The 121,896-nt window shown below is 50.1% G+C and overlaps 31 protein-coding genes across 31 annotated transcripts; 16 read left to right on the plus strand and 15 right to left on the minus strand.

The window, feature by feature from the left end:
• Positions 1–42,888: 42,888 nt before the first annotated feature.
• On the minus strand, positions 42,889–43,453 carry MYCGRDRAFT_82029 (uncharacterized protein; the record flags this gene model as incomplete). Its single annotated transcript, XM_003849803.1, has 2 exons — positions 42,889–43,188; positions 43,266–43,453. 2 exons carry the CDS (start codon positions 43,398–43,400, stop codon positions 43,123–43,125), a joined length of 201 nt encoding a protein of 66 aa, XP_003849851.1.
• A 5,791-nt stretch (positions 43,454–49,244) lies between these two features.
• On the minus strand, positions 49,245–51,305 carry MYCGRDRAFT_101121 (uncharacterized protein; the record flags this gene model as incomplete). Its single annotated transcript, XM_003849802.1, has 9 exons — positions 49,245–49,286; positions 49,368–49,479; positions 49,535–49,666; positions 49,725–50,067; positions 50,125–50,375; positions 50,429–50,686; positions 50,757–50,987; positions 51,045–51,121; positions 51,177–51,305. The coding sequence occupies 9 exons, from the start codon at positions 51,267–51,269 to the stop codon at positions 49,245–49,247; spliced, it is 1,539 nt and encodes a 512-aa protein (XP_003849850.1).
• A 1,021-nt stretch (positions 51,306–52,326) lies between these two features.
• MYCGRDRAFT_47262 (uncharacterized protein) lies at positions 52,327–54,576 on the minus strand (the record flags this gene model as incomplete). The annotated part of the gene is made up of 2 exons (XM_003849801.1): positions 52,327–53,507; positions 53,562–54,576. Coding segments are annotated over 2 exons (2,196 nt in total), but the record flags the coding sequence as incomplete, so codon positions are not given.
• A 917-nt stretch (positions 54,577–55,493) lies between these two features.
• MYCGRDRAFT_110650 (uncharacterized protein) lies at positions 55,494–57,965 on the plus strand (the record flags this gene model as incomplete). The annotated part of the gene is made up of 7 exons (XM_003849213.1): positions 55,494–55,527; positions 55,581–55,618; positions 55,674–55,761; positions 55,822–55,968; positions 56,032–56,234; positions 56,284–56,910; positions 56,961–57,965. The coding sequence occupies 7 exons, from the start codon at positions 55,494–55,496 to the stop codon at positions 57,963–57,965; spliced, it is 2,142 nt and encodes a 713-aa protein (XP_003849261.1).
• Positions 57,966–58,841: 876 nt separating this feature from the next.
• On the plus strand, positions 58,842–59,272 carry MYCGRDRAFT_95491 (hydrophobin-like protein; the record flags this gene model as incomplete). The annotated part of the gene is made up of 3 exons (XM_003849214.1): positions 58,842–59,016; positions 59,086–59,171; positions 59,231–59,272. 3 exons carry the CDS (start codon positions 58,842–58,844, stop codon positions 59,270–59,272), a joined length of 303 nt encoding a protein of 100 aa, XP_003849262.1.
• A 371-nt stretch (positions 59,273–59,643) lies between these two features.
• On the minus strand, positions 59,644–60,235 carry MYCGRDRAFT_95492 (uncharacterized protein; the record flags this gene model as incomplete). Its single annotated transcript, XM_003849800.1, has 3 exons — positions 59,644–59,762; positions 59,877–60,130; positions 60,189–60,235. The coding sequence occupies 3 exons, from the start codon at positions 60,233–60,235 to the stop codon at positions 59,644–59,646; spliced, it is 420 nt and encodes a 139-aa protein (XP_003849848.1).
• A 1,266-nt stretch (positions 60,236–61,501) lies between these two features.
• Positions 61,502–61,962, minus strand: MYCGRDRAFT_105632 (uncharacterized protein; the record flags this gene model as incomplete). The annotated part of the gene is made up of 1 exon (XM_003849799.1): positions 61,502–61,962. The coding sequence occupies one exon, from the start codon at positions 61,782–61,784 to the stop codon at positions 61,542–61,544; it is 243 nt and encodes an 80-aa protein (XP_003849847.1).
• A 2,656-nt stretch (positions 61,963–64,618) lies between these two features.
• On the minus strand, positions 64,619–65,050 carry MYCGRDRAFT_47771 (uncharacterized protein; the record flags this gene model as incomplete). The annotated part of the gene is made up of 1 exon (XM_003849798.1): positions 64,619–65,050. One exon carries the CDS (start codon positions 65,048–65,050, stop codon positions 64,619–64,621), a length of 432 nt encoding a protein of 143 aa, XP_003849846.1.
• A 277-nt stretch (positions 65,051–65,327) lies between these two features.
• MYCGRDRAFT_48162 (uncharacterized protein) lies at positions 65,328–66,289 on the plus strand (the record flags this gene model as incomplete). Its single annotated transcript, XM_003849215.1, has 4 exons — positions 65,328–65,406; positions 65,499–65,539; positions 65,598–65,858; positions 65,927–66,289. 4 exons carry the CDS (start codon positions 65,328–65,330, stop codon positions 66,287–66,289), a joined length of 744 nt encoding a protein of 247 aa, XP_003849263.1.
• Positions 66,290–66,639: 350 nt separating this feature from the next.
• On the minus strand, positions 66,640–67,175 carry MYCGRDRAFT_82033 (uncharacterized protein; the record flags this gene model as incomplete). Its single annotated transcript, XM_003849797.1, has 1 exon — positions 66,640–67,175. One exon carries the CDS (start codon positions 67,155–67,157, stop codon positions 66,855–66,857), a length of 303 nt encoding a protein of 100 aa, XP_003849845.1.
• Positions 67,176–69,239: 2,064 nt separating this feature from the next.
• On the minus strand, positions 69,240–70,744 carry MYCGRDRAFT_101124 (uncharacterized protein; the record flags this gene model as incomplete). Its single annotated transcript, XM_003849796.1, has 2 exons — positions 69,240–70,241; positions 70,300–70,744. 2 exons carry the CDS (start codon positions 70,702–70,704, stop codon positions 69,240–69,242), a joined length of 1,407 nt encoding a protein of 468 aa, XP_003849844.1.
• A 212-nt stretch (positions 70,745–70,956) lies between these two features.
• On the plus strand, positions 70,957–73,359 carry MYCGRDRAFT_110654 (uncharacterized protein; the record flags this gene model as incomplete). The annotated part of the gene is made up of 3 exons (XM_003849216.1): positions 70,957–71,186; positions 71,295–73,124; positions 73,265–73,359. 3 exons carry the CDS (start codon positions 71,096–71,098, stop codon positions 73,357–73,359), a joined length of 2,016 nt encoding a protein of 671 aa, XP_003849264.1.
• MYCGRDRAFT_47131 (uncharacterized protein) lies at positions 73,292–75,173 on the minus strand (the record flags this gene model as incomplete). Its single annotated transcript, XM_003849795.1, has 7 exons — positions 73,292–73,404; positions 73,458–73,854; positions 73,966–74,077; positions 74,139–74,478; positions 74,538–74,760; positions 74,813–74,861; positions 74,926–75,173. The coding sequence occupies 7 exons, from the start codon at positions 75,171–75,173 to the stop codon at positions 73,292–73,294; spliced, it is 1,482 nt and encodes a 493-aa protein (XP_003849843.1).
• Positions 75,174–76,015: 842 nt separating this feature from the next.
• Positions 76,016–77,608, plus strand: MYCGRDRAFT_47858 (uncharacterized protein; the record flags this gene model as incomplete). Its single annotated transcript, XM_003849217.1, has 3 exons — positions 76,016–76,302; positions 76,361–77,178; positions 77,229–77,608. The coding sequence occupies 3 exons, from the start codon at positions 76,016–76,018 to the stop codon at positions 77,606–77,608; spliced, it is 1,485 nt and encodes a 494-aa protein (XP_003849265.1).
• A 690-nt stretch (positions 77,609–78,298) lies between these two features.
• Positions 78,299–78,771, plus strand: MYCGRDRAFT_47480 (uncharacterized protein; the record flags this gene model as incomplete). Its single annotated transcript, XM_003849218.1, has 3 exons — positions 78,299–78,371; positions 78,430–78,561; positions 78,620–78,771. 3 exons carry the CDS (start codon positions 78,299–78,301, stop codon positions 78,769–78,771), a joined length of 357 nt encoding a protein of 118 aa, XP_003849266.1.
• Positions 78,772–80,304: 1,533 nt separating this feature from the next.
• On the minus strand, positions 80,305–80,844 carry MYCGRDRAFT_28261 (uncharacterized protein; the record flags this gene model as incomplete). Its single annotated transcript, XM_003849794.1, has 1 exon — positions 80,305–80,844. A coding segment is annotated over one exon (540 nt), but the record flags the coding sequence as incomplete, so codon positions are not given.
• A 1,454-nt stretch (positions 80,845–82,298) lies between these two features.
• Positions 82,299–83,865, plus strand: MYCGRDRAFT_47757 (uncharacterized protein; the record flags this gene model as incomplete). Its single annotated transcript, XM_003849219.1, has 3 exons — positions 82,299–82,524; positions 82,584–83,214; positions 83,286–83,865. 3 exons carry the CDS (start codon positions 82,299–82,301, stop codon positions 83,863–83,865), a joined length of 1,437 nt encoding a protein of 478 aa, XP_003849267.1.
• A 598-nt stretch (positions 83,866–84,463) lies between these two features.
• On the plus strand, positions 84,464–86,445 carry MYCGRDRAFT_47406 (uncharacterized protein; the record flags this gene model as incomplete). Its single annotated transcript, XM_003849220.1, has 4 exons — positions 84,464–84,541; positions 84,596–84,718; positions 84,777–86,109; positions 86,165–86,445. The coding sequence occupies 4 exons, from the start codon at positions 84,464–84,466 to the stop codon at positions 86,443–86,445; spliced, it is 1,815 nt and encodes a 604-aa protein (XP_003849268.1).
• Positions 86,446–87,594: 1,149 nt separating this feature from the next.
• On the plus strand, positions 87,595–89,530 carry MYCGRDRAFT_95504 (uncharacterized protein; the record flags this gene model as incomplete). The annotated part of the gene is made up of 3 exons (XM_003849221.1): positions 87,595–87,656; positions 87,786–88,854; positions 88,910–89,530. 3 exons carry the CDS (start codon positions 87,595–87,597, stop codon positions 89,528–89,530), a joined length of 1,752 nt encoding a protein of 583 aa, XP_003849269.1.
• Positions 89,531–90,430: 900 nt separating this feature from the next.
• ALD3 (aldehyde dehydrogenase) lies at positions 90,431–92,047 on the plus strand (the record flags this gene model as incomplete). Its single annotated transcript, XM_003849222.1, has 3 exons — positions 90,431–90,951; positions 91,006–91,702; positions 91,772–92,047. The coding sequence occupies 3 exons, from the start codon at positions 90,431–90,433 to the stop codon at positions 92,045–92,047; spliced, it is 1,494 nt and encodes a 497-aa protein (XP_003849270.1).
• Positions 92,048–93,288: 1,241 nt separating this feature from the next.
• MYCGRDRAFT_82038 (uncharacterized protein) lies at positions 93,289–93,947 on the minus strand (the record flags this gene model as incomplete). The annotated part of the gene is made up of 1 exon (XM_003849793.1): positions 93,289–93,947. The coding sequence occupies one exon, from the start codon at positions 93,643–93,645 to the stop codon at positions 93,409–93,411; it is 237 nt and encodes a 78-aa protein (XP_003849841.1).
• Positions 93,948–96,713: 2,766 nt separating this feature from the next.
• On the plus strand, positions 96,714–98,423 carry CYP-59 (putative P450 monooxygenase; the record flags this gene model as incomplete). The annotated part of the gene is made up of 4 exons (XM_003849223.1): positions 96,714–96,906; positions 96,962–97,035; positions 97,088–97,331; positions 97,390–98,423. The coding sequence occupies 4 exons, from the start codon at positions 96,714–96,716 to the stop codon at positions 98,421–98,423; spliced, it is 1,545 nt and encodes a 514-aa protein (XP_003849271.1).
• Positions 98,424–98,714: 291 nt separating this feature from the next.
• Positions 98,715–99,130, minus strand: MYCGRDRAFT_48129 (hydrophobin-like protein; the record flags this gene model as incomplete). Its single annotated transcript, XM_003849792.1, has 3 exons — positions 98,715–98,759; positions 98,821–98,906; positions 98,971–99,130. 3 exons carry the CDS (start codon positions 99,128–99,130, stop codon positions 98,715–98,717), a joined length of 291 nt encoding a protein of 96 aa, XP_003849840.1.
• Positions 99,131–102,262: 3,132 nt separating this feature from the next.
• On the minus strand, positions 102,263–104,072 carry MYCGRDRAFT_75274 (uncharacterized protein; the record flags this gene model as incomplete). Its single annotated transcript, XM_003849791.1, has 4 exons — positions 102,263–103,026; positions 103,223–103,336; positions 103,388–103,575; positions 103,630–104,072. The coding sequence occupies 4 exons, from the start codon at positions 103,983–103,985 to the stop codon at positions 102,263–102,265; spliced, it is 1,422 nt and encodes a 473-aa protein (XP_003849839.1).
• Positions 104,073–104,554: 482 nt separating this feature from the next.
• MYCGRDRAFT_48216 (uncharacterized protein) lies at positions 104,555–105,656 on the plus strand (the record flags this gene model as incomplete). Its single annotated transcript, XM_003849224.1, has 3 exons — positions 104,555–104,610; positions 104,806–105,001; positions 105,195–105,656. 3 exons carry the CDS (start codon positions 104,555–104,557, stop codon positions 105,654–105,656), a joined length of 714 nt encoding a protein of 237 aa, XP_003849272.1.
• Positions 105,657–106,207: 551 nt separating this feature from the next.
• Positions 106,208–106,924, minus strand: MYCGRDRAFT_17511 (uncharacterized protein; the record flags this gene model as incomplete). The annotated part of the gene is made up of 1 exon (XM_003849790.1): positions 106,208–106,924. A coding segment is annotated over one exon (717 nt), but the record flags the coding sequence as incomplete, so codon positions are not given.
• Positions 106,925–108,400: 1,476 nt separating this feature from the next.
• On the minus strand, positions 108,401–109,802 carry MYCGRDRAFT_95511 (uncharacterized protein; the record flags this gene model as incomplete). Its single annotated transcript, XM_003849789.1, has 3 exons — positions 108,401–108,591; positions 108,757–109,525; positions 109,638–109,802. 3 exons carry the CDS (start codon positions 109,800–109,802, stop codon positions 108,401–108,403), a joined length of 1,125 nt encoding a protein of 374 aa, XP_003849837.1.
• Positions 109,803–111,936: 2,134 nt separating this feature from the next.
• MYCGRDRAFT_95512 (uncharacterized protein) lies at positions 111,937–112,737 on the plus strand (the record flags this gene model as incomplete). Its single annotated transcript, XM_003849225.1, has 1 exon — positions 111,937–112,737. One exon carries the CDS (start codon positions 111,937–111,939, stop codon positions 112,735–112,737), a length of 801 nt encoding a protein of 266 aa, XP_003849273.1.
• Positions 112,738–115,689: 2,952 nt separating this feature from the next.
• MYCGRDRAFT_95513 (uncharacterized protein) lies at positions 115,690–116,741 on the plus strand (the record flags this gene model as incomplete). The annotated part of the gene is made up of 4 exons (XM_003849226.1): positions 115,690–116,112; positions 116,328–116,402; positions 116,481–116,517; positions 116,608–116,741. The coding sequence occupies 4 exons, from the start codon at positions 115,690–115,692 to the stop codon at positions 116,739–116,741; spliced, it is 669 nt and encodes a 222-aa protein (XP_003849274.1).
• Positions 116,742–117,201: 460 nt separating this feature from the next.
• MYCGRDRAFT_95514 (uncharacterized protein) lies at positions 117,202–117,519 on the plus strand (the record flags this gene model as incomplete). Its single annotated transcript, XM_003849227.1, has 1 exon — positions 117,202–117,519. One exon carries the CDS (start codon positions 117,202–117,204, stop codon positions 117,517–117,519), a length of 318 nt encoding a protein of 105 aa, XP_003849275.1.
• Positions 117,520–118,636: 1,117 nt separating this feature from the next.
• On the plus strand, positions 118,637–119,358 carry MYCGRDRAFT_95515 (uncharacterized protein; the record flags this gene model as incomplete). The annotated part of the gene is made up of 3 exons (XM_003849228.1): positions 118,637–118,806; positions 118,939–119,011; positions 119,299–119,358. The coding sequence occupies 3 exons, from the start codon at positions 118,637–118,639 to the stop codon at positions 119,356–119,358; spliced, it is 303 nt and encodes a 100-aa protein (XP_003849276.1).
• Positions 119,359–121,896: the final 2,538 nt, after the last annotated feature.

The raw sequence follows: 121,896 nt of genomic DNA on the forward strand, positions 1-121,896 counted from the left end.
GAGTTATGTACGGATTAAATAATCTTAGTGCGGAGTTTATCGTTTTGTAGAATCTTAGTATCCGCCGACTTATATTCGGCCTCCGACGTAACCGCCGCTCTAGGAACCTACAACCTACCGCGATGCCTTAAGCGGCCCTTCTCGTTAATGCTACAATCCCTAATCTAGATTTTAACCTTTAGATCCGGTAGAATAGCCCGGGATCCGTCCTTAACGGCGCGGATTACCGTCTAATACTAGGTGTCCTTTTTTAAAATCGGACCTTATAGTTTATTTAACTCGCTATCCTAAAAGGGTCCCGCTGCAGCCGCGTCCTCGCTGTCGGAATTCGGCTCTAAAGCTACTAGCTATATTAGTATAGCTTATAGGTAGCAGAGTTAGATAGACGTAGCCGACAGGTTGTTAGCTACTACCTCCCTTTCCCCTCCGGCCGCTAGCTAATCCGGGGCTAGATTAGGTTCTAGGAACCTCCTAAACTATAACATCTTGTTATCCTCGCCTAGAGTGTCCTACTCCCTACGAGAAAGTGCATTCGGCATAATCGCTTTAGTCCCCGGTCGGTACACGAGTCTAAACTAGAACAACGCAACAGTCTTAAACTATCGAATCTGCCTCTTACTTAGCTACCTCTTTGTTATAAAGTACTCTAGGTTCTTATAGTCCGTCTAAATAGTAAAGGAACTATACGTCTTTAGCTCGGGTGCCTAGAATTTTAGGTAGGACACTACTGCTAACATCTCCTTGTCGTAAATGTCGTAGTTAATCTCGGCCTTATTAAGCTTCTATAAAAAGAAGCCTACTAGCTTTAGGACCCCGTTCGCTTCCTGTAGGAGCGCGCCTCTAATCGCGAACCTGCTATAATCCGTCTCTAGGAACGTAGGAAGCCCCGGGTCCTAGTATACAAGTACTAGAGCCCTATAATACTTCCCTTTTAACTCCTCGAATGCGTTCTCCTTAAGCTTTTCCTAGGAGAACGGCGTTCCCTTCCCGGTAAGCGCGGTTAAGGGAGCGGCGATCTTAGAGTAGTTAGGGATAAATATCCTATAGTAGTTAGCAAAACCTAGGAACCTTCGAACCTCCTTCTGCGTTCGTAGTGCCTTCTAGTCTTCTACTACTTAAGTCTTCTTAGGGTCGGGTCCTACGCCTTTTCCGTTAGCATAAACGATAAACCCTAGGTACTTAACGGTCTTCTGTACGAAAGCGCACTTTCCTAGGTCTAGGTATAGGCCCCTATCCTAAAGGGCCCGGAGGACTATGCGAACTTTCTAGTAGTAATCCTCGAGCGTGCTATCGGAGTAGATAATTATATTATTACTATATACTAAAGCAAAGTCGTCTAGATATTCCCGTAACAAATTGTTAATAAACCGCTAGAAAGTAGCTAGTGCCCTAGATAGACTGAACGGGTACACTAACTACTCGAATAGACTAAACCTAGTACGGAAGGCTGTCTTATACTCTTCGCCGGCCGCTATACGAATATAATAGAAGGCGGCTATAACGTCGACCTTCGTAAGCTATCGTAAGCCTGTAAGGTTCCTTAAGGTCTCCGGAACTAACAGGAGTAGGTACCTATTATGCTTCGTTAGGGCGTTTAGCGCTCGATAGTTATAGTAGAAACGTTGTTTGTTTGTTTGTTCCATTTACGTCCTGTAGGAGTCTATGACTATGTAGGACGGCTGTCTCGCGACAGCAGTCTATCTATGTACAATCGTTGTTCTCTCGTATCTCTTGACCTTAGGGAAAGACCCGTGCCTAGGATAGTAGCTAGCTAGTATCGAAGGACTTTAAAGAAAGACAAATAAGGAAAAGTAAAAGGAGTGTAGGCTAGACGGTCTCGTCTTCGCCTCTTGCTAGGTGCCAGGACCTAGAAGCAATCTTTGTATCCGAGAGAAAGGTAGTAAGGTATTTCCGGAGTTCCTTATCTTCTACTATTTCTAGTAGAGATTGTGCTTGTCGTAGCGGTAGTAGCCTAAATACATCGTAGATAGGGCAGCTACATACGAGGTGTTCTGCTGTTTCTCGTCGTCCGTAAGGGCAGTCTAGCATCGTTACGTGTCTAAAGCGATAGAGATAGGACTTTAGGTATCCGTGTCCTAATAGGATAGTATAGAAGGCACTAGTTAAAGCGCGTCTTCCTCCTATTCTATGTTTTCCTAGCGAGCTCTATAGAAATCGACTAAGGTAGCTATTTGTATTCCTAGGTACCTTATTAATCTCCTGTTGTCTTGCTATTTCGTATCGGGTTTTCTAGACGCTAAAGAGATCGTCTTTTGCGTAGTTAGCCCTCTCGTGTTCTACGAAATGCTTGTATTGTCGGAGTCGATAACAGAGTAGTTGTATCTGTGTTCTCTGTCGTTTTTGCGGAAGTATCTCTCTCGAGTCCTCGTGTCGGACTTCTCGCGTATCCGAAGGCGCGCTTTAGATAGCGAGTCTTACAGGGTAGTTTTCGGGTAGCTTTGCTGCGCGTAGAGAGTATAAAATTAACTGTCTCTCTAGGCGTAGATCCGGGGGGAAGAGATTTGACTCTACTTCGGACGGGATATTTGGGGCGGTACGGAAAACGCCTAGGATCTTTCTACAAGCTTTACTTTGTAGAGATACTAGAGGTTTTATACTCTTTTTCGACCGCTACTAAACCGGGGCCCCGTAGTCTGCTATTGTAGTAACGCAGGCTAGGTAGATCTTTCTTAACGATATAGAAGACAGACCGCGTTCGGTATTTGCTAGTCTTTCTAATCGATAGAATGCTGCTTGTACTTGTGCCGATCTTATTGCAATGTGCTCCTTAAAGGTAAGACCGGCGTCTAGCTAAATCCCAAGCCACCTTATCGCTTTCTTTGCCGGGCGAACAATATCGCCGTTTGGAAGAATTACCGGGCAATCGGACCCTTTCCCTTTCGAGAAGTGTACTAGGTCTGTCTTTGCTAGGTCGAAAGTAATCGAGTTCTTCTTTCCTAGGTCTATTAGCCTTCTTGCCTTACGTTCTAGTACCTTAGAGTTCTTCTTAAGGGACGTAGACGAGGTAGATAGTCTAATGTCGTCGACGTAGGAACTAGGAGTAACTCCTTGTAGCGAGAAGAATATGTCGCGCGTATAGATAAGAAAGAGGATAGGAGACATTAGGCTGCCTTGCGGAACGCCGATCTCTACATCCTGGAATTCCTGTATCTGTCCGTCGAATGCTATTCGTAGGCGTCTATTGCTTATAAACGACTGAACCTAACGTATAAGGCTGTGCGGAAGCCTTAACTGGATTATTATTCTTAATAGTCAGTTCTTTGTAACGTAGTCGTATGCTCCTCTTACGTCGAGGAAGATAACCGAAGTCTTCTTTTTCTTTCTTTGATTCTCCTCGATTTCGTTCGTTAAGAGAAGTACTATATCGATAGCCGATTTCTTCTTTCGCCCTCCTAACTGCGAGTCGTGTAGAAGGGGCTTCGTCTCTGCGATAATCCCTAGGCGTTTTGCGAGTATTCTCTCGCTAATCTTGCCGAGGTAGTTTAGGAGAGAGATAACTCGGTAGGCCTTAGGGACCGAATAGTCTGGTTTTCCCGGCTTTGCTAGAACTGCGCCTGTCGCAACTTTCTAGCATCGGGGGTAGTGTCCTTCGTCGAGTAGCCTACTATATATACGTAGAAAGGTAATAGGAATAGCGCCGTACGCTTTACTAATAATAGCTTACGTAATACCGTCTAGGCCCGGCGTTTTTCCTTTTACTATCTTCGTGCTATAGGCGGCAGCGAGTTCCTCTTCGGTTAGCGTAGTCTAGCCCTAATCCCCGGCTGTATACGCTTCCTAACGGCTAGGTAGAGGTTCCTCGGCAGGAGGGCGCGGAAATAAGGCTTCGGAGAAGGCCTTACATTTCCCCTTAAAAGAATCTTCGTTGTTTATCGTAGGTATCTGTCTTCGGCTGCTATTCCTAGTATAGGACATAGCTTTAAAGATAGATTTCGAGTCTTCTTTTTCGAGGAAAGCGTTCTAGTAATTCTTCTTAGCTGTTTTAATAGCTTGGAAGTACTCGTTTCTCGCTTTCGTATACGCCTCTTTCTCGTCTAGCGTCGGCGTACGTCCGCAGGTAAAGGTCTGTCTATATGTTCTAGACATTGTACGGCGTAGCGTGCGTAGCTCTCTATTCTACCAAGGTTTTGCGTAGGCGTATACTACTTTCTCTAGGATTGCTCCCCGCATTAATTCGGTAATATACGAGGTAAAGGAGTCTGCGATGTCGTTAAGGGAGTTCGTATAGTTAATAGACGTCGCCTTACTTATTAGGAGATCTGTAAACAGTTCCTAATCCGCGGAAGCTATATCTAGAACTACTTTCTTCTGTTAGGCTCGATCTTGCGCGCTAATAAGGTCTATAGATATAGCCTTATAGTCTAAGCCTGTCGGAATCGTTCTCTAGTCGATTTCTTTCGTAGATAAGGATCCTCTTGTGAACGTAAGGTCTAGGACCGACTCTGCGTCTAGGTGCGGCCTATAGAAGGTCCCGACACCTATCGTATTACGTAGAGTAAAGCCCTAGTCTTCTATCTACTCTATAAATTCGCGGGCGCTAGTAGTATCCTTTCCCCTCGGATCCTAGGACGGGTGTCTAAGGTTAAAGTCTCCTACTAGTAGAGTGTTTAGAAGGAACGTATTACGTAGAGAGTAGAGGATTCTCTCTATTGTTCGTCGGTTTTGCGGGTTCTCGGTATCCCGAAGGTCCTTCTCGTTATAGAGATTAACTATCTAGATCTTGTTGCCCTTCTTGTCTAAAATAACAAAGGAAAGTATGTCGCTGTCGTCTAATAAAATAGGAGAGATATTAACATTAAGTCTTGTGCTAATATATAGTATTGTTCTTGGCCGGATCGTCGAATCCGTAGTCGTTAGGAATAGCTGGTTATATTCCCGGTGTGCGATAGATCTTGTCTCTTTGTAGCCTATTATCGGGTCTTCTATAGTCTACAGTTCCTAGACTAGTAGAAGGTCGGCTTTCTGCTTAACCGCGACGTCTAAGGTAGACTCTGTAGCCTCGATAGATCGGTTAAGATTAACGTAGAAAATCCGTAGAGAGTGTTCTAATATGTAGAACGTTCTAGGGGCCTCCCTTTCTGTTATATACGATCCTTCGCCTTCTCGACTCTTAGGCTGTCCGCGCCTACGTATAGACGGTTTTAAATAGCCCTTTTTGCCTCCTCCTCGGTAGCAAAACCTACTAGAACTGTCGCCCTAGTAAGAGTCCTTCTTCTCTCTTCGTTTGTTAGCCAAATCGGGGTGCCTGCGAGTTTAAGACCTCTATTAAAGGTCTTAATTTCTCGTTAAATGTCCTGTAGGCCCGTTAGCGTATTAAAGTTCGCGGTCGAGACGCCGTAGACTACGACCTTGTGCTAGAGAGAGTCCTCTATTACCCGTGCCTCGCCTACGATATCGGTAACCTTAGTAAGGCTATCGATCGTTCGTTAGCGGGCTTTCTCTGTTGCAAAGTTTAGGATAATGTTACCCCGAAATGATTTCTTTATCGCAAGGACAGCTAGCTCTTAGTCTTCGCCTTTAAGAGCGTCGTTAATTTTGTCTCGGGTTGCGATCTAGTCGAGTTCCTTCTCTTTATCCTTTAGTACAAGGATAAGAGGTATCGGTTCTGCTTGTTCTTTCGGCTTGCTAGCCCTCCGGGAGACGGTCGTCTACTATTGTTGTTGTTGTTGTTGTTGTTGTTGTTGTGTTGTCTTTGTTGTCGAGGAGGTAAAGGTAGAGGTAGCGGATCCGCTGTCTCCCTTAACAACGTCTGCGAAAGTTAGCTTCTTCGCCTATGCTGCTAGTTTCTTTGTTATTATTTCTAGGTTCGAGACTTGCTTTGCGAGGATTTGGGACGTTATCCTAAAGTCTGTACGCTCGGTAAAGTGCCAAAAGACTTCGAGAAGGTCGAGAACCCGGGTTTGTTCTCCTAGAAACCCGACTAGATCCCCCGCCGCTTCGACTAGTAGCTGTCGGGCTTGTAGGATCTTCTCGTTCGCGGGTGTGTAAGAGAGTGTTTGTTTCTTTCCGAGAGAAGGGCTGCGAGTCGGGGAGATACTAAATTCGAAGGGGTTTTGCCTTTTCCTAGGTAGGAAAGGAATGCCGGTTCTTTTTAGTAGTTCCTCCGGCAACGGCAGGGTTTTAAGAGACTTAAACGTAACTTCCTCGTCCCCTCTAGCCGTAGCTTTTAGAGTCTAAGGGGCTGAGCTTGCGTCTGTTATTTCCGTCTCGGTAGACATTGTCTTGTTGTTGTTGTTTGTTGTTTAAAAAGAGGCTTAGCAGTCTTACGCCGAGAGGGCTGCTTGTTCGTCTCTATTTCTAATCGCGTTCGGGTCCTAGCCTACTTGCGACACTAGGGCACTCTTCTCCCTACTATACAAGAGTATAGGAGAAGGTATACTTTAAAGAGGAGAGAAGAGATATATAAATATACCTCTGCTTCTAGGAAGTACTCTAGCCTATAGCAACGTGCGTCTTTGTAGCAGGCTTTAGAGGCGTTCTGCGGGTAGCTGTAGCAGGTTCGGGACAACCTTTGTCTCTAGGGAAAGGTAGGCCTATACTCTATACAGAGTATCTAGCTATATAGCTAGTACTACTACTCTAATCCCTAGAGGTGCAAATTCGTCCTTACTAAACTACACTGCTCCTTTAGCTTCCTCTCTCGGCGGCGTAGGACAACAGGTAGCTCTAGTGTAGAGAGAACTAAGTGTATGTGTATGTTTGTGTATCCTGGGAACACTGCTCTTGTTTGGCCTTTAGCTCTTTCAAAATTCGACCAAATCAGGCGTTTGATAGCTAGAATAAAAGCTCTCGTCGAGGGCTTTTAAACGGGCTACACGGCGTCCGAATCGGCGGCGTATTAGTTGTGTTGTAGTGTGTTAAAGTGTTGTAGTATAGGTTGTGAACCTTCCTTGTGCAATGCCCTAAACAGGGAATATTCCGAGTGTAGGGGAGGTAAGGTCGAAATAAGGTTTCGGAGGTAGGGGCCAAATCCCGGAGTTTAGCAAAATTTGCACCCCAAAGGGGGCAACAAGGTGAATCTTTGAACTCCAGTAGCGGCGTGGGTTTTAAGGGCAGCGGGGTGAATGCGGGTTCGTTAGAACGGCCTTGATAAGGGCTTTCGAATAGTGCGTGTTTGGTGATGAACGGGTCAATATTGGGTGTGCAATGGAAGTGCGGATGTCGATGTGTACGTAGTAGAAACGTAGTCCCCCTCCCGGCTTGCGAGCGAAAAGCACCGGTACTATAGCCTCCGAGGAACTTAGCCGGATATAACCCTTTTTTAGTAGGGCATCGATAACTTTTCTTAGGACTAGGAGTTCGTCCTTAGACATGCCGTATAAGGGGCCCTAAGGCAATCGGGGTAGTAAACTATCGGCATTCGGCCGGAGAGCGATCTTATAGTCTAGATCCCCTTTATAAGGAGCGAGCTTATTAGCCTCCCGCGTCCTAAATAGCGGCAGTATGTCGTAAAGCTCCGGGGGGAGCCTACTCTCGAGCTGCTTATCTATTAGGGGCTCCTTTACTTCTAAGGATTTCTAGATATCCTAAACCGTCGCTATAGCGAGGGTTATAAGCCTCTTAGCATCCTAAAGGGTCTTCTTAACGTCCTCGACTAAAGCTATAGCAGCCGCTATAAAGCTGCCGGAGTCCTTAATCTCCTTATAGTTCCTCCCTTCTTCTACCTATTTGTTAGCGATACTATAGTAGAACCGGTGTTCCTCTAGTATAGTCCGGATCTTATTATACGCCTTCTAGGGGTTCCCGAGGATTAGAGGGAAGGCTAAGTTAGGCACGACGTAAGTATACACTAACTAGGTATATCCGCTTACTCCTATCCGGAACGCGACGACTCCCTTAATCTACGAGTTACGCATAGACGTAGTAGCGCCCTTAACGCCTCTCTTCTTATCGCTAACTAAGCTAAGCCCGAGGCCTTTAGCTAGGTCTCCGTTAATAGTAGCGTAGCATTAACATCCTTCGTCGATTAGAGCGAAGGTCCTAAAGGTTTCTTCTAGGACTACGTCGCTATAGATTAGGGTACCGTTTATCTTGCTTTTAAACGCCTCCTAGCCTACTATTATTGCTACGGCTATACCGTCTCCTACCCTAGCACTTCGGGAAGGAGTTAGTCTTTTCCCGTCTCTACGGAATCCGACTCCTCTTTATCGTCCTCTAGAACCGGTCCCGCGCGGACCGCATTTATTCTAGCGGGTAGCGTTGCTACGGCGTAGGGACATTCGCTTCTACGGTGTCCGTCCGCTTTATAGCGGAAGTAGAGTCTCTTCTGTCGGCGTCGCTCTCTTTCTACGTCGTCGACCTACTTTGCTCTCTACTTCCCTCTAGCGTTACTATTCCGACTTCCTTAGCTTCTTAAGCGATTCCCGCTCGTCTAGGCCGGGGTTATAATAGTATCTCTATCGGCGTCTACCCGTGCTCTTAAGGTGCTCCTACCCTAAGGGTGCGCGGTTACCAGTATAGAAGAAACGGTGTCCTTGTTCTTCTCTTTCTACTTTTTGTTAGTAGCCTTAAACTAGTCGGTAGCCTCTAGATTAGTTATTACCCGCTCGACCTCCTCCGCATAATCGTTATAGTCCTTAATGTTTGCGATAGAGGTAGTATATGTCCTTATAGGGTTCGAAAAGGTGTATTTTAGGTATCTAATCTAGACCTCGTCTTTCTAGCTCGCTCCGCCGGCACTAAGTAGGAGATCGTTAAATCTTAGCTAGTAGTCGTACTATAGCTAACTAAGTTTATGCCGGAGGTTTATAAGCTCTTCTAGTGCGTTTAAGGCCTCTCTACTATCGCCGAAGACCTCTTCGAGTCGCGTAAAGAAAGCCTCGGGGTCCCGTACTTCGTTCGCTCCTCCCGACTCCTAGAAATAACGTATGCGAGATCTCTCCTTATAAGGGAGGGTGTCGTAGATAGCGTCCTAGTAGTACGGGTCGGGGAGCGTTAGTTTAAGGCCGGCACGCACTCGAAAGGAGCTTCTTAGCCGCAGTAGATAGTCTCGGAAAGTACTCGACTTCCCGTCCTAGGCTGCTAGCTTCTAACCCTTAGGGCCTAAGGGTTTTAAGTCGTCGCCTACGGCCGGTCGACCGGAAATTGCCTAAGTTAGTGCTCGAATTAGGTCGTTTATAGACAGGGCCGCTAGATCTACTAGGGCTCCTCTAGTCTCGGCTGCCGGCTACGGTGCATTCCGCTCGGCTTCCGCCTGATTAATAGCGTTCCGCTAATGTTCTAGCTCTACCTATATTACATTTTAACGTATATGCAGTTGCTAGAGGAACGTTTGTAGATCGGGTGCACTCGGCTCCTCCGGATTAACGTTACCGGATCCCGAAGGATTTACGCCGTTGTCCGTTATATCGTTTATAGTAGGAGTTATATCGAGTAGATCGAACTTAATGTTACGGGTGAACAATGTATATACGAGAGTTTAGAGTCTATGTTAGATATAGCAAGTTCGATAAGGAAGTAGCCTAAAACCTCGCGGTAAGCGTAGAAAAGGATGTAGGCTACTAAGACAAAGTACGGGGTTGCGCTACGTGTTATAGAAAGGGCGCCAGTCCCTTATAGATAGGACCGGTTCTAGAAATCGAGATAGAAGACGGCGATACTACTAAGTCGACTCGTAAACCCCCTAGAGAATAAGATAAACGAGGAAACGCTCCCGCAATACAACTAATTAAAGACGACCCTATCGTTCCTAAGAACTACGATAGAGCGATGTACTCGAAGTATAAGATCTAGTAGGAGGAAGCGATTAAGGAAGAATGCGATTCTCTCGTAGAAAATAATACTTAGGAGATCGTTAACGAAGGCACCGCCGAAACTCCCGTTCTATCTAGACGATAGGTATTTACTATTAAACGCGGACAATTTAGAGAAATTACTCGATTTAAGGTACGCTAGGTTATACGAGGTTTTAAACAACGCGAAGGAATTAACTACTTAGAGACTTTCGCCGTAGTAGTTAAACTAATAAGTTACCGTATTATGTTCGCCCTTACCGCTAAATACGACTAGTACGTACATTAAATAGACGTAAAAACTACCTTTCTCTATAGAAACATCGACGAGGTAATCTACGTCGAACTACTACTAGGATACAAAATTAATAGAAAGGTTTATAAGCTAAAGAAAGCACTCTATAGATTAAAGTAAGCACCGCGCATCTAGTACAAAACCCTTATCGATGCGCTAGCCTCCTTCGGTTTTAAGTAGTATATCTACGATACCGTAGTCTTTAAAAGGGACACTACTTTTATCCTAGTTTACGTCGACGACCTACTTATTACTAGACCGGACATTAAATAGATCGAGGACGTTAAGAAATCCCTATTAGAACGCTTTAAAATAAAGGATATAGGAGAATATAAGTTCTTTCTCGGTATCGGTATTAAGCGAGACCGTTTAAAGGGATTAATTAAATTAACGTAGAAAGTATATATATAAGCTATAATTAAGCGATTTAACCTAGAAAACGCTAACCCTATCGCATTACCTTTTGCGACAGGACAACGATAGGAGTTGCTAAAGCCCGATAAAATCGCTACCGACGAAGAGAGACTTAAGTATTAATTAATAATTGGATTATTAATATATATAATATTAGGGATACGCCCTAACCTCTCCTTCGCTATATTAATAGCTAGCCGCTTCTACTCGAACCCTACGAAGGAACATATCGCGTACGCTAAACGAATCCTACGATACGTACTCGGGACACTAGACGCTAGACTCGAATATACTAGAAAGAACGACGACCTTATCGGCTATAGCGACGCTAAATACGTAGGTAACCGATCTAATAGTAAGTTAATCGGAGGATACGTCTTTACTATCGGTAGTATAGTAGTTAGTTAGAGATGTAAGAAACAGACTACTATCGCTCTCTCTACTATAGAAGTAGAGTATACCGTAGTTTACTACGCGGTAAAGGAATCTCTCTAGCTAAAGAATATAACTACCTACTTCGGATTACTAAAGGAAAAGACGATAATCCGAGTCGATAATATACTAGCGATTCGTATCGCTAACAACCCCGAGATATACGAAAAAACTAAGTATATTAGGGTATAGTTCTACTTTACGAGAAGCGAAGTCGATAAAGGAACCGTCGAATTAATATATATACCTAGACTAGAGAACACCGCGGATATCTTTACTAAAGTACTACTATAGAAGACCTTCGAGAAGCATACGATTAGTATAGGCATTGTTAGAATAAGAGAAGGACGAACGAGGAAGGAATTAATTCGTATAACTAGCGTAGACGATACGACTATACGGGCATTTCTCGGATACCTTATAAGGATAGACGAGATCTACCGTACTAACATAGACCTTAAAGAAGTCTTAAAAAGCGTAGAAACTTTATAACCTAGCGACGTCTTAAAACTTACCTATATATATATTAAATATATATATATATATATATATATATATACATTAATACTAACATCGTAGACATAAACCGGCCGTAGCGACGCTTTAAAGAGCGTAACCTATAATAATAAGTAGTAGGGATGTATAAACAAGCGTACTACTCGGGTGTGCAACAGTATAAGGATACCGTACTATCTAGTATAAGAGTAATTCTTACCCTTTCGATCCGCCTACGGCGGCTACCTATTTAACCCTCGAGAGATAGACACGAGTCGGTGCGGAATAGGTACGGTACGCCTACGACTCGCTACGCGACATCTAACTCGCACCCGTATATATATACCGTAACGATATCGTAGGGACTTCGTAACGACCTTTAGGTCCCTACGGTCCGCCTACGCTTAGCCTTAGCGCCTTTTACATACGCCTCCCCCTTGTACTAATGTCCTTAGTAGTAGAGGTTATAGCTATCCGCATACGTATCCTTACGCTCTATAGTTCTAACTCTTGTAGTATTTATTTTTTATTCCTCTCGGATCCCTTACGATCCGCTACCGTTTACGTACCTTTAGTTACCTCGGTTTAGTCGTTACGGAGCGTCTACGTAGCGACGGTCGCTAGGCGCAGCCCCGCGTTGTTATTCCGAATTTTTATTAACACTCTAGTTAATCCTCGGCAGAACGCCCGCGAATTTATACCTTAAATATTTTCCTTACGAACGACTTTTTCTCGATAGGATATCTTCTTTCTATACCGCATTCGTAACTAAACCGTAACCGATCTATAACTAATATTACTAACTAATATTATTACCCGTACGTAAGCGTACCGTACGCCTCTATAGCTATAGGCTACTAGAAGGGCGCTATAGCGGACTTCGTATATCTAACGGATCTACTAGAAGAAGCCGTCTATAAGTAGAGCGTAGGCGACATAGCTCCGGACGCTCCTACTACCTAGATTAATTGTTATAGGTACGCAAAGTCTATTGCGGTTAGTAGGGAATGTAATAAGCCGCTAAATAAGGCTTATAAGTTTTGTAACTCTAACAACCGTAAAGGTTGCTATTAGGTACGTATACGCTTCGCTATAACTTGTTAACTTTAGCTAACTACATCGTAGGTACTCGGCGGTATATAGGGTAGAGTTAATAAGATCTATTCCCTCTTTAATATCTACCGCGAGGAAATTAACCGTATCCGTCGCGAGATAGAGGAGGAGAACATCCCTCTAGATAACTTAGAGGAGTGTATCCGCGAGGATAACGTAGCTTTTACGGCCGGCCTTAACCTGTCTCTAGCTATAAAGACGTATAACTCCGAGATCTAGTAGATAGAGGCGAATACGTCTCGCTAGGGACACCGGTTGTTTAGCCTAACTTTAAAGCCTCGCTCTAATATAGAGGCTACTCTCCTCGCTAACGAGGCCGCTACGCGCCTTAATAGTATATACGCCTCGTAGGTAGCTAGTATATTTTCTTCTAGCGCGTCGTACGTATATTATCCCGTAACTATACCGTAACGACCTTTTACTAACTTTTCGCTTTCTTTAGACTCCCCGCTCTAACGGAGTAATCGAACTATATCTCGCCGTACGCCCCTTCGCCTCTAACGAGTAGGGTGCTATTACCTTTAGCTCCGGCCCTACCGATATACGCCTCCTATCTAACCGCGAAGCCCCTAGTATCCCTTCGACCCGCGTTAACGACCGTAGCGCGTCTAGCGTAACCGCGGCTACTAGTAGCGACTCGGAGGATAAGGGCGATAGAGACTATAATAAGGACGCTAGCTTAAGTAAGGTTTCCGACACTAAGGAGTCGTCTAAGGACGAAGAAGAGGAAGATGTTATATACTCCCCTACGGTCCGCCGTAGTCGCCGTCGCGGCTCTTCTAATAACGGTAGGGCTTCTAGTAGCCGCGTACTAAAGAGTAAGTCGCCTCGTAAGGGCGCTAATACTCTCCGCCTTATAAAGGAAAAGCGTACGAAAGTAGCGCGCTAGGCCGCTCGTTAGGAGCAGCGTGCCCGTTATAATAAGGAGCGCCGCGCTATCCGCTCGGCTAATAAGCGTAACCGCTCTCGTAGCGGAGGTATTTCTATTCCTACTACGTAAGGTAGCCGTACCGGTGCCGCCGGCGACGACTTTATCCGTAACCGCTCTATTAACCGCATTACCTTTGATAAGAACACCCTTCTAGGTAGCCCGGAGGGTACTCCTACGCGCGACAACCGCGGTCGCTAGCCTCTCGCTAAGATCGATCCCGTAATAATAAGTAGCGCTCTTCCTAACTCGGTAACTAAGTAGGACCGTCTTCGCTACTAGATCGCCGACAACTAAGCTAAAGCTCTACGCCTCGATAAATAGCTTACGGAGCGTACCTAAGAGGACCTCGATCGTAAGGCTAGAATATTTAATAGTACTGCCGGTAGCCGTCCCGCTACTCTATTTAACGCTAGCTCGGCTAATCTACCTCTAAACCTTACTACGCCTACGGCTCGTACTAACTCTATATTAACTCCCTAATCTGCTCGTCTTACCCTCCTTCGCGAGCGCTAGCGTATCCGCGAGGAGTAAGTCTAAGAGGCTCGCTAGCGTAAGATTAAGCGTACCGCTATAATCTAGCGCGAGCGCGACTAGGGCTAAGTATAAGAGGAGTAGGCCCGTATAGCGGAGGAGGAGTCCTACGAGATTACCTATACTACTATCGCTAATATAGTTCTTCGTATTAAGGCTAACCGCAACGTACCCGCAGGCACTCCGCTAAGTAGTAACTATATCCTCGGAGGTCTTTAGACTCCTAGGACTCGTAGCGACCCGACGGCGGCAAACCCTAACCTACTACCTCGCTCCGTTCGAGAGGAGGTATACCTTTAGTTCCCTACTAATCCTAACTACCGTAATTAAATTATATAGGCTTGTCTAGCGGATTACCTAGAGGATCTAGCGCGTAAGAACGACGCTCTATAAAGAGTAGATCTCCGCACCGACTCTGTACCTATCTCGCAACGACTTATTATCGTAACTATAACTCGTAGTTACTACTATAATAGACGGCCGAACAGACTGCACCTTCACGCGGTGGCCGTCGTAAGTACCTTCTTAGGAAGGGAAACTAAGACAGTCTGGAAGAAACCTCCTCGAAAAACCTCTCGAATCCGCCCGAAATCCTTCTCGAAATCCGCCTCGAAATACAAGCTACAACAGAACAACAGCACGATTCGAACGAACAGCTCTCTACGCTACGAACGAGAAGAAGAAGAAGAAGAAGAAGAGGCAGTCCACTCTGTCCTATACGCGCATCTCCTCGAAATCCGAACCGAACTACACCTCTTTCTTCCTCGTAGAGATTCGGGTCCTCTACACGGCGGATAAGTGCACTTCAAAGAGCTAGAGTACGGTAGAACTACAACTCTGCGATCAACCTGCGTTGTCGTAGATAGAACTGCTACTACGATACCACAAAGGCATATTAAGGACAAGAGAAGACAGCGAGTTGGATAGCTGCTTGCGCATCTGCGTCGCTCCTGCACTGCTTTTTGCACTGCAATGCATTTCCTCTTTCTCTCTTTCGAATTCGTAGTGTGTGTACGAAGCGGAAGGATCCGCTGAAAATTCTGCAAAGCTTGGCGCGAAAATTCTGCAGCCTTAGGCTGCAACACTCGTTTGATTTCCTTTGTCTCGCATTTGTTTAAAGTCCTTTAGCATTGCCTTAGGCACGGGGTCTCCCCTAAGGTTAAAGAATACCGAAAAATCTAATTGTAACTAGATCTACTGCTTTGCCTTTATGGCAAAGCCGTCCTACATAGTCTTGGACTCCGAAAGGACGTAAATGGAACAAACAAACAAACAAACAAACAAACTACTATAATAACTTCTCTTCTTTAATATAGCGCATTTTCCGGGCGCGGGCAATTAGTTAGATTAGAGTCTCGAATGCGATACGTATAGGACGACACCGACTTAGTAGTTCGACAATACTCATATATTTAATCGTAATCTATGTTCTCCTAGTCTTTTGCCGTAACTTCGTAGTAACCTCCTATTCTTATAATAGCTCGTCTATATCTTTAAAATTATTAGCGGTTTGCTATATATTATAAGTCTCGTTATAGTCTTTCTATCTTAATCGATACTATATCTCGCCGTCGCGAGTCCGCTAGTCTACAATTCTTTCGACCTCGTATACCTCGTTACTATCCGTAGTAATATCCGGTAGCTTAACATTCTTTAGCTCGAAGCCGGGTCTAATATAGTACAGTTATAGTAGAGAGATATAGAAGACGTTATAGATTTACTATAACGAAGGTAGTACTAGGCGGTACGCCTACGCCTTCTCTCTAATTACATCGTCTACTCGGAAAGGTCCTACGAACCTAGGTAATTACCCGAGGTACGAAGGGCTAGTTCTATTAAAGACCACAGCCGTCTTCTTCCACCGGCAGGGATCTTTTAAAGGTCTCTTTTTATTAGTTTTCCTAACAAAAAGAAGGGTCTATTAAAGCTTACTTTCTATTAGTCTACTAGGACGCGCTCTTTTGTTTATAGTATTCTTACGAACCCTAGCATAGCGTAAACTCGCGTCTTCTTTTTCCGCTATACTCGCGTTCGTCTATTTATTCTCGATATCCCTATATACGGCGCAATAGAGAATATACGGATATGTGCCCGTTGCCTCGTAGCAAAGCTATACTATTAGTTCCTTCCGCCTACTCCGGGTCTATCCTATTTCGCTTCTTCGTTACTTATAACCTACTATACATATAGGAATCTTAACCTTAAGCGTAAGCGTTACGACGACTACGATTTCGATATTGCGCAAGATCCACTCGACGTAGAAGATACGTTTGCCTAGAGTAGTTAAGAGAGTAAACAAACTAGGCGTTAACGCCGAAAGGTTAAGGCTACTTCGCGAGATCTCCGAGCTACGAATATTGCACAAAAACGCTTAACAGCCTTGCCTACACCTTCGAATACTCTGCCGACTACGCTATCTAGTAGTAGGCTATCTGTCTAATTACGTGCCGACGTTCTCCGGACCCGATCTATCCTCGGCCTACTACTAACTCCCGCTAATACCGGATGTAGTAGGCTCCCTACTACATAGCGTTTAAGTATAGTAAATATCCCCCTAAAACATCTCTTCTTATCTAATATAAATTAAGGCTTCCTCTCCGCCGCTGTCGTCCTAAGATTCGTCGACCGCCTATTCTCCCTCTTAAGCGTTAGCGTCCGTAAGCGAACCGAGTTCTTAAACGTTTATACCTCCGCTATGTTAGCTAACGACCTCCTAGGCCGAAATACGACGTCCTTAAAGAGGTAGAATACGGCGAACTACTACTACTTAGCGTCCTTCCTTTTAGCCTCCTTCCTCTTAGCCTTCTTCCTCTTAGCCTTCTTCGTTACCGCCTTCTTCCTCTTAGCTAACGAGTTCGTAAACTAAACTTTAGCCTCGTAGGAGAGGCGGATTACGTAGAGCCGCATAACAACCCGCACACCTTTAATATAATAGAGGTAACCGGGCTGCCCTCGCGCCTAGCGAACTCGAGATTCTATAAGTAGTATTACGGGAGGATCCTCCTATCCTCGTAAAAGGTGCTACGCTTATAGACAAAGCTATATCTAACCGCGACTAGACCCTTATCTAGCGCTAGTTACAAAAGCTTAACGACATTTAGATGCGGTTCTGCTATAGGTATAAGGAGCGGTAGTTCGATATAATACCGAATTAGGAGGGTGTATATTAATTCTGTCTCGCTGCGGACCGGAAATTAAAGGACGACAAGTGTACTCGGTCGCGGGCTAACAATATAAACCTAGGACCGATGCCCGAAGGCCTACCCGCACTTACCGACATCGAGCAGATAATAATTTCTCCCGTGTATATAAGTATATATATTTACTACATCCGTAGTGCCTAGTATCGTTATAAGGGTTATATTATAACCTTCCTCCGCGATGTGCTAGACGTTACTATAAGGCTTCCGCGCCTTCCTTAGGACTATAGTATTATCCTTATTCGCCTAAAGTCGTCCTCGGCGCGTATTACGCGGTAGTTTAAAAGGGCGTTTACTATAAGTAGACAACGGCTATCCGCGTAGCTCGAGTATCTTACTACTAACAATCTAGCCTTTGCGCACATTTAGTACAATCCGGAGCTACTTCTAGAGGATAGTTGCGTGCTCGATTAAGTGCTATGCCGAGAATTTAATAACGACGCCGACGCGTCTAAGAGCGAGAACGATTCTAAAGATAAGGTAGCCGCTATTTAGACCTCCGCCCTTCCGAGCACTCGGCCTACTAATTCCGAGGAAGACGATCTACGTAAAGGTAGGGTTTCCGATATTGTAGAAGGCTACGCGTACTATTACAAATACTCTAACACTTTATAAAGGTCTTAGCATCCCTAAGCCTAGCAATCTCCGTAGCGAGCTCGAGTAGCCTAAGCTTAACCCGCTACGCTTTTCTTAGTAACTCTAAGGACAACGGCTTTAGACTATAGCCTTTCCTTTCCTCTTTCCTAACGGCGAGGCTAACTAGGCACTTCCGCGCACCTATTACGTAACGTTCCTAGACTAGGCGCGGCACCTACTTCGCTTCTACGACGGCAGATTTGCGCGCTACGAGCGCTTCCGTTATACTGTCTTTAATATATAGATAAGAGAGTCGACGGCGAGCCGGTCTTGCTAGCTCCTTAACCGACGAGACGACGGTACTATCGCAACGCCGGACGAACTTCGTAAGGCGTTTTACGACAATACTCCCAAGAGCTAATCTTTACTAAATTCTATCGTACGCTACGCTACGTAGATTAAGGGCATTCGGCTATTCTAGACGAGACTTAGTCGAGAGCTTTACGCTATAGTGTACGACCTTAGTAAACCTAGCATCTTCTTTACTCTAAGCTCCGCGGATACTCGTTAGGATAGCCTTTAGCGCTTCCTTCCCTTTTACCTTGCCTAGCTCTATAGGTTAGATTATAAGCGGTATAGGATTAATCGCGACAATTTGCGCTCTAATCCCTATATTGCTACTTAGCACTTTAAGGAACGCTTCCGGTTGTTCTTCTATAAGTTTCTTGTTCCTAAGTTCGCGATTAAAGATTATTAGTACCGCTTCGAGTTTTAGGGCCGCGGCAGCTTATACGTCTATAGATTTGCCTAGTTAGATCGCGATATCTACGAGGAAGCGTATAGAAACCTCGACAACGATGTAGAGAGAGAAGCTTTTACCTATTTCTAGAGTAAGCACGTTGTTGCTCTTAATCCTAATATCGCGCGTAGGCCGCTGTATAAGCTTTCCTAAGGAGTTTTTAACTATACTTCTATAGATCTAACTAATACTATCGGGAGTGTTTTAGACGTCGCTAACCGCGTCTAGCTCTATAGGTGCAGCGACGCTTACTACTTACGTCGGAAGAGGGGAACTCGACCTAATACTCCTAGAACCTATAGATTCTATTTTCTACGAGATTATAGACTAGCCGACACTAATAAGGACACTAATCCGAACTACTAGGGCTTTCGCGCTCGATGCAACGATAGCTTAATAAATCCCTACTGTCCTCCGGCCCTCCTAGTATAGCGCGCGAATTAGGACCTGTCGCCTTATACGGACCTTGCCGTAGTTATTAACTATATTGCTAAGTATTACGTTAAGAACGAAAAGGAGACCTAGACGTATAAGGAGATTGCTCGTAAGTCTTTCTCTTCCGCTACGATTTAGTCGCTATTTGCTTACTCGCGGACAGAAAATCTAGCCCCTTACGTTTCGACTACCTAGCCCTTACTTTCGTTCGCCGCGAAATATATAAATCGTTTTATCGGAGAGCGTAATTAGTCTATATAGGAAGTTTCGTACATCCTATTCGGCATTTAGCTCTATAAGAGCTCCCGCGGCTTTATTAACCTCGACTATCGGCCTAACCGTTAGGTAAGTAAGGTTATCGACCTTATAGTAGAAGGGGACGAGCGGCCGGCTAGGAAGAATATCCTTACGAAATACTAAAACCGTAAGTCTACGTTTAACAACGTTAGTTTCTATACGTTTATTACGACTTTCTCCTACGACAACGGCAAGATTAAGCCTCGACCGCGTATAGCTCCTCGGGTAGTAGTATATAATCTACGCTATAGCCCCGAGGGGGTCGAGCTCGGCGACTTCTATCGTTTAAAGATCCTTTTATACTACCCCTTTATAGACTATCCGACTCTACTATACAACGGCTACGAGAGCTAGGTATTAGCTTACGAGTACTATAAGCGACATTATACTCCGCATAAAGATTCTATAGAGGACGAGACACCCCTACCGGACGACGACGACGATTTCGAGCCGGAGGAGACGGAGGAGTCGTAGGATCTAGAGCGCGGCTACGAATAGCTAGCCGCTTAAACCGCTACCTACAACCCTACGGCGCGCGATAAAGATCGTAATAATCTTAGAGAACGAACGGAAGATCGCCTATACTACTAGGACTCTTATATTAGTACGTACGCGGACACCGACGTCTATAATACTAGCTAGTAGAAGACGTACTAGGCGCTGTCCCCTACTACCGGCCGCGTTGCCTAGTAGTCTATAGATATACTCGAGATACTTTTAGCCGCGCAAAGGGCGATTTATAATAAGGTGCTTAAGTACGCTAGGGCGCAAATTGTTACTAGACAAGTTGTCGCGCCCTTACTACTTAATATTAATAGCAAAGCTAGTACTAGCAAATCGTTTATTATCGAGGTAATTTCGGCGCATCTCTAGGCTCTTATCTCGAATTACGAGAATGTTATCTTCCGCGCTACGCCTACCGGCGCCGCCTCGTATAGTATTGCCGGCTTAACGCTATATACCTTACTACGGCTACCTACGAAAGGAGAATTCTACCTACTAGGAGCAAGACAGCTCGTATACCTATAGAGAAAGCTTCGTAGGGTGCTCTATATTATTATCGATAAGAAGTCGATAGTAGGCCTCGAGACGCTAGACCGTGTTTAGAAACGCTTGTCGGAGGCATTTCCTTTACGTAATACTCTGTTCGGAGGTGTTAGCGTCTTACTCTTCGGTAACTTCTAGTAGCTCCCGCCTATAAAGTCTAAGGCGCTATATATAGATTTGTCGTCCGCGGGTCCGATACGAAGCTACTACGCGACCGAGAAAGACTAGCTTTAGGCTAAGAAACGACTCGGCGGAGCCTTATCCGAGGAGCGAAGCGGATACGACGTATACCGCCTATTCGATTAAATAGTCGAACTTACGGTCTAACAGCGACAGCAGCAAGGGTAAGAAGCTTTTATCTCCGCGCTCGATAGTCTCCGAAATTACGATATTTAGCGCTCGTATTAGTAGGTAAGCAACATCCTTATATAGTGCACATACGGTGCAATACCCTATCCCCGTAATATCGAAATTTTCCGCTTTATACCGCAATATCTCTACGCCCTATACTTGTGTTTACTTGCCTATACTAAATCTCGCCGACTCTAGACCTTAATATCGCGCTGTCCGACTAACCTTACTATAGCCGAGATTACTAAATTTAATTAAGCTATCTACCTCTATCTAACAAACGCCTAGGCCGACGAGTATAACTACCGCTACTAGAGAGACGGGCGCTAGCCGGTAATTAAGCTGTTCGCATTATACCTGAATTAAGATAGGATTGCCGCGCGAGCTACCGTAAGAGAGGCGGGCATATTAGAAAGAGAGCTAGCGCTAAGTATCGGATATAAGCTTATAATAACCGAGAACCTCTAGACTAAGCGAGGGATCGTTAACGGGACGTAGTGCCGTCTATACGACATCGTGTAGAGCGAAGGTAGCGATCCTTAGAAGGACAATCCGCTCTGTCTTCTCGTAGCTCTTCTAAGAAGCTAGTACTATAGCCCGGAGATTACTAACTATACCTAGCGCGGTCGAGAATTTGCCGTCGTTCCTATCTTCCGTTCTATTCGAGATTTTTATAGAGAAGGCGCACTTCGACGTCGGACGTAGTTCCCGGTCCGACTCGCTTTTGCTCTTACTATCTATAAGGCCTAGGGTATAACTATAGATAAAGTTGTACTCGATTTCTCTATCGGTAGGAAGGATCTAGCGCTTTTCTACGTCGCCGCATCGCGTATAAAGAGGTTAGAGGATATATTGTTTAAGAGAGCCTTCGACTTTAATTAGCTAACCGGTACCGGCGGCGAAGAAGCCGTTATACGCGCGGCGGATTACTCTCTTCGCTAGGCCTAAGTCCTCGCGCGATTGCGTTAGCCTATACTATCGCCTAAGGAACTACCGCCGTCTAAGCATTTCGATCCTATAGACGAATAGGACTTTATAGAAGAGGACAAGGAGAATAACGAGGATTATATAGCAGCGTTAATAGCGGATAAAGACTTCTAATACTTTGACTTCGTAGTACGTCTGTTACCTTCTTCTATATGCTTTATATCTAGGCGCGGGCATATGCGCCTTCGAGCTATCTATCCGATTATATTACGCGTTCGCTGTTCCTTCTACTAAATTATTATCTAAGTCTAGCTTATTCTTATAACAACTATTATTATTATAAGCGAGCGCGTCGTTAGATTACCGGTAAGTTACGTTATAACAAACACAAACAAACTAACCTTCCTTTCTTTACTTTCCTCCGTCTTTAGCTTATCCGCTGTCTTCTTCTAACAACTACTTCTAATAGCTCTACGCTAACATCTATCTTACGTAACCGACATTGTTGCTCTCTTCGTAACCTATAGTTCTAAGGTTCGCTTATCCGTACTAGCTACGCTACGCTAACTTCTACGTACCTTTTAGCTAACAATCCTACAGAATTATAGTAATTGCTATACCGCCGTAAGGAGCATTAGTAGACTTGACGAGAAGATATCGAGAGGAGACCGTAGTATAGGACTTATACGTTAACGAAGGACAGGAAGAGAAGACGTACGTAGTTCGATTAGCTAAAGCCGACTACATTCCTTACAACAAATAGCTTCTAGATGCTTCTCTTAGTTAGCGTTCTTACGCGCTAACGTAGGTAGAGCTAGATTATTCCTACATCCTAGACCCGCTTAAAGATTAGTTCGAGGAGGAATAGGAGCTTAATAACAACGGCTTTAACGGTTAATAAGAAATAGACGCGGTTAGCTCGTACGCGCCCTTATACCTACTATCTAGTATAACGTCTGCTAACCTTTTAGCAGTGCCTAGGTCGGTACACTTTATAATCTAGACGTTGCTACAATGTTCTCGGCATCTACGATCGGTAGTAGCGACACCTACAATATTAGACTCTTCCCGTACCCTACTAAATAGGAAGGCACTGTCGTAGCTTCTCCCGAGGAGTAGGATCGTTCCTCCGGCATAAATCTTAATAGCCGGTATAAGCGACATCTATTATAGAGCGTAGACAAGCGTAATCGCCGCGTAGACAACTAGCCCTTCGAACCGAATAAGGAGGTAAAGGCCTACATTCCCGCTATTGCATATAGAGACCTAGATTAGGAGCAGATTGTAGACTATAACAATAGGGCTATAATAGTATAGTAGGGCGTTTAAGTCTTCCTTCGCGATCGGATTAAGGAACATACGAAGGACATTCGCGATCTATAGGAAGGCGAGGACTACCGCATCGAGTACTAGGACAGTAACGGCATTAAGTAGTAGACGACCGCGTCCCCTAGAGGGAAGGGTCTCTACTACGATAAGGTTAATGCTCGCTTAACGTTCGTAGAGTTTACGTAGGAGTAGCTCGCGCCTAATAACATATAAGAAGCACTACCGGCTATAGGGCTTTGCTTTAGAGGTACGAGAGTCGAGAGCGATACTTGCGAGAATTTAAAGATACCTTACTACCTCCTTTAAAATACTTATTGCCGCAAATACCCTCTTTAACCTAACCTCTCTTTTACGTACGTCGGCTAATAGATGTTTCCGTATTAACGTTTAAAGTAGTCGAAGTAGGGTAGTGAACAATCGATCCGTAGATTAATTACATTACTATCGGATTAATCTAATTAATTAATCCGGCGAAAATTTTAGTATTGCGCTAATGCAATTAATTAATCCGCGTGTTTTTAAAAGGATAAATTAATTAATTAACCTTCGACGAGCGGATAGATTAGTCGGATTAACGGATTAACATAAACATAATTAATCCGGGCCCGGGATTAGACCTCTTAATTAATTAATCCGCGGATGTTTAACGTTTAAAGTAGTCGAAGATAGGCGGCTAGAGAGTAGTTCCGTATTAACGTTTAAAGTAGTCGAAGATAGAGATCTCCTCGGTAGTCTAGCGGCTAGAGAGCGGTTCCGTGTTAACGTTTAAAGTAGTCGAAGATAGGTACGGACGAGACATTTACTACGATACTGTTATACTTAAGATAGAGAAGAAGTTAGTAGAACCCTCTTTTAATTCCGTTAGGTCTAGTATTATCGCTAAAATCGACTTCTAATCTACTCGCAACGTAGTCTAGTTTAGTTAAAGTAAGAACGTAGCACTTTTAAGTCGTAGGAAGTAAAGGAAAAAAACCGCTATCGTAGTATTAAAAATTAGTAAAGAAATTCGGAACTCGCTTTTAAGTTGTAGAAACTTATAAAATTACTCTTATAATATTAAATCCTACGAAGAGGTCTAATTCCGATTGCAAAATAGTTTCGTTCCGAAGTCTAAGAGCTAGAAAACCGTTGTGTTATATCGCTCCTTATTAGAGAACGATAATAGCGTCTCGCTTTATCTGCTCTATCTACCGGGTTATCTTCTCCTTAGCACCGTCCTTATCGAAGTAGAGGCTACGGTAGTTGTTCCTAGGAAACTACGTCGCTTAAGTTTGCTTGTCCTATAGGAACCGGGAGATAGCCTCCTACAACTACTAAATCGATAAGTTGTTATTAAGCCGCGAGCTATCTGCCCGTATATCCGCCTAAGTCTTCTCTCCCGATCGGATAGCAGGGATATACCGCTAGACCTCGGCGGAAGGCGTAACGCCGTAGAGGTTATGTTACATATCTACGCCGGACTAGTAAAAATCCCTCCGGTCCTACGCTAGGAGGTAGGGCCTATCCCTATTAAGTAGATCCGTTCCGACTCGTACTAAATCGCGACCGTTAGGCTTAAGAGGGTAGATAAAGAAACCGAGGTTATAACGTCTAGATTAGCGATCGAGGTAAATAGACTAAGCGCCGACGATAGCCTAACTAGCCCTCTCTCCGACGATATAGCTAATTACGCATATGTTAGCTCTATTTCTATTAGGTGTTAGTTAGGGGTGCGTACTAGTTAGCTATTTCTATTTCCTACTTCGCGCTAAACATCCTATAGCGCAAGACCTTCTAATCTGTTTTATGCTAGACTTAGACGCATCTATCCGGTTAAGGAATCTTCTAGGCGGGAGCTCCTAGCTTAGGATTATCGGGATCGAAACGGTCGGTAGGTACCGAACGCGGGATATAGTACTACTTCGGAGCTAGAAATTTATCGCGGTAGTCTCTGTTTACACCGAACGAAGTAAGAGGCGGTCCGAGAGGAAGCGGAACGTTAGCTATTACGATAGCGGAGGGGTAGAGGAATTTCTAGGACGTAAATGTTAGCGAATAAACTATCTGTATAGCAACATTATACCTGCCTAGTAGATGTTCGAAGTGTTAAGGTGTGTTATAGTATATACTAATAATTGTTGCGTAGTGTTATAAGTAGTAAAGGGTTGTTTAAAGTAAAGAAGGTAGAAGGTAGAGAGGGAAGGAGAGAGGGTTAAGAACGGTTAAAGGAAGTAGTTTTAATGTCGTATAGGGCGATACTGCGGTCCGTGCACTAGGCAACTACGTCCGGTCGCGTAATGTCGTAACGTACGCCTAGTACGTGTTGCTCGTAATGCTCGTATCGTAAATACCGGCTAACTAGCTAAGGTAAGATCTTAGCCTAGTAAAATAAAGTCGGATAGTAAAGTTTTACTATAGTAAACTAAAGTCGGATAGTAAGATCTTACTATAGTAAAGTAAAGTCTACGCGTTAAGACCTTAGCGCAGGTAAAGTGAAGTCTACGTAATACCCTATTATATAATCTTAGACGAGAGTACGAGCATTAGGAGCCGTATATACTAGGCGTGTTATGCGTACTACCGGATCGCGACGCTCGGTGCACGGACCGCAGTGTCGCCCTCTACGACATTAAAACTACTTCCTTTAACCGTTCTTAACCCTCTCCCCTTCCCTTATATCGCCCTCCTTCGACAACCTTCTTCGATACCCTTCTTCGACGAACTTCTTCGACGAACTTCTTCGACGACCCTCTTTAACAACATCTCTTTACAACCGACTTCAACTCCCTTACCCTTTCGCCTATTACTAGGCATTACTATATGTTTTCCGCAATGTAGACCTTCTTATGCCTTAGCTAACATCCGATTTAGCGAAATGTCTTCTACTACTATATACGTTACCTACGGCACTAAGACTACTACTAAGTACACCGCGTACTTCCGGGTCTAGTACTATAGTAAGGCCTACTAGCAATCTTACTAGACGACCTATAAGCTATTCTACCTTAATAATCGAGCTGTTCCGAAGTTAGAGAATTTTAAGGGACGTAGAAGGCCTGCCCTAATCGGCCGTTATCTATATAGCACATTCCTCTTCGATAGTAGTAAACAGGATGTAATCTTCCCTAACGGCCCGAACGGTTAAGCTATTATTTAGTTGTAGTTCCTCGAGGTCTAGGGAGGAATGCGCATGTATAAGGGTGTTAATCGCCTAGTGTTTAGGGTTAAGAAGAAGTACGTTAACTAGGACGGCCTAGCCGACAACGTGTTCGTATAGAGATTATATACCTAGTATATAGAGGAGGAATACCGCTAGCTCTATCCTACTATATAGCGACCTTAGGATATAACTCTAAATAGGATATATAACATCGGTGTAGGCATTCGCACCGTAGGGGGGGAATTTCTCGGCGGTAGGAACGAGTTGTGCGAGAACGACGGACTCGGTACTCTAAAGATAGCTAGAATTAGAGCTGCCTACACTGTCGCTGTCTAATTAGGTTAGTAGTTACGACTCGACCTTCCTTATAGGCGGCATTGTCTCTTAGTCTTTTAGGCTTTGTTAATGTTCCGGTTTAGTTCGGCACCTATGCCTTCTCGTTCTGATTTTCGCATTCTCTTACTTCTTACGTTATTGCGTTCTCTTTCTTAATTCCGGATTCGCTTGCTAATTCTGTTAGTGCTTTCTCCTTCTAATATCCGGATTCGCTTACTTCTTACGTTAATGTTTTATTAATTACTTAACTTTGCGATAGCAAAAGCGATGCATAGCCTAGGCATAGGTACGTAGTATAGATACTCCTCTTCAGTGCACTAAGCATAATATATTACTCTTCTAAATAAATTAATCTAGCGAAGACTCTATCTCTTAGTAATTAAATGTAAAAAGTAATAGTACTACTACTCTAAGGCCTATAGGACTAAGTAGGTAACGTCGTAAGCTCGAATTTCGCCTTTCCGGACATAGTTAGCCCTTTACGTTATATTACTAAGGCCTTACGTATTGCCGCGTTTATACTATATAGACATCTCTAAGAAAACCTTTAGGGCTCGCGACTTATCTAGCTACAACACTATAGTCCGGTTGTAAAGGCGTTATACCTATAGGTCCTATCTTCCTCCCTACTTACCCGAGAAGTTTCGCGCGCGCGTTACGTCGCAGCTCGGACTAATAATAAGCTATCCGCCTCTCCGCCCTTCCTAGAAACAGCGAGCATCCGCTATTCGTAGCATTCGTAAAGGTTGCCGCATATACTATAGAGATAGCTATCGGCATAGTTACTACTCTCGCAATGTTCTCTTACCTCCTCCTCGCCCTACTAGTCTAGCTCCGGTTCGACAAACTTATTCGCGCTAGCTCCGTTATTACTATTCCCTCTTCCGCTCGGCCTTCTTATCCGGCTTTAACTCGAGTAAGGACTCTGCCTATAGATTTACTACCCGCGTATTGCTCGCGCAATCGCTAATAGGCTAGGTTCGTCTCTTATCTTCGACGTTCGGGGTTCTCGCTTATACTCTATAGTTTTCTCTACGACGACGACTAGACGTTCTCTTTTAACGGTAACGATGCATCTCTATTATTAGCCTGTTTTATACGTAGTACGCTTTCGAAAACTTCTCCGCCTCTAGATAGGACTTCTCCCTCCTTACCTTCCTTAAGTTTGTCGAGCTTAAATCGCTCTTCTCTATCTACTCGCCCTCCTCTTCTTACTCGCTCTATTAGACGGCCCGCGACACTAATACTAAATCGTCTTGTTCGGCCGATCTCGACGACTCCGGATAGCTAGTAGCACATTACGGAGCAATAATAGCTTAGTAGGTTCTTTCTTTCCTTATTCTCCTACCTAGCTAACCTGCCCTTTTAGATGCGAATAACGCTAATCGTCGACGATAGGTTAGGGTTAGCGTAGTTATAAACGATCCTTCGATTGCGGTAGAGTTACCTCCTTACGGAGGCTATATAGGGACTAAGTACGAGTCGACCTATAAGAGAGGCGCTAAGGAGAAAAAGTGTACTCGCTATATTTAGGATAGTTGTAAATGTTCTCTTCGATAGTAAGGAAAGACATCGCATTCGGACAGGAGGATATAGAATACCTATATCCCTACGGGCTTTAACGGCGTGTTCGTCTTACGTACATTCTTATATTTTAGTAGTAACTTTTGTGTACAGATTAGACTTCCGTCTATTACCTATCCGTCGTCTTACGTTAAGTTAAGAAACCTCTTAAGCTCGTATTATTACGAATTACGATCCGGCCCCCTAGATAGTAATCTTACGATCGCTAGGAACTGCGCGTTGCCTCGTGTTCGGTGTTCGCTAACGGATATTACGGTATGTCGTACTACATACTAAAATTTTTATATATAATATCCTCGAGCAAACCGACATATAGAATAATTGTCGTATATCCTTCTCCCGACGACTTTCTACTTATCTTGCGCCGTAGGCATAAAGTACTACGTAGTAGCCGCCGGAGGCAAAAGGCCCGCTACCGAAGCGATAACATATCGCAATCTCTCTTCTACGCAATATTATCGGCTCTACGCTATTCCGGACTAGGATACTATACCTCGTAATCTTATAAGAATCCGCTATACTTCCGCTAGCTCCGATACCTAGTATTGCGGCCGGCTCTAAATATCGAGAATTAATAGGCTTCTCTATACTTTTAAACGCTATAGGCCTCTAGTCTTATCGGCTCTATAATATCTTATATTACGAACCTACTACTTCTACCCTTTATATATCTCTATCCTTCTTCGCTTTTCTACAATGCCTAATACTCGTCGTAAGCGTATAGGTACTACACCTTCTACTTAGGTTATTAAGAAAGTCCGGTCTTTTAATAACTAATCTCCTCTCCCCGCGACCGTTAACATACTACCGGCTAGCTCTCTAGATAGCGCGCTTCTGGAGGTCCCTTTACCTACCGCTAAGTAGGAACTCGTAGCGTCGAATGTCGCTATACCGCCTCTAAGCTCGCAGACCGCTACTCTACCTACTACGCCGCCTCCTCGAAAGCTAGACGATAGTTAGTAATTTGTAACGCTAATCCGCTAGAAGACATATTATTACACTAGAGAATAGATCCGCGACTACTCCCCTCTTAGAGCTCTATGTCCCTCGAGCTCGCCGTTCTAACTAGAGTAGTCTCCTCTACCCCTATCGCCTCCGCCGCTAGATAGTCCTACGAGTAAGAAGTGTAGCACGACTAGCCTAGCGCGACAGGCAATAAAGGGACTTAGAATCTTCTAGTCGAAGGAGCTACTCCTATTATCTTCTATAGGCGTAGAGTCGTCGCCCGCTCGTGTCCTTATACCGTCGTCCCCTAAGGTTCCGGAGGCACTCGAAGAAGCTAATAGCGATAGGGATAAATTCTTTAGTTTTATTAGCGTCCGCATTTTACGTACTCTAACGCCGACTAAGCGTCCCTTCTAGTAGGAGGACGTAGCTACGATAGTAGGCGAGCTAGTCGTTATAAGTATCGTTATAAGTGCTCCTTACTTATATTTAGGACCTTACGCTAATTAAGACATCTAGTTTAGCGACGAAGACACTACGCCCTCCTAAGTACGCCTCGCCGGCATAGAGGATCCGTACCCTTACCCTCCGTTATCGATCCCTTAGATTACGACTAATGTTAAGAAGGAGATAGCGGACGAGAAGCGAGCCGTAAGCGAGGCGAAGAAAGATAACAAGGCCGGTAACGAGGTTAAAGGCGAGAAGAAGTCGAACTTCTAGCCTAAGCGTAGAGGTAGGGGAAGGGGCAAATAACCTACGAGTCCTACCTCGTCGCCGTTAGTAAAGGAAGCTATAACTTAATTAAGGATTATAGCTCGACATTAAGAGCATTAGTATAGCTAGTTAGTACGACTCGCTCGTCTTAGGTTCGATTCCCTTTCTTAGTTTAATATACATAATATTAACGATGTTAACACTCCGGTGTCTTTAATATAGTTAATGTTATACATCTCTTTTTAAAGGGCTTTAGTAGCAAATAATTTTCCTTCTTTATTAAGAGCATTAGTGCAGCTAGCTAATATACCTCGTTCGTCTTAGGTTCGACTCCCTTTCTTAGTTTAATATACATTACATCGACGATGTTAACACTCCGGTGTCTTTAATGTAGTTAATATAATGCATCTCTTTTTGTCTTCTTATAACTAGGTACGTAATAAACATTATAATTTTTAGAGTAAGTAGCTTAGTATATAACGTACCTCGGGCATATCCTTAGACGTAGTCCGCTAGAAACCTTGTAGCTTCCGGCTTAGCTTCTTTAACTTTAGATTTTTCGCACTTAGTAATACTAAGTCGCCCCTACGGAACGCATAGTTACGATGCTTCTTATCGTACGCCCTTTGCTAGTACTTCTAAGAGGTCTTAAGCTTCTTCGTAGCCGATTCGCGTACGCTTTATATCTCCTCGAACCGCTCGATTGCTACCGGCGCCTCCCCTTTATAAAGAACGGCCTCGTTTATATCGTTCTATCGCGGATTCTCTCTATATACTAGGAAAAAAGGTGTTTTCCTAGTACTTAAATAGTCCGAGTTGTTATAAGCGAATTTAGCATATAGTAACAACTTAGCCTAATTATTCTATCTTTCGTTATAGAATGCTCTTAGGAATCCTTCTAGCGTCTAGTTCTAACGCTTAGTTTAACTATCCGTTTGCGGATAGTACGCGGTACTTAGTCTTCTTCTTATCTAGTATTAGAAATATAGCTCTATCTAGAATGTAGATATAAAGAGTATACTATAGTCGGACATAATGCCTTTAGGGAAACTAAACTTAGACGCTACTCGATCTATAAATACTTTAGCGAAGTCTAAAGCTTTCTAAGTTTCTTTTCCTAGAATATATAATACTATCTTTAATCGTCTATCTACGATTATAAGTATAGAATCGAATATATTATCGTTACGCTTCGACGGCGGCAACTTTACGATAAAATCTAGGGTAATTTCTTCCTAATTCTTTCCTAGAATTAGTAGGCTAGACAATTTGCCTAAGGGCAATAGTCTCGGAGCCTTTATTCGTTAGTAGACATTATATATCTTTACGAAGTACTTAACATCCGCGTCTAGTTCGGGCTAGTATAAGGACCTCGCAATAAGCTTAATAGTCTTATCGGGGCCGAAATGTCCTATAAGCTTAGAGTCGTAGTAAACCGCTATAACTTCGTTTCTTACGGCCGGTTTATTTAGTATATATAACTTGCCGTACCTACGGAGCAAGTTGTCGTCTCCTAAGCTCTATACTTAACTCCCGCGCTTCTTTCGACTCTCTATCTATACCTCTTCGCTAGATCTCTATCGCTTAATAAAGTCGTCGCGATCCTATAGCGAAGATACTAGCTCGAGGAAAGGTTTTAAATCTTCCGAAGATGCGGTTACGCTAGTAAGTAGGACTTTTGCTACATAGCGTAGTACGATCTATATACATTTAGAAGTACTAGCGACGGGGGATTTTGTAAAGACTACGTCGCTTTAGTCCGGGAGGTCGTTGCGATCTCCCTACGGTATATTACTGTAATCGGGTCCCTAATCCTTTTTAGCTACGATTCTAGCGAACGTAACCCTTACGCTCTAACTTACTAACTTTAGCTTGTTCTATAGAGTTAGAAGTAGTTCGTTTATAGCCGAATTTTTAGTCTAGTAATCCGGTCTACGAGATAGTCTATCTACTAGGTTCGATCTCCCTACTTAATAGAAAATCTCGAAGTCGAATAAGCCTAGGTATAGTACGTACCGCGCTTGCCTCGCATTTAACTTCTAGATAGTCTAAATGCCTTTTAGATTATTATAGTCCGTATAAACCTAGACCGGGTTTTCCGAACTACTAAAATAGTACCTCTATACCTTAAAGTAGTACACTATTACTAACAACTCCTAATCGTACGTCTAGTAGTTGTGCTCCGTAGGCTACATCTTTCGAGACGTAAACGCTACGGGGTGCTATTTACTATCTAGATGTAGCTACGACATAATACCTAAGATACTAAAGTTAGAGGCATCCGTTTCTAGCTTAATCTTTAGTTTCGGATCGAAGTGCCTAAGAACGATATCGCTAGTAAACACCTCCTTTAGCTTTCTAAAAGCCGCGTTAGCTTCCCTGCCCTATACGAACTCCTTATCTTTCTAGAGCAGGTCGGTAATTAGGCTACTAATCTTTATAAATCCTAATACGAAGCGTCGGTAGAAGTTTGCAAAACCTAGGAAGACCTAAACGTCGTAGACGCTATTCGGTTACGGCTATTCCTAGATCGTTACGATCTTTTTAGGGTTAGTAGTTATACCTTTAGTCGTAATACGGAACCCTAAATACGAAACCTCCTATGCCGCGAAGGTATACTTCTTAAGGTTAACGTACAATTCTACGATACGTAAGCGGTCTAGGACCTTACGGACCGTAGCCTAATAGTCTTCGATGTCCTTACTATAGGTATAAATTAATATGTCGTCGAGGTATACTATATAAAGGTTATCGAGAAGGCCCGCTAGGGCATAGTTAATATAGGCCTAGAATGTAGCCGGAGCATTAGTTAAGCCAAAGGGCATAACCTTATACTTATAATAGCTATACCGCGTACAGAACGTAGTCTTCTATTTATCGCCCTTACGAATGCGGATGCGATAATATACTTCCTTAAGATCGAGGGTAGTAAAGAACTTCGTACCTATTAGGCGATCTAAGGTTTTATTAATTAAAGGTAGAGGGCATCTGTCTTTAACGGTAATAGAGTTAAGTGCTCGGTAGTCGACGTATAAACGTAGCTCGCCGCCCTTCTTTAGAACAAAGATAACTAGTATACCCGTAGGGCTAATGCTATATTATATACGACCCGAGGCTAACTCCTTCTCTAGGTAATCCCGAAGGATACCTAACTCTTTCTCCGAGAGATTATATAGGGAGCTATATAGTAGTTCCCGGCCCTCGACTAGGTTAATAGCATAGTCGGTAGCTCGATGCGTTAGTAACGTAGAAGCGGAGTTAGAGTTAAATACGTCGGTGTAGTCTAAGAGAGCCGTAGGAATTTTAACTACCTTTACTTCAGCTAAGCCGACGGTATATACGAGGCGTATAGATCCCGTAGGCGTTACTATAATCTACCCGACGATAATAAGCGGAGTCTTATCGTTCCCTAACTCCTTCTTTAACCTTTTATAAGAGATCCTGCCGATAGTTTCGGTCCCTAGACCCTATCGCTAGGTTCCCGTACCGACCTAGATATTAATTCCTTTCGTCGTTATAGTATGTTGTCTAAAGAGGATCTCTAGTCTATCCTTATCTACCCTATATATAAGTATAGTATGTTCTTTAACGATACTATTGTCGTCTATTATCCGAATAGGAACATTATACGCGCTATAATAGGTTATGCTTTAATCTTAAAGCTAAACTAGAGATAGGAGTTCGGCCTCGACCGTTGCGAGGTCGTAGCGAACTACAAACTTCTAGTCGATTAGGGTAATTTGCGACCCTATATTAAACGTAGCGGAGACTATACGATGTCCCTACGACAATATAATATCGACCTGTCGAGTAATAACCTGTCTAGCTTCGATAGGCCGTACCGATTTCGGCTTCGTTATACTTTATACAGTTACGACGAAGCCTATCCTTTTCCCGAACTAATTAGAGCTTAGTTTAGATTTCTACCTCCCTATCCTTTCTAGGGATAGCTAGTTAAGACATAACTAGCCTTTCCGCATATCTAGTAGCTAATAGTAGAGGATAAATCGGCGGGGCGCGAAGGGAGGTTAGAGCCTCCTCTAAAGCCTCTACGATTTCCTCTACTACGATTATTACCGTTGCCTCTCTAGCCTCCTCTACGGTTATTCCTATTAGAGTTTCGGCCCTAGCTATTACTTCTTAGCTCGCGGTTGCGAGACGCTAGCGTCTTAGAAGGTTCTAGAGGTCTCTAACTAGTGCTCGTAGAGGGAGCTTTTGTATCCTTAATGTTCTTCTCTATGCGAGACGTAAGGTCTATAAGCTCTATACGAGTAGTTAGTATTATATTATAATCTATAATCTTAATGCGAACATCCTTACGAAGTCGCACATAAAACATATATAACGACTATTCCTCTAAAGGTAATAGTAGAAGCTAAGCTTCGATACTTTCTAAGTATATAAGGAACGAGCGTACGGACTAATCCTTACCTTATACCGCGACGCGATACTTCTTAAAGGACTCGAGCTTACGAGCGTCCGGATCGTCTAGTAAGTTGTTAAGGAATTCTATAAATCCTACCTAAGTTACTACGGTACGTAGGTTAGGGTTATTAGCCTACTAGCTATACTAGCGTTCTCTCGGATCGTAAGAGTATACTAGGTATTATATAGACTATATAACCTTCTAAGAATTACTACGGAACGACTACGGTGCATTAGTGAATATAAGCTCGCATTCGAAGCGCTAGTTACGTAGCTCCTTTACGCTCTTACCCTTAAGGTCGAAAGGCTTCTTAATATCGATCTTAGCTCTTCTAACTCCGGTAAACTCTTTATCGGACCGCACCCTTTTATGTCCGGTTACGCGACCGTAGGCGATATCGTCCGCTAAGTTCTTATTAAGTTCCTTTATCTTTCTAAGCTTTTTCCGAAGGAAGGCTTTAGTAAGAGCCTCTTCCGCGGCGACGGTAGCCTAGAGGTCGACTATTTCGTCGATTTCGGCATTATCGTCTTCGTTTCCCTCGGCGGGATCCGCTAGCGGAGTAGTTACGTACTCTTCCTTAGAAAGTGTCGAGGTAATATCGTTACCTTCCTCTTAGTCGGTAATAAGGTTATCTTAGTCGTTATTAACGACTTCCTTAATACGACCCGCATCGGTAGTATGTTTGTTTGTTTGTTTGTTTGTTTGTTCCATTTACGTCCTATAGGAGTCTATAACTATGTAGGACGGCTGTCTCGCGACAGCAGTCTATCTATGTACAATCGTTGTTCTCTCGTATCTCTTAACCTTAGGGAAAGACCCGTGCCTAGGATAGTAGCAAGCTAGTATCGAAGGACTTTAAAGAAAGACAAATAAGGAAAAGTAAAAGGAGTGTAGGCTAGACGGTCTCGTCTTCGCCTCTTGCTAGGTGCCAGGACCTAGAAGCAATCTTTGTATCCGAGAGAAAGGTAGTAAGGTATTTCCGGAGTTCCTTATCTTCTACTATTTCTAGTAGAGATTGTGCTTGTTGTAGCGGTAGTAGCCTAAATACATCGTAGATAGGGCAGCTACATACGAGGTGTTCTGCTGTTTCTCGTCGTCCGTAAGGGCAGTCTAGCGTCGTTACGTGTCTAAAGCGATAGAGATAGGACTTTAGGTATCCGTGTCCTAATAGGATAGTATAGAAGGCACTAGTTAAAGCGCGTCTTCCTCCTATTCTATGTTTTCCTAGCGAGCTCTATAGAAATCGACTAAGGTAGCTATTTGTATTCCTAGGTACCTTATTAATCTCCCGATGTCTTGCTATTTCGTATCGGGTTTTCCAGACGCTAAAGAGATCGTCTTTTACGTAGTTAGCCCTCTCGTGTTCTACGAAATGCTTGTATTGTCGGAGTCGATAATAGAGTAGTTGTATCTGTATTCTCTGTCGTTTTTGCGGAAGTATCTCTCTCGAGTCCTCGTGTCGGACTTCTCGCGTATCCGAAGGCGCGCTTTAGATAGCGAGTCTTATAGGGTAGTTTTCGGGTAGCTTTGCTACGCGTAGAGAGTATAAAATTAACTGTCTCTCTAGGCGTAGATCCGGGGGGAAGAGATTTGACTCTACTTCGGACGGGACGTTTAGGGCGGTACGGAAAACGCCTAGGATCTTTCTACAAGCTTTACTTTGTAAAGATACTAGAGGTTTTATGCTCTTTTTCGACCGCTACTAAACTGGGGCCCCGTAGTCTGCTATTATAGTAACGTAGGCTAGGTAGATCTTTCTTAACGATATAGAAGATAGACCGCGTTCGGTATTTGCTAGTCTTTCTAATCGATAGAATGCCGCTTATGCTTATACCGATCTTATTGCAATGTGCTCCTTAAAGGTAAGACTAGCGTCTAGCTAAATCCTAAGCTACCTTATTGCTTTCTTTGCCGGGCGAATAATATCGCTATTTAGAAGAATTACCGGGCAATCGGACCCTTTTCCTTTCGAGAAGTGTACTAGGTCTGTCTTTGCTAGGTCGAAAGTAATTAAGTTCTTCTTTCCTAGGTCTATTAGCCTTCTTGCCTTACGTTCTAGTACCTTAGAGTTCTTCTTAAGGAACGTAGACGAGGTAGATAGTCTAATGTCGTCGACGTAGGAACTAGGAGTAACTCCTTGTAGCGAGAAGAATATGTCGCGCGTATAGATAAGAAAGAGGATAGGAGACATTAGGCTACCTTGCGGAACGCCGATCTCTACATCCTAGAATTCCTGTATCTGTCCGTCGAATGCTATTCGTAGGTGTCTATTACTTATAAACGACTAAACCTAATGTATAAGGCTATGCGGAAGCCTTAACTAGATTATTATTCTTAATAGTCGGTTCTTTGCAACGTAGTCGTATGCTCCTCTTACGTCGAGGAAGATAACCGAAGTCTTCTTTTTCTTTCTTCGATTCTCCTCGATTTCGTTCGTTAAGAGAAGTACCGTATCGATAGCCGATTTCTTCTTTCGCCCTCCTAACTACGAGTCGTATAGAAGGGGCTTCGTCTCTGCGATAATCCCTAGGCGTTTTATAAGTATTCTCTCGCTAATCTTCCCGAGATAGTTTAGGAGAGAGATAACTTAGTAGGCCTTAGGGACCGAATAGTCTAGTTTTCCCGGCTTTGCTAGAACTACGCTTGTCGCAACTTTCCAGCATCGGGGGTAGTGTCCTTCGTCGAGTAGCCTACTGTATATACGTAGAAAGGTAATAGGAATAGCACCGTACGCTTTACTAATAATAGCTTACGTAATGCCGTCTAGGCCCGGCGTTTTTCCTTTTACTATCTTCGTACTACAGGCGGCAGCGAGTTCCTCTTTAGTTAGCGTAGTCCAGCCCTAATCCCCGGCTGTATACGCTTCCTAACGGCTAGGTAGAGGTTCCTCGGCAGGAGGGCGCGGAAATAAGGCTTCGGAGAAGGCCTTACATTTCCCCTCGAAAGAATCTTCGTTGTTTATCGTAGGTATCTGTCTTCGGCTGCTATTCCTAGTATAGGACATAGCTTTAAAGATAGATTTCGAGTCTTCTTTTTCGAGGAAAGCGTTCTAGTAGTTCTTCTTAGCTGTTTTAATAGCTTAGAAGTACTCGTTTCTCGCTTTCGTATACGCCTCTTTCTCGTCTAGCGTCGGCGTACGTCCGTAGGTAAAGGTCTGTCTATATGTTCTAGACATTATACGGCGTAGCGTGCGTAGCTCTCTATTCTACTAAGGTTTTGCGCAGGCGTGTACTACTTTCTCTAGGATTGCTCCCCGCATCGATTCGGTAATACACGAGGTAAAGGAGTCTGCGATGTCGTCGAGGGAGTTCGTATAGTTAATAGACGTCGCCTTGCTTATTAGGAGATCTGTAAACAGTTCCTAATCCGCGGAAGCTATATCTAGAACTACTTTCTTCTGTTAGGCTCGATCTTGCGCGCTAATAAGGTCTATAGATATAGCCTTATAGTCTAAGCCTGTCGGAATCGTTCTCTAGTCGATTTCTTTCGTAAATAAGGATCCTCTTGTAAACGTAAGGTCTAGGACCGACTCTGCGTCTAGGTGCGGCCTATAGAAGGTCCCGACACCTATCGTATTACGTAGAGTAAAGCCCTAGTCTTCTATCTACTCTATAAATTCGCGGGCACTAGTAGTATCCTTTCCCCTCGGATCCTAGGACGGGTGTCTAAGGTTAAAGTCTCCTACTAGTAGAGTGTTTGGAAGGAACGTGTTGCGTAGAGAGTAGAGGCTTCTCTCTATTGTTCGTCGGTTTTGCGGGTTCTCGGTATCCCGAAGGTCCTTCTCGTTGTAGAGATTAACTATCTAGATCTTATTACCCTTCTTGTCTAAAATAACAAAGGAAAGTATGTCGCTGTCGTCTAATAAAATAGGAGAGATATTAACGTTAAGTCTTATGCTAATATATAGCATTGTTCTTAGCCGGATCGTCGAATCCGTAGTCGTTAGGAATAGCTAGTTATAATCCCGGTATGCGATAGATCTTGTCTCTTTATAGCCTGTTATCGGGTCTTCTATAGTCTACGGTTCCTAGACTAGTAGAAGGTCGGCTTTCTGCTTAACCGCGACGTCTAAGGTTAACTCTGTAGCCTCGATAGATTAGTTAAGATTAACGTAGAAAATCCGTAGAGAGTGTTCTAACATATAGAACGTTCTAGGGGCCTCCCTTTCTGTTATATACGATCCTTCGCCTTCTCGACTCTTAGGCTGTCCGCGCCTACGTATAGACGGTTTTAAATAGCCCTTTTTGCCTCCTCCTCGGTAGCAAAACCTACTAGAACTGTCGCCCTAGTAAGAGTCCTTCTTCTCTCTTCGTTTGTTAGCCAAATCGGGGTGCCTACGAGTTTAAGACCTCTATTAAAGGTCTTAATTTCTCGTTAAATGTCCTATAGGCCTGTTAGCGTATTAAAGTTCGCGGTCGAGACGCCGTAGACTACGACCTTGTGCTAGAGAGAGTCCTCTATTACCTATGCCTCGCCTACGATATCGGTAACCTTAGTAAGGCTATCGATCGTTCGTTAGCGGGCTTTCTCTGTTGCAAAGTTTAGGACAATGTTACCCCGAACTGATTTCTTTATCGCAAGGACAGCTAGCTCTTGGTCTTCGCTTTTAAGAGCGTCGTTAATTTTGTCTCGGGTTGCGATCTAGTCGAGTTCCTTCTCTTTATCCTTTAGTACAAGAATAAGAGGCATCGGTTCTGCTTGTTCTTTCGGCTTGCTAGCCCTCCGGGAGACGGTCGTCTACTGTTATTGTTGTTGTTATTGTTGTTATGTTGTCTTTGTTGTCGAGGAGGTAGAGGTAGAGGTAGCGGATCCGCTATCTCCCTTAACAACGTCTGCGAAAGTAGGCTTCTTCGCCTGTGCTACTAGTTTCTTTGTTGTCGTTTCTAGGTTCGAGACTTGCTTTGCGAGGATTTAGGACGTTGTCCTAAAGTCTGTACGCTCGGTAAAGTGCCAAAAGACTTCGAGAAGGTCGAGAACCCAGGTTTGTTCTTCTAGAATCCCGCCTAGATCCCCCGCCGCTTCGACTAGTAGCTGTCGGGCTTGTAGGATCTTCTCGTTCGCAGGCGTGCGAGAGAGTGTTTGTTTCTTTCCGAGAGAAGGGCTACAAGTCGGGGAGCTACTAAATTCGAAGGGGTTTTGCCTTTTCCTAGGTAGGAAAGGAATGCCGGTTCTTTTTAGTAGTTCCTTCGGCAACGGCAGGGTTTTAAGAGACTTAAACGTAACTTCCTCGTCCCCTCTAGCCGTAGCTTTTAGAGTCTAAGGGGCTGAGCTTGCGTCTGTCGTTTCCGTCTCGGTAGACATTATCTTGTTATTGTTGTTGTTGTTTGTTGTTTAAAAAGAGGCTTAGTAGTCTTACGCCGAGAGGGCTGCTTGTTCGTCTCTATTTCCAATCGCGTTCGGGTCCTAGCCTACTTGCGACACTAGGGCACTCTTCTCCCTACTATACAAAGTAGTATAGGAGAAGGTATACTTTAAAGAGGAGAGAAGAGATATATAAATATACCTCTGCTTCTAGGAAGTACTCTGGCCTGCAGTAACGTACGTCTTTATAGCAGGCTTTAGAGGCGTTCTGCGGGTAGCCGTAGCAGGTTCGGGACAACCTTTGTCTCTAGGGAAAGGTAGGCCTATACTCTATATAGAGTATCTAGCTATACAGCTAGTACTACTACTCTAATCCCTAGAGGTGCAAATTCGTCCTTACTAAACTATACTGCTCCTTTAGCTTCCTCTCTCGGCGGCGTAGGATAACAGGTAACTCTAGTGTAGAGAGAACTAAGTGTATATGTATGTTTGTGTATCCTGGGAACACTGCTCTTGTTTGGCCTTTAGCTCTTTTAAAATTCGACCAAATTAGGCGTTTAATAGCTAGAATAAAAGCTCTCGTCGAGGGCTTTTAAACGGGCTACACGGCGTCCGAATCGGCGGCGTATTAGTTGTGTTGTGGTATGTTAAAGTGTTGTAGTACAGGTTGTGAACCTTCCTTGTGCAATGCCCTAAACAGGGAATATTTCGAGTGTAGGGGAGGTAAGGTCGGAATAAGGTTTCGGAGGTGGGGGCCAAATCCCGGAGTTTAGGGTCCAGCGTCCTTGAAAATTTGCACCCTAAAGGGGGCAACAAGGTGAATCTTTGAACTCTAGTAGCGGCGTAGGTTTTGAGGGCAGCGGGGTGAATGCGGGTTCGTTAGAACGGCCTTGATAAGGGCTTTCGAATAGTGCGTGTTTGGTAATGATCGGGTCAATATTGGGTGTGCAATGGAAGTGCGGATGAGCACTCGTGCCGCATCGGTAGTAGCTTCGGTAGTAATACCCTATTTATTCGGGCATAGCGCTACTTATAAGTAGCTCGTCTCTTCCTATAGCGACCCTAGTAGTTCGCTTAGGTAGCATCCTCGGACTATTACCCTTATAGTAAAGGTTAAGGAAGAATTACTATATAATAATAAGTAGTAGGGATATATAAATAAGCGTACTACTCGGGTATATAATAGTATAAGGATACCGTACTATCTAGTATAAGAGTAATTCTTACCCTTTCGATCCGCCTACGGCGGCTACCTATTTAACCCTCGAGAGATAGATACGAGTCGGTACGGAATAGGTACGGTACGCCTACGACTCGCTACGCGACATCTAACTCGCACCCGTATATATATACTATAACGATATCGTAGGGACTTCGTAACGACCTTTAGGTCCCTACGGTCCGCCTACGCTTAGCCTTAGCGCCTTTTATAGTAACCCTACCCTCGTACTAACTATACGACTAATTATTAGAGATATTTACGATGTCTTACCCGATTTACTCCCCTCGACATTAAAGAGCGACTTATCGAATTTAGAGGAATAGAAATTAGATATGTGCTATCTAGTATAAAACATCTCCGAGGAACTCTTCGACCTACTAAGACCTAGAGGAGACCGACTACCTTAGGTCGCGTAACTATTACGAATAATAAACGACGACAACCGCTAGAATCGACTCTATTTTAAATAGGAATGCTAGAATTAGCGAAACCGACTGTTTATTACTATCCTACGAGGTCGGCGACGAGGAACACCTGTACGTGGTGCCGGCTACGAACCTGCGACGATACCGTCGTTGCAGAGCTAAGTTTCCTCCGGAGGATTGGAGAGGCCGTTAATCCCTCTTCCCTTACAACAACAATAACAATACGACCTAGAGGTACGCCTCCTATCGAAATACAAGCTATAACAGAACAACAGCACGATTCGAACGAATAGCCCTCTACGCTACGAACGAGAAGAAGAAGAAGAAGAAGCAGTCTACTCTGCCCTATACGCGTACCTCCTCGAAATCCGAACCGAAATCGTATGTCCCTTCTCTAGAGACTTCGTCGCCCTCGAAGGAAGTATATATGCACTTTAAAGAGCTAGAACTTAGTGGAATCTACAACTCTACGATTAACCTGCGTAGCTATATGCGTTTAGAAGCGGTATATAGTTCTACAAAGGCATATTAAGGATAAGAGGGGGCAGCGAGTTAGACAGCTGCTTTTGTACTACTTTTGCACTGCATTCTGCACTGCTTTTGTACTACATTCTACGCTCCTTTTTTTCGAATTTGTAGCGTATATGCGAAGCGGAAGGATCCGCTAAAAATTCTGTAAAAAGCTTAGCGCGAAAATTCTGCAGCCCCGGCTATAGACAACGATAGCGCGAAAATTCTACAGCCCCGGCTGTAGACAACGACACTCGTTTAATTTCCTTTGTCTTGCGCTGTTTTAAAGTCCTTCGGCAGATTCTGCTTGCAGGTCCTGCCTTAGGCACGGGGTTTCCCCTAAGGTTAAAGAATACTAAAAGAATTTGATTGTAAATAGATCTACTACCTTATTCGCAAGGCCGTCCTACATAGTCTTGGACTCCAAAAGGACGTAAATGGAACAAACAAACAAACAAACAATACTATCCTACGACGTACTACGGACCCCTCGATATATAATAACTTTAATACCTTAAATGCGTACTACCTAATAAAGGCTATTACGAACCGGACCTTTATATACCCGACATTTAAGAGGAATACGATTAAAGTCCTTTGGCATTTTGCCTTAGGCACGGGGTTTCCCCTAAGGTCAAAGAATACCGAAAGAATTTGATTGTAAATAGATCTACTGCCTTGCTTACAAGGCCGTCCTACATAGTCTTGGACTCCGAAAGGACGTAAATGGAACAAACAAACAAACAAACAAACAAGAGGAATACGAGGAGGATACTAAGGGATCTTAGGGCTCGACTAAAAAGAAGGGAATAGGCGGAACACTAGATATAAGAGATCGAGGAGCTCGAGATAAGTCGATAAGATGCTATACTCTTTTTCCCTTAAAGTTAACCGAGGTTTTTAACGAGACAGCCGGAACACTAGTTAAGTAGGAGTTATTAGCGTTTATTTAGGCCGATATCGTTTGAGTAGGAGTGTTACAATGTAGCCATTAAGTCATGCATCCGATATCGGTTATCGGTCTATATATATGGCACTGCAGGTAGTAGTTAGGAATTCAATCACTTTTTGGCTCTAATCTTCAACATCACCGCGTAGACGATGATGACGTTCGCTGCGTAAGGTATCACCGACAGTTCGGAGGATGAGGTGTACAGGACAAGAAGTCTTGACTAGAACTATCGTGGAAGATGAGCTGAACAGCCAAGGTATGTTCCGACACGAGCTGGCATTTCTCCGCCCCGAAGAGAACCATTGAGGTACTCGGCGACGTTGTATAACGATGGTGTGCCTCACGTTCACGCGGTTGATATGCGGGTTGAGAGCAGAGGACGGTCCGTGGCACAGTACATCAACGATGTACGCTTTGATACTGATCGATACATTGATATCTCTCTCTCTCTCTCCAGGCGAAGTTTGCAAGAGAAGGTGACAAAAAGAGACAGAGCTCGTTCGATCAGATTCCTTCCTCATCCTCCCAGACTGCGCGGCCATGTTTCCCAAAATCTCCCGCAGGCGGCTATGGCTCGTGTGCCGATCTCGCCATGATGCTGCTGCCTCGATATCCATCCATCCATCCATCCATCCATCCCATTATTAATAGCAGAAGGCATATTGTTGATCAGGTCGGTCTTCGCATGCGCCGGCTACGCACGGATTCGCCTATAGGATCTGTTAATAAGAGAAGTGGATCCGGTCGTCGAGTCGAAGGAAAAAAGAAAAGAAAAAAAAAGGCTTACCGAATCGCAGTATTGCGGTGGGTTGCAGAAGCATTTGCCGTGTGCACCGTAGCCCAACCCGCTGTCGCAATTGAACCTCTGTGCCAGCGCAGTCGAAGCCGTGATGAGCACAAAGGCGAGCTGGAAGAGCTGCATGGTTTGGTCTTGTCGTTTGGTGAGGATTGTTTGTTGTGTCGGCGGATGTTGAAGGGTAGGCAACTCTGGACGTTTCTGGTGTCTGCTTGGAGAGAAGGCGATGGTGATGCGGGAGAGTTGAACCCTCCTTTATAGAATCATGGCGCAGTGATCTGGGCGGCGCTTCCTTTGCAAAGCGAAAAGTCTGACGGGACTTCATGAATGCGCTTCCTTGCAAACAGACGTTCGAACCCCTAGCAGATGTGCACAGCCCCGAATCTTTGTATGGATCAGCTCCAGATCCCTGAAGTCCACACCGCAACCTTCCGCCCTTGTCTATTCTATACGAGCGAGCCGATGTTGCAATTCGTGTAGGCAGACGATGAGCGGGAAGTGTACGGCAGACGCAACATGTACACGGGAGACAGAAGACTCTGTCGCCACGCTATAATGTTTCCAAGGGCCAAGGGGCAGACCTGCAAGACAGCACGAGCACCGGAGACCGGTATGATGTCCATTCCATCGGCACCGTCATGGACGTAGATATCCCTGCGGGGACCGGAGAATACTCCAAGGATCGAGAACTCGACAGGGAGTGATCGCGGGCAGCTTGGGCGATGTCTATAATAAGGCAGGTTCGGCTTTTGAATCCCTCGCACAGCCACTCACCGGAAATACGCGCACCGACGCGCACGGACGATTTAAGGTGCACAATCACCTCGTTTCGTCGGCGCGCGTATTCTCCGAGTGCTCGTATAAGAGATGTTCATTATGTCGATAGTATACATAGTTTTAGTAGTGTTAGTAGTATTAGTGTTGTTGCCGTAGTTACCTAACTATACAATTGTTTATGCTATTTAATAAGCTAATAAGAAGGTCGTTTTTATAGCGGTAATCGCCCTTATTGCCCTTATGTTAGTGTTGTTAGTGTCGTTAGTGTTGTTAGTATTTATCTATATAATATCTACTACTCTTACCTTAATTACCTTACCTTACTATCTATTACTACTACCGCCGCCGCCGCTATATTGTCTAATTTAATCCTCTTACTAGTGTTGTTGTTTACTAGTGTAGGAGCTAGTACTTACTATAGTGCCTAAGAGCGCGGTACTATAATCTTCTACTTAGCGTAATAACTACTAAGAGGGGTGCTCGGCGCGAGCGTAGCTATAGTAGTAATATAAGGGCGTATTAGAGGTAGTAGAATCTTCTACGAAGGACGAGACACTACGATCTTAGTAATAAGCTAATTTACTATCTTACGGTTAAATAGCGCGGTAGCCTTCTATAACTACGTAAGCTAATACTCGACGACAATGTCCTTTAAGCTAGGCATAGAGTTAAGGTATTCGTCGTCGTTAAGAGCATAGTATCGCTCGCGGACTACTTATGTTGCCTCCTTTATTATCGCCGTATGTCGACTAATGCTAGTTGTTTCCTTATCCTCCTTATCTTTATTAACGAGTACGCGGCTACTCGTATAATATACCTCCTAGCTATTCTCTTCCTACTCGTGCGTCTAGTAGTCGAAGTCCTTCGTCGTAAGGTTGTTATAGAGTAGGTAGTAGCTCTAAACGTAGCGGTAGATAAGGAGGTATCTAAGGTAAAAGGAGTAGCCGTATCGATTCGGAGGTAGGTTACTATCTTTATTAGTTGCTCCGGTAAGAGCGTCTATCTTACTATAAGCTAGTTTATTAGCAACGAGGACTTAAACGGTGTAAGGGAACTTCCTAAGCTATAGGTGTCGTAAGGTAGTCGGATAAATCTTCGTACGCGCCTTAGACTCCTTTACTACCGCGCGCCGCTCTATAGTATTAACTACGTTATAAAGATAGCTAGCGATACTACAGAGCGAGAAGTAATTTATGTTCTACTTCGTACCGCTACCGCCCTTAAGTAGCGAGTAGAAGTTCTTAAGGTTGCTCGTCGTACAAATCTAAAGTAGAGTCTATAAGTAATAGCGAAAGTAGAAGGCCCAGAGGTAACGGTTATTCTACATAGTCTACTATATGTAATTAACCTTCTGTTAAGGAGTATTAGAAGGTAGGTAAGTAGTAGTAGACTCTAGTAAGTCCCTTATGCTAGCCTCCGTTTTGCGTATACTTATCGCCTTTAAAAGGTAACTAAGAGTTCTCGAATACTTACGCCCTTTAAACTACTTCTAGAGCGTCTAACTATAGTGCTAATAGTAGATAAGATAAGTAACTTCTTACTTACTATTAACGAGGCTACGGAACGCTATTTATATAGCCCTTTGCTTAGCTCCGGAATTATCGGTTATTATATATCTAGGCTCCTATAGCCTCTTGTTCCCTATTGTTATATACTAGCTCTTAATCTGTCTTATCGCCGCCGTAATTATCTTACTATCCTCTCGCGCTAAGAGCTAGTATACGTAAACTCGGTAGGTATTTGTACTGTCGCGGATTATTAAGCTAAAGAGCTTTTGTTCGAGGTAATTCGTCTTATAGGTCGAGTCGTAGATCGTAAAGTAGCCGTATTTCCGTAGCAATTAAAGGCCGCTAGGACGGACGAAAATAGTGCAATTAGAGGTACTACTATCCTCGTAGATAATGCTAGCAATGTGTTTAGATAGATAATTACCTATATATACGATATTAGTGTTAGTAAGAAGGTTTAAATTCTCGGAAGATTTTTCGCGCGCGTAACTAATTATACGCGTAGAAATAGCTTTCCGGTATAAGAATTAGTTCTACCTTTTGCTCGAATACTACCGTCGATATAAAATTCGTACGCGTTACTTAAAAACCGGTGCGTAAATTTTAGTCCGGAGCTTTTAAAATTCCGACCTTCTTATATATACTAACATTAAGAAATTAAAAAACAATAACTTATAATCGTACTACTACTCTACTATGTCCGACACCTATTTTAATACGCTTAGTTTGTTGCCCTAATACCGAGGATCTAGATTCTTCTTTTAAAAGCCTCGTACGGCGTTATAGACGCTCTTATTGTTTAATCGTACGCTACTAGCGTTTACGAGTATTTAGTAACTATCCGAAATCCCTAAACCTCTACCGACGAGATTCGCCTTTACCTCCGCCGGCCGGTATCTACGCGCTACCTCCTCGCCGGCAACCTACGTTATAAAGCTATTTAGCTTCTTCCGGTCGACATACGCGAGGTCGTAGTTATAGAAGGGCTCGCTATCGCCGACGTAGTCCTTAGGGTAGAGGCGTTCGAGAGTCTAGCGTAATAGACGAAGGAGCTAGGCGTCCTTCTTATTAGTCCGCTACTACGCCGCGCCGTTAATACGTATACCTTCCTTATTAAGAGTAGCGGCACCTTTAGGAGTATCTTCGATAGGCTTATAAAAGTAGGTAAACTTTATAGTAGTAGGATACTTCTTACTACTATACGTTAAGCGGTCGCGCTACTTCTCGAGTAGAACGCCTATCTTCTTCGACACCGGATTATAGCGCTTATAGCAACGATAGATAAACCGGAACGTACGATATAATCCGGATCTCGTCCTTAATGCCCTCGTACTATTACCCTTCTAGATGTTGTCGACGAGAGGCTAATATAAGTATATCTCTTTATACGTTATCTACTCTACGCGTCCGTTAAAGAGCCTATCGCGCTATTAAATAGTATCCGGTAGTAGTCGTAGTAGCGCTCTACCCTTACTATTAACACTACTCTATCGTAAGGAGATAGCGCTAACGCTAATAGATATCCGCGTCTTCTTCTTCTATACCTTCTTATCCTCCTTATTATTATCGATATTACTAAATAGCTCCTTCTTAAGGGCTAAGGTAGCCGCGCCTTCTATAACCTCGTTCTCTTACGATTTAAGCTAAGAGCAACGCTCTTAAATCTACTACTATAGCGTACTAATATCGCGTCTAACGAGCTCTACTAATATACCTTTAATAGGAATAACTCCGGCTCATTCGACTCTAGCTCCTTTATCGTCCGATCTACCGACCTCGAATCTACTATCGAATCTAGCTACATCGAGCAACGCGTCGTCGACAACCTCTAGAAGCTTATATAATAGATCATTTACTATCTTAGTATAAAACGCGCCGACTTTAGTATTATTAAGAGCACCGATTTAAACACTAGTAAGAGACTCTATAGCTCCTCTACAACGGCGACGAATTAAGTAACTAGCGCACTAAGAAGGGCAATAGTAAGGAGGGAATAAAGAGATTAGTATAAGAGTAGTAGTTAAGGCGATAACAACACCTTAAAACGAGGTCGGCGACGAGGAACACCTGTACGTGGTGCCGGCTACGAACCTGCGACGATACCGTCGTTGTAGAGCTAAGTTTCCTCCGGAGGATTGGAGAGGCCGTTAATCCCTCTTCCCTTACAACAACAACAATACGACCTAGAGGTACGCCTCCTATCGAAATACAAGCTATAACAGAACAACGGTACGATTCGAACGAATAGCCCTTTACGCTACGAACGAGAAGAAGAAGAAGAAGAAGCAGTCTATTCTGCCCTATACGCGCACCTCCTCGAAATCCGAACCGAAATCGCATGTCCCTTCTTTAGAGACTTCGTCGCCCTCGAAGGAAGCATATATGCACTTTAAAGAGCTAGAACTCGGTAGAATCTATAACTCTGTAATTAACCTACGTAGCTATATGCGTTTAGAAGCGGTATATAGTTCTACAAAGGCATATTAAGGATAAGAGGGGGCAGCGAGTTAGACAGCTACTTTTGCACTACTTTTGCACTGCATTCTGTACTGCTTTTGCACTACATTCTACGCTCCTTTTTTTCGAATTTGTAGCGTGCGTGCGAAGCGGAAGGATCCGCTAAAAATTCTACAAAAAGCTTAGCGCGAAAATTCTGCAGCCCCGGCTATAGACAATGATAGCGCGAAAATTCTGTAGCCCCGGCTGCAGATAACGACACTCGTTTGATTTCCTTTGTCTTGCGCTGTTTTAAAGTCCTTTAGCAGATTCTACTTGCAGGTCCTGCCTTAGGCACGGGGTTTCCCCTAAGGTTAAAGAATACTAAAAGAATTTAATTGTAAATAGATCTACTGCCTTGTTCGCAAGGCCGTCCTATATAGTCTTGGACTCTAAAAGGACGTAAATGGAACAAACAAACAAACAAACAAACAAACACCTTAAAACGAGCGAATTCGACAACATGTACAACATAGATACGGAGGATACGAGTCGCGACGGAATTCGACGTTTGTGCACCTTAAATCGTCCGTGCGCGTCGGTGCGCGTATTTCCGGTGGCTGTGCGAGGGATTCAAAAGCCGGTGTACCAAAAGCCGAACCTGCCTCATTGTAGACACCACCGCAGCTTGGATAGCATGGTTCTTTCGTGTGAAGCATGCCTGTTTTCAGCAATGCCTGCACGTAGATCGATGACGACCACGACCAACTTCTGAGCCATCTCGTGTCTTGTACGTACTGCGCCCTGCTCCGCCTCGAATCTTGCCCGGGGCGAAAGTTCTTTTGATCCTTGCCCGGCAAGACCTCCCTTCATACTTCGACCGCTGGTGAAGCCATGGGTAAGGACGCGATCCGCAGTTGCCAGCAGCATCCGGATCCAGACCAAGTGATATGCTTTGTTCCCTATCTTGAGCTCCAACATGGTCAGCAGCTTCGGTAGACTTGGACGTCCAGATTAGAATCAGCGTTCCTGAATGCGCCACCCATCCGCACAATTGTATTCATGGTGTCAAGCACTGAGAGAAGTCTCACTACGCCTGGCGATCTGCTTGCTGTTGCCTACGATACGATATCAGCCATCAGAGTGTATGCTCTCGTTGAGATGGTCCGATTTTGAGATGGTCCGATGTTGAGAGTCCCTCATCGACTGATACTTCGACGGAGCCTTGCAAACATCAGTCAGAAAGCTCTTACCTACTGCTCTCAACAGCAGTGATCTCCACCTCGCCCTTCTTCGGCTCTCCATCCGCCGCAGTCTGGGCAGTCTCCGATTGACTCCTCTCCAGATCCGCCTCTTTCGTGTCATGCGGAACAGCGCCAAACAACTCATCCATCTTCTCCAAAGATACCCCCTTCGTCTCTGGAATGAGAAACCAGGTGAAGATGAACATGAGGAAGCAGAATGTGCCGTAGATGTAGTATGCCCTGGAAGATACTGTCAGTGGGCGACATGGTAGCGAAGGGAAGGATGCCAGCTCACCCATATCCGCCTTCTCCAACCGTAGCGATCATATTGGGCGTGGCTCGAGCTACAACGAAGTTGAAGAGCCATTGCGTCGCGGCTCCGAGAGCGACGTTCATGGCACGGAGTCGAGCGGTGGGGATTTCAGATCTTGGAATCTCGTCAGCATGCCGTGCATACGCCACAATCGGGATGCTCAAGCACATACACATAAATCCAGCAAACCGGACCCCATCCGAATTGGAAGAGTGTAGCGAAAAGATAGATCGCCACAATGGCAACATATCCCGCAGGGGGAACCGCAGATCCCGCTTTAGGCGGAGAGATGCGGATGTACGTCCCGATGTAGTACATGCACAAGCCCTGCGCGATGGAAGTCCAGAGCAAGGACTTCCTCCGCCCAAGAGAGTCGGCGACGAAGAGCAGGAAGAACGCGCAGCCGACCATTTTGACGACGCCGTAGACGCCCGTGGCAAAGAGGGAGTTGACGGTCCCGGTGAGCCCGAGGTTGGAGAAAATGGTGGGCGAGTAGTAGTTGATTGCGTTCGTTCCTAAGATTGTGAGTCAGGAATGGTGGGCATGATGTGGGAAGACTGGGAGTGGCACACCAGTCATCTGCTGGCATATCATCAAGCCGATGGTGATAAATGCTCGCTTGCGGTTGCCGGGGATGGTGAACATCTCACGCAGCAGATCGATGGGTCGAGCTCCGCGGATGATTCGGCGCTCCCACTCGAGTTGCTCGAACATTTCTTTGATCTCGGTTTGGACGTACGGATGGGTTTGGGGAAGATGGCGAATGCGGGAGAGAACGGCGCCAGCTTCTTCCCAGCGGTCTTGTCGGGCGAGCCATCGCGGTCTGGTCGAGGTGTCAGCGGATATTGACGGATGACGGGAGAGGCTCGCACATACGTCTCACTGCTGGTGAGCATTCCAAAGAATAGCAGAATGGCTGGCAGACCCTGCAACGCCAGTGGAACCACGTACTGCCTCGTGCCGGAGCTGTGGAGGAGAGAGCCGTAGTTGATCCAGAATGCAATACACACTCCAGTCACGATGAAAAATTGATACATGCCAGTCAGAGCTCCACGAATGGCTCGAGGGGCGTTCTCGGATGTATAGAGAGGAGTGATCATCGATGCGGCTCCGACACCGACACCTGCGACGAATCTGCGAGAGTTCAGCTTCTGCCGGAAAGCAAAGGCCACCTACGGGTCAAGAAATGTTGAGCATGTCGTACCTCCCAATATACAGCACAGGAAAGTGCCCAGCCGCAGACGCCTGAAAAACAGCGCCGATAGTCGCAAGCACCGCAGCAATCATCAAACCCAAGCGTCGCCCGAGCTTGTCTGCGACATAGAACGCCGCCAACGCACCAACGAAGCATCCGGCCTGTAGAGTCGACACGATGTTCGCTTCGAGGTTAGCGGACAGGGTCTTGTTCTCGCCGGCTTTGGGAAGACCATATCTCCTGAGTCGCTGTCAGTTTGGAATCCCGCGCTATCCTGAGGTTGGAGAATAGACGCACGCTCTGAAAGGATCGAGCTTGAGGACGCCTCCGATGATGCCAGTGTCCATTCCGAACAGCATACCACCGAAGCAAGCCTGAAGGCCATCAGCATATTGCTCATGGGATTGCTCTCTTCATTCCTCAACTCACACTGGCGCAGAGCAGATACACCCTCCAGTTGTAGATCTCCTTTGGATCATTCTTCGCCGCTTCATTCTGGATGAACCTCGTGATGAGAGTCATCTTGGCGAATGGACGAAAAAGATAAAAGTCAGGCGAGCAGGCAGCGTCTGAAGTGAACAATCACGCAAGCTTCCAGCACGACAGACCGAACCACGTCGTGAAGGCTGGGGTAAGCAAGAGTTCTTGTAGGCTCTCACGCAATCCTGAACCACAGGTGGATGTTATCCGGCTTGTCCAGCGCTTGGCAGTCTCGGAGTGAGCGGGGCGGGTTAGTGAAGCCCGAAGAGATCGCTTCTATGCAGTCCCCTGTCCGTGCCATGAGGGTGGGATCCGCCTCGCTTGACCGAGTTGACGATTCTTGAACGCGGACGAACGTGAACAACCATACTTGTGATCGGCTCACGGAGTCCTTCGACCGAGGGTCAGGAGGTGTTGCGGCGGTTTCGATTGAGGCGTCATAGCACAAAGCAGCTTCACTATACTGTCACCATAGGAAGTTCTTTGCGGCTGCCGTGCATGTTACCCCATACTCCATACCCCGCTGATCGACAGCCGTCAAATGGAACATCTCGGCTCCACCAAGACGTTCGTAGTGGTGGAAAACAGCCGAAGAACGGGTGGGAAGCGTGGGAGCATTATCATCCTGCTGCGTGCATCCTTCCCGTGCCTCAATTGCTGTCCAGACTTGACGTCTCAGGGCTGGTCGGCTAAATGCAAAGATCTTGGCTTCGCAGGGATATGTCTCGATATGGGTCGTGCCGCGATGATGTGATCCGGAAACGACAGGGAAGCTCCACGGTAGTGCCTCGGCCTTTTGGAGCGATGTGCGAGGGTTTGTCTGAGAAAGTCTAGGTTAGGAGCAAAGCGAAGGGAACAAGAGCCGCCTTCTTGTCTGTCTATGGGTTAACTCGAGCCGTCAATTCTGAAATGAACCCCACCTAGAGTCAACATGATGTCTTCCATGATCGTCCACGAGGACCGTCGCAATGCAGTATAATACAATATTGTACAAGAAGTAGTGTTGGTTTGATGCTCACTCCCATGTAAATGCAGACCTCCGTGACCCTGGAAGTCCTCCTGATGATTTCAATGCTCCTGATGCTATCACTCCAGGGCTCTACCGCGCACCCGTGGCAGCCTGCGGTGCTGGCTCCGCGTTGTCGTGAACTTCGGGACTTTGCTCGGTTGCAGGCTTCTCCTCTGACTGTCGCGTATCTGTTGACTCTTCAACAGTCGCGGACTCTTCGACAGTTGTAGATTCTTCAGCAGGTACAGAGTCTTCCTCGGCGAGTGGAGCGTCAGGCTCCTCGAACACGACGTCTTCCTCTCCGGAGAATTGGTCAGGTGAGGCCGCAACTTCGCGAGTGTCCAGAGCATCGGTGATCAACTCATCAATGTCGATGGAAGTCGGACCGTCCGAGGGCGCGTCGGAGATGACGGCCATCTCTTCTTCAGCATCCTGTGCTTCGAGGCCATCCTTCTCTTCCATGTCCGGCGAAACTCCACCTTCACCTTCGCCTTCGCCTCCCGTAGCAGCAGCGGCGGCAGCAGCGTCCCGCATCGCCTGCTCTCTGATTGCCTTATCCTTCTGCTGCAGCATCGCCCGTCTCTTCTTAGCGTCCAAATTGAGATTCGCAAGCACATACTCAATCTTCTCCTCCACCAATCCCTTCACATGCGTAGCCAACGGTCTAGTGCGAAACACACCCGCGAAACGATAACTGAGCCACAGATACGCCACCAGGCCCTTGTGCAATTGTTCCAGTTTCTTGAGTTGTTCTCTGGTGATGGTGTCGGCTTCATCGAGTATGTCGAGAGGTAGTTCCTCAATGTCGAGGACGTCGCCGCCACTTCCCGTAGCGATGCAGCGCGCGAATGCGGGCATGAGTTTTCGCCAGAGCTCGATGTCGCCCTTGGCAGCGGGACAGGCACAGATCATGTTGCGGTCGTTGATGGTCAGCCCTTGGACGGGCTCGATGAGGTCGGCGACCCAGACTTGATCCCGCAGACCGCAGAGATGGAAGCGACGGTGCATTTGGGAGAGTTCGTGGAGGCGGGTGAGGATGTAGCTGAAAGGCGTGCCGGGTGGGAAGTAAGAGGCGAAGCGCTCCAGGACGGGCGTGGGAGGGAAGATGCCGGCTGTGGCGAGAGGTTCGGGTTCGGAACGCATGGCGGATAAGACGACGGAATAGTCGAAGTCCTCGAGGGTGGTTACAAGGCCGATGTTGTCGGGAACGTCACCGGCGCGGTTCATTATGTAGACACCATGAGGATCGATGGTGGGCTGCGCGGCTCGGGCTTTTTCGAGAGCTTCGGGTGTGGCGGCTGCGTCGGTTGCTTGAGCGGCGGTACGGAAACGTCCAGCACGTCCGCCAATCTGCTTGATGGCGGCGATGCTGAGGGGACCGCGAGCGACACCGTCGAATTTGCTTGACGACTCAAAAATCATGCGCTTGATGGCGAGATTGAGGCCCATACCAACGGCGTCGCTGGCTACCAAGAAATCATAATCGTTGTTCGGATCGTTGAATAGTCTGGCCTGCTGAGCACGAGTCTCCGGTGGTAGCGAGCCGTAAACAATCGCGACCTTCCGTCCAGTCCGCTTCTCAATCTCTCGTCGAAGAGCGTGAATACCCACCACAGAGAAGCTGACGATGCAGTCGCCTTTGCGGAGTAGAGACAAATCGCCGTTCAGTGATGTGCTGGCGACCTGCAACGGACTGAGACGTTGGTAGTGGTGGACATGCAGCTTGTCGCCGATGCTGGCACAGATCTCGGTGATCAATGGCACTGTCCGCTCTTCGCCACAGAGATGGACCTCCTTCGCTTGCACTCCCAGGAGCGCGTTGGTCCACGCCCATCCTCGGTCCGGGTCGCCAATCATCTGGATCTCGTCGATGACCGCAACGTCGACTTTTGTATTCAGAGGCACCATTTCGACGGTACACGAGGTCAGATAGCGGTGAAGGTTGGAATCGACTTCGCCTGCCTTTCCTGGCTGCTCCTGTGTCGCCGCCGGCCTTTCCTCAGCAGATCTCCGTTCTTCTCCCGTGACCAGTCTGCATGGCACTCCTTTGGCATTCATCCGAGTGTACACCTCGTGAGCGAGCAATCGTAGAGGTCCTGCATAGCAACCAGACTCGGCCTGCTCCAGCCTTTGCAGGGCGTGATACGTCTTTCCAGAATTGGTTGGGCCGACGTGCAGATGGATCTCTCGTGGTCTCCTCCTGGTTGCAGGAAACCACTCGCTGGGGTATCTCAAGTCCGCCAGATCTTTCTGATTCCTGATGTCCGAAGGAGTGAACCTCGATCCCGTAACGTACCCGTAGAAGGCGTACTTGATCCGCTCCTCCAAGCCGTTCTTTCCGCGTATGCGGTTCGCCAGGAACAGATCATCACACACGGCCGCAAACTCGCTCGCCTTGCCTTTCCCATGACGTCCATGCTTTGCGACACTGCCCGCTGCTCCCAATACCCCGTCCTTGAATGATCGCCACAGCTTCTTGAAGACCTTCGCCTTGCTGCCAGCTTCCCCCTTGGAAGCGTCCACCAGCTTGTCCAGGACCGGCACATTCCTGAGGTCATCTTCCAACGCATCGAGCGCCGCCAGCAATGCAAATCGAAACTTCTCCTCATTCCTCCGATTCTGTGAGCCATCGTCTAGTCCCCATTTTTGCAGATCCGGCGCTGGAGTAAACGAAGGACGTCGCACGACACCAGTTTTGACTGGGCCAACTCTTCGTGTTCGATCTCCTGACGTATTGTCGTAGTCCGTGGCTTTGACATGGTATCGAATCGGGATGCCGTTGGCGGTAGTATCATTGCGGCGAGCGGGAAAGGTGGAGCGGAGTCGTTGCTGTTGGAGGGAGAGAAGGCGAGATCGGTAGGCGCATCGTATGCATATGCTACTGCCGCTACCTTTTACAGCGGAGGCAAGCATTGGCAAGAGCTGAGATGGGATGGATGTTCGATCAATGTCGTCGGTCAATAGCATTTACCTTCAAAAAGTTGATGATATTTAAGACCATTGCTCTCGTATAGTTCGCAGTACCGCGGCCGCCGATCTCCTACCACGCCGACGCCGACAAAACAGACGTCAGTTGAACCAAAGGGCAAGGAGCAAAGAGCTGTGCCTGGCCTGGCGACTTTCACATGCTCAAAGAGATCCTCTCTCTTTCATTCACTTCAATCTCACCGACCGCTAGCTTCAGACCCTGGTCGCACTCCTTCCCTCTTGGTCTACATGCGCCGTCTACACCACCTGCCTCTCGGTAGCATTTCATTATGGTCGTGTCCATTCTCGATGCTCAGCGCGACAGTGAGTTCTGCCGCCTAGTCAATGGCATGGAAGACTATACTGACAATTACCAGTCCTCCTCAATACGATCCGGCACATAACACGAGGAGACGTATGCCGTACATCTCAGGCACCAACGGACGCACATACCTAACAGCCATTCGCAGTGGAAAGTACTCGTCGTGGATCCCGATAGTCGACGCCTGATCGACAATGTGCTCGAGCAAGACACCATTCTGAACGAGAATATCACGAGTACGTCTGCTTCCTCAATAGCCTCCTTGAGACCGGACAGCTTAGCCTGACTTCCTCCAGACATCGAACAGATTACCGATCGAAGACCTACGAACCGCGATGTCGATGCTATATATCTCCTCACACCGCAGCCGCATATTGTGGACTGCGTCATGGCCGACTTTGACAAGAGAAAGTACAAAAGAGCACATCTAGTATGGACGAGCTGTGAGTGGGATGCCTGGCCAAGACGCTGTGGACTGAAGGACAGCAGCTGATATGCGCGGACAGTACTACATCCGTCATTACGCGATCGCATAGACAAGTCCAGCGTCGCTCGAGAGCAAATCGCCTTGTTCAAGGTGCTGAATGTCGAGTTCTTCCCGAGAGAATCCCACCTGGTCACCTTCCGAGATCCTTACAGCTTCCCGATTCTGTTCCACCCCGGACTCAACCATCTGGTCAGGCAGCATATGGAGGATGTCGCTCAAAAGGTTGGTACAACCAGTGGCATGATGTATCCTCCCACTGACGGATCATCAGATCGTCGGCGTATGCGTGGCTCTCGGAGAGTATCCTACAATACGCTACTATCGAGCAAGGGCACCCACACACGAAGCCGCTGTCCTATGCTCACACCTCGCACGCTTCGTTCAAGACGAGCTAGACTTGTACGCCAAATTCCACGAAGACTTTCCTCCAGTAACGAGTCGACCGCGAGGTGCATTGTACATCCTAGACCGGTCCATGGACCTCTTCGCTCCTCTTCTCCACGAATTCACCTACCAAGCCATGGCGCACGATCTCTTACCCATCAAAGAAGGTGACAAAGTCACATACAGGACACTCGTCAACGAAGGACAACCAGACCAGCAAGAAAAAGATGTCGAGATAACAGAAAAGGACAAGATTTGGGTGGAGAACAGACACCGACATATGAAGGATACGATTGAGATTTTGATGGCAGATTTTCAGAAGTTCATCAAGGAGAACCCCAACTTCACCAAATCAGGGGATGCCACGAGTCTGAATGCGATCAAAGACATGCTGGCAGGGCTTCCGCAATTTCAAGAGCTGAAAGAGGCGTACGCTCTGCATCTCAGCATGGCGCAAGAAAGCATGAATCGATTTCAGAAATTCAAACTCCCCGATCTGGCATCAGTGGAGCAGGTGAGCGTTCTCCTCTTGACATCTTTTAGCACTCCTACTAATGTCGCCAGATACTCGCCACCGGCTTGGACGAGGACTATAAGAAGCCCAAAGGCCTTGCCGACCAAGTCATCCGAATGCTAGACGAAGAAGGCATAACACCAACCGACCGTCTCCGCCTCTTGATCCTCTTCCTCCTCTACAAAGACGGCCTCGTCCCCGCCGATCTTCAAAAGCTCCTCGCCCACGCCCAACTCCCACCCCAAAATGCAGAGGTCATTCAAAATCTGGACATCCTCGGCGCCCGCACCGCCAGAAATCTGAAAGACTCGCGTCCCGTGCCATCTCCTCTCTTCGCCAGCAAACCCCCTTCCACTCTCGCACAAGAAGAGTACGCTCTCTCCCGGTACGAACCCGCCGTCCAAAACCTTCTCGAAGCCCACGCCGCCTCCTCCCTCGACACCGTCGTTTTCCCCTACACCAAACCCCCACTCGAAACCTCCGACGACCTCCAACCCGCTGCCACCTCCCTCCGCGCCGCAAAACCAACCTGGGCCCGCGCACGCTCAAACGTATCCGCAGACACCCGCCAGCGAGTCGTCGTCTTCATGGCCGGTGGCGCAACTTACTCCGAATCGCGAGCTTGCTACGAGACCGGCGCGAAAACGAATCGTGAAGTTTTCCTCGTGACAAGCCATATGATGACTCCCGCGCTGTTCATCCGACAAGTTGGAGATCTCAGTCGGGATAAGCGGGAACTCAGAATACCAGCCGACATGCCCAAGCCGCAAGCTCCAAGACATCTTTTCGAGCGAGATGAGGAGCCAAGGAGAGAGGAACGGCATCATGCTCCGCCGCAGGTACCGGCGCATCATGCACCGCCGAGCAAGACGATGGCGGGTATGAGTTTGAATGGCAGTGCAAGTCAGGATGGTGTACCGGCGGGGAGGAGTCATGGAGCAGCACCGATTGCCGCAAGTCCGAGTGGAGGGAATAAGTTGACGAAAGATGCGCCTGCGGAGAAGGAGAAGAAGAAGAAGCATCATTTTGGGTTCGGGAAGAGTAAAGATAAGTAGATGTCTTCGGTCGATCCGAGCTGTAACGAAGGCCGAATAATTACGACGTTGGCTCACAGAGTTCCCGTACGACGCCCTGGTTGCTTGAATCCTCATTTTCTGCCTGAATCGCATTCAAGGGCTGGCAGTGTCGACCGCAGCTCAAATCTTGAGCGGTCTTCTGACCAAAGACCTATGTGCAGGTCATACGAACCGACCTCGGAATATTCCAACATCGCCGAACGCCGCATGGCGTGTCGCCACTCAAACCCCCATCCATGGCCATCTATGCATCATTGCCGCATCTTTGCAAAAGAGTCTACCGGGTCCTCGACCCGCCATCACCCACCGATCTCCACCTCTCTCAAGAAAGTCCAGCCCGAACGCGCAAATCGGCTCCAGTGTCTCCGAAGTGCAACAAGTGACGTGGCGGTGAGGTGCGCTGCTTTCCGCTAGAGTCATTGCGGAACCCACACGAACACACGAGTTATAACATCAGCGAACGAGAGCTGGAGAAGAACTCCTCTACGACAGTAACGGGTCAAGATCTACAATGTCGAAAATTTCGGGATCTTCGAGATCTTCGATCGCTTTCAGATCAGGGTTCCACGATCAACTTCGTGCAATGCTTGGACGCCATTTTCTCCACAATGTTCGAAGATCTCGGAAGAAGAGTCACACTTGCTCGGCGCCTATTGGCACAAGTTCGGGGATCTCTGAATGGTATGGCAAAACGAACTGGCGTTGTCGTTCGTTCGTTGCACAGATGATGTCGCGAAGCATCAATGGCGCCGGGGGATGGGCCATATAATGCTCGCGAGTCTCCTCAGGAATAATGTACCGGCCATCAACCAACACTGAAGAGCACCTAAGACACCAAACAACTGTTCTCCAACTATGCAGATCCACATCTTCGCTACCTTCTTCTTCGCCTCCATGGCCGTCGCCATGCCCGCAGACTCCCTCTCCCGCCGCGCAGACTTCTATTTGCCATGCGGCACCGGCCTCTCCGCAACCGCCGAATGCTGCTCGGCCAACCTCGACGGGTTGCTAGAGCTGAACTGTGCTGCCGGTTAGTCGCAGGGTGCCGTCGCTGACCCGCGTCGGGCCGAACAACGTCTGACTTCCAACGACCTTCCAGTTCCAAAGACCCCTACCAGTGGCGAGCACTTCGTCGCCATCTGCGCGGCCCAAGGGCAGGAGGCTAGATGCTGCTTGACGGTGGTCGTAAGTCGCTTGCTCGGGCCCTTCCATTGCGTGGTCAGCTGACATGCCGTTCATCTCAGCTCGGACAGGGAGTCAAGTGCCAAACGCCCCCAGGAGCCTGAGCGAAGGGCGAGTCATTTGGGGGAGTCGATCAAATGTATGCGGAAATTGAAGACCTTGAGTTCGCGACTTGGGCCAGCACATTCGTTAAAGCTTTTGTTTCGGTTTCGGTTGGATACATGCAAGCATCGAAGAGATTAGGGACGAGAAGTAGACCAGAGCACATTCCTTTGGAAGGCTTTTCTCCCGCTTCGGGTGTAAAGTAACAATCTCGCACTCGCTACAATTCTGAGTGTTCGCTTTCATCATGATCAAAGACCCCAAATGCCTTTGGAGACCAATGCCACCGCAAACAACACTGCGTACCTTTAGTTCAATCGCAGCCTGACCTCAGTCTGAAGTCGATCGAAGGTCCCTTTATGACCGACAGGTTTCAAGGATGGCGCCAATGCTTGCAATCTCTCTCGTGCATGTGGTTTCCGATGCGGAGGATGTCCCGCTGCTCTGCGAAGCACAACCAGCAGTACTGGTACTTGCATCTGGTGCCTGTAGCTGTTAGCACCAATCTTAATGTGCTCGACGCGGACGGATATTTACAAGACATGTGGTCGCACCCTTTACCCTTCTGGATGGGTACCTTGCATTTTGGGCACGGCTTTGTCGTACGGCTCACTTCCTCCAACGACTCTGCAATTTCCAGTGTCTTTCTCTCGTCCTCTTGGATGCGATCTTGAAACTCCTGGCAACCTTCATCCTCGTGGAACGGGACGTTGCAGGCGAAGCAGTACCGATACTGGCAGGTGCGGCAAGTGAAGATGTTTCCGTCGGCCATAGAGGCGCCGTCTTTGCACGTCGAAGAGGGGCATGAGACAAAGTCCGGCTGGGAGCGGAGGAAAGCCATGGTTGCCTTCTCTTGCAATCTAGAAGTGTCAGTCAGTGCGAGATCGGGCCATGAAAGGGGAGTGGAAGGTGACCTACTTCGGCTCGACCCTATCCTTGCGTTTGAAGCGGGCCTGAATGTCCATGATTTCCTGCGTAGAGAGAATCCTCTCGCAGCCCAAACAGCTGAGCTTGTCGTGGTCCACGCTTTCCAACTGTGAATGAAGATGCTGGCACCAGCATGAGAGGCAAGCGCGGCACGAGGTCGTCGATTCGTCGTGAGGTCTCTTTGGAAATTGATTGGCTGGAACATCGACACAGCAGGACACGCACTCCTCTCTCTTTATGCGGCGCTTCGGAGGGGGTGCTTCGTTCTGATCTGGTGGTTCAGATTCGGTTTTGATCAGCGGCGCCGCAGGAGGTGGTGGTGTGTCGACTGAAGAGGTAGCACGCCTACGCTTTTGCCCGGAGCTTTTCGATATGGGATGGGCGTTATCCGAGTCGGAGTCAAAGATACTCCTCATACCCCTCGCAGTCCTGATGAAAGCCGCCATACTGGAATCTCTGCGGTGGTATGTGGTGTTGTAGTGAAGATGGGGAAGTTTATGTTGGAGAGAGTTTGAGTAGGTTGCTCTGCGATAGATACCACGTGGCGGTGAGGACTGCGTCGTGTTCCTGTCTCAAGCATGTGATCGGGACTCATTCACCCTTGTCTCTGATTCCTGCTCTGTCAAAAGCCAGCATATGCGCTGGGAGCATGTTGGGACCGCGCAGGAGTCGCATGAGATTGTACGGCCGTAACGAATGGCAGGCCTTCTCATGCCTCTTCGCGAGTGCGTTTGATGTAGCATGCATCTATGAGTTGATCCGCGTGGTCGTTGAATGGCTTGAGGGATGCTCTGCCAGTTCGGAGAAACACTGTTCAGCACTCCGTTCGCGATACTATTCCCAGCGTACCACAGCTGACTTCTGAGCGACCTGGGGAGATCCTGATTTATTTTAGCGAAGACTTGTTCATCTTGAGCACCCAGTGAATTTTTGTTGTCCCGCAGCACCTCGAGCTCTGGGTAGCTTAGCGCCGATGGCAAGTGAATGAAAGTCGTCCCGGCGCTTCGGCTAAAAGTAGCCAAACCTAAAGTCGCACATGGGAGGCACAGCAAACGCCCTTCTAGGCGCAGGCATCAATATCAAACCTGAATTCGACAGACTGTACCAAGTTCTTGTCAACACTTACCAATCTCAACAAGAGCAGCGCGGGCCTCATCCCAAGTCCAACATGGTCAACCTCCTCAGATGGGCACTCGCTGCCCAACATCCGATGCTTCAGCCGCAGCTAGACATTACCGCTCAGATCTCGCCGCCCGCCCTGCGAACTGAGCCTGCGTTCTCCGTGGGCTTCGACTTTACACCCTCGCATGGGTAAGTACATGACTTCTCGAGCATCGTTGCGCATCATCTGACAGCACTTCTCGCCCTCAGTGTCGCTGCCGCGTCCTTCACGAACGGCTCGAACATCCCGCTTGCACGCATCGAAGGCGACCAGACCTGGCGAGCTCTCATGATCAAAGTCTCAACCGAGCCCGACTTCCCGCACTGCGCATCTTGCGTATCCACCCTTGCGGCCATGCTGCGCTCACTTACCTCCGCCTCAGCTAACCGTCTCGGACAGCCCATCGCGTCCGCGTCGGCAAGCATGCCAGCGCACGACGCCGGGGTCCATCAACCCGTTCCGCCGCTTTCCAACCTGATTCGAGAAGCCTTTTCGGTCGTCGGACTCGAGTACGTGCGCATCATGGATTTCACATACTCAGGAGAGCCGGTACTGTTTCCTGAGAATTCCGTGCTTGCAGGCCACGGGCTGGGACTGTGCCAACCCTACACCAGCAACGGAAGCTGCCTCGGAACACCAGACCACCGAACGCTCCCCTTGGAGGTCTACTACTATGTGGGCTACTACGCCAATGCGCTCGAGGTGTCTTTGTCATCCGCGGTCGAGACAGCCGACGGCGTCGTCCCTCATCCATACGTCGACTACAGCCTTGGCACCGAGATGTTGGAGCACCAGACGCCGGAAGTGTACTGGTCAAGTGTGCGGAGACTCCTGACCATACCTTTCCTCGAGCACATCTGGGAGCCCACGAAGGTGATCATGTACGGAGACTTCGGCGCCGACGAGGAAATGAAGAAGGCGGTTCGCGAGGTCTTGGGAGAGCGTTTGACGAAGATGCCGGAGTGGGTGGAGGATGGTGTGAATCCGAAGTATGTGGCAGCACTCGGCGCCGCGGAGTTTGCGAAGCGCAAGCCGTATTGGGGATACCACGGGAGGACACTTTGAGTCTGATGAGAGATACAGGGCAGCCGAGAAGGGCAATGGAGTTTTGGAAACACCGAGGACACTGCAACAAAGAGCCAGAGTCGGCACGAACAGTAGCAAATGTATAAGGCGGCCGAAGCATGACTTTGGGGCCACAAGACATGTTTCGTCGATTTCGATACTGCGATAGAGAGCGCAGAGTCAGCAGAAATGAACAACATAGGTCATGAATTGGACATTGACTGCACCGCCGATGACGTGAACGCGGTTTAATGCGTTTCAGCAGGCGGAACCACCAGTCTCCATGTCGTGCCAGAGAACTCACCACATGTCTTCCACTCGGCATTGTCGATCATGACCTAGCGAAGGCGGCGGAATCAGACCGTTGACGTCGCTGGTATCTTCCGCTGGCTCACAAGACCCCCTTGGCTTGAAGCAATGCCATGCCTCGAAGCAATGTCAAGTGACATTTCTCTTTCCCTCTTCACCAGCCCAGAGGCTGCCGTATCAGTAAACCACGAAGCAGCAAACAGCTCAAAGGGCAGCCGCCGCTTTCAATCGCGCACTGCCAGCCACAGACATCTGGTCTATTCACATGCGGAATCGAGAGATCGATACGCCAACTTGTAGCGAATGGAATTTCTGTTGATTTATGCCGGATAACGAGGAGGATTCCAAGATTGCGAGTAAGGATCGGGCGTCGTCCACTGGCTCAAATAAGCGGCACATGGGGTGTTTGCATGAGCCAATGGATCATCGCAAAATCGGTGACGACGTAGAGCTGACCAGACGAAAGGTTTCGCAAAGCAGGCACAAAGCAGGCAAATACACCATGCAGAGCACATCAAGTACTCAGTAGCCAAACTGCAGAAACAACCCCGAAATTGTCAGCGAATGCACAGAGCACAAGTCATTCACCTCCTCATGAAGATGACGTTACCGTGTCATTCACATGCCACCAGAGAAATCTCGAAGTGCCAATTCACCAGGCAGCAAACCTCTCGAAGCCTTCCCGCCGACTATATCCGCATGCGCTGTCCAAACATGCCTTCTGTCCTTAAACCACAGGTCAAGAGCACAACCCAACCCACCAAGGGTTCCAAAGCGCAACGCCTCAACTCCATCCCAATGCCCGACAAAACATCCTGCCTCTGCGGCCAATCAGACCCACCCGAACGAGCAGGTCGACCTCTCCTCCCCGGCTCCACCACCTCCGCCAAATGCGAAGCCTGCGAAAACTGGCAACACGTCGTCTGCATGGGCGTGCGCGACATGTTCGAAGGAAGAGCGCAAGAGCCGGACCACTATTTCTGTCATGAGTGCGCCAAACTAGCCTGGGAAGCGGATTACACCAAGCCTCGATCCGGGTCGCCGACGAGTCAAGCGCATGCGGAGACGTGGGATGCGCTTGAGAGGGGTGAGAAGGAAGGGGAGATTGCAAGGAGGAGAGTGGAGGCGTGGAAGAAGGAGCCGGATGGGGTGGGGGCGCTGAAGCCGTTCAAGATTCCCGCTGCCAGGCCTGTTGAGGGGAAGACGGGTGGGTTTAAGCTGAAGCTTAAGAATACCAGGGGAGGCAGCGCGTCGAAGAAAGTGGATAGGAGGGATGGGGGTGTTCGGTATGCGCCCGGCGATGAGAGCGGTGCGGGCATGCCGGTTCGCGAGTCAGGCGCCCTTGCTGGTCGGGCGGTTCGAGTGCCGGTCAAGGTGCAGGGGACTGGTGAGGATGATTCGCCTGAGAGGTCCCCTGAGAGAGACTAAGAGGCATGCGGATAGCATGGACCGCTGTTGCCAGTGCAGTGCTCCAGGAAGGACCGTGACGACGATGAAGCGAACGAGACCCTTGACAGACAGATGAGATCATGGCAATACTCACAGACGACAAGAAGAGTTCTTGAAAGATCATAATGCATTAGCCATCAGATACTAGAACGATTTGCAGTTTGCGGAAGACAAACCGTGTCGCACCAGATCACCAAAACGCCATTCTTCATCAAGCAAGACCCGGGCACCAGCCAGCCACGTACACCCATGATCACTTCCGTTCCTTAAAGTCCGAACGATACTCGTGGTGCGCGGCGTCCAAATCCTGATCTGCAAGTTTGCAGAATTGCTGGTCAACTCAAATGACCTTGAGCTGAAGTGCAGAGCTTCTGCTGGAAAGCTTTGTGCCCGTGTCATCCTCTCGTGCCATACCCATTTCCCACAATACCACCACCTAGTACCGGTACCTCGTCGAGTAGTCCTTGGGGGACACCACCAAACCTCTCCCCTTCTTCGCACCCTTGTATATCGTCTCCAGAATATCAATCAGCTCCTGCTTATCCTCCAACACCCAATTCAGCTTATTGTTGTTTCCCGTGCCGAAATCACACATCATGTGCTTGTTGCGGAAGAAGAACATGAGCGTGACGGTGTCGTACAGCTCGTACATCTGCTTGAAGTCGGGCACTTGATCGAGGTCGCAGACGTAGATGACGGCAAAGTTCTTGACGCGGTCGGCGATTTTGTAGAGCACTTCGTCCTGGCGCATGCAGTCGGGATCCCAATCTCGTCCGAAGCGGATCACGACGAGGCGGTCTTCTTCGGACATGATAGCTTGGTCGACATGCCAACCGGTGACGAGATGAGGGATGACGACGGAGCCCATATTGGAGGATGCGGTGTGTCGAAAGTGGACGTTGTTGGAGGGTGGAGGTTTGGAAGTGAAGTCGAAGTGAGATGGAAGGTAGAACTAAGAGGAAGTCGTTGCTGACTCATCCAACAATGCAGAAGCGACCACAATTCTCTCTTCTCACGTGCTACTGAACATCTTCACGACCAACCACTTTGCGCCGACTCTTCCACCACGCCGTACAGACTCGACAAGACCATACAGATATTCTCATACTGCCCTTCGACTACTCCTCCACGACGACACCACCAAGATGAGGCTCACGGCGGAGCTGATCAAGGCGTCTCTCTCCTACAACAATCCACTCGGCGAGCGCGAACTCGACCTACGAGGTACGAATACACCCCAGACGATGCCCTGAAAAGGACAGATACTCTACACGCGATATGAAGAGCTAGTTGATACAAAATGTGCTTTCTTCAAGGCCACAAAATCCCCAGTATTGAAAACTTGGGTGTCGCAAAGGTTAGTATCAATGCTTGCCTCGATGGGAAGCCCATGTGCTCACACCATTTTCGTACAGGACTCGGAATGTATCGACTTCACCGACAACGCCATTGCGACTCTCGCCAACTTTCCGCTGTCACCGCGACTGCAATCCCTCCTATGCGCGCAGAACCGCATTTCATCCATCTCCGAATCCATGTCCAAGAGCGTACCGAATTTGCACACACTGGTCTTGACGCAGAATGCTCTTAGCGAACTCGTCGATCTTGATCCGCTGCAAGGTTTTGCAAAGTTGACATACATCAGCCTGATCGGCAATCCGGTCGCATCAAAAGAGGTAGGCAGTAACAGAAGTACGAAGATCGGTCCGGACAGCAGACGCTGACGACTCTCACCCTACAACAGAACTACCGCTACTGGCTCCTCTGGCGCTGTCCGCAAATCCGATTCCTCGACTTCCAAAAAGTCAAAGACGCCGAACGCCGCGCCGCGAAAGAACTCTTCGGCACTCACGACGCTCCCACCGAACTCGCACAATCCATCCTCGCACTGAAATCGAACAGACTCGGACGACCTGGCGTCTCTGCTACGGCGAATGGTGCTTCTGGAGGATCGAAGTTCAAGGTCACGGATGAGGAGAAGAAGCGGTTTCAGATTTTGGTGCAGAAGGCAAAGTCGTTGTCAGAGGTGCAGAAGTTGGAGAAGATGTTCAATGAGGGTCGGTTACCTCCGGGTCTGGGTGATGGGGAGGCGATGGATGAGACGTGAAGATCGTGGGCGTGAAGTGGAATGATAGCACGAGGGATGAACATTGCACAGCCTCCGTGGCGTGGGCAGCAAGACTGGCGGCTAAGGGCATTCCGAGGAGAGCGCACACTTCCGCACAGGAATGCCTGGACAGGGTTGCAACATGCAATCGAGGCCCGCTCAAGCCGCCGACACGCAGAGACCGCCAGCATGCAGGCCAGTGTGTCGATTGCGAGCATTTAAAAAGGTAGCCGCGCTGGTATAGCACCGCGAATGCAAGCAAAGACTGATTCAATTCTCTGCGCAGTATCGAAACTGTTCGTTCTAGCCATGCTCCGGCAACATCATGGGGATATGGTAAGCGAGAAGGGCTCCCGATTAGAGGTATTTTATCGTCTATGATTACACTGATGAGCTCGCTCCTTCCGGCCGCATCTGCTGTCGCTATTGCCGATCCCTTTCTCTTCACCTCGCCTGCTGTCATCCTCGATCCCACGCTAATCCATCCCTGACGGCAACACGAGCGAGGACGCCGCGGTCTTTCAAACACGTTCGTAATCACACCACAGCTGTACCATCAGAACCCTTACATCCTCCCCTCCCTCCCCTGCAACAGAACCTCTTCTTCATCAACACGCTCCACCGCCGGCGGTGGCGTCCTCGGCAACGCGAAATTCGTCACCTCACCCGCACCCCTCCCCACGCCCGTCAACCCCAGCCCTTCACTCCCACCCGACACAGCCCTGCCCTGCACATTCCCACTCCCGCCGCCCGACACCGTCCTCCCCGCACCATCCCCCGTCGCGAAAATCCTCGCCCCCGAAAAATTCCCACTCGTCCTCTTCCCCGGCACGAAATTCCCACTCACTCGTCGGCTTTGAGTTCGCATTCTCTCGCGTAGTCGTGCGGTTCCTTCTTTCGGTGGTCCGCCGACCGTGGGGGAAGGGGTGGAAGGTGCGGAGCGGGGTTGTGTGAATTCTTCGTATGTTGGTGGTGGGAGAGTCATTACCCCGTTGTCGTCGGTGCTGTTGGGGGTGGTGAGTTTCGTAGGCGAGGAGATTTTCGGCTTAACGGGACGCTCGGCGAAGGACTCGGGGGGGAGGGAGCGCAGTGGGGAGAGGGACGTCCATTGGCGTTGGGCGTCGGAGGAGGCTTTTTGGCGGATTAGGTGTTCTCTGTCCGATCTCCTGTTAGTAAATGAGTAGGGACGTGAGGGGAGAGGGAGGTTTACTGTTCGGGCGTGAGACCCGCGATGTGGATTTCTTCGCGGCGGAAATTGGTTGGTGCGGACTATCATTTTGGAGATCCTGTCAGTGGTCTGGCTTCACAGAGGTTTGGCTAAAGTCCTCAAGCACACAACTCACAATAGTCATAGTCTTCGCACTCCCCTTCCTCCTCGCTCCTGCTCCTGCTCCACCACCACTACTCGAGTCCGACGAAGCCCCCTCATCGCCATCACAGCCCGTACAACACAGAAACATCCCTCTCCAGCAAGCGCTCAGTTTCGCTCCGAAGGATGAGGACTCGACTTTCGTCGACGATGAGAACGACCGCCTTTCTTTGATGGGGGAGAAGTCGGCGTCAGCGGAGGAGGAGGTGGGGACGTGTCGGGCTGGTAGTTGAGGTGGTGCGGAGAGGGTGTAAGCGTTCGACTTGTGGTTGGGAGTTGTGGTTCGCCGGCGGGGAGGGGACATGTCGGCGAAGGAGGCGGTTTGCTTCTCCATGGTTAGGGATCGCTGCTCGACGCTCATTGTGGATTGAGAGGAGGGGTTTGGATGGGGTTCTCTTTGTGTGGTCGCCGGGAGGGGAGGCTTTGTTCTGGGGGATGGGTGGCCTGTTTCGGGACGATTGGGATGGGAGAGAGTCGTTGGAGGTGTTGTGGACAGGCTTGTCGAAGGAATGGTATGTTGGAAGCTTGAGAATGTGGATGGTGCGGCCACGGAGAAGGCGGGAGGTAATGCAGGCAATAGCAGGCGGCGACAATAGAAGCTAGAGTCTGATCCAGTCCAAGCTGTAGAAATTGAGTCGGGAGTCCAACCAACGACAAGAGAACAAAAACGATGTCTTAGGAGTGCAGTGACAGGAACGAAAGATGACGACAAAACAAGAGAAAGCAGACGAAAGCAAAATCAAAAAAGCTCAAGGAGTGTATCGTCGAGCTGACAGTCAAAGAAACAAATGTGAAGACTCAAACTGAAGAAATATGAAGTCAGGTATATCAAACTCCAAAAATCCTGTCTCACCTGTCTTGGGTCCGCCCTCACCTGTTCCAGTCAACGGGCAGATTGGTTAGGTAACCCAAGATTTCTCACACTTTGCGTCCCTCACATTGTGCGCACTGTAGAATCCAAAATGCTCTGTGGTCGGTGCTGGAAGCGGTTACCCGTGGCGCGCATTCTTGCGGCGGAAGGAATGTGCTTGCGTTCCCCGTGAGAAGGGATGGACTCAGGTGAGGGAGAGGGAGCTGGTGCTGGTCAGATGTCTAAGATCTGTTCCCGTGGAAAGTGTTGGCCTAGCGGTTCAGCTGAGGTGGATGTCTGACGCTGAACCTGGGATGTAGTGCGTGCAAGTTGACTTTATGTGATTCTTCTCCATCGACAACAAGATGAATTGGATCCGGCCGGCACTGAAGCCGAAGGCATGATGCACGAACGCGGACCCGGATTTCCCGTTGGCGTTCGTGTTACATGCCACGCCTTGCATGGTGACGCAAAAAAAAAAACGCGTTCGAGCCGATCTCTCGGGTCCGAGTTTCATGCTGCACACGGCTTGAAACAGGGACGAAGCGGTTCGGATTGGCTGTGATGCAGAAGTAGATGCTTGAGCATAAAGGGTATGATGCATACACCGTACCGGCGGACCGCCTTGCTGCAGTCGTCGACATTGACTCCTCCAGATCGTTATCCTCATGACGAATATGCCCTCCACGATCATCCTCTTCATACTTATTTGCTGGCCGTCAACACTATCATCAATTCGGATAATCCTTCAAATGAAAGCTCTTCAGCTTCACAAACTGATCGAACCCAAACTTCGACAGCGTCTGTCCCTTGCCACTATTCTTCCACCCAATCCACGCCAAGTCCGGCGCCGGATAGTCACATCGATTGACGAACACCGTTCCCGCCTCCACATCTTGCGCCAGCTCGTGCGCGCGCTCCACATCCTTTGACCAGATTGAAGCGGTGAGGCCGAATTCGTTGTCCGACATGAGCTTGACTGCTTCTTCGTCGGAGGAGACCTTGACGATGGGGATGACTGGGCCGAAAGTCTCCTCCCGCATCACGAGCATGGATTGTGTAACGTTGGTGAGGAGGGTTGGGGCGATGTAGTTCCCTCCTGATGGTGGGTTGGAGAAGGAAGCATTTTCGGGAGTGGCGTTCGTGGCGCCGGAGGAGACGGCGGAGTCGATGTGCTTCTTGATGCGTTGGGCTGCGGCTTTGCTGATCACGGGTCCGATTTGAGTGGATGGATCGAATGGATCGCCGAGCTTGTATTTCGCGAGGACTTTCTGCACTTCGGCGACGAACGCATCATGGACGTCGGCGTGCACGTAGACTCGCTCCAGACTACAGCAGGATTGGCCTGAGTTGAAGATGGATCCATCGACGATTTCGTCCGCGGCCCAGGCGAGGTCGACGTCGGGGCGAACGTAGGCTGGGTCTTTTCCTCCGAGCTCGAGCCCGACACGGCAGTCGACGCGGTTCGCGGCGGCTTGTTGGACGGCAAGACCGCCTTCGACGGAACCGGTGAAGCAGACGAGTTGAATCTCTGGGGCTTGGATGAGGGCAGGGATCTTGGAGAAGTCGCCGCAGTGGAAGTATTGGATGACGTCCTTGTCTAGACCGGCTTCGATGAAGATGTCGCGGACCTGCTCGACGATCGTGGGTGTTTGAGGAGATGGTTTGAGGATGACGCTGTTGCCGGCAAGGAGGGCTGGGATGAGAGAGTTGGCGAGGATGAGGTATGGGTACTGCGATGACATATCAGTATAAGGACATATGTCATGTCACGTAGTTCACAACACTCACATTCCACGCAAAGAGCACCAGCGTAGGACCAACAGGCGTCTTCCTGATATACCGCTTGAAGCCCTTCTCTGCCTCACCTGGCGTATCTGCCAGAGCCTCCTCGCTGATCTTCAGCAAGTACTCGCCTCTCGCCACTGCTGTTGTGACTTCCTTTGCCGTGTATGCGATTGGTCGTCCCATCTGCTCGGTGAGCTCCTTGGCCAGCACATCTTGCTTGTCGTTGAGGAGCTGCAGTGCTTTCTTGACAATCTTCTGTCGCTCCGCCAGAGGAGTCTTGCGGTACTTGAGATATGCCTGCTGAGCCGTCTTCGGGAGTTGGGCAAATTCTTCATCGGTGGGACCTGTCCGCTCCACCACCGACTTGTTGGTGGCGGGCGAGATGGTCGTGATCTTCTCGGCAGGCATTGTCTTGTGTGTCTGTATCTGGGCGGTATTCAAAGGAGATTCACTTCAAATCGAGATCGGTGACTTGGAGGAAGTTTCTTTTCCGTTATCAATGGCATGTGATAGTGGATCAACTTCGGGGGAGACGTTGAAGCGGCGCAACGTCATCGTCGTCAATGGATGGCAAGGATCGCGTGGGACACTTCAACATTTCTCGTGACTTTGCCTTCCGCGATTCCCGGACGACGACCATTTTCTTTGCATTGATCAGACCGCCCCTCTCTCCTCATAAACCTCACCGTCGCCACTCCCGCTCCGCCCTCTCAGCTCTGCCAATCCTCCCCGCCCACCTCAGCGCGTCGACCTGGACTCTCCACCCCCGATGAGCTAGAAACAAGCTATACCTCTAACAATGCTTGCCATGCACCGGGCTCTGGGCAGCCCTATGCGTGCTCAAATACCTTCCCTACGACACATCACACGACATACACAAACACCTCTTCGTACGGCAACACGACAATGGAGTACACAGTCTCGGCGTCCTATTCGATTCGCCATCCCCCGATCCTTTCCTCAATCGCAATTACAACTACGACTTGCATCCTCGGAAGTCAAGCCCGCACCCGCAAAGTCGCCCAGTCGCCTGGTCAGGTACACTTATAAGCTCTCCGCCTCCCTTGGGCTCTTCGTCGTTATCAGCGGCGGCCTGGTCCTTGCATTCTTCGCCTACGATGCAACAACCTACGGTGCGGAGCCGGAGACGAATGAGCTGATGGTGTCGGAGTTGGCGCTGAATCCAAGAAGAGGCGGACCAAAGAACCTACCGATCGTGGAATACTTTGTCGACGATGAGGAGGACGAGAACATGCGAGGACAGAAGCACAAGCCGAAGCTGGTCATTCTGGGGACTGGCTGGGGAAGCGTTGCGCTGTTGAAGCAGTTGATACCTGGAGAGTACCACGTCACTGTCGTATCGCCCTCGAATCACTTCCTCTTCACGCCCATGCTGCCCTCCGCGACAGTTGGCACGCTGGAGCTCCGCAGTCTGGTCGAGCCAATTCGCAAGATCGTCAAGCGCGTCAAGGGACACTTCTTGAAGTCCAGCGCCATTGATGTTGAGTTCAGCGAGAAGCTTATTGAGCTTGAGTCGGTGGACCCGGATGGCAACAAGCAACGATACTACCTTCCATACGACAAATTGGTCATCGGAGTCGGGTCCATCACAAACCCACACGGCGTCAAAGGACTCGAGCATTGCCACTTCCTCAAAGACATCAGCGACGCTCGCAGGATACGAAACCAGGTCATCCACAACCTCGAAACCGCCAGCTTGCCCACCACTCCGGACGAAGAGCGAAAGCGACTTCTTTCATTCGTGGTATCTGGTGGCGGTCCCACCGGTGTTGAGTTCGCCGCCGAGCTTTATGACATGCTGAACGAGGACTTGTGCAGATTTTACCCACGACTTCTCCGGAATGAGATCTCCGTGCATGTCATCCAGTCTCGCGGTCACATTCTCAACACATACGACGAAGCCCTGAGCAAGTATGCGGAAGAGCGTCTTGCTCACGACAATGTCGATGTCCAGACCAACTCTCGTGTGAAAGAAGTTCAAGCAGACCGCATCATCTTTACACAAAAGACGCCCGAGGGAAAGACTGTCACCAAAGAGCTTCCCATGGGCTTCTGTCTCTGGTCCACTGGTGTGGCTCAAACCGAATTCAGCCAGACTCTGGCCAAGAAGATCGAAACTCAGACGAACGTCCACGCTCTGGAGACGGACACCCACCTTCGACTTTGCGGTGCTCCGATGGGAGACATCTACGCTATCGGCGATTGCAGTACCGTCCAGAATAACGTCTCCGATCACATCGTCTCCTTCCTCCGCACCCTCGCGTGGGAAAAGGGCAAGGACCCCGAAACCATGAAAATCACATACCCGCAATGGCTAGAAGTCGCCAAACGGGTTAGGGCCCGCTTTCCACAAGCCAATGCACACCTTCGTCGCCTGGGAAGTCTCTTCGCCGATCATGATCGCGACCACTCCGGCTCTCTCGACTTTGGCGAACTCTCCGAACTGCTCAAGCAAATTGACAGCAAACTCACATCGCTTCCTGCCACGGCCCAACGTGCGAATCAGCAAGGCGTCTACCTCGGCCGGAAGCTCAACAAACTCGCTCGTGCGGAGGAAGGATTGAAATTGAATGAGGTTCTCGACGGCGACATCGATGAGGCAGCATACAAGGCATTCGAGTACCACCACATGGGCTCCCTGGCGTATATCGGCAATGCGGCGATCTTCGACTTTGGTGGGTATAGCTTTGGTGGTGGACTGGTGGCGGTGTACCTGTGGAGGAGCATTTACTTTGCGCAAAGCGTGAGTTTGAGGACGAGGATGTTGCTAGCCATGGACTGGAGTAAAAGGGCATTGTTTGGACGAGGTAAGTCGATTTGGTGATTTGTGACGTGTTGATTGCTGGACTTTGCTGACTCGACTGCAGACATGATGAACTACTAGATCGGCGTGGCGATGACATACGATCCCGCATAATCGACCGGACCATGCTGAGACCTACGACAGCTAAGGGACAACTCAATCAATACAAGCTCAAAAACTTTCCAGGTGCTCAAGATCTGGCCCGTGGTAATGTATCCTCGCATAGATCAGCCAATTGATCAGAATTGCAACGACCATAACCCCAATGACAGCGATCGAATAATCTAACAACCGATCAGTGACAATACAGAGCGCAGGACGACAGCACACGACTTACTCATATTCCCAGCCTCGACAGGGAGCACCGCAGGTAGGTCGTAAAACACAAAACACACCAGCGCAAATCCGACCGTGCAGAAATTCGCGATCCATCCCACCGCCGACGGCAGACGAAACTTCCGCGTCGGGGGCAAGAACTCAGCCGACCTCTTTCTCACCAGCAGAAGTGCAGCGGGAAATGCAAACGTCAACAGCTGAAGCACCAGCCCCGTCCCGATGAAGGCGTTGAATGCGGTTGAAGACGCTAGATAGAGGCACCCGATCACGAAAACGACCGCGGCGTTGATGCACAGAGCCCAGATTGGAACTTGCCAGCGAGTGTTGAGGCGGGAGAAGCGGTGGTTGTAGATGAAGCCTCTGTCGCGGGCGAAGGTCCACATCAAGCGGGAGGCGGTCTGTGGTAGAGTTGGTCAGCTGATGCCATAGTGGATTTGAACCAAGGGGATAGCGTCGAACGCGAAGCTTTGATGAAAGCTGGCACGAGTGTGTGCATGGGTTGCAAGTACCTGTTGACATCCTGCAGTGGCCGCAAATGCGGAAACCACTATGATGAGCACAATGACAGTAGCTGCGGCATCTGATTGCATGCCTTGGCGTAAAAGCTCGAAGGCGGGAAGACTGAGGGTCACGATCAGCATTCAGAATTCAGCATTCGGCGATGTCGTAGACTTCAACGTACCCGGTAGGGGTGGCAGCAATCAAGTCGAAGTCCTGCGCACTGTACATCGTCGCGGTCGCCAGAACGAAGGCCGAAACAAATCCGATGAGCCAGGTGCTAAGCATGGCGCGCGGGACCGCCACGGACGCGTTCATGGCTTCGTCGGCCAGGTGAATGGCGCCGTCGAAGCCGGCGTACATGTATCCCGGAGACAGCAGACCTGTCAAGAAGGCGACGCCTTGGTTGTTCCAGCCAGACCTGTCGGTGAAGGTAATCCAGACTGCTTCATCAGACTGGTAGCGTGGGGCGCGCGCTACGCATGTGACGGTCGCGACGAAGAAGCCGGCTAGCGAGAGAGCGACTGTAGAATCTGGTCAATGATTGAAGGATGCCAGTGCTGCTCTCTCGCAGGATACTCACGAAAGTAGTTGAAGACCCACATCGACTTTCGCAGGGCAAAGATGTTGTGGATCAGACAGACTGCGTTGACGGCTTGGTAAATGAGAAAGACATGCCACGGCTTAGGGATATAACTGGTGTCGAAGTGGACGAGGACGGCGAAGAGAATCTGCGGCACAATCACTGTTACGCCTGCGGTGATGGCGATCCAGGCGAAGACGTTCAAGGAGCCGCACAGATAGCTCTTGTCGGTGTCAGTCTGAAGGTCCGCCAACAGGAGGGTCGTGAAGACATACCAGGAAGTTGGCACATCGTTTCGGTGCGAGAATCGACGTCCAGTGGTATCTTGCGGCTCATGTCAGATGGCTCCGTCGACCCATGCATGTCTCGAGGGGCGATTTGCACTCACTGGCCGCCAGCTGATGGGTATGCACTGGCGAGCTCGGAGAGCGTACCAGCAATACAACCATACACAACGAACACGACGACCAAGCCGTACAAAAGTGCGGGAGAGCCTCCTTGATTGACGACGAACGCAAAGGTTGCCATGATCCCTGACCAGCTGTTGCAGATACTGTAGCCAACCGCTGCAATCTCGAGCGTACCGATATGTCGCTTCGGCCGAGCGATGGACTCGGTCGGTTCCAGAGGGTTCATTTCGCCCATTGCTGCATCGTCTGGGTGGTTGTGGCAGTCAGCGTGTATTCAACCCACGGTCTGAACAGCACACACGAAGTACCTCGTGAAGTCGTCGACGCTGGCCGACCCTTGGTGGCCGACCCGCCTGCGCTGCGTATCCTTTCGAAGGTGTACGAGTTATCGTCGCTGTTGGACATGGCTTGCCTGGAGATCTGGACACTATCGACTTGGGAGGTATGAGCCTGAAGACGCCCGTTGATGGGGATGCTGTCGAGTCAAGGAGTATGAGCCGGAACAAACGGATTGTGGGATTCTTTGATCGCCAGGCGCGGACACACGGCAAGATATGCGGCGCACATTTTCCGCTCAGGTATCTCCCTCCAGTACTCAGGTCATTATCGGGCTGGACGCCATACACGACGCGGAAGAGGGGCAAAGATAGCGTCGTCGTCGTCCTGAAAGATAGGCCTGCCATCCTTGACTCTTCGACGGCAGACAAGGCCGGCCCTGGTCTGGGGTAATTGTGGGGAAGCGGGGCACCCAGCCTGGCCTGGCCACGCTAGTCCTGGAGAAATCCTCTCGCGGCTATCGTAGACGGAACATAAGGCGCGCGGCTATTGGCTCCCAATGCGGAAGTTTGGTGAGTTCATGCTGTATCGTGATAGTCACAGCGGAATGGAGGTTCACGCGATGCTCAGTCCTGGTTCCGTGGGAAAGCGATAGGCCGCAAAGACATCATTAACAGCTCCCCAGAGGTCATGCCGCACAAATGTGCACCATCTTTTGCCATTTACGATCTTCTGACACCAGCGCCTGGTCTTGCTTCTTGCGACTGCACAACACCATCACCAAAGGCAGCGATGTCTCCCCCACGTAGCTCCGAGGGATACCTGTACGACGCTTCTGGCCCATCTTGTCGAGGCTTGCCGACAGAGGCTGTCGTCCAAGGATCTTTGCACACGAGAAGCTCTTACGACGTCGTTGTCATCGGAGCGGGTTTCGCGGGCTTGGTTGCAGCGCGCGATGTTGCATTGGATCGTAACCTCCGTGTGCTACTTCTCGAAGCCCGTGATCGAATCGGCGGTCGAACCTGGGTTGCCAAGGCATGGGGCGAAGATTTCGAGATGGGCGGCACATATGTTCACTGGTAACGTCGTCCGGCTGCGTATCATCTCCCCGGACAATCATTTAACAATCTTTTGCAGGTGTCAGCCCCACGTCTTTGGTGAATTGCACCGACACGGCCTGGAGAAAGACTTGAAGACTTCAGCGGGTACCACAGCCACGGAGTACATCAACTACAAGCCAAAAGAGAAGAAGGACACCCAGCGGGTATCAGATGTTGCCAAGTACAATGCGATGCTCGTGGATGTTGCGGAAAAGTTTTTCAGCATTGACGATATGACGCCTCGCCAGGTGATGCCATATCCACACGAACCCTCTCGCAACCAACCATGGCAGAGATACGACCACATGAGTGCTCAGGATCGTCTGGATCAACTCGACATACCGCAGGACGAGAAGGATATGTTCTCCGCCCACGTCAGCTCCTTTGGGAGTGGACCCGCGTCAGAGACCGCCTGGGTCGATACGCTGCGCTGGTATGCTTTGGGAGGCTACGGCTTTCCAACGATGTACGATGCAGCGGCTTCGTTCAAGATTGGAAATGGCGGAACAACCAATCTCTGCCGTCATATCCTGAGCGAGTACAACGGTGACGTCGTTATGAACAAGCAAGTGACCTCACTGACGCAGGCCGACGGATCCGGGGCCTTGATCAAATGTGTTGACGGCTCCAACTTCACCGCTCGGAGAGTCATCTGCACCATACCCCTGAATTGTCTCGGTGACATCAAGTTCGATCCACCTCTTTCTATTGCCAAGCAGGAGGCTGTCAAGCGAGGCCATATGAACATTGGCGAGAAGTATCACTTCTCCATGGATGAGGTGCAAGGCAACTGGTTCGCAAACACATCACCGCATGGAGGAGCCGACTTCGTGTTCGGGTTGAAAGACCACGATGGTGAGAGGAATGAGTCGAGGAAGGACAAGTGCATGACTAACACTTTGTAGGAACCCAGAGTTCGATCAAGCAAGGCACGTACGCCATGTGCTTTGGTAAGAACGGTAAATTGGCGGATCCAACCAATTACGAACTTGTCATCTCGGAATACAAAAAGCTACAACCGGAAGGACGCGTGAAAGGCTATCTTTCCCACACTTGGTCCAAAGATCCCTATGCCAAGGGCGCGTGGTTCTGTGCCAGTCCCAACATGACGAAGCATCTTGCCGTCCTCCAGCGGCCCCATGGCAGGATTTTGATGGCAAACGCAGACTGGGCGAACGGGTGGAGAGGCTTCATCGACGGTGCCATCGAGCAGGGGCATCGGGCTGCAGCGATGGTGAAAGCAAGTCTTGCAAGTGAGCAGACCGCAAAGATAGCAATGCTGTAGATGCAATGGGTCGATTGTTACGCGGAGTACGAGTCCATAGAACGCAACTAGTCCGGACTGACATTTCTACATGTGGAGCAGCGTGAATGCGCTTTGTCACAGTTGATCCACTCGATATGGTGAACATCCAGTCGCTGCATTTGTGGGAGCAGGCAAGCTTGACCGTCACTCAGACAATAGATTCATTCTTTTCTGATCTCCAAGACTGCGATCAAGGAAACGACGCCGGGGGTTGTCAGACGCTGGGCAAATGCTTCACCCGTAGAGTTGCGTCTGTCATGCGCAGCTCGCAAGAGACGATTGTAGCTTTGTGGAGCAGACTCATACTGAGTCGCAGAGAGCATGGCTTCGTTGCCGATGGAATGAGCCGCAGAGGAAACGTGACCACGTCGCGAGGTCGCAGCCCGTCTAAGCGAGTGACGACTCGCAGGCGAGACGTCTATCAACGCCCCAGCCGAGATAAGAGATGGATGGGGTGATGTGGACCATTGCCGCGCCTCGACCAGCTCGTCCGGCAATATTTGCCTTTTCAGGCAGTCCCATGAGTGGGTGCACGGTTCTAGACAACCACTTGCTCTCAAAAGCGGAGCTTCCAGCAATAGAGCATCCATACGTTACTACATGTGCTGATTGCTGGCCGAGAGCATCTCTTCTCCGCCGTAACAAATCGCTCGCCAAATCTTCATCAACATGCCTGTCGACTTCCAGTCTGCGACCGAGCGTTTCAAGATTCCTGAAGCGTTTGGGTCTCATGTTTTCTTTCGTAAGTGCAGAGAAGGTACGAGATGGAAGAATGAATGTGAATTGACACTTCATCGCAGGCGACATTGCTGGCACCAAAGATGCCGACCGCGCACAAGACCGATTGGTCGGCATTTGGTTCCGCATCGAAAAGGGACCTGAAGTCGGACCCGGGATTCACGGGTACGATGAGTGCGGCGTTGTTTGGGAGGGTAGGTTGAGTCGTTGTTTGGGTCGGCGCGGCCTGTGCGAAGCTGACGAATGTGACAGGCACAGTAACTCTACGCGACGAGATCGGGAACGAGAGAACCTTGGGACCGGGCGAGAGCTTCTTCATTCATCGCGGCAGCGAGGTCAAGTTCTCTTCAACGGACTATGGCGTATGCTACAAAGCTGCCGCCAGGCCTCAGGGTAAGCTCTGAGGTCACGACCGACATCATGAAATCCCCGGATTTGGTCCATTCCTGGCTTGAGCATGAGGGGAGACCCGGGAGAGAGGCTGCATGTTGGAAAGTGGGCGCTTGCCACGGGTCGGACAAAAGGGAAGCGTGTACGGGCGTGGGACCAGGTTTGGAGGTAGGGTTGGATGATGATTGTTTCGCTTGGCGGTGATGCGGAGGAGATGTTGTTCAACAGTTGATTTGGCGTCTCAGAGGTTGCTTGCACTGCAATTCGCTTTCCAGATAGCCGATGAATCGTAAGGTGTTGCTACATTATGATGCTGTTGATGTCCGCTCCCCACTCACCAAAGAAAGCAGGAAGAAAGAAGTTGCCGTCGTCGTTTTGATAGTCAGCATACTGTAACATGTCTTGTTGTGACATGCTGTGAGCCACCTGAAGATTCTGATCCACGTTCTGGGAATGCAGCAACGGGTCAATGGTATTGCGAAAATCTGCGGGTCTCGGTGCTTTTTCTCCTGGCGGGTATACTTCACCCGACCTCATCCGGCCTCGCGATCGCAGCACCTTCAGTGAATGTATGTACTGTCCGGGAAGAGAATGACCGCTGCCCATATTCTCGAGGACTTCTAGACAAGCGGACCACGCGGCGTCCAATTCGCCTACAGCCAGCCGACGGACCAGTCGCGGTGTACATTCGGTGAGTATCACAATAACAGCACAGGTGATGATGTCTGACAGCACCCGTCAGTGGATGATGAACGTGGATCAGCTGTTTGCATGGCTAGATCAAGATCCGACTTACAGAAGAGGCTGTACCACCAAGCGCCGGTGGCCTGTTCTTGTGTTGCTTTTTGCAAAGACAGCGCAAGTTCGCACGCTGTTCGAACGCAGATGAATGCAGACTGCTGTACCATGCAGGCCGGGAGATCGTCTACCGGAAAGGAGTCATCTTCGCCCGTTGATGTCTGATGATCTCCCGATCGGGCGAGGGAGCAAAAGCTGGTAAAGCATGGGCGGTGTAACAAAACCCTCATGTGGAGGAATCTGAGAACTCCTGTCAGTCTGGAGTGCTCCCCATGTGTCATCCGACTGTGCCAACCTTGAGTTTAGCACGTTGCGCTGACGCTCCACGACCATATTCGCACGAGAGCCTTGATCAACACAAAGCTCTAATGCGCTCAGGCTCGAACTAGCGAGGTCGTTCAACTCTGAATGCAGGCCGAGTATGGCGGAGAGAGCATCTGCTGCTGCTGGTAGCTGGGTCGATCGAGCCGAGGCCTTTGAGACCGTGCTCAAAGAAGGGTGATAGACTCGATGAAGAATTTTGCCGAGCATCCTCGCGGCTCTACTGTTCTGCACAAAGAAGTTGCAGATGAGTGGATCGGAGTCAAGGGAGTCCCCGGCTGGAGAAAATTGTGCCAAGTCGACGGCGGACGGGACTGGAATATCCTCCACGGCAGTAAAAGTTGGCGGTCGACCGAGAGTCATGCATACAGTCCTGCAGCTCATTCTTAGCTGCCGGTGTCATCTCAGCCGAGATCCGGTACTTACGTATCCATCTGCACGCAAGCATGCCATACTCGCCATCTCATCGCCATCTCGAGAGGTGTTGCATCGTCCGGCGCAATGCTCGATTGGAGTCCAAGTCCAACAGCCATACGATAAGCTAGGCCAATTATATTCCAGCATCTTTCCGGAGAATTAGTGCATTGCAAATACATCCCGAACAGCAGCAGAGCCTGGACACATGCTATACTTCCGCTATCCAGCAGGTCGAAATGAAGTAGGCCGTTGATTCGCTCGCAGAACGTGGCGGATGCGGAGTCCTTGTCGGAAGGAGGATAGTCGGAGAATTGACAGCCGAGTGCGAACATGGCATTCAGTGCACATACGTAGATGTTGAATGGGCAGTTGTTCCCTCCCAGTCCAACGTCAACGCTTGCTTGGTCGGATGGGAAAGCACTGCTTGTGTCCCAGAGCGTCTCGTATTGCTTGCGGAAGCTTGCTGAGTGCGTCCATGGGTAAAAGATATGATTGTTGTCAAAATAGAGAGCCAATAGCTCATCAGCAAGCTTCCGTGGGGGGAGTGCGTATTGAGGCTGTAGCATGGTCTGCATTGATGGGTTGGCAATGGCTTCGAAATTTCTGACATGTACATGATGTCCTTGAGGGGCAAAGGCCTGCTGTGTTCCGTTCTGTGATGGTTCGAAGCGTGTCTCCTCGGCAACACCATCGATGAGTGACACGAGTGAGGAGGCACCGTAGTACTCGGTGCCTCTCCGAATTTCACGACGGTCTTGGTGCATCGTGGTGGCTCCCATGGCACTGACTGGGCCATTCCCATGGCTATCGCTAGTCAACGAAGTCTCCGTTGCACGTGCTTGCTCCTGAGTCAGGTCCGACTCAACACCAAGGCTGCTGTTCCAGGCCTGGTTGGATGGATGGCAGGAGCTCCGTGCTCTGTCATCTTGCTCACCGGTACGTCCGCCGCCCTGAACAGCAGATACAGCTGAAGTTGGAGCATCGTTGGCACAACTACTAGCAACCACACGGGCTTCAAGAGCTCGAACCTTCTGCTGGAGGCTTGCTATGAATCTGGAACATGTCAAATGCAGCTGTGACAGAAGAAGAGACTACGGTGGCATACTCTTGCTCGCTCCCACGCTTGGCACTGTCGAGCAAGACGGTGTATACGCAGTCGACGGCGAGGACACCTCTCTTGGCACAAGGGGTACATACGGGCTTTATGCCGTCGCACTTGATCTTCCGTTCTCGACAAGTGCAGCAAGCGAGAGCGATACGCTTGCGTTTGCGTGGACGTCCAGGATCGTGGCCATCTTCCGGAGAGTGCCCGTCTTGCGAGACATCATGAGCGGAAACCGTAGCCGAAGACGGTCCGATGACTGACATGGTCAGTGATGGTCGAGAAACAAGAGAACAAAATGGTGAAGTCGTCTTGCGGGTATTTTGCGGAGACGTGCGACGTTGTCTTCGAAGCGCGGCTCCTACCCGGAGGACTGCGGGATACAGGCCCGAGGTTCGGCTAATGGCCCACTTTACTTTTCCCTCTACACCCCTGAACGAGGCCCGTGATAATGATAAAATACACAAAAGTACAGCGGCTGTGGGCCGAGAGAGTATACATAATCGCAGTGATGGTCGTCAAGCGGCTTCAGAGTCCCGTGGCTCCAAGGCCCGACGCTCAACATGTCTGCTATTGCGCGGTCAATTTCACGGGACAGGCTTGTCCTACGTACAACATTCGGATCGACATGGAGACCAGCGAGACGCGCTCACTCGTATGAGATACCTGCGTACTACTGCAGAGAGTACCACCTTGCACGAAACGGCCAGCCGAGCAGGTCATGGCACAGACGACCAATATTCCTGCTGGCACTTGGCCTCAGCTTAGGCGCCGGAATCGTGTATACCTTGCAGAATGCATCGAAGCTGCAGAGCTTACGGCCAGGTCCAGCATGCGATCGTCTCCAAGTGCTGCCGAGATACGCGGGTAGAGAAGAGTTGGAAAAGGTGAGTGGTCCAGGCCATGGTCCTGCACTCCTTGCTCACACTTGCCAAGGCCGTATCCGGATTGAGAGCAACGTTTGGCGAAGACCGAGTGTCGACGGATGAAGAGGAATTACGGCGGCATGGGTTTTCAGAGTGGTCTTCTATCAATATCGACACGCTGCCGGTGGCGATTGCTTATCCGAGGACCACGGAGGAAGTCTCAGTCATTGCTCAGGCATGCACAAGATACAAGATCCCCATCGGTTTGTTTGGTCCATCGTAACAGCCAACGACCACAGTGGCACTGACCTCGCATGCCCAGCTCCATATTCTGGCGGATCCTCGGTCGAAGGGAACTTCTCCGCTCCTTACGGTGGAATCTGCATAGATTTCGCCTTCATGGATCAAGTGTTGGCTGTCCACGAGGATGACCTTGATGTCGTTGTGCAGCCGGGAATCGGGTGGATGGATCTCAATGCTCAGATCCAGAAGTCAGGCCTCTTCTTTCCAGTGGACCCAGGGCCGAGCGCCATGATTGGTGGCATGGTGGGTACGTCCTGCTCCGGGACAAATGCTGTACGCTATGGGACCATGAAAGAGAATGTGGTCAACCTCACAGTAGTTCTTGCAGATGGGACCATTATCAAGACCAGGCATCGTCCGCGGAAGTCTGCGGCTGGATACAATCTCACTGGGCTCCTCGTCGGCTCTGAAGGTACCTTGGGTATCGTGACGGAGATCACGCTGAAGCTTCAGCCGATACCTGCCACCACGAGTGTCGGATTGATTCCGTTCGTGTCGGTCCGCGACGCTGCCAGTGCTGCCAGCGAGATCATCAAGACTGGAATCCAAGTCGGGGCTCTGGAGATCATGGACGACGTTTCGATGGATGTTGTAAATCGAGCTGGGTTCACCGACAGGAAGTGGGATGTTGTCCCAACAATGTTCATCAAGTGAGTCCATGGCAAAACCCACTTTTTCTTTTTTCGGCGCAAGGCGATTTTGCTGACCCGTTCCGCCAAAGGTTCGCAGGGAGCAACGAAAGCACCTCCGAGGCCATCAAACTGGTTCAAAGCATCACGACCCGACACCGCGGCGGAAACGTTGAGTTTGCCACTACGCCTGAAGAACAGCATGAGTTGTGGTCCGCACGCAAGCAAGCGCTGTGGTCGATGCTTGCTCTTCGCAAAGGCGACGAGGAAGTGTGGTCCACGGATGTCGCAGTACCGCTCTCCCGGCTTCCCGACATCATCGAAGTCAGTAAGAAGGAAATGGACGAGCTGGGACTCTTCGCTGCTGTGCTGGGCCACATTGGCGATGGAAACTTTCACGAGAGCATCATGTTTGACGGGAGTGATCCCGAAGAGCGCAGAAAGGTCGAGGGCTGCGTGAAGCGGATGGTCACAAGAGCAATCGAGATGGAGGGGACGTGTACAGGCGAACATGCCATCGGTATCGGCAAGAAGGGCCATCTCGTGGAGGAACTTGGGTTTGACACGATTCTTGTGATGCAGAAGCTGAAGGCGTCGCTGGATCCGTTGTGGATCATGAATCCGGGCAAGATCTTCGATCATCCGCGCGAGGATCGCATCGTGGGACATTGAAGGACGGATCCATACCTAGATACTGTACCTTGTGATAGTGATGAAACCCTTCTTGACGGACATTGTTGTTGTTCGGCGCAGCCCTGCGATGCTTCGTAAGGTAGTTCTACTTCGTTCATCGCGAGGCGGTTCCCTCGTCGCTGGGAGACAGGCATGCGTACAATCACGCGTCGTCCTTTGGACCTGGTAGGTCTAGATTCGGGTTTGGACCTTGAGGTGAGAACCTGCCGGGCGGTGCTGTCGGAGCTAAGACTTCGGCAACGTGTTCAACGTGTCAAGCAGTGTTCGGGATGCGGGAAGCAGCCGTGAAATTGTCCTACCACCTCACGCAAACGTGAACCTGAATCGGTTGCTATCCGTCTCCTGGCCCACGAGTCTCCGCTTGCCCATTTGATCATCCGCTTTCACATGTGCAGCGCCATCGGAACCTCATCCCTTCAATCTTGCGCCATGGCGGATGGACACATGGCACCTCAGGCAGTGGTACCGGCGAGCTCGCATCAAATAACCAGCTTTGCCCTCTTGTGCGAGCCCAGCCGCACGTATGCTCATCGACCCCTTCGCGTGAATCGCATCGCAGTTACCTCTGCCCGGTACAATGTCAGCCCGCCAGCGATCGAAGACGGGTGGGTCCACCTATACCGCGTCTTATGCCTTCTTTGAAGCGATATGGGAGGTCAGTCATCCAAATGTCGCACGAGCGCGGACCGACGTTGACTTCTGCATGCAGGCCGGTATTACGCACTGCTTTGTGAATCTTGGCTCTGATCATCCAAGTATCATGGAAGCCATGGCCAAGGGACGCCAGGAGCAGGGTGCACATTTCCCCAGAATCATCACCTGCCCACACGAGGTGAGCTACCCGAGTGGCTGTGATGAGACGAAGACGTTGGTGCTGATTTGCCCGGTAGATGGTTGCCCTGTCCATGGCGGATGGGTACGCTAGAGTGACGAACAGACCTCAATGCGTGATCGTACACACGGACGTCGGGACGCAGAATCTGGGTGCTGCTGTGCACAATGCCTCCACTGGCCGTGCGCCGGTCCTCATCTTCGCCGGACTGTCACCTTACACGACCCATGGTGAGTATCGAGGCTCACGTACCGAATACATTCACTGGATTCAGGACATCCCTGATCAGAAGGCGATTCTTGCACAATACTGCCGCTACACTGGCGAGATCAAGCGAGGCGCCAACATCAAGCAGATGGTGAACCGCGCTTTGACATTCGCGCAAAGCGAGCCCAAGGGACCTGTGTATCTGTATGGTGCCCGTGAAGCAGTCGAGGAAGACATCGAACCGTACTCCCTGAACCAGTCTCACTGGACCGCCGTGGAACCAGCGGCCCTTACTTCCGAGCAAGCAACCCGAATCGCCCACTTTCTGGTCAAGGCCGAAAGACCGCTGGTCATCACCGGCTACAGTGGAAGAAAACACTCCACAGTGGACAGTCTCCGTACGCTTGCAGATGCTGTACCTGGACTTCGCGTTCTGGACACAGGGGGATGCGACATGAACTTCCCTGCTGACCACCCAGCCTGGCAAGGCTTTCGACTCGGCAGTCACAGCAGCATCCGAGACGCCGATGTCATCCTCGTCCTGGACTGTGACGTGCCTTGGGTTCCGACGCAATGTGCGCCCGACGAAAATGCAACCATCCTCCACATCGACAGCGATCCATTGAAAAGTCTCATGCCCGTCTTTTGGATCGACGCAGTCGCACGATTCAGAGTCGACAGTGGCGTTGCATTGCGCCAGATCATTGACAACATCGCCTTAACTCCCGAACTCGAATTGATGCTGCGCGGTCCATGCTACAGCACACGCTGGACGGCACTCCAGAAGGCGCACGAGCAAAGACTTCAAGAAATTTCAGCGGCCATCCGCGTTGAGGATGACGGCTCTTACAATGCCGCATTTCTCGCAAGCGCCGCTCGCAAGGCCTGTCCCAAAGAGACCATCTGGGCCATCGAGGCTGTCACGAATGCTCAAATCATCGCAGACCAAATCCAAGCCACTATTCCAGGAAGCTGGATCAATTGCGGTGGTGGCGGGCTCGGATGGTCCGGCGGTGGAGCGCTAGGCATCAAGTTGGCCTCGGAGTTCGAGGATGCTGGCAGCGGCAAGTTCGTCTGTCAAATTGTCGGAGACGGCACATATATGTTCAGCGTCCCGAGCACAGTTGCCTGGATCTCGCAGCGCTATGGCATCCCGGTGCCGACCATTGTGCTGAACAACAAAGGTAACCGCTTCTCTTCTTCCTATGCATGGCAACGTGCCCAAGCTGACGACCTCAGGTTGGAACGCACCCCGCCATTCAATGGTCCTGGTCCACCCCGACGGCGTGGGATCCAAGGTGACCAACCAAGAGCTCAACATCTCATTCGAAGCGACACCAGATTATTCAGGCATAGCAAAGGCAGGCTCGGGCGGGAAGTGCTTCACCGGGATAGCCAACACAGCGAGAGAGCTAGAGAAGATACTGTCAGAAGCCGTCAAGACAGTCCAAGGGGGTGTCAGTGCTGTCATTGATGCCCGTATCCCTGGTCTGGAAGCCAACTATCGCCCCTCGAAGTAGTATTCACGGTTGAGAGATCTCTAGAACCATAGCGAGCGTCCGGAAATCTTGAGAGCGATATTTCATCAATACCTTAGTCCTGAGCCATTCATTATATGATCATATCGAGCTGCTGATTGTATCGTTTCATGTCGACGACCTGAATATATACCAAGCATAAAAATCCCTACGTCCTCTGCTTGGTTCACTATCCATAGTCGACGACGATACAGACTCCTGCTTGGGTCCGTCTCAGGAGCGTGGTGATTCGTCTGGTCATCATTTTCTGGTCATGCGACGGTGGTCGGTGCAGGAAGACGGCTTACCTTAGACGGTCATCTAACGACGGAGCTTCAAATGGCCTACCCCGCCAAATTCCTAGTTTTGCGAATTCGCAGAATTAAACACTCTGTAGACTATCGCCTTTTCGTATAGCGCGGCGCCCGACTGCTAGTCGTAGGCTCCCTAGGTCGCCGCGAGCTTTTATATAGTTTAGCCTACCTTCTAAACTTAGTTATAATTATAATAGAAATATATTAATTACCTCGTAAAGTTGTTATAGCTTGCGTTCCTCTATCGTAAAAGTTAGAAACTTAAACTTCGAACTTTAAATTCTAAACGAGGTTGTAAGGATCGTAATAACGAGGATAGTACTATAAAGAAGCAACTTTTATCTTAGTTTTTAAAGATGCGATATATGTAAATAGCTTTGTGTTATACATTATAGGCAGAAGAAATATACGAGGCTCTATTCTACGTATTGTAGACGTCGGTCTCGCTACTGTTTCTAAAAATCCAGGAATTTGGCGGGGTGGGCTATTTGAACCTCCGTACTAAGGCGGGACTTCTGGGTGTGATCAAGGTACCTTACACTGCGACACTTCGACGACGTTCGACGACACGTCCGACCCCGACTAATCGATACGTACAAGCCCGACCTCACCGTAACATTAACAACACCCACGCCATTTCCATTTCCAATAGACTTTTGCTGATACCGCCTGGACTGCACGACCGCGGTGTCGCCGATACACCTCGTGACAAGACCTCGATGCTCGTGCCGAACGCAGGGACGGCCACAAGGACCTCATTACGCCGGCTGTTGAACACTCGGCGATGACGACGCGGACGCGCAGTCGTGGTAAGCAACCCCGTGCCAGGCGTTTAGCCATGGGCGAGAACCTGGAGCTGAATGTGCGCCACCAGGTGGATGCATTGCGTGCAAGAAAAAGGTGAGCAACTTCTCCTCCGCCGCTCCGTGGCAGAGTCTGATGGCATGACCTCCAGCACATGAAATGCGACGAGAATCGACCGTCATGCACGAATTGCACATCGAAGGATGCCGAATGTCCTGGCTATAGCAAGCCATCAATATGGAAGGTCTCCCGCAAACGGGCGCCCAAGGCGGCGAACACCACTTCTTCTCCGCGCCTCCGACAGTCCAACAGCGTCCTGGGAGAGAAATCGACTCTCGCAACCCAAAATCCAGCAAACGGGCAAGGTTCAGACGTGCAAGCAGCAAGGGATATACATAGCTCGGATTCCGTGGGCTCAGCAGATGACATTGTCCGATTTCTGGCCTCACTGGAGTCCTCCGTACCTAGACTTTCGCATGATCCCCGACTGGGCTCTTCGGACGACCATGGCTTCGCAACAGCGGACACTCAGAGCGATGCGGCCACTCACGACGCTAGTCTCCCGTCGACGGTGGAAATGGAAAACTTTCCCCTCGACCATCTCGAGGAAGATTATCCAAATGTAGATTCAGCACAGTTCGATTGGCCAGAATCGGTGAAAAGGTCGTGTGTAAATGCCGTCAACTTCTCACTCGACGATCGAGATGATGCGACGTGGTTGGCTTCCGGAGAACTTGCTAGAACTATGGGCTCAACGGACGGAGAAGTCTGCCAACACCCCGGCATGCTTACAAATGAACATGACGCCTTTGGACAAAACGCGATGATGATACCCTGCCAGACGTCCTTCGAACCGCCATTCTTGGACTTGGAGCATATCGATTCGACCGACTGGATCCTCAGCGCCTCGCCGCACCGGGATCTACAGTTGCATTCAGAAGCAAGCAATGACTTGACCATGCACTACTTCGACTCTGTGTGTCGGATACTGTCGTGCTTTGACTCCCATGAGAGTCCCTTTCGATCCGACATACCCCGTGTGATGTTGACCTGCGACTATGTTCGGGATTGCGTGGTTGGACTGTCAGCAGCACATCTGGCGAACACGCGAGCCGGCATGAAAGCCATCGCCATGAAGCACCAGGCTCGGGCAATGGCCGGTCTTTCGACTGTCCTCCAGACTATCCAAATTTACAACCAGCAGGGCAGCATCACAGGGCCGCCTCGGTTTTTGTGCTCCCCAGGAGCTCGATATCAGGCACTTTTGACTGCCTTGTTGTTGGGCGTAAGCTCGGTGAGTGAAGAGCGTCCGATTGTCTTCGCCAAACAGTTCGCTGACGACCGAATAGGCTTGGTACGATGCTTCTGCTGTGAGCCTTGCGCATTTGTTCGGCGCCAGATCACTGTTCCGAGCATGGCTGGTCGACGAGTCACTATGCAGTGTGAATGACGAGCCTGTCCTTCTGAACCGCCAGCAGAGCTTTCTCGTTGGCGCTTTTGTCTTTTTGGAATGTCTTGCATCGTTCATCCACGACCAGACCTTCGACGCTCTGGCGCACATCCGTCGGTTTGGGGCCCTGGCGGAGGGACAAACGATGTATCCTAATCCGTGGACTGGGATCAGTACTCCGCTGTTTGTACATTTGGCCGAGACAGCAGTCATCATGAGATATAAACGGAGTTTCGCTGGGTTCCAGCCTCAGGCGAGAGCGGAAGCGTACAATGAGGCGTACAAGTCTGCAGAACGTCTGTACAAGAAAACCCTGCTACACACTGGAGCTGGGAGAGAAGCAATGGAAGAGACGAAGGATCCGACGACACCGCTCGACCACCTTATCGCGATGGATGATGCTTATCGACTAGTGATCTTGATGGAGCTCGTCCAGGTCTTTCCTGAATTAATCTTGGACGAGTTCAAGTCATCCTCAGCGGCCAAAACCCAGTCGTGGACTTTGCGATCGCAATCTTGACGGTCGTGTCTCATCTGCCTCAGAATTCTGGAGCAAATGTTATGCTGCCCTTACCTCTAATAATAGCAGGCAGTGCGCTCCAGGCTCCCAGGCCATTCGAGAAGCGACCTGCTGGCACGTCTGCGTCATGCGCCGCCCGGACCAGTATTTCGGCCGTCATGCATAGCCCAAGAATGCTTCAGAAATGGCGTGAACAAACCACCTTTCGGCTTGACCGCACCTATAAGCACGTTGGACTGGCACCGCTGCAATTTGCTGAGCAACTTGTGCAAGAGGTCTGGCGTCGCGCAGACCTGGTAGACTCGAACGGATCTGAGACGGCCGTCGCCGCGGTGCACTGGATGGACACAATGATCGAAGAAAGGCTCGAGACGCTCTTCGGTTGATCGAGTCTACATGAAGCCGCAATACCCGTTATTCGGGAAGCGCTGTTTTCACACCGGACAATATAGCAACATCGCCGATGAGCCCGCCAGTGTGCCTCGAGGCTACCCAACTGACGTCCTTCCACCTCATTGGAGGCCTGTATGGATACTCATAATTTGAAAACAGATGGTCGCTCCGCCAGAATTTCACGCGGCGGTGGCTGGATTTGGAATCTCATCGCGTGGTCCGCGTCCTTCACTACCCGCTATGGGAAGCACCCACGCTTGGGCCTTCGAGTGCGCGAGGCCGTGTATAGCTGCCCGTTATGGCAACTACAGGCGCCGACGTGGTTCGGCTTTCTCCTCCATCCAACTGCGCTCGGATACTTGCCGTGACCTGTGGCCGAGCTGGCTGGACCGGGATTGCTTGCCGGCAGGTCAGCTATTGATCAACAAGTGGTATATGTGCATACCAGGCATGTGAATATGCTCACTGTGATGTGCTGCGCCTGTACAACCACGCGACCATCCGAACATGTCCAACAAGGCTTTGAAACTCACCGGATCGAGCGGCCAGATCATCTCGTTGCCCACGGGTCTGTTCATCGACAACGAATTTTTTCCCTCTGTCCACGGCAACACGATCGATGTCAGCAATGCCGCCACCAGAAATGTTATCGGTACCATCAGTTGTGCGACAGCCCAAGACGTCGATGTCGCCGTGAAATCGTCCCAGAAAGCATATCAAGAGACTTGGAGACACGTCTCGGCAGCAACGAGGAGACAACTCTTGAACAAGCTCGCCGACTTGATCGAACGGGACGGAGACAGCTTCGCCGTGATCGAGGGTAACGATGTCGGAGCTTTGACCAGTACGACTACGGGCCTGTTGGTACCGATGTCCGTTGAATGGCTTCGATACTATGCGGGTTGGGCAGACAAGGTGGAGGGTCGGAGTGCCAAGTGGGACAATGCTGGAGCGCCCTCTGGACTTGCGTACACGCAGCGCGAGCCTTATGGCGTGACTGCCGCCATCGTTCCTTGGAACACGCCTTTGTAATGATCCACTCCGCCCTCGCTCAATGAAGCCCTGCTGACGAAACTTCTTAGGATGCTGACGTGCTGGAAGATTGGCCCTTGCATTGCTGCTGGAAACACGGTGGTGATCAAGCCTCCAGAGCTGGCTCCTTTGTCCGCCTTGAAGCTGGCTGAGTTGATCAAGGAAGCTGGATTCCCACCAGGCGTCATCAACATCATTCCAGGCTTGGGTCACACGGCAGGATCCGCACTCGCCCATCATCAGGACGTCCGCAAGATTGCATTCACAGGATCTACAGTCACAGGACGGTTGGTCTTAGAAGCATCCGCGAAGAGCAACCTGAAGAAAGTGTCGCTGGAGCTGGGTGGCAAATCCCCCTCCATCATCTTCGACGATGCGGACTTTGACGATGCCGTCACCTGGGCTGCAGCCGGCATTACAGCAGGCGAGGGCCAGATCTGCGCGGCGGGCTCACGCATCTACGTTCAAGATACTATCTACAAGAAATTTTTGCAGGCCTTCTCCGACAAGTGCAAGGCAGCGATTCTCGGCGATCCTCTGGCGGCGAACACGACCAAAGGACCTTTGATCAGCGATGGGCAACGGGAGAAGGTCCTGGGCTTCATCGATCGGGCCAAGAAGAACGGGACCCCGTTGTTATATGGAGGTGATCGGTTGGGCAGCAGCAATGGCGTGCAAAATACTGCATTCTTCGATGTGCCAGATGATGCGGAGATCGTTCAAGAAGAAATCTTCGGTCCAGTCGCGGTAATTATCAATCTCAAGCACACCTCTTGAGTACGGCTGCTATGAACATTGCGACTAATGTGTGTGCAGGCCATTACAAAATTCAGTACAGAGCAAGAAGTCATCCAAAAATCCAGCAATTCCAACTACGGGTTGTCCGCCTCCGTCTTTACCCGTGATCTGGCTCGCGCACACAGAGTAGCCGATCAGCTCGAAAGCGGCCAGGTGACCATCAATGCGTGGGCCATGCTGGCTGCCAACATGCCTTTTGGCGGTAAGTCTCGAGCGTTACCTCCGCAACGTGACGCGGCGCTAATGGATTCCAGGATTCAAGCAGAGTGGTTTTGGCAGGGACGGCGGTCCTGAAGCTCTCGAAGACTGGACAACGGTCAAAGCGGTGAAAGTCTTCCTTCCCAGGCTGTAGAGTTGGCAGACCTGTCTGCCCATGGGTTGGGTCCGAGATGGCATGTCGCGTGCTAAAAAGAGTGTAGCAAGTAGCACTTTGTCTTGATCGATTGCTTCAAGCGGTAACGCCGACAGGCATTTCCTAAATCTATGCAGTCCTGCAAACATTCATGTCGTCCGTGTCCACCGGGGGATCAGCATGGCGACTTAGAAGAGCACTGGATCTCCGGTTGCCGATACTGTGGCTGATTGTCGCTGCTGTCGACTGACTCGAGTCATCTCCCTCGAGCGATACTGAGGGATCGAACTGTCCACTGTACTAGTCGTCCGTAATAGCGCAATGTCCTCGTGACCGGTGCAAGGACGGCCGCTGCTCCCGCCTCGATGTGGGGGCTGCGTAAGCATTCACTTCGCCGTGCAGGGTCAACGCTACCACGCGGGAACACGCGACGTCACAGCATGCTCTGTGCGTACAAAGAATTCAGTTGACCACCTTGATCGACCAAGTTCTTGTGATGAAACTACGACGACTGCGCAAAAGCCACTGCAATGGCCCAGGCGATGGACAGCATGACCCGGAGACGCAACTTGCATCGCAGACAGGCTTCGGAAGAATACGCCATGCTGTACTCAGCAGCGTCTTCGGTCAGATTTATTCGCCCGCAGGCCCGTTGCATCCTGCCCGGGACCTAATAGCGAACACTTAAGTGTCTCTCACTTCAAGCATAAGCAGCATGTGGGAGACCTCAGCGGAACGACCGAGCGAGCTGCGACCAGGGACGGATCGATCTGTTTGGATCAGGGGCAGTGCTGCGAGGCAGCGTAGAGCTCCGAGCAGGGAATGCCAGTGATGGGTTCTCACGATGTTAGGCTAGTACCGGCCACTGGACCTCTTCGAACAATTAGAAGACACTCTCGTCTCGACTAATTTTTCCTTAGACTGCATTTCCTTTCTTTCCGATAACCTTTCTGCCTCCTCCCTCTAACGTGATTTACCAACATCATCCGTCACCCAACAGCCCCTTGACCAACACCTCAAGCCAACATGAGGCTTCCAGCAACCTCCACATCCGCCACACTCATAGCGGCGACTCTGGCAGCTCCAATCGAGCCATTGCCACTTGCAGCTCGCGCAGATCAGGACTCCAAGAGACAGGTACGTCTCCCGACATCGGCGGTACTCCAAGGTGCTGACACAACTCCACAGGATCCGACTTGGAAGTTTCCTGGACCTTTGCCTGCCCTTACATCCCTTCGCCTACCACCCACGATGCTCTTCCGGAGCGTACCGAGTCCAGCCCGGTGCGTGTTCCTGTGGAATACTAGCAGAACTCCGCCATGCTGAATCCACTCTTCAGATTACATGGCCTAAGAATGGCCATAGCCTCGACCACAGCAAGCCACCCGCTGCTCCTCGCGCACCTCTCATAGCCCGTCAGATCGAGTCTTAGGCAAATCATCAGGGCAACGGCGGCAATCCTCAAGGCGGCGGGAATCCCTAGGGCGGTAGCTGTCATACCCAGGGCCAGAACAATCCAACCGCGCACACACGCCCTCATGGCCACAGTAGCCACGGCTGCCCTCCCGCTGCTGTCTAAGCTTGACGCACGCATTTCCTCATCGTGGACCCATAGCAGGCATCTGAATCGTCCAGCGACGGAGGATGGGATTTGCGAGATGGGTTTGGAGGGGTCGAGTGAGTCGAGGCTTTGCAGGTTCTGGTTTTGATTTACGCCATGTCTCGGACGACGAGGCCGAATCATTCTGAAATATGTTCGTACATCCAGCTCAATTACTCGATGGTTAGCAAAGCTCGCGCAAGCCTGGATTGCGGTCACTTTTGTCACACTTGGAAAGCGATGCAGGCGGACGCCTGCAGTGAGGGCGTAGTGCAGGAAATTTGCGAGCCCACGTCGTAGCGATCGAACTTCATTGAACGCCGCCTCGTCCTTGGCGTCTGGCCTTAGGGTTAGGGTTGAGCGCACCATCTCTCAGCATGGACCGAAACGCTATCGCTTGCGAACGTCTGGCGAGCTCATGTCGCTCCAACGTCAACGTCGATCGCTCAATGCGCAACGCAGAGTCTGGTGAGCCGTGAAAGGCTACTGCTTTGACACCATTTCCTAGCGACATTCTTTTCTGCATCAAACGATTTAATGCGGTCTTGGACGCTCCGTTACTGAATGGAGCTCTGTGCGCCGTGGTCGACACGAACGGCTGGAGGAAATGTGGTGGACGACTTCGACGACGAGTATGAGTCGGCCTTTGCTGCAGCAGAGAACAGTCACTGACCCATACCACAGGACGATTGGCAACTGGAGATCCATGTGCCCAGAGCTTTCACATCGGCATTACCGGCGACTAGATTTACTCAAAAGGTCTACGATATGAATGCGTCAGAGCATGCATCCGCCGCGGAGCTCTTCCTACCATTTTCTTCGTCGCACGCCGCGACCAGACCCTCTCCTCCCACATCGTCAATGAAATTCGCCTGTGCCGCCGACTCGGCGTATACTATCGACGACCTGACGCAACGCGACGTCCCTCAGCTGGGGCTCCATGCATCGTCGTTTCGAGACGCCACATTCGTTGCGTTCTCTTGGCCGCGTACTCTAATGGACGGTGCTGCGTATAGAGCCCTCGTGGCAAACTGTGCGGCAAAACTTGCCGGTTCCTCCACTTTCATAGAAGCGGACAGTGGCAAGGAAGATGTTCTGGCGAGCGGAGACTTGGACGACCCGTCGCTTTCAAGTCATATCGAACGACCTTGCGATTAATGGCTGGTTGCACAAGGCGCTCGCCACGTTGTCGCCGTCTCTCGAAATGCGGAGGAAAGTACCAATGCTGCATCCTTACGCCGAGCAGCGGACAAAGTCGGATGTCGCCTCCTCGTCAAGAATTGCGACGTAGCGGAGAAAGCTGCTATTTCGCACTTGGAGGAAGCAATCGAGCAGCTCGGCTTCCCGCCGATTCGCGGCGTCATACAAGAAGGGATGGTCTTACACGGAAGTCTCCATCGTTGGTTCGCAATATATTCACACACTGACGAGATCATGGGACGCCATCATCGACAACATGTCCTATAAGCAATGGCTCAACGCCACGAAACCAAAGGTCGCTGGAACTGCCTCGTTGCACAACTTCTTCACGGATCTCGACTACTTCATCATACTGTCTTCCGTTGCTGGAATAACCGGAAACATCTCTCAGAGTAACTATTCCGCGGGAAACTGCTTCCAAGACGCATTAGCACGACAGCGAACAATGCAAGGAAAGCCAGCAGTGTCCATCAATCTCGTACCAGTTATGGGCGTTGGGCTGGTTGCTGACCGTGGCGAGAATTTACAAAGGAGCTGGCAAGAACCACTAGGAAGACTCAACTGCCGATAGATTTTGTCCTTAAGCTGGTCGAGCACTCTATTCTCTTCCCACCGAAGACAAATCCGGACGACAGCCAGGTCGTCACGGGCTTTGGGTGTTTCGATGCCTTGGTCGATGATCCGACCATACGGCGAGACAGACGATTTGGCACGAAGATCGCCGAGATGGAAGCGACGACTGCCAGTCCCTCCGCTTCAAACCGAACGAGATTTCTTCTCCGTCAACCGGCACTGAAAGGTTCAACGCTCGACACATCAGAAGCAGCACCATCACCTCCGAACTTCTGATTGGTCAAATCGCGGACCTGTTCGGCATGGAAACCACGGCCATTGACCAAAGTACGGTACCTCTACCATACTACGGCATGGAGTCGTTGGTGGCAGTACGATTCCGAAACTGGATGAGTCGAACACTGAAGGCTCGCTTCTCTGTTCTCGAAATTCTACAAGCCCCATCGATTGTCAGTTTGGTGGAACAAATCGTGCCGAGGAGCACTTTGATGGCCCCAGGAGTAGCCAAGTGATCTTCTGCGTAGCCGAACAATTAGGATGTTATCCACAGCGGCTTCACGGCACAATCCTCTGCACGTCCGACTTTCGCTCTTGGGAAGTACGGTAAGCTTGCAAGCCGGTGCCGAGGGGACGGAGTTGCGGTCGTTCCGCTTTGTTCATGCCGCGAAAACGCAGCCACGATTGCGCAATGGCCTGGCTTGAGTATCCCAGCGAGCACGTCGGAGCTTGGGTCGGGGTCTTTCTGCAGTCCCCCAGGGCAAACCCTGGCCTGATCCCTCCCTCTGGAACTCATCATCATCTAGTGTGGAGTCGCTGATGCCGGAAGTCCTGCTGAGCGCGAATCTTTGGTGTTCACGGTATACCGCATTCGTAATCCGTGTTGTCGGAAGCAGGGGTAGCTCGATGTCCCTGTCTCGTGGGAGCTCATGATTCTTTCCAACAATCATGACTGCGTCACTGTGTACAGTACTTCGGGACACGAACAGGAAGTCGTAGACCAGGTCCTTCTCAACGATCAAGACGATCCTCGTCACACGCAACTTCATCGAATCATCGAGAAGGGCTTGTCAGGGCCGGCAGTCAGGTGTCAGACTATCGACGACCAGCTGGCTGCTGACCGCAGATGCAAGCCGCTATTTCTCCGCTGCCAGGCCCTTTGGCAAAGAATTACTTCGCATCTCCAAGGCGTCTCGATTGCACTCAGCCAACGCTGTGCTTTGCATACACGTTTTGCCATGGGCCTACTCTACGCAACGGGCGTTGTCCTTGTTCTCTTGACGTTCGCATGGCTGGTCCGTCGCAGACGGCGTGATGGGCTGCGTCACATTCCTGGGCCGTGGATCAATACCGTCTCGCCGTTCGCGTTCCCATATCAGGTCGTCAAGGGATTTGCCAACGTCTACTTGTATGCCTTACATGAGAAATACGGTCCGTTCCAAGAACCTCAAGCTTAAACGCCCATTGCTTACCAGATACGTTGCAGGTCCGGTTGTGCGTATCGGGCCCAATGAAGTCAGTTTCGCAGGTCCGGCTTTGGAAGCCATATATGGTCTACGGGTATGGTGTCTTCTGAAAGGATACGCACTACACGATGTTGACTGCATCACAGAAAGGAGGTGCTCTGGAGAAGAGTCGAGCGTGGTTGGGAGGGGTTTCGCCATGGAAAGGTTTCCATGGTCTGGGAATCGCGCGCGGAGACGAACATCGACGCCAGAGGCGTGCATTGGCCCCGTCCATGTCAAAGGCAGCATTGAAGTCCCAAGAAGGGATCATCCAAGAGAATGTGGGTCAGCTCATGGATCGACTTCGTGCAGAAGCCGCAAAGAGTGAGGACGTGAATGTGGCAGAGTGGTGTAAGTCAATCCTGCGATGGATTTGCATTGCTGTGATCTGACACATTCCCGACATCAGTCACCTACTTCACCTTCGATATGATGGGTGACGTCTGCTTGAACCAGTCCTTTGGATGCCTTGACCTGGGAGAACGGACCGACTGGGCCGACTCGATCATCGACCTTCACATATCCTCAAGTTGGCTCACCGTCATCCAGCAAATCGCAGGCATGGAAACAAGATTCGGTCGTTTACTGTCGAAAGTCCTGGCCAGGCTTTTCGTCCCACGCCAGCTCGACAAAAGTCGAAAGCTTCATTTCCAGAAGACAATGGACGCCACCGTACGTCGGATGGAAGCAGAGTCATCCCACCCGGACGCCATCTATCACATCCTTCGCTCCAACAAAGAGGATCGCATCATAGCTCCGCGAGAGGAGATCATCCTGAATATGACTCTGTTCCTCTCTGCCGGATCGGAGACCACGTCCATCCTCCTGACTACGTGTTCATGGCTGCTCATCAGCCACCGTCAAGTGCTCGACCGAGTGGTCCGAGAAGTGCGATCCAAATTCCAACACATTTCCGAGGTCACTTTAGACACCGTCACCGATGCCCATCTCCCCTACTTGCACGCTGTCATCCACGAGGCCTTCCGCCTCTTCCCGCCCGCGGGAACAGGCGTAGGGCGCGAGGTTCCACCCCAAGGCGACACGATTACAGGTGTGTACGTTCCTGGAGGAACTACCGTCAGAGTTGCGGCTTGGACAGTGCAGCGGTCCGCCGAACACTTCCACCAGCCCGACACGTTCCAGCCCGAACGTTGGCTCAAGCCACCGCCGAAGGAGTTTGAGAATGATCGTCTTGAGCTCTCTCAGCCGTTCATCATCGGGCCTCGCCAGTGTCTCGGTGCTCCATTGGTCATGTTTGAGAGTCAATTGGCTCTTTCTCGACTGCTTCTACAATTCGACATCTCTGCTCCAGTGACGAGACGAGGCATTGCGGAGAATGAGAAGTGGAACCTGAGTCCTACGATACGCAGCATCGAGAGCTATACCGTGATTAAGAAGCCGAACACTTGGGTCAATCTACGTCCTGTCCCTGGGATGATCTGAATGTCTGTTGGAGCAACACGAATGAGGTTTCAAGATCTGCATTAAATGCTACATTTTCACCAAGGCTGAGATGAGTGTTCAAGTTTTGGCATCGAAGGTCTCTTTTATCTCGCTCATCTGGATCAAGCTGAATCTCCATGAGCACTCAATCACAGGGGTTTCAAGACCATTGCTCTGACGTAAATGTTTCGCTTGACATGCTCTGTAGAACATGACTATCTTCTTCAGTCCTTTGAATTTCGCACGTTTCCGATCGAGTCCGTTACGTGGCATGCCGAGACTGATGAGCCTCTAGTTGGTGCCCTCTGGCTCCTGGCAGAGGAGAGCCTGTCCGAGCTACAGTGAAAAGAAGTCAGCGTATGGTCGTAGAGGCAAAGACAACTGAATCGTGACATACGACTGGGATGGCGCAGCAGCGAGCTCGCTGGCCCTTGGCGGCACACAGGTTGACAAAGTGCTGAGCGTTGTCGATGCGGGCACCGACTGGAACGATGATTAGCAAGCGGTTTCTGACAATCGATGACACCTGGATGGGAAGACGACATACCACCATCGCAGTCCAAACCGGCGACCTCCAGGACGTCGGTAGCACAGCACTGAGCCTGGCTGTAGAGGGCAGAGCCGCAGGGCTCGTACTTGCCGCCGTAAGTCGGGCTGGCGACGGCGAGGGAGGCGAAGAAGACGGCGGTGATGGTAGAGAACTGCATGTTCGCGGTGGTGTGTAGATTGTTGATTGGATTGATGAGGGAATGGTTTGTTGAATGGATGTTCAAGATGATGGGGATTTCGGGTGGTTTATATGTGCCATCAACTCCACTGTTTACAGCGCACTCCGTCCAACGCCAAGGTGCTCGACATCATCTTGCGCTCGTTGCCACCGCAGTCCGTATTCGCTTCGAACATCTCCGTGAATACATTGAATATTGGCTGTCGCCAAGAAGTTGACAATGGGGTTGAGAAACGGCGGTGTCGCGGTGAAAATGTAAGCGAAGAAAACAACCCCAGTATGTGCCGGGTGGCTGTGGAGTATGACCCACAAGACACGTTAGTGGAGGATCTCGTTCCTGGTTGACACCTGCGTTTATGCATGACATTAGGCGGTCAAATCTACGCGGATGATCAGCCGATGTCGACGCTGCAGGGACATGAACGTTGGAGGCTTCACAGTTGCCTACTTTGGTCAGTATTTCAATAGTCTAGAGCTCGACAGCCCGTCCGGCGTCCCACCGGGCCGATGCCGGGTGTTCTCAGACGACAGGTCGACTGTATCGAGCTGCAGTGCCGAGACCTCGTGTTTCTGTCGAGGGACAAGGACTGCGTGGAGGATGTCGAGGAGGCGACGCAAGAACCAGAATTTCCGCGATGTGACACGACTCTTTCTGTTCCTCGTGCATGCAAAACGACCCAAGCCACGTTGAGTGACAGCCCAGGAGTCTGATGCGTGGACAAATGGCATTGGCTGGACATGCTAGGCGGAGTGTCGTCCGATGTGGATGCCGCAAGGGGTTGTGGATGTGGATGCCGCAAGGGGTTTCTCTTGGCCAAAGCTATTGATTGGGCTCATTGATCCATTGTACGTAACTTCAGATCGCGTACCAGCAGCCCTGGACTTAATAGGTCGTCTCTTATGCACGCCAAAGTCGCCGAAGATCGCCCTTGAGTCGAATCAGGAAGTCCAGACGTAACCCGGAGAAGAGCCAAACTCACCGCTGGTCTCCGGCCTCACAGTTCGCCCTCGATTTCCCACAACTGAGGAGCATCTGATATTTGCGCCCCCACGATCGCGGCGTTCGCCTGCGATAGCGCGACAGCGTCCGCCCGTCTTCTGTTGGCAGCGTTTCTCCGCCTCCTACTTGCCCGCCCTGGATCGGCAGCCTGTCCATTTTCCCGAGCTTCGGCAACAGCGATCCACTGAGCGTCGATAATGGTCTCCTGATCGTCCGCTTGAGCATTGTTGAGTCCATCACCCCATGGATCATCAGTCTCTGCCCTCGGGCGGTTGTCATTGATACCCCACTCATCGCGAGTGCTTGGCAGCCTGATCTCGTGAAAGTCCCACGCTCCATCATCGTCGGTACGCGCCTGCTGGCTGTCGATGTCAATTTCCCGATCTCGATTGGCGGCAAGGACTCTGTCGTAGGCGGCAGCGTCCAGCCACTCATCGTCGTTAGCGACTCCTCTCCGATCACCACCTTCGTATAGCGGCTCAACCCACACGAACGGAGGAGGTTCTGGGAAGATCCCGTGATTGATCCATCCATGCCTTCCCGCGAATACCTGCCCGTCACGACGGTAGATTTCCCAACCGTCGTTGATGGCATCTGTCACCCTGTTGTCTTCCACAAGGTCCTGTGCGCGGTCGATAGCCACGTCATCGTCATCAGCGGTCAGGTCGATGTATCCAGGAAGATCACCAGGAAGTCTCCGTTCATCAGGGAAATTGTTATGCTGGACCACTTCCTCTCCCCATCCATCATCATCGCCTCCCCAGCCGTCATCCACAGCAGCTCGAGCTGGCAAATTGTCCCAGCCGTGGTCCATAGCACCTTGAGCTGGCATATTGGCGGAGTTGTACATGCAGTCGGTGGCATGATGCTGATTGCCATGTGCGAGGATCTCCACATAGGGAGCAAAGCAGAGCCAGCAGAACTGATGTCGACATTGAGAGCCTGCAATGAAGTCAGTAGGAGCTCAGCGTCCGGACAGAAGTGCCAGCTAACGTACACGTCATATGATCGCATCCTCTGTGAAGTGAGCAATGTCAGCCACGGCTCTCATCGGATATGTACTGGCGGGAGGAATACTGACTCGTTCTTCTGGATTCTTATGCTACAGCCGGGACATGTCTTCGTAATCTCCTTCAGCAACTTCTCTGAAGCTGCTTCGTCTTCATTCTTGTCCCTGCTGTTCGCCAACCTGATCTCCTCACTCTCTTGATGTTCTTGACATGACACACCGTGGTGGAAGGCGCAGCCGCATGAGACGCATTGAACGAGACCACAGGTCCCGCAGGTGAGGATGTTTTCGGCTTCGTCGTGGAACTGGCCGGCCTTGCAAGTGGCCGAGATACAAGCGTGGAAGTCTTGAGTAGCAGCCAGTGTGGCGGCCAATGTGACTGCCATATAGCTGAAATTATGTCAGCTCCCGTCTTTTTCAATGGTCTTACCAAGCCGGAGGATTGATCGCTTACCGTTCATGGACGGCGTCGGAAGTGAGATGCCGGACGTCAGGCACGTTCAGAGGGTTTGCGCACTGCGCGCAGGAGACCAGATCAACCGCCACAGCATCCATCTGGGCCGACAGCCACGCAGACCAGCAGGACCGACAAGTTTCGCTTCCGTGTTCACAAATGCCGCCAATTTGTTCGAAGGAGGGAAAGTCCTCCGCACAGCGCTCGACTTCGCATGCAATGCATTGCGCAAGTTCTGGAGGAGCTGGTGCTCCGGCGCAATGCCCAAAAGCAGGCTGGCGAAGGTTGCGAGGCCGATTGCGGACACGCCGGTTGCGCCCACATTGATCTTGTGGGCGTTGTCCAAGACTCAGCCGCGGGATTCGACTGAGTATTGCATTGATCGTCGGATGGGCGCGGGGTGGGTCGCCGTGGTGGATGTTATCCTGCGACATGGTCGCAAGCGGAGCCGTGAAGGAGGTGGCAGATGGAGTTGAAAGAAGAAGTGGGAGATGCATAGGCAATTTGATGGACTACAAACGGAGAAAGCGATGCGAGGCGGATCGAGCCGTCGAGCTCGCAAGCCGGCGGCTCGGTGAAAGAAGACGAGCATGTGAAAATGATATGAGAAAAAATGGAGTGAAATGCAAGCCTGCAAGTATTGAAAAGTCTAGCAGCCCAAATACCTCTCCTCCACCCACCTTACCTCCATATCATCCACGACTCTACAAGCCACGACTTTGATGGAAGGGTAGACGCTCATCAGCCTATTCAGACCGTTTCTCCCAGCCATGTAAGTCACGAAGACGATGCGATGCTCCTTGACGCCGTGGTCGAGCAGCACCCGCACAGCCATGAGCGCAGCACCTCCGCTCGACATCTGCGGGTCCATGAGCAGCACGCGCTTGTGCTGGGCCACGTCCGCGGAGAGCTTGTAGTAGTGCAGCTCTGGCTCACCGGTGCGGAAGTTTGTCTGAATTAACATTCGACCGATGCGACAATCCGGGATGACTCGCTTGAGACCGGTCTCGAGGATCGAGCCACCACGGAGGATGACCACGGCTGAGACTTCGCCGTCGAGCTGCAGTCCTTGGTAGGTCTCGCCAGGTACTGGGGTATTCACCGTCTTGGCCTTGTAGCACAAGCCAGACTCGTACGCTTGTTCCGCCAGCATGCCTGCTAAACGGTCAAAGTAGAAGATGAAATCTTCCCTGCACAATGAAGGATCCATCAGCATCGTGTTGATGCCGCGCACTTGGTTCGTGGGCTCCAAGATCACCACATTCTTCGACAGCGAAGCATCATCTGCCACTTGCCCAAGGCGGCGGAGTTCAAGCTGGTGTATTGCAGACTTCTCGTCCAGAGTCTTGTGGATCCTGTCCGAGACCATGCTGATTGCGACCTTGTTCTCGATGCCTCGTGGGACGATGATGTCTGCCGCATGAATTGTGTCAGCTGTGGTCCTCTCCAAATTTGCTTTTGTGTAGAGGCGAGTGTGAAGGATTTGGATCAGACAAAAAAAAAGATGGTAAGTGTTTTTCCTCAAGAGTTTCGGTTGAACTATGCTTGTGTTTGATCATCACAATGGGACGGAGGGCCAGTGCTTGGATTCATGAAGTTATCAACGTACCTGCGACATTTCGCTGCGGCTCAACGTATTGGTGAAAGTTGGGCTTCACAAAAGAGAACCACTGCTTAATGCAGCCCTCAATGTCTCGACCTCGCTCACGGACATCGCGGAGAACTGGTTCTGGGTCAGCTGGCTGCGTTCGTGAGGCAAAGTGACATTACTCACGTCTTCGGGACAAACACAGGTCGGCATCGGCCTCGGTGAAGATCTTCAGGTCCAAGAGATCTAGCACTCGCTGATCGTGAAGAGCGAAAATGCCTTCAAGAACCAGTACATGGGGAGAGTAGATCGTAGTGGTATGCTCCAGCCTTGCATGCTTCTCGAAGGAGTATACCGGGATATCTGCCTTTTTACTTCATCCAAATGTCAGCGGTGGCGGAGGAGCCTGGGCAGAGGACTGGGCATACCCGGACTTGATATCCCGAAGCTTCTCCACCAGAACATCAAAGTCAATGGCTTCTGGAGCATCGAAGTCGTATTCATTTCTGAACGCGGTTCGAGACTGCTCTGGCGTCAAAGGCTTGTAGAAGCTGTCCATGGACAGAATCACCACCCATGGCAGCGACAGCTCCTTGATGATGGCCAGTGACAAAGAAGTCTTGCCCGAGCCGGAGCTGCCAGCAATGCCAATGATGGAGGTGTCAGCCCATGGCGGCGAGTAGTGAGCGCGTGGTGACTCGTCGCCCTGACTTTTGGGTGTTGAGATGGGTTCCTGCAGCTCGGCAAGGGAGCTCGTCGGGAGCTCGAGATAGGGTACGCTCATCGCAGTCGCATGGACAATACCGAGGCTGAGACTACGATCGTCCACATCGTCGTCGGCCGGGACTGACTGGCGATGAAGAAGATTGAAGGCGCAAGTGGAGACGGAAAGATGAAAGAAAATCGAGCAAGGTTGAGCGAAGATGGTCCTCCGCGCGAGTCTCTTCTGGGACTAGCCTGCCAAGCATCTCAGGTCGGTTCTTTTCGCAGAGAAGCTCGACCTCAGCTTTGATTCTAATTCCTCCCACCAACATCGATCTACCGCATCTCACATCTCATCGCCCTTCATCTCCTCCCGCGATGAGCCGAATCTTGCGCGGCCTCCAGCTTCGAGAAGATATGTTGGCCTTGCGACGAGATTTCTAGGAGACTGAGTACGGAATGGTACGTTGCACTCAGCCTGTCATGCCTTCTCCCACGCGCCCAATACCCATCGGCTACCGGCCGTGGACTCAACGCCGCAATGCCATATTCACCCAATCGCTCTTCGACAACTTCTACCTGCCACATGATTCCTCCACTGACTCGTCTTCTTCCTCATCGCAGACCTCATCCACATCCGCAACCGCCAGCATGCGATCCGCTCTGCTGTTCGAACAGAAAGTCGAGGAGATGAAGCCCAGCAAGAGGTATGCACCGATCTGCCAGTCCGACCATCCGACACCTCCCTGCCCTTCACATGATGTGTTAAAAAACAATTGGGAATCTCTCCTAGAATTTCGTGCGGAGAAAAATTGATTGTACCTCTGAACGAATACGCCCTCACAACTTCCATCCGACACAATGAGTGGACATGGACAAAAGCTGACATTACTCTGCTTCAGTGACATCAACTGGGTCATCATGGACTATCTCGTCTCCGAGGGATATCCAGGAGCTGCTGCAAAGTTTGCCCAGGAGACAAATATCTCTCAGCCCTTCGACACTGATGGCATTCGAGATCGCGTTCAGATCCGCAGCGCTATCCACGCTGGGAAGATCGACGAAGCGATTGATCTGATCAACGAGCTTGATCCACAGGTACGCTACATCTCTCCCCATCACCACCCCCTTCGAAATGATTATTTGTTTCATGCACCACTCATATCCAGCCCACGTGCTGTTGATGAGACACAACTACAACACTTCAGTCCTCAGTATGATCCAGAAGACTTTACCACACTCGTTCCATGCCGCGCCGATTTGTACAGCAAGCTGACATCTTTGTGCTAAGATACTCGACACCGACCACATCCTCCACTTCGATCTCCTTCAGCTCCAATTGATCGAGATCATCCGATCGATCCTGAACAAGCCCGACGGCGGCAATCCACAATCAAGCGAGTTTCGCCCCGCGCTTGAGTTTGCCACGGAGCAGCTCTCGCCCCGTGCGCCGACCGACCAGAAATATCAGCAAGCTTTGGAGCGGACAATGGCATTGATGATCTTCCCGCCGGACAAGATGACGGCGGAGTTCAAGGTGTTGCTCGACTTGAAGCTGCGCGAGACCGTTGCCGACAGCGTCAATGAAGCCATCTTGAACAGCAAAGGTCAGCGACCCGAAGCAAAGATTCGTCAACTGGTCCGCGCGAGAGCCTGGGCTGAGATGCAAGCACGGGAGGCCAAGGTTCAGCTGCCGGAGACTCTTCCGATCGGGCTGGATGGTCCGGTTGACGGCGATCCAATGGTCACTTGAATCACGAATTGATGATACCACACTGGGAATGATTGAAATTAGCGACGGCGTTGGTGGCACTGCCTGCGGACTCAATGAAACTATTTTTATGAAAACGACATTATTTCTCTCCCGTCACCGCGCCACACTGCATGAAAATCAAAGGTACCAAGTCCTCTGCGAGCATCCGTCCGGTTCACACGAGACTAATATGCGCAGCGCCCGCAGTATCCGCAGTCGTCCTTGTCACACGCAGTGAAGTTATCACCTCCACTGCTACCGTAGTCTGGACTTTCGCCTCCGAATCTGCCGCCTCCATAGCTGCCCGCAAAGTCGCCGTCGGAGTCGACAACGGAACTCGATCTCCTCGTCACCGTTTCCCGTTGGGCAAGCTCTTCAAGCTCATCCGGCCCGCGAGCCACGGCAGCCGCGTCGTCAACATCGCTCTTCCCAATTGGCATGTCAACAGGGCTTGGAGACGATGGACGCGACTTTTCGACTGCGTTCCGGTCGGTCATATCCTGCAAAAGCGTACGAAGCTGCCTCTCGGACGAGCTCGGAACAAAATGCATCCAACTGGTCGGTGCAAGAGCCATGTGTCGACCTTTGCCGTTGTACCTCGGAGTTTGCGACAGCTGAATGCGAACGACAGTCTCAGCCTCGATCTTTCTCCACCAAGCATCGCACAACTTCTGGCGGTAGGCTTGGCGCAGGTGCGGCATGAAGGTGACATCTTGAGCGCAGTACTGTTTCATATCTTCCGACAGAGGACGCTGGTCGAAGACGGAGTACGATCCGCCTCTGGCCGGATCGAACAACTTCCTGCCCTGGTCTTTGACGGTCTGCCACTGTCTTTTCTCGGCATGACCGATAGTGTGGTCGCCGTCGATACACTTGGCGAGACCGTTGACGCATTTCTTGGAGAAGTTTCGGGATGCCAGTTCCATCAACTGCAAGTCTTCGATGCCGGCGACGCGGACCCTATACAGACTGTACAGGGCATCGGAGTCGTTGCGGATGTCGAAGAAGACCTTGATGATGTCGGGAGATTCCATGACGGACTTGAACGTCCGGCCATTGTCGTCCGCGGTGCTGAAAGCCTTCTGTCCAAGCGTGGTAATATCGATGAGGTAGACGTCCTTCTCCGGTTCGAGCAGAATCGTGATGAGCGACAAGGTGCCCGCGCGAGACAGGTCGTTGCCTTCCAGGTCCATGTAGAGTCTCGGTGGCTGCCCGAGGGTCTCGCCCAGACCACCGAGAAAATCGGCTAGAGCAGCGGTGGTGTCGATGAAGATTGGCTCCATTGCGAGATGTGGTTAAACCAGAACCACAGCACTGGCGGCTGGACCGACCCTCTTATGCCTGGTCGACTTTACAACAAACACCGCACACATTGTTTGGCAGCAAAGGATGGAAGCATTTCGACACTGCTCGGTATGTCTCTCATTGGTTCGATTGCTACCATGCCGTCGGTTTAAGGCATACCATTTCTTTGTCTCCACTCCTCAAGCATTGGACCCACGGATTTGAGCTGTCTTTTGGAACCGTCTTACCCAATCTGACCCTGCATGTATGTGAGGCATACCATGGCAGCAGCCAATGATGCATCCCGAAGCTGCAAGGAGAACGATAGCTGCTAGCGCAAGATCGTCGGAGCTCTCATGCTAAGGCATACCATCGAGCCAGCCAATCATTCCTCGCCAAGCTGAAAGAGCTGCAGCAGCTTCGCTGAAGCATATATGCCACCGCACCTCGTGTCACAACGATCTTCTTTCTTTCCTAGCTGGCCCTGGTGGTGCCGCTTATCCGTTCTTTCCGCAATTTTGATTTTGCTTTCTGCGGCTGGTTTGTTCTTCTTGCATTGCGACTCCTCCCGACCAGCAGGTCTTATCTCGACTCCTCTTGAAACTTAGGGGTTCCTATTTCTAGCCAGCTTCCGTTGGGCTTATCCGGACCTGGAGATCTTCTAGAATTACATCATCACAATCTTGAATCCCCTCCTCAGACCGTTTGTCCCTCCTGGTTGTCCGGAGGTAGCGGGCCTTTACCCCAGTGGCCGTGGGAATCGAGACCAAGCAACTCTTCTTCTGCTGGACAGGAGAACGCAGTTTATGAGCGCAGTCAGCCGTCGTTTGTTCCAGTTGCAGTTCCTCTGCAACAGCCTAATCGCTCTTTCACCCATCAAACACCAAATCCACCACCACCTCGAGAATCTTCCACATCGCAACAGACCGCTCCAGCACCAGGCGCATTTCGCTGCGAACACTGCCAGAAGACTTTCGATAAAGCATATCTCCTCAAGTGGGTCTCATAAACTATCGAACACCTCGGGTCGCTGACAAAAGTCATAGCAAACACATCAAAAAGCACACCCGCCCAGCCAAATGTCCGCATTGCGCATATGCATCAGACCTCGAGGCCGACGTTCGTCGCCACTGCGCATCTCAGCATCCGGAAGCGATGTCGTCGAACAACGCATACTACTGTCCAGTTGCGGGCTGCAAAAAGTCCAGAGGCTTCGGGCCAGCTTCGAGGAAAGACAATCTCAATCGGCATATTCGAAACAGCCATCCTGGCGTACCGTTGCTGCCGTAGTTGTTCAATGTGAAAACATTCTTGACAGCGCTTTTTTCATTCTCTACTTCACTCTCCAGTCCGCGGTAAGTACTGAACTCCTACCATCATTTCCGAAGCCGAAAGAACTACTCCTGGTCGCTCACCGCCTGCACCTTGACCGAGTCCGTCTGAACATCAGTACCAGCCTCTTAAGCACCATCTACAACGCTTGTGTTCTCGGCATCATCGCTTGTGATCTTAAGCTCCTCTACTGGATGCGATGGATGGATTTTCTCTCGGACCCTTGGCCGGCCGTCTTTCCTCTGCACAAATCTCGTGTCCTCCTTTGATCGAATGGAGTTCTTGCAGCTGGGATCGTGCGCCTTATTGCCTTTGGCCGCTACACTGTTCCGTCCCAAATACTTCGCTCCGCAACCAATGCAGAACTCTATCTTGCAAGTCGGACACCTTGCTCGCCGACAGCCCTCAGCTCTCTCGGTCCAGAGCCCACAGCCCGGACAGTGAACTGGTCTTTTCTCCTTCGGCCTACTGCGTCCTAACTTACCGATCTGCTCTATAGCGGTGTATCCTTGGGCGAATGCGTCCTTTGTGGCGGCTTCTCCTGCAGCATGGGCTGTCTGCAGGCGGGACTGGTATGCTTCGCAAGTCTTACCCGAGTGCTCGGGAGCCATGCAAGGATGACAAGATTGGCGGCAACACTTCTCACAGGCGATCAACCGTCCATCGGCCGCCGGATCATGAATCTGGAAATGGATACACTCTCCGAAGATGCACTCCCGCTCATTCCTTTCCCGCAGTCCAGCCTGCTTGAGCCGGAACTGATAATGTTCTTTGTCCTCCTTGCTCCTGAGAAACTGATCCACAAGAATCTGCCGGGGAATCAACTCCGCACATGAGAAGCACGCAATCTCCGTCAGAGGATTCTCGATAAGTGAGATCTTGACATGACGGGTGCAGCAGAAATTGCAGGTCCTTTTGCAGGGGTTGATCGGGCAAGAGGGGAATTTCTTGAATTGGCCCGGTGGCTTCGAGTTCATGCAGACGGCGCATTCGATGAGCTTAATGCTGTCGGTGAGGCTGGGTGTGCGGCGCTTGCGTGCAGGTCTTGCCGGGGAGGATGCCGTTGAGTCTGAGCGCAGCCGCTTCCTGCCGTTGGTGAGAGCTATGACGTAAGCGCCCAGATGGGTGGTGCTACTGCTTGTCTTGACTGTAATGCTGATCCAAAGAAGTGGTCGGCCGCGAGACAGTCGAAGGGTGTTGTTGTCGAATGAGAAGCGAGGCAGCTGGAACACAGCATGCCATGCCGCCGTGAGCTTTTACATACAAAAGCAAGCCCGCCTCACATGAAGCTCTCGATGCGCAATTACCTCTATCACACTTTTGCACGACACATCACGACAGAAAGCGAAGCAACGAGCCGCTCACCCGGATTACCGGAACGACACTTTCCAGGCTTGCGTGGATGATGTGGCTCGCCGTCGAACCATGCACATGAAAGCGGCCGGTCTCCAGCAGAGAGATGGACTGGGTGCCACTGTTTGCCGGCCATGCGCATTTCCGTCGCGTGTTGGCTGGCAGCTGCCTTCTCATGAAACATGCGAACGGTCTACGGTGAAGATTTGCAGTTTATGCGGGCTTCCGACGGCAACTGGCTCGACCTTTCCCGTATCCAGGATTAAGCTCAATCTCACGACTCTAAAGTGGGCATCTCCCAGAAATCTTGTTGTTGGAATCTCGGTAAGGTGACCAGGCCGCTCGTTTGCATCTCCCCACAATGCCATGCCTCTCTTCGCCCTTCGCTTTGACGCCTGCCTTCCTTGATCCACCATCAGTTCTAACGAACCATGCTTTTAAACGATCACACTATTCTCCGCTTATGACACCATTAATATCACCACAGCACCACTTATATCTACAACAGAATTTCGTCCGATTTAATCCAGATTCCCAAACGCTCGCAATTCCAGCGTAAGTCGCTGCAAGCCTCGATTCCAATGCCTCGTGTTCACAGTTTTCCCAAAGAATGCCAGTCCTCCGTCTCAACTAGCAGCACGTCGACCCCGTCGTCCTGGACAGCGATGAGAAGGATTCTCGACCACTTCGAGAGCTGAACGATGTTCGGCGGCGCCGCGATGCTAAGGAGCTCCGTGCCTTCGATCTGCGACTCCCGTACCCACGAGACCCAGGACCCCGACGGAACTTGCCACCACCCATTCTACGCCGTGTCGAAGCGCCACCACCGTATCACGCTAGGGTACTGCAGCAGCGGCGCCCTCATGCTGCAGTGGCTCCAGCTGCAGCGGTTCGAGCACTAGCCCGCGCAGCAGGAGTAGCACAAGCAGCAGCAGCACCTCCAACAGCACCTCCAGCAGGCCCTCAGGTCGAGAACGCAGGATTGTTCCACTCATACGTCCATGGGACCATCGATCGAGCCAAGCCACCGCTGGAGTCCGCCTCCGCACAACCTACATTCGAACTCTTCGATCGATTATACCTAGCCTACTCAGCAGCCCGACCAAGCTCAGATTCAAGAGAGCGAGCCTCTTTGGAGAAGCTGTGCCGTGTCATCTTCTGTGCTGGACGGACTGATCCCACCGGCCTTGCCCGCCTGCACGAGAAGTGGAACGTTGCGGAGTTGATCTTGGAGGCGAGGCGAGTCTCTACCGACAACATTAATTAAGAGAAGAGGAAGACATTGATATTCTGTGCTAATCAACAGGACAGGCTGTTGCGGGCGTCGAAGCAGAAGGAGAGCTCGTTTATCGCGGCGAAGGATACGTGCCGTACGGTTATGCGTGATCTGGAGCGCTTAGTAGGGGACGTCTAGGAAGATAGATGGAAAATTAAAATGGACGCTCGACGCTGTTCTTTTGTCTTCGAACGTGGTCACCTCTGGCGGACCGACACTAGGAAGACTTGTTGCATGAATCTACGGGTACGGATTACCCCGGCGCTTTCCTTTGTCGAGACTATAGGTGTAGAGCTAGGTGAAAGTCAACTTTGGCTGCATGAAATGGAAAGAACCGGAAACCCCGATGCTACGGTCCTTCCTCCGTTCGATCTACATTTGTAGAAGATTCATCTTCGACAGTCCGTGAGCTGCGAGACCTCAACCTACGAGAGTGTCCAATGACCGGAATCTGTGTGCGATCTAGCCTGTTCAATCGAGACCCGGACTTGGAGTCTCTGAACCTTGTGACATGTGGAAAATCACTGCTGAACTAGAATCGTTGGATCACACCGGTAAACCTCGACTTCAATCTACGGAAAGGACACTCTAGGCGCGGTAAGTGAAAGACGAGCTCTACATCTGATTAACATCTCGCTCACATAAGAACGCTTCCAGACAATTGCCATCTGCTTGCACGCTGTTCCTTCATCACATGCATTCACTTCAAGGCAACAGCGGAACGTAGCTTGAGCTTGGACCAGCAATCACCTGTCTCTGCTATATCTCTACGTCTACTTCTTGTTCAACCCTCGATCCTATACCACATTCAACGTCATCACCTTCGACACCCACACATCAAAGACATCTACCCTTTCACCATTCCACAGCACGACGAACAGTTTCGAGCAAGAAAGAAACATAGCAGACCGCAGGGACGAGAGTTCGGCTGATCCTTCGACACCTGATGGTCGTGACATTTCGCAGCAAGCGCAGCAGTCCGAAGCAGTCGGTCGTGTTGACCCGTCTCAGCAGGCGTCTAGACGGCGAACAAATATGGCAGGCAATGGGGGCGACAGTATCTTTGTGACGCCAGGACCAGAGGACCTCAACCTCGGCAGCTTCAATCCGCGAGGCATGGCGGGCGCAGCGCGCATGGGATCAGATGAGGCGGACTTGTCACAGCGACTGGAAGGTCAGGTCAATATGCAACAAGCCCGTCAAGCGCCGTTCCAGGCTCACATTTCTTCCCATCCTCAACAGCCAGCAGCCGCAGAACATACGCCGCACCTCACAGCCGGAAGACCAGTCCAGATGCAGGCCGCTCCAGCGCAAGCCGCTCGAAGACGGCAGACACACCGCCAGACACGACGAGGCTCGGCCCCTAGCCAGCAAGCTCCAGACCAAGAGCTAATCGTCATCCCAGACGATGGTGACCCACCCTTGGTAACATTCCGTTTCAACGGAGCCGTTGCGACCATGCCCAAGACGAGAGTTACTCGATTCGTAAAAGCTGAGGGAAGCAAGGTCTTCCAGAGCCAAGCGCATCACACGCTCATCGACGCGCATGAAGCGCAGTTCAAAGATACTGCCTTGGTCATCTCGAATCCCAAGACGACCAAAGGTTACATTCTCCAGATGTACCAGTCGTCGTGGAAGTCGAAATTGGTGAGGAGCTGCACTGCAAAGCGAAGCTACCTGCACACTGTCGAAGGACTGAAGGACCAACATGCATGGGATCACGAGCGCAGTTCTTACCAGACCACGATCGTGGAGCCTAACGTGCGCATCTTGGCGCAAGCGGAGAGAGATCTGGCGAAGATGGACGCCTTGATCGCTTTCTTGAGAAACAACTGAGGCCGGCAAAGTCATCGACACCCGGGCAATGCGGACTTCACGAACTTCACGCCTCCGCATTTCACAGACTGTCATCTTGCTAGCGCGCATTCTTTCCGCCCGGCGGGATCATCGAAGTCCTGGGCTTATCATACGGAGAGGCAGCACCGAAATAGAGAGCAGATACGGAGCGTTGCTCCTCTCTACGCGGCAGACTCGCTCTCAACTCTGTTCTTCTGCCCTAAGAATTCGATCTCTTCTCCTCCGCTCTCGACCAAAGCAGTGCAGAGTTACACTTCTCGCAGCGGCTCCCGGTCTAAGCATCTTCCAACCGAACACTTTAGCCGCAGGACATGGCTGCGTCCCAAAAGCTGTCACCAAGCGCTCAGCCTACACACCACTTTCCCGGCAGCGTCATTAGAGCCTTGCCTTTTAGATACCGAGACGCAGCGCTCCAGAATGGAGAAGCTACGGAGAGTTGGTCGTCTTTTCTTTCTAAATTAGCACTGCAACACTAGGAATGTTAGTGCTGCAATACTGCACCTACACAATCACATGCCAAAAATTATCGTACTTCTTTAATCGACGCATAACTTCTTTATAAGCAAGGAAGACGACATCAAACTCCGCAAGACTAATAGACTTCCTCGTACGCAAACCTTCGTCCAAAAGCGGACTTTCTCGCACGCAAATCTTCGTCCACAGGCAATCGCCATGGTCGCGTGTGCTTCTCCCGACAGGCTGATCAAAGCTCTGCGTTTCAGATACCGAGACGCAGTCCTCCTTTGACGAGGGGCTACGGAGTCTTGCTTTCCTTTGCTTGCTTTACGCACACAGATCACCAGGAAGCTAGCGGGCAAAAGTGCTATTCGAATCATCAGTATTAAATATCTTATGAAACAATTAAGAGCCCAGCTCACCCAAAATCGATTAGTGATGAGTCCGCTCAATCCCTCTCGAATCTTCTTTCCTCCTATACGGATGGACGCAGCTTTTAACGAGCACATGCGGCTGTTTCGACTTAGTGTCCAGTACAGTACGTATCGAGGGCAAGATCTTGGACTTAGAGTACCTCCTTAAGCTTCGGGCTTCCGTAAGGAAGAAGCAAAAGAAAGACAGTCGGTTATAGCCATTTTATGCCTCAGGCACTTATTCCTGCGGTGATTAACATCGAGTCGATTCAGGGGTTAAGGTGCACCGCGTCGCAACTTTAATTCGACCTCTGCTAGATCTACTTACCAGTCGAAACCAAGGAGCAGCATCTCGTTCGCATTACTGCAAAATGCAAAATGTTGCGGAGTGCGCGTCGGCGCATACGCCCTATTACCGTTCTCGATTGGTTGAATTCAACGACGACGATTTTACACGACGCGCCAAAAATCTCTTTACTTCGGTATGCCCTTTAGTCTTGGCCGCATCGAAACAGTAGTATCGCCGGGGGTTCGTTTCCACGCACTTACAAAGCCTTGCGATCGGACCAGTATGACTGAATTCATCGTCCCGCCGAGATCGATAAGTGACGCTATGCTGCATATTTGACGTAGCACAAATCGATTCTTCCCTCCTGCGCCTCTCGAGCTCATCCCTTGCTTGCAAATCGACCGGTGAGTCCCCCCATCTCTGATCTTTGCTCTCCACCTACGAATTCCTCCCTTACTGCAGCACTCCCTCTACACCTTTACTCTATCCGATTCTGCGATAGCAGTAACGAATTCACAAGCTTCGATGAAGGAGAAGCAGAAAGAACAGCCCGACGGCGTTGCCAGCTGGACTGTTAGTTCCAAAGGTCTCCTTCTAGGGTGGGTTCTTGTATTTTCGGTGGAGTTCGTTTTCCGAACGGCATACTTCATAGTCCGAGATTCCAGCAGAGGTCTGTCGAAGCATGCATAAATACAATAAGATCTCCAGAACTGATTAATATAGGCACACGAGACGGATCGATACCTTTACAAGCGCAGTGCCTTAGTAACCAAGGCTGCACCTAGGATGACACGAGTTGTGACCGCCATCATCGCTACTTAGTACCTATGTGCGCTCAGTGAAGCACCGCTTCCGGCGCAAACTCACGAAGAAAAGGCCGAAAGCCTAGCGCTTAACGTAGCTAAAGCGTGCGGAAGGCAAGATTACGGGAGCAGCTATAAGGACGAGGTCGACGATGAAGCCTCGACTTCGCACTCCGGTCGTATGTCCAATGTGGAAGCCGCTCCACGATCTGCTAGCAGCGTTAAGCCGGAGCAAATCAGGGACCCCAAGGTGCACAGGACGATGTTCTTAACTGTTGTGCTATCGTCCTTCTAGGGAACATACATACCGTTCGTGTACTTTCGCATCCGGAACCACTATAGAGGTCAGCCTTCGTACTATACCCGCTGAGACGTCCTGTGAATATGACTAACCGGCGACAGGTACACCTGTAGGAAATGCTCGACTTGAGATACAATGCATGCACGAAGGATGTTAGTACGAGGACTTGATAGTTATGACGGCGATGTCGGCGCTTGTCGTGGGATTTATTGTTGTGGTGCGCAACGAGCAATTTCCAGCACCTACTCTGGCCGGCGGCGAAGAGAGGCTGGAAAGCGGCGGAACGAGCACCATAAATGTGTAAAGACTCTGGCCCAAAGCCTGGAAGAAGGATGTGAGCTCGCAGTCTTCTTCACACGGACTTAGGGCGTTTCTCGTTCGTTGGAGTTTGGAACTGTGTTAGGGTGATCGTGCGGTAATGCAATGAATAAGACGAGCGTAGACCGGACAAGGCCGCTCCGGTGAAGACTGACTTGCCCCTTGCTGACATCTTTTGACCGCGCCTTAGCTTCACATTCCTCGATGACAATTTGCAACTGCGCCTTGCTATTTCTGAGCGATCGTCAAGAGCATATAGTGCTTTGGCCTCGATCAAATTGGTCGTAATACTCTAGTACTCCAGCAATCCAGCGAGTTCCCTCGCATATTAACAGAATCCGAAGGAACAATATGCTTCACCTATCCTGCGCAAGATTAGGAGATCTCTCCAACCTGCCGCCATCCTACATCGAGCTCCAACCAGGCTCGAGCGCTAATGCAACGCATCAAGCAAAGCAAGAGACGACACCGAGGATGCCCGCGGCCACTCAAGACGCCGGCGATGACAGCCCGGGGCTCGATTCGGAAGCTTCTCGGCCACCACGACCAGAGCTACGTACCCGCGCCGAGCTGGCAGCCGATCGAGACGCCGCTCTGCTTGCCCATCAGAAGACCCGACTTGAGCTGCATGAAGCCCAGCGTGCATACAGCACTGGTCCCGGCATGACGGGGAGACGGGCATATTCAGCCCTGTTTTTCTTGTTGATTGTCGGGTGTGGGACCGGACTGGCGATTTGGTGGTACAAGAGTCCGAAGCGGACGACGCAGGCGACGGTGTATACGGCGCAGACGTCGGGATATGGAGGGCATCGCTGAAAAATTTCGAGTTCTGGCGAGTTCTGGCTATCGAGCCGAGAGGAGAACGCTAATATGGCTGCACGAGTGTGGTTGAAAGGTGCGGTTCGGAGCTAGATTCGGTAGCGATATCGATGCATCGTGTCTGCGATCAGATTTGTCCTATCCTAGAGCTGCAAAATGTTTACCCGCAGGTCGGTACGGCTGCGGTTATAGACTCGTTCATCCCTTGCATCAGCAGCGAGACTGCGCACCGCACATCTCGAGAGGTGAGTGCCTCCGTGACACACTTACGTCTTTCAAAATCTCACCTCAGTATCGCAAACTCTGATAATTGCAAACGAAAGCTAGCAAACAAAATGGAGACCAACGCAGACCATTCCAGTAAGCCAACTTCCCACCCCACCAGGCTCAATCGTTCTGAAGCAAAAGACCTCTCCGCAGAGCCTCCTTCCAACCTCCTGCTCCACCTAGATCCGAGCGCCAGCATGCGAAACGATCTCGAAGCTCTCCAGCAAGCAGACGCAGAGCAGCGCACCTTCACGGATCTGCGCACACTTACCAAGCTCGGCAAAGACCTGAACGCCGCGCAAGTCGCCTATCTCTAGGCAGGGGAGATCCTTAAAAAGGCCCAGATTTCATACGATCTAGGAGGCGGTTACAGATTGAGCGGGGTAGAAGTGGGCTTTGCTTTTGTGAGCGGATTGGTCATAGGTGGTTGTTTGGTTCTGGGTCTGGTTTGTTCGAAGTAAACGGTGTACTTTACTGTACTCGGCTCGGCTGGCCTGTGGCTATCGTGGTGGAGGCAGAATAGTTTGAAAGATAGCCATCGAGCTCGAGGCTTCGTCCATCGTGCGAGCTCCTGTGCCTGATTGCGAGACACGGCTGTGCATTGTCAACTTCACCGGTCCTCGGGGACTCCGTATTATCCCTTGCTTCGACATATAGCTGCGCCTCCTTGTTCTACCGAGATCTTCGAACACATGAACCGAGTGTCTCGAAAGGCCAAGCCAGTAGGTAGCGACAGAGCCCAGTTTCGCCGTTTATGAGGAGCTAGCAGTAGCGATAATGCCGACCATCGAAGAGCTGAAGGCCAACATCGCCACCGCTCGAGCCGCCCGCGACCGCGCCGAGATGAACCTGTGGGACGCCTGCAAAGCGCACAAAACCGCAACAAAAGCGAAAGAGACTGTACGCAAAGCGCAAGAATGGGAGGTCAGCCCGGAATGGTGGAAGAAAAATGCTTTCGGTCTGCGTCGTTGCCGGAGTCGTTGTGTTCGTGATCTGATTCTTGATCGGGCTGACTCGGTCCCGTGTGCGAAGCAAGCGGAGCCAGCGATTATTACGAGATATGTGGCCGTTCCGGTGGACACGAGCAGTGGATAGCTGGCTGCCGGACGAATGCTTGCGATGACGCTTGGTCTGCTCGGATACATCCAGGCTCCTTGTTCTCCAGGAAAGCAAGTGTGTGGCATCGCATGGATTTGGAGCTGACGCAATTCGCGGACCGTTATTGTAGTCTTCGGTCAAATTTCAGGCAGTATATCGCTAGTTGCATAGGTTGCCGTGTGTGTCCCTGGCGCTTGGTGATGTATCGAGGCTGTGCGATGTCGAAAAGCATCGTCCCTTGCTTGCGGTCGAATTCTTTGCATCGTTATCTTTGGAACTGTGTGCATACCCTCTCCATACTTAACGAAATGTGCCAGAAAACAAGCTAAAAACCGACTTCTAACAAGACTCGAAAACTTTTCGAGATCCCTCTACCTGCTTCTCGACCATGCGCTATTCTGCTACCGCCACAAAGCTCCAGGCGGCGCCAGCACCGGGAACTAAGCTCGAACCAGAACAGACTATTAAAAAAGAGCAGTCACCGAAATCAGAAACTATCTTTGCAGAGCTCAAAGTCAATTTAGACACCGCCCAGACTCTCCGGTATAAACTTAAGGCCCTTAAAAACGCAAATGCAAAGCGACGGACGCTTGTTAAACTCGGCAAGGATATGAACGCCGCACAGGCCGGGCAAGATCAGACAAACCGGAGCCTCGAAGACGCAAGACGGGCATACAGCCAGGCGGAGGGTGGCAAATTGAATGAGTGGGATCTGTTGCTCTCGTTTATCGGCGGGTTGCTCATCGGAGCTATAATAGCCTGGGAAGCGGCCAAGAGTCGGTACGGGAACCAACAGTAGTTTGTGGTAGTCATGTGATTTGCGGTATTCGGGAGCTGGTCATGAGGATAATGCAACGGATCTCCTGTCCCTCAAAGGATTCATCGGGCTGTGCAAGGCAGCAAGACCAGTTTCACCGGTCGTGGAGCTTTATCCCTTGCTTCAAAGAATGTCTGCGCCTCCTGTCTCCACGAACGTTCCAGACACAGCACTTCGCAAGCACTTCAGTTCCTTGAAGCGTAATTTGCAGCGTTATACATCAGGCCCAGTCCAATCAAAGAAACCCTCCAAGATTCTCGACTGCTGCAGGAAGAAAAGCCAGCCAATACCTCCAACATGTCCGCACCATCATACCAAGGACTCGAGAAAGGCCACGCCGTCAGTCCGATCCCATCAAAACAATCAATCACACCAGAACCAACGCTCGCCGCCCTCAAAGCCAACATCGACACCGCTCAAGCCCTCCACGTCCGCATCAAGCAGGAACTCACGGACGCCGAGAGAGCGTACCAGGAAGCATACTCGAACAGCGCCGAAGGACGGGCCAGGGCTACGACGTCGTGAAAACATAACTTGAGCCTGCTAGCCGCGCACATCTTGATTGGGTTGTGTTTCTGGTGGGCACTGTCGGCCGCTAGCTGGATCGAACAAGTCGAAGCGACTGGAAGGATGAAGCAGGAGGCTGCACGGATAAACTTGGAGGCCGCACGGGTGTGGGCAGCGGCCCGTGTGACGACCACGGAGGTTGTGTATGTTCAAGCTGTGTCGACTAGTGTGTAGCTGAGATGACTCCCGAAGACATTTGTTCCGGGTGGTGGTGGAGGAGGGAGAGTTGTTAGGCAGGTTCGGACTAAGCAGAGATAAGCGAGTATGAATTGGACTTCGATAGGTTGGGAAGTACACATAGTTGCAGATGTGGAACACAGTCGGAGTTGAATGAGGACAATTTGCCAGCTAATGTGCGTTCATCAATGCTTTGTGGCTAGTTATGACCACAGCGTAGCTTTCATGCGGAGTTGTGGAGAGTCTGCCTTCTGATCGGACTGGCAAGTCTGTAAGCGACGCAAGTCGGAGGTTCATACTCACTCGCACCTTGCTTGCACTGCCGACCTGCGCCTCCTGGCTACTTATGGCCAAGCTGCAGGTGGACCAAGCATACTCCCAGTAGGTAGAGCTCTCCAGCGTCCATTCGAAGCAATTCCCATTCGCAACAAAAGTGGTTAGTGCTTGCACACATTCATCTCTACATTCATCCTGACCGGTGGATTAAAGCAGCCCTTGCTTAGGCTCGCTGCGCCTCGCTGCTGCATTCCTAGGCGCAGACCGCATCGCATAAGTACGGTCTTCTCACCATCATCCGACGCTCCAGACGAATCACAACGCACACACCTTGCCCTCAAAGCAATCATGGCCCGCCTACCCAACTCGGCCAAACAAGCCTCCACCTCACATACCATCCTCCATTCAACGCCAAACCCATCACTAGCCACACCAGACACCGAACAGCAAGCCAAATGGAATCAGCATGTCGCTGACCTCTGCGCCGCGGAACATGCACTACAGCGGACCCACGACGACATCGGCGCCCAGCTCCGAGCCGCACGAACTGCACACTTCAATGCGCGACTGCGCACGCCCGAGGGACGGAGACAAGGGATTTTGATCTGTGGTCTCTGCTTTGGGTTTTCGCTTTTGATGTGGCTTTTCGTCCGGTTGTTGTTTTATTTGTATCGATTGCGGTGATTTTTGGGACGGGTTGGTGGGGTGGGAGTGGCTGGCGCTGAGGGGGGCGGTTGGGACGATGGTGGTGTGTTTTGATGCTTTGAAGCTGTTGTGTTGTCAACCTCGTCAAAGTCTTGTGGGAGTAATAGATGTGTATAGAGGTTTGACGGATTAAGAAAGGAGAATCCAGTAGTGTCCTTGTACTCCGGCCAGCTATAGCGCGCAAGCGATGCCAGGAACAACGTTAGCAATGTATAGGCAACAAAACTCACCGGTACAAGTACGTCCCTTGCTTGATCCAGTCGACTGCGCCTTGTCGTCCCATTCCAAGAAGCCGGCCAAATCACATAAGCATCGTCGCTTCGCTATCGCTGAAAGCTCAACCGACACTCATTTTCAAGCCTAGACCCGCTGCTATCACTGCGCGAGCTCCCCTAAAGCCACTCCTCAAGCCGAACCACTTCGCCGTCCCTACTTCAGCCCACTATAGCCACAATAAGCGGACGACAATGCCGATACAGCAGGACCCAACGAACCATCGCCGGTCCGATTCTACCGCAAACAGCCCCAAAATCAAGCCCAGCAAACGCCACACGAGACATCGAAGGGCAAGCGGATCTCGATCAACTCGTCGCCGAACTCAAAGCCGAAAGAGATGCACTACAACTGGCCCCCGACAAGATTTGCGCCGAGCCTGGCGCTGCACAGGGCGCGTATGTCAGAGCATAGCCACGCACGGCGAGGGAAGGAGGTGTGGCTTCGTTGGTACTGTAGTCTTGATCGGCTATTCGTGTAGGATGTATTGGCTCGTAACAAGTGGTGGGTGTTGAAATACGGTGGCTGGCAATGGCTGGCTAGCTCCAAATGGTGTTTATCAGGATATCTCACTCTTAGTTGGTAGTTAGTTCCTTTAATCAATTACTTGACAAGATATCCTTTCAATAGGTTATGAGCCCGGCTTTGCGCCGCCGTCTTTATTCTTTATTCTTCATTGTACTCCGCTTCGTACTTACGGTGCTATACTATATACGAACTAAATGAAGACACCAAAAATAAGAAAGGATTTCATACCTCGGCTAAGCGGATACTCCCGCAAGCCCTTTAAGATAGCTAGGCCTACCTGCTACCTTTTAAAATTCGATAGCTGGAAATTTGATAGCTGGAAGAAAAAACTTCTTTACGCTAAACTACTAGACACCTTAATTACTAACCTCCTTCTTTTCGAGATATCGCGCTAACGATAGATAGCAAAAGGAATATAAGTACCGAGAGCACTTACTCGAAGAAGAGGAGTTACTATAGTTAGCTTGTATCCTTCTTCGATACCTTCTAAACCTCCGAAACCCCTCGAACCTATCGTTACCTCCTTAGGAGCCGCACTCTTCTTAAGAAGTCTATCATCGAACGACGCCTCTCGAGAGACTCTTTCCTATACCTTTTCGAGACTATCGAGACCGAAAATAAGGACATCCGTCGACTCGATTCTCGCACTGTCGCACTAATTCTATTTACCTTCGAAAGCGATTACGAACTAGATGTTAGGATTGCCTCGTAATAAGGCAGGGAAAGACTGAAGTAGGGAAGTATCGAACAATAGGTTTTAGAATGTAACGACTCGATTCGTTAAAGGAGGGAATGGAGGAGGAGAGCCTCCTTCGCTATATATATAGCTACTGCTAGGTTCTATTCCCCTATCCTTTACTTCTCTCGTTATAAGCGGGATCGTCTGTCCCTTCGTAGCCCTTCGATCCTTATCGTTAGGCATTAAGAGGCAAGCTAGATCGGACTGCCTTAATCCGTACGCTATTGCGCTCTTCGTAACTAGGATAGCTCGTTGTTGTGTTCTTCGAAACCAGGTTAGCCTAGCTTAGGGG

Source organism: Zymoseptoria tritici, chromosome 9 (genome assembly GCF_000219625.1).
Source record: "Zymoseptoria tritici IPO323 chromosome 9, whole genome shotgun sequence".
In the NCBI taxonomy this organism is placed as follows: domain Eukaryota; kingdom Fungi; phylum Ascomycota; class Dothideomycetes; order Mycosphaerellales; family Mycosphaerellaceae; genus Zymoseptoria; species Zymoseptoria tritici.